General features: G+C 38.8%; 2 protein-coding genes across 2 annotated transcripts; one reads left to right on the forward strand and one right to left on the reverse strand.

Moving 5' to 3' along the window:
- Nucleotides 1-6,382: 6,382 nt before the first annotated feature.
- TNKS2 (tankyrase 2) lies at nucleotides 6,383-65,482 on the reverse strand. The gene is made up of 27 exons (XM_037497510.1): nucleotides 64,920-65,482; nucleotides 53,331-53,555; nucleotides 52,286-52,381; nucleotides 50,651-50,687; nucleotides 49,766-49,841; nucleotides 49,291-49,385; nucleotides 46,923-46,989; nucleotides 44,379-44,565; nucleotides 43,155-43,276; nucleotides 40,466-40,557; nucleotides 40,307-40,385; nucleotides 37,462-37,633; nucleotides 34,847-34,926; nucleotides 31,215-31,360; nucleotides 29,292-29,457; nucleotides 28,346-28,565; nucleotides 24,805-24,914; nucleotides 23,943-24,131; nucleotides 21,994-22,246; nucleotides 20,418-20,500; nucleotides 19,549-19,669; nucleotides 16,862-16,959; nucleotides 14,841-14,915; nucleotides 12,601-12,706; nucleotides 11,514-11,700; nucleotides 9,831-9,987; nucleotides 6,383-8,699 (listed from the first exon to the last, which is right to left on the reverse strand). The coding sequence occupies exons 1-27, from the start codon at nucleotides 65,107-65,109 to the stop codon at nucleotides 8,637-8,639; spliced, it is 3,492 nt and encodes a 1,163-aa protein (XP_037353407.1). The 5' UTR covers nucleotides 65,110-65,482; the 3' UTR covers nucleotides 6,383-8,636.
- Nucleotides 65,483-128,495: 63,013 nt separating this feature from the next.
- Nucleotides 128,496-134,021, forward strand: PPP1R3C (protein phosphatase 1 regulatory subunit 3C). Its single transcript, XM_037496826.2, has 2 exons — nucleotides 128,496-128,799; nucleotides 130,903-134,021. Exons 1-2 carry the CDS (start codon nucleotides 128,786-128,788, stop codon nucleotides 131,840-131,842), a joined length of 954 nt encoding a protein of 317 aa, XP_037352723.1. The 5' UTR covers nucleotides 128,496-128,785; the 3' UTR covers nucleotides 131,843-134,021.
- Nucleotides 134,022-144,179: the final 10,158 nt, after the last annotated feature.

Consider the following 144,179-nt stretch of genomic DNA (forward strand, 5'->3'; position numbering starts at 1 on the left):
CTGTCTCTGGTGAAACCCCCCACACCTCTGTTCTATACCCCAGCTCTTGTATGCATAAATAAATCAATCTTAAAAAAAAATCTTTGAATCATATAAATAATATACATATCAACATTAATTAATATTTAAAAACAAACAAGTACATACAAATGACACTTTGGTTTGCCTCTCCTTTACACCAAGCACCGCCATTATGATTTTGCTTTAGGATCAGAAAAACAAAAAGACAAACACAAAAAACACTTCTGTAAAGAAGTCAGTACTTGGACTTCCTTTTGAACAGTGATTTGCAGAAAATCCAATTCAGCAACATGTCTTCCCTCTGGCTTCGGAGTCTTTGCAACTATTCTATGCCCCCTTTTTCCCTTTTTAACTACCCTCCCCCTCCGCTGCCCATTCCCATCAATCTCTTCTTGGTCTCCTCTGAATACTGCTGTAGCCATCAGAGTCTTGAATTATGGCACAACTTTGTGCTTTGAATTATAAGAAAGCAGAAACTCAACCCTGAACATGGGTTGCCTCAATAGTTCCCTGGGCTTGGCCAACTCCTGTCTCTATTGCAAACTTTTAACTGGCCCCACATCTCACTTTCCTTATACAATTGACATCCCAGGGTCCTTGAAGGATAAACAATCGTTGTTTATCTTGAATCAGTCTTCTCACTCAAAGCCAGCTGAGCCTGCCCAATCCTTCTCCAAAATCCCCACATACGCCATGTGGGTATCTCCCTGGCCGGGGATCGAACTGGTGATTCAGTGGCTGCCCATAGCTTCACAGTGTTGAGACTTAACACTTTTTGCCACCAGGGAGGCCCTTACAAATTTTTAAGCATCAATTTCCTCATCTGTAAGATAGGCATCATTTAGATATAACAACAGGTTTGCTATGAAAATCAATCATAATCTTTTAGATAGAGAGACTGAAACAGGGCTTCCCCTGGTGGCGCAGCTGTTGAGCGCTGGGCTGTGAAGCTGCCCACAGCCTCTGCAGCACCGGTTTGATCCCCGGCAGCCAGGCAAGGACCTCAAATGGCGCGCAGACCTCTCCTGTGGCTCCTGCTGCTCCCCTCAGCAGTGTATTTCCTCAGTCTGCCTGTTCTGTTCCCCGCTCTGGCTCTGGTGAATTCTCTCACCCTCCTGCGCTTCTGACTGTACCCAGTGCTTGTATAAATAAATAAATAAATCTTTAAAAAAAATTAAAAAAATAAAAGGCTGCATCAATCCATAAATATTAAAAAAATTATTTTTTTGCAAATTTGATAGATAAAATTGGTATTGAGCAGTTTTTTTTTTTTTTAAGATTTATTTATTTATACATACAAGAACTGGGGTAGAGGCCAGAGGCGTGGGGCATGAGAGGATTCACCACAGAGTGGGGAACAGAACAGGCAGACTGAAATACACTGCTGAGGGGAGCAGCCGGCGAGACAGGAGAGGTCTGCTGCGCTATGTGGGTAGCTCCCTGGCCGGCTGGGGGATCCAACTAGTGCTGCAGAGGATGTGATACATAGTGCTGTGCTTTACCCCTTGCGCCACCAGGGAGGCCCTTAATTACTTATTTTAACTTTATAATGTATCAGTAGCTGGTTATGCAATTTCAGGAGCATCTTAATACTGAATCTTGTTTTGTGGCACAGGCTTGTTCTTGCACCATTTCCCTTTAAGTAAAATAGATTACTTTTGCTAATGTATCCTATGTTAAGATACGTTATTCTATATGATGGAATACTATGCAATCATTAAATAGTCTTTTCCAAAAAAGATCATCTATATATAGATATATATTATCTATATATCTCTATATGTATAGTAACATGGGGGAAATACTTTTGAATACATAGTAAATATGTATATTTATATTGGAATATAATATTCAAATATAATCACTTTATTATATAATCAAATATAATTGCAAAAGATTAAGCAATATGCTCTGGGTTTTTTTTTTTTTTTTTTTAAAGATTTATTTATTTACTTATACAAACACTGGGTACAGTCAGAAGCGCGGGAGGGTGAGAGAATTCACCAGAGCCAGAGCGGGGAGCAGAACAGGCAGAAGGACCGAAGTACGCTGCTGAGGGGAGCAGCGGGCGGCAGGAGAGGTCTGCGCGCCATGTGGGACCCTCCCTCGGTGGCCGGGGAGCAGCCGGGGATTGAACCGGCTCTGCAGAGGCTGCAGGCAGCTTCGCAACCCAGCACTCAACCGCTGCGCCACCGGGGAGGCCCTGCTCTGGTTTTATAGAAGCAAAAACAACAAATTACCAATCTACATGCATTGAAACAGATAGTAAATAAATATATCACAGTGTTAACAGTAAACTCTTCCAAGAGATAGGATGATGGGTAAGTTTTACTTTGTTGTATTTATCAGTCTTTTCCACAGTGGCTATACTTTACCACTACAATCAGAACAATCAGTAGTTAATGTTGATTAAGAGGTTGTTTTAAGGTCCACATCCAGTCCTATGTAGGATGGCTGGAGGTTTCAGTCCCACCAAAGAAACCACGACTTGTTCTCTCCTTGGGGAGCCATGGACGTATCCAGTCCTGAAAAGGGATTGCATTTACCCCTTCAGTTTAGTCCTTTTGATTCGGAGACACTGCCCTTAGAGAATGTTAAATACCGAATCACATCATCTGGAATCGCAGGGTGATTCTTTGTATTGCTATCTGGGAGAGGGGTGTATGGCATCACCTCCTACTCATCCTCTCCAAACTCCTCCCTGAAGGGCTGGGAAGACACAAAGATGGTGTGCTACATCGGGGAGGTATGCAAATGCTGGCATGTCTCTGACCCTCTAATCCTATCAGGAATGCTTAGGGTGTTAATTTGACCATCTTTCACAGCTCATAAATCTACTCAGGGGCAAAGTCGAGCTGCCAGACACCATCAAGCAAAACTCCCTCAGAAGCTGGCAGTTTGTGTAAAACAGCTGGGATCATGCCTCAGTAAAGTCCAATAAAGAGCTTTGTATGTGAAGGATTGGAAAGCAGCTTCTCACATTTGGATACAATAGAACAAAACAGTGGGAAATGTGAATGTCTGATTATCTGGACTGGTGGTCTCCCCTATGCCCCCTGCCCAGTGAGCCATGGATCCTCATTCACTCATTGTTCTTTGCATGCAGATGGATCTATCTTGCTCCCAAACAACTGCCTGCACAGACTCCCGTCAGATTAGTTTATTTAATCCCTGTCTATAAATACAAATTGACTATATTCACTTGGACTGGAATCTGCTAACCTTTTTATATTAAAATCTACTAAACTTCAGCCAGGTCATTTTTGCCTAGATTCATTCTCTTTATTCAGCGGTCAGAACAGAAACACTACCCTTTCTGAGACAGAACACTCCTCTAGAAGGCTGTTATTCCCCCCTTGACATATAGTGTATGTGAGGTTGCAACCGCCAACAGAAATCAGTTTTAAACTCTGGATTACAGCTTCATCCAGAATCCATTTGTTCCTCAAATTGGTCAGTTTAAAATTCAGCTGATTAGGGATTCTAAGTAAAAACATCCTTGCCAGCATGTGCTTCAAGAGGGGGAGGTAATGAGGCAGGCACAGCTAGGATTTTCATTAACTTCCTCTTCAATACAAGCTTTTTTGAAAGCAAGTAGCAGTTTTCTGCCTTTAGGAACATAAAGCTCCTTGCCTGAACCTGCAAGATGACTGGGGTGGGGAGCAATGCTGACCTTAGGAGAGTCCTTACCCAGTTATGGTAATGGTGGCTGAATGGTTAAATGGGTCCCAGGCCCTAATGTTAGGGGGAAAAGGCACTAAAGAGAGGGGAAAAAACACCACCACCACTAAAAACAACAAATCTAAACTTTCCTCTAAACTTGCTTTTATAGAAACAGCTGAAACCGGAGGATTATTGACAAACCTCGAATTGAGCTCCAAGGCCAGCAAGAGCCAAGAGACTGAAAATACAGAAATGGGCTACCCAGAATTTCAAAACTTGTTACCTGAAGTAAAACCTCTTCATATATGAAAGCCTGTAACTGGCCAATGAATTTCAGGGAGGCCCACATTTCTTTGCCCCTAACCTGCTTTTCAATCAATAAAATTTAACTCTTTTGTTCTCAAGCTGTCTCCCAAAAGTTATATAACCTCATTTGATTTCGTTTTTTTTTTTAAAGATTTATTTTATTTATACAAGAACCGGGGTACAGGCCACATGTGCGGGAGGGTGAGAGGATTCCCCAGAGACAGAGTAGGTAACAGAACAGGCAGATCACTGAAATAGACTGCTGAGGGGAGCAGCAGGCGAGACAGGAGAGGTCTGCCATGCCATGTGGGTTGCTCTGCGGCCGGCGGGGATCAAACCGGCACTGCAGAGGCTGCGGGCAGCTTCACAGCGCTGTGCTCAACCACCTGCGCCACCATGGAGGCCCTGTATCTGTAGTTTCATCTTTCAACTACAGCTTTAAATTTCATTAATTATGCATATTTTTAGTTCCAAAAAACATAGCTTTTCAAATCAAATAGATTTGTCTTTTTTCCGTATCATCTTTTCTAATGGTTTTTATGCTTTCTTTTAACCCTTTCCCTGTTATTTTAAACATTCTTATTGCATAAGTTTGAGGGACTAAGCTTCCAAGATTGTGTCTACTGACTTGTGCTTGCAAAGGAACGTTTTGGATTTTTGAAAATGGGTACATTTGAGTGGTTTGTTCTTTCTACACTGTAGTAATATGACACAGCCTGGGTTGTGGGTAAGTCCCTCCCTGCTACCTGGCCCGGACTTTATACTGTGTGCTTTCCAAATCAGTACTTTTCAGACTGAGATCCTCAGGCACCTAGGGATTTATATGCCTTACATTTCAAGTTTAAGATTTCATTTAAACAAAGTGATCAGTGGCTAATACATCTTGTTGCTCTAAAATTATATTCTCATGTCTCTCCAGGACTATATTCAACCACTAGTCCTGGAACATTCAGAAAAATAATATTAATTATAATAACCTGTAATTCCAAATATAATACTAGTGGACCCAAAGAAAATAATTTCGTTATCAACAACCTTGTGAGGTAGCTACTGCAAAGCTTATGAAGGTTATGTAATTGTTCAACTTTACACAGTTGGCAAGGGGTAGGGTAAAACTCAATCGAGATTCATCTGACCTTAGAGCCCAGTCACTTAATCATTATTTATTCACTCAAGAAAAATTTTCTGAGGAACTACTACATGTCAGGATGTCCTATGTAAGCAGATTATTTTCCTTATACCATTCAAATTATTTGTGAAAACAGATAATTTCTGTTTTCTCCATTAATTTCCAATTCATTGCAGACCAATTATTTTTGTTGAAGAAATTAGAAACGTTGCAGCAATGTCAATTTCCCCTCAATTTTTATTTTTAGCTTTCTCTGGGCTGGTAACAAATAGTCTGCAGACCAACCCCACCTGCAGGCCACTCCTGTGTAGCAATACTCTATAGCCCACTGGCAAACCATTTTACGTACATCTGTGAAAAATAGAGAAGAAACTTCTGATAGTGCTGGCTTGCATGGGGAGAACAAAAACTTTATAAGAAGATGTAATTAGATATTTTAGCTCATGGCATGCCTAAGCTAGTAAGCATGAAAAGGGTAGTGGTAGTGGAGATTCAGTAGATAATAAAAATTCCATCATTACAGTCTAACTATAAAAACCTGACAGTTCTGGTGAAGAATGGGGACTACTACCTATTGCCTCCATTACTCTAGTCTTCTGGCAGGACAGCATGATAGGTAAAGGGTTAGTCAGAAATAATCATCACAAAAGTTTGGGAAATTTATTTGCATGTTTTCTTTCCCCATCACCTGCAAACAAATGGATCACATTACACACTGACATGCATGCTTAAGAAACTGCAAGCAAACAATTTTCACTAAAGCAGTAAGATAGAGCTGCTGATTTATATTCCAAACTCAAATGACTTATGGGTTATTTATCATCTTATGGAAAGCAGAAAACTGATCACATATACAAGGACACCTGGCACACTGAAATCTAAAATACATTACTCTTTCTGAAGAATAATAAATACCACTAAGACTTAAAAGCTTATAAAGGATTTTTTTTTATGACACAGAACACAAAAATACTCCTTTTTATAAGTCAAGAATATAGATTTCCCAGAAATGAGCTTTAAAGTTTGCTAAAAGTTGAGATGGATGGACTACATGCCTAAAAGCACCTTACAGCTACATTCATCTTAAAGTATCTGAGAAGGTATGGTCACAACATTATTTCAAACTTTGCACTCTTTTTATCATTATAGACTCAGAACTACAATGTTTTCCTGCAATTGTGGTTTATTGTAATCAATCTATTTTCTCAAAGACCATTCAACACATTTATACTATTTCAGTAATTACCATGCTACCCAGAAAAGCAAGTGAACAGTTTATTAAGAATTAAATGAGGGTATGGAATGTGATACAGTACAAATAAAACACTCAAGACAGATATAACAATACTACTCACACAAAAAGTTAAATCTTACTCAAAAAAAAAACAAAACAAAAATCACAAAAGAAAAAGCAATCCCATCATTATAAAGTAAGATATTTCATGCAAAAATTCCAAAAAAAATCCCAACCCCCCCAACCCTTTGAGCTCCCAACAATCTACCTGAAAATATTGCCATGCTAACATATTAACCACAATATAATTATTCATAGAAAAACAACACACTAATTAAGCAATGGATTAGATGGAACAACACAGGCTGCAAAATTGTAAACTCATAGACCATGATGGTTTTACATGATAAGCAATTCCAGATTCACTTATAGGAAGTGTAATATGGGCTAAATGTTGAGAGACAATATGTAAATATAAACTTCATTAATTCATCTCATTATCATCTAATTATAAAACCTGGAAACTTCCAGAACCTGAAAAATCATACAAAATTTGGCATATTCCATTTGTGTTCCCAAAAATGACTTTAGCATCACATTTGCAATAATTAGTTGTATAAAAGCACTTCAAGATCAGGAACTGACTTCCTAAATAAAGATCACAATTTACATCAAAGAAACAACTCCAGATATGCATTTACTCTGATTTACTCAAGACAAGAAACATGATTTTCTAGCACTTTATGTACAACTTACTGCAAAAGGCCAGTTAATCTAAAGACTGAATAAAATGTAAAACAAAGGTAAAGTGGTACAGAGAATGAAGGGGAACATTCTCATTAAAAACACTTTAAGGGGGTAAAAATCTTCCTTTAACAGATAGACTACCAAGTGGTAATGCATGTCTCTGTACCAAGATGCCTTAGCATACGTCATTGAAAAGACAGTTTTACATTAGAAAATAGTCCAGGATAGCATTTTGTGGGACAGCATTCCTCTCCACAGCTGCCAAACTGAATACAAGCCTGGTCATCACATGGTGTACAAAGTGAAAGTACAATTCCCATTGGGCATAAGGTATCAGGAGGCAACCCAGCAGCAGGAAGCACCCCTATCTCTGCACCTGCCCACTCAGGAGGGCAGGAGAGAACAGAGACGCCCACATCTCATGGTTCTGTGTTGAGCTTACCTGCAATGGATAGACTGGCTAACAGTAGGAAAGAAAAAAGAATAGGGAAAAAAAAGCATGACAAAAAACTAGACACTCCTATTTGCTATTTTTTCCCCCTTTAGATTTAAGGTAATTAGAATAGATTGAAAATTATTCAGGATTACCCTTCTCATTTCCGCAATTTAACTTCCTATTTACATTCCATTAAAAAAACAAACACACACACACCATTAATTGTTCAGTGGCAGGATTTAGCCTCTCTAAAAAATAGGAGCACTTGCTCTGATTTTTATGATATGAGAAAAATTTCCAAAGCAAAACCCAGAGTCTGAGGCCAGTAAAGAGGCTTCTTAAACCTACAGTTAGAGCTCTTTGGAATGTGTTTTGTACATTCAAAGGTATCACAAATTAAATCCCCAGAGTATTCATAAAGCAAGTTCCTAAATGGGAAAGGATAAATGAGATACACACTTTTATCAGAAAATTAAATCTGATAAATCAATCTTTCCCAAATGACCAAGTCTCTGATAACAACTCAACATAGCCTCTGGAATCAAATGTAAAGATCACCCAATCATGATAATGTAAGATGAAATACAGATGAGCAATACTATGAAAAAAATTTGTAAACCGCTGCTGTTCTACAACAGTAGATTTATATTACAAAGCAATGTAAATAAATATTGGGCTAGTACAAAAGCTCTTATTTACAGTTTTACAAATGAAACTGTATTCAGTGTAAATGCTGTGTTTTAAAGAAACACAGTACTGTATTAGTAAAATGAGTTCTGTGGAGGGATTACAGTTTCTGTTAGACTCAACGCATAATGTATAAAAGGTTCAAGTTAACTCTGTTTATAATTTAGTACAGACAAACCCAGTTTAACCTGGAATGGCATCTGTTAAAGTGCTGAAAAACAGGTAATATTTAGAAAACACTGTACATTATTAAAGCTTTATCAAGTCAGAATGTTAAGCTTCTTTCACATTTTTTTATCCTTTTGTCACAGGCTTGTAGACAAGGTGATTTTTCCCAGAAAAGAAGTAAAACTTAAGAGGTCATCAGCTGCGTAGATGATTTTATGTTCAGTGGAGTTAGTTTCCTAAAACATTTATCCATCGACCATACCTTCAGGCCTCACAATCTGGTAAGTAATTAAATATTCAGGATAAGCCTGGAAGAGAAAGATTAAGTCAAATGTTAATAATTTTTTTGAAAGCTTTTCCATAAAGATTCCTAATCTTTAGGGAGAGGTTCTAATTTAAGTGTTATGGATCAGAATCATCTAGGGGCATCCAAACATCCTTACCTTGATACCAGCCCCTTAGATTCTGAATCAACAGGTCTACCATGAGTTCTGTTTGTCTTTTTTAGTAACAGAGGGATTCTGATACATATCCTTAGTTAAGAATCCTACTCTAGAGATGCTTTTGACTGGGTCTTTGTCATTAGAGGCAGTATACTTTTATTTTTTTTGCTACAGCTAGATTAACTATTAAATATAAGATTCTTTTATTTTTTATTTATGCATACAAGAACCGGGGTGTAGGCCAGAGATGTTGGGGGAGAGAGGATTCACCAGAGACAGAGTGGGGAGCAGAATAGGCAGATCCACTGAAATACACTGCTGAGGGAGCACTGGGTGAGACAGGAGAGGGTTGCTGTGCCATGTGGGTTAGTTTCCTGGCTGGGGAGCGAACTCATGTTGCAGTGGCTGCCAAAGCTTGATAATACTGACACTTAACTCCTTGTGCCATCAGGAAGACCCTAAATATAGGATTCTAATGAATTATATTTTTCAGTTAAAAAAAAAGATTTAGTATAATTAGCAAAATTTGAAAAAGGCCTGTAGGTTTTATATAATATTAATATTTTCCTTTTGGTAATTTTTTTTCTCCTAAAGTTTTTATTATTTATTTTTTGATTTTGATAATTTTAAGAAAATGTCTTTTTCAGAAAATACATATTGAAGTGTTTAGGGTTAAAGGAACATGCCTGTAAGTTGCTCTCAACCAGTTCAGAAAAAAATGTGCTGTGGGGATGGGGAGGAATGAGAGGAAGAGAATGATAAGAGACTGATAAAATGTTAACATTTGGAAAACACGGATAAACGTTTCCCAGGAAAACTTGCAAATTCTTTTTACTATTTTTGCAACTCCTCTAAGTCTGAAATTATTTAAAGTTAAAAGGAAAGAAAATCTAGTTCTTAAGCCAATATACTCTGCCAATTTAACCGATTCATTAAAAAAAGATTAAAATACCGCTCTTCAGCATTTTTGAAGATGAACAAATAAAACTGAAATACCTGTTCTCCTCTGTAAATAACATATTCAGCTAATGCTAGGCCATTTACGCTGGGTCGCCCAGTGACTGAATGATGTCCTGGAGGAGAATGTGCCATTTTCATTGCACTGAACTGCAGGAAAGACTTTCCCAGGGTTACTCGGCAAAAGAGCAGCTGCCTATTACATGAAAAGGAAAAGATCTCTCTGAGGACGGGCAGTTTATGGCTATTTGTGAATACTGTGCAAGTTTTTAAATGCACTTAAACATAAACACTTAAAACTGTTTTTATCACTTTACCCTTAACAGAACTTAGTAAGAATGTTTTCTAACTAATCTTATTAATGAAAAAATTTACCACTTCAATGATATTTTCTAAATTCTGAAAAAAATCTTATATATTTGAAATCCATTCACTTCTAATTCTACTGCCACCATTAAGTCCAAATCACCAAAAATTATACCTGACTTAAAAGAATGGCCTCTGAACTAGTCGTCTTGTCTTTCTTCTAATTCCTGCCCAAATTATTTATTATCCAAGCAACCAGTGATTTAGGAAGAAAACAAAAAACAACCCCCGCCACCAATTGGACTCTGTCACTTTTTTGCTTAAAATCTTTTAGAGGATGTTCACTGTACTTATCAATACAATGAGGTGGAGCTTAGGAATGTGCATTTTAATAAGCTCTCTAGGTGATTCTGAAGCTTGGTAATGTTTGATAAGTAATGAAGTGCCCAACTATAGAATAAATTTAATTAATCTTACTTGATTTTTCAAATGGGGAAATATAATTCACCTAAGGATTTTATCTATTAGGGCCAAGTTATTTGAATGATTTTTAACAACTAATTTATAACCACAGTAAGTAAAAGTGGAAAGTAGTTACTTGATAATAATGTGATTTCTTTTTTTTTTTTAAAGAAATGCAGATTTTACAAATTGCGGTATCCTTTCTTTTTTTTCCTTAAAGATTTATTTATTTATTTACACAAGCACTGGGTACAGTCAGAAGCGCGGGAGGGTGAGAGAATTCACCAGAGCCAGAGCAGGGAGCAGAGCAGGCAGAGGGACCGAAGTACACTGCTGAGGGGAGCAGCAGGTGGCAGGAGAGGTCTGCGCACCATGTGGGACCCTTCCCCAGTGGCCGGGAGCAGCCGGGGATCAAACCGGCACTGCAGAGGCTGCGGGCAGCCTCGCAACCCAGCGCTCAACCGCTGCGCCACCGGGGAGGCCTGATAATAATGTGATTTCTAAAGGGATTGATGTGGTTTATTCTAACTCCTGGAGTAGTAGTATCACAAACTGAAGAATAGAATCATATCATAGAGGAAGAAAGACTCCCTCATGCAGTGCCATGAAATGATTAATTTTCTTGGCCAGTAATGCCAAGATACTGTAATATTCAAGGGTTATAAGAAAGTCTGTTTCCTGTGCAATGGTATTTTCTACTCATTAAGTTTTAAAGCACCAACTGTTCTAATGACTGAGTTAAATAGGTCAAGTGCTTAGAACTGTGGTTGGCCTACACAAATCAATTAATAAATATTAGCTATTAGTACAACTGGTGAGAGGGCCAAAAGCAACCTGAAACATGTCTAGCCTGGATTTTTAAGTTGTACAAGGCAATGCCTTGCTCCCCAAATTTCTCAAAAAACCAGTTTTACTTAGTCTTACCAAAATAAATGAGACCAAGTGATCTCTTACCTGTGGCAAATGTAACAAGATCTGTCTTTGTGAACCGGACACCCAGTACCTCCTCCAATTCCATATACATACTGATTGCTTTTGGAAGAGTTTTCAGCAAAATAAATTCCAGCCCCAAACATGCCACCTATGTAGGCATGCCTTTCATCGAAGCCTTTATGGATAATTGCATTCACAAAGGGAGACCCTAAAATACATATAGGTGGATAACAACAATTCAAAATTAGCAAAGAAGAAAAAAAATAAAAACTAAGAACTTTCAAAAACTAAATTCTTAAACTTAAAAACCATCACAATAAAGTAAAAAACAAGATTAACATGCTAACAGTCAGCTCACTACTTTAAAATAAAGAACAATTTTAGAAGAATTGTTAATATCAATTAATGTTTCTACTGGATGGTAGTTTACATGCCAAAATAAGGACACAGATTCAACTAGAGAAACAAGAAGATAACTTGACCAATGCTGCAGTTTGAAATTCTATACTTCAAATCTATACAAACCCAGAACCAAGAGTTTCATAATGATGTCTATTTACTTTTTCACAATCAGGAAAATACAATGAATTCCACTTTACAGAAATAGTGAAGAACAGACTTATTTATTTGCATTAATTTTGAAAAATCCAAGCCTTCTTTATTGTAAAACAGAAAAATCACTCATTATAACCATCAAGTTAATACATAAATATATATTATGCTTTGTGCCAAATTATTACTAAGATAATATCCAGGGTTTTGGAATGAGAAGTTTATTCAGATATTACACACCATTTCAGTCTACTATAGCCACTGTTTCACAGGATTGTGATAATTTTCTGCTATCAAGGACAAATGAAGGTATAGACTGGAGCTGTTTATCTTTGCTATAAACTTTATGGTAAACCTATTTATAAATCATCCATTGTAAAACATACACATCCAGGAAGCTAAAAATATGTTTATGAATGTAAAATTCGCAAGAATCAGGTTTATGAAAAAAAAAAAAAAAAAAAGCCTTGAAGAATGCATAAATACATTAATGTTTCATACCTAATCAAAAACTATCCTAATGTGGAGGAGGTGGTGGTGGGGTATGGAATCTTACCATGAAATAGCATTCTTTCATTTGCATGGTTGTGGTTTTCTTCTGAAACTTCTTTTCTTCTGTGAGTATATCTTTCCCACAGTTTCTTGTTACAAACTTTCTGAATCTATAAACAATAGCACCCAAGAAACAAAACAACCAAAAAGTCAAATCTTCAGGTCATAATATTTACTTGTTCACTTAAACCAAAAATGGACCACATACTTAGTAATAAAAAGGCAAAACTGGGCCTCCCTGGTGGCGCAGCGATTGAGCGCTGGGTTGCGAAGCTGCCCGCGGCCTCTGCGGCGCCGGTTTGATCCCCGGCTGCTCCCCGGCCACCACAGGAGGGTCCCACATGGCGTGCAGACCTCTCCTGCCGCCCGCTGCTCCCCTCAGCAGTGTACTTCGGTCCTTCTGCCTGCTCTGCTCCCCGCTCTGACTCTGGTGAATTCTCTCACCCTCCCGCACTTCTGACTGTACCCAGTGCATGTATAAACAAAAACAAACAAACAAATAAATGAATAAATAAAACATGCCTCTATTAAAAAAAAAAAAAAAAAAAAATAAAAAGGCAAAACTTTTCCTTGAGATGTAAACTGTGTTATTTTAATCAACTAAAATACTTTGTCTAACCATAGAGAAATATAAGTAACATTTTGGAAATCAAAAATTTCAAAGGATAAATAAAACTATGTAAGGGGCCTCCCAGGTGGTGTAGCGGTTAAGTGCTGGGTTGCGAAGCTGCCCGCAGCCTCTGCAGCGCTGGTTCGATTCCCGGCTGCTCCCCGGTCACCGGAGGAGGGTCCCACATGGCACGCAGACCTCTCCTGCCGCCCACTGCTCCCCTCAGCAGTGTACTTGGGTCCTTCTGCCTGCTCTGCTCCCCGCTCTGGCTCTAGTGAATTCTCTCACCCTCCCGCACTTCTGACTGTACCCAGTGCTTGCATAAATAAATACATAAACCTAAAAAAACAAAAACAAAAACAAAAAAAAAAACACCAAAAAAAAAAAAAAACCCAAAAAACCCACAAACAACTATGTAAGGCCACATGTGAAGGTCAAGAAAACCATTAATAGGATTAAAATACTTCTATTTTCATTTATTTAGAATTATTACTAAAATACCTCTAAGTAAGACATGCTACGTACTGTATTTGAAAGAGGAGTGTATTCTCCTCCTCCCATTAACTATAGTAATTACAGAAATATGACCTAGAGTTAGAGCTAAAATGTGGTGTTTGAAGGTGTTATTGCCCCCTGCTGGTCCAACAGCACATCTGGAAACTAGTGGTGTCAATCTTTGCTCAAAATATTGCCACAGAAGTAATCAAGAAGCACAACTGGCATAAATAGATCTCATTTATGTTAAAAACAAAAACAAAAAAAAACAACAAAAAGAGAAACTTTAAACATTGAAATATTTTTCATTATTAAAAATTATTATATATATTTCCATGAGTGGAAACCTCAAGATGTCATTCTTATGACATTACTATGATATAAAGTAATAAAAATGAGGCTCCCAGAGCTTGAAACTTTCCTGAACATGTACTTGTTTTAAATCATGTAATTTTTAATAGTATAAGCATAGCAATCTCAATAAAGTTTTAGTATTCACTAACTCTCAATTATGACATCTAATATTACATTCATGATAGCATATTATTGTGAAATAGTGATACAGAATAGCTGAAAGATTTGATACTGTTGACTTTGGAGTTTAAAATTTAGGTATTAGGGGACTCCCTGGTGGCACAGGTGTTAAGGTCTTAGCATTATCCAGCTATCGCCAGCCACTGCGGCATGAGTTCAACCCCCCGGCCAGAGAGCCAACCCACATGGCACAGCAGACCTCTCCTGTCTCACCTGCTGCTCCCCTCAGCAGTGTATTTCAGTAGATTTGCCTGTTTTGCTTCCCACTTGGTCTCTGGTGAATAGTCTCACCCCCTGTACCTCTGGCCTAGACCCCAGTTTTGTATGTATTAAATAATAAAAAAAAAAATTTAGGTATTAGACATTTGCCACATTTTAACTCTAGGTCATATTTTTATAATTATTATAGTTAATGCAAAATCATTATACATCTCAAGCAGTATATGCAAATTTTCTTGCTAAAGCTCAAGAAAAACATAGCAAAATAGGAAAAGCTCCTGAGAACAGTATCTAATACCAATAAAGTGTTAGGACTGATTAGAATGACTTAAAACAGGGGCCTCCCTGGTGGCGCAAGGGGTTATGTCTCAGCACTAACTTATTACCTTGAGGATGTTATATCTGTTGAAGATTCCACCTGCATGACCGCCATCCCTGTGTTCTCGGACTGTACTTTGCATCTGATGGGAAAACAATTTAAAATATGTGAACGTAAACTTTTATGTCGTTTCTGACTCCTGATTCCTCTAAGATTCTACTCTTGAGAATACAAAATGAATTTTTAATATTTATGCTGTTTAAAGAATGAGTTCTATGAAAATATAGGTAAAACACTACAAGACATACATCTCAAAAACATCTTTAAAGACTCATCACCCAAAGCAGTGATAGTGAAGGCAAAGATAAACACTTGGGATTACATCAAACTGAAAAGCTTCTGTATAGCCAAAGAGACATTAACCAAAACAGAGAGACACCCCACTGATTAGGAAAAAGTCTTTGCACTCCATTCAACTGATAAGGGACTGATCACAAAGGTATACAAAGAACTCACAGGGCTCAACAAAAACAAAATAAACAATCCAGTCAAGAAATGGGCAGAAGAACTCAAAAGACAATTCTCCAAAGAGGAAATGAAAATGGCTAACAGGCATATGAAAAAATGTTCAACATCCCTTATCATCAGGGAAATGCAAATCAAAACCACACTGAGATACTACCTTACACCAGTAAGAATGGCACATATCAAAAAAACAAGCAACAACATATGTTGGCGAGGATTCAGTGAAAAAGAAACTCTCCTACATTGCTGGTGGGAGTGCAAAGTAGTCCAACCACTGTGGAAAGCTGTCTGGAGGGTCCTCAGTCTACTAAAAATGGAGCTACCTTACGATCTGGCAATTCCACTACTAGGGATCTACCCAAAGGACACAAAAACAGTGATTCAAAAGAGCACTTGTACACGTATGTTTATTGCAGCACTATTTACCATAGGTAAAACCTGGAAACAACCCAAATGCCCAAAAATAGATGACTGGATCAAGAAGATGTGGTACACAATAGAATATTATTCAGCAATCAAAAAAGATAAACTCATGCCACTCGCAGCAACACGGATGGAGCTAGAAGGAATTATACTCAGTGAAATAAGCCAGAAGGAAAAAGAATATAGGGGAACCAAATAAGACATCAGTGTAAAAAAAATAATAATTAACAGTACAAAACACAATAAAGCAAAAACAGACAATTATAAACCAGAGACATTCTGCAGGGGAAGAGGAGGGAGAGGGGTGAGAGGGAGGGAGGGAGGAGCACAGGGGACTGTGGTGATGGTGCATGGGTGCCTTGGGGAAGGAAATTCTAGGGGGACTCAATCTGATGGGGTGGGGGGGAGCAAATATCTAAAAAAATGTAAAAAAAAAAGATAAATGTTAAAATTAATTAAATAAATAAATAAAAGAGAATGAGTTCTGTAAGTTTATGAGTACTGTTTTCTAGAGTACAGTCAACCCAAAAACATTTATAGGTGAACTATATAATGCAAACTTAAGAAAAAGAATCAAATGAACGCACAGGTGACCGAAACATACCAAGCTAACCACTTGGCACAATAAAAAAAACAAACAATAATTTACTTGTTCCCATTGTTTTTGTCCAATAAAACACAATTTGTATTTCATTGACAGTTGGTTTCCTAAGCTCTAGAAGTCTCACTCAACTTTGTATTTCTGTGCTGAACTCACACACATAGGGTAGATGGTCTTTAAAGTGCCAGCACCATTCAAAGATTTCAGTGGATCCAAGTATGCAAGGCAAGCTGTAAGAAAAATTTCCTAGTAACATGTTCTCTGTCTTGTCTGAGGTTAATGGGTTTTGCAACTGCCTTCATGACACAAGGGAACATCAGGCATTTTGTTAGAAATCTGTTAGTATTAATTGCAGTATTGAATCAGGTCACTAAAATTAATATTTACCGAGGGAAGATACCTTAAAAGTATTGATTTTTAGAATGTTGATTTAGAACATTTCCAATCAGGAAAGAGTTATGGACAATTAAAAGTTATGTTCAAGTGGATCTGGAAATTTAGTTATTGAACCAACATTATTCTTAGGTATAAGAACATACCTCTTCCTCCACAGATTGAAATTCTTTATCATCAGGAGACAGATCTATGAGAATTGTTCCACTACCAGAGGTGTTCAGAGTTAAGTATGGGTTAAGACCTATCAAATGAAATTTGAAGGTAAAAACACATTGCCAATAAAACATTATCAACTGAAAATATTCACCTCATTTATCTGATGCTTGGTACCAATTTGTAAAAACTTTACTTTGGAATGATTTAGATTTATAGGAAAGTTGAGAGATAGTACAAAGAGCTTCAGTGTATTTTCCCTCAACTTCCCACAGTACATCTGCCATAACTTATTAATTAAATCAAAGATGTTATTTGGATTTCACCAGTTTTTCCCACTAATTAATATCCTTTTTCAGTTCAGGATGCAAATCATAACACTGCATTTAGACTACTAATTTTTGACCCAACAAGTCTTAAGGGTTGTGTGGGGAAAATTCAGAAAATTTTTCTATTCTTTATCTCCTGTAATTGAATTTATCACATATTTTCTTCTTCAAATTATTTCCTCACTACACATGCCTCTTAGCATCTGGTCCCTTTCTTTTTTCTTTTCTTTTTTTTTGTGGGACCCTCGCCGGTGGCCGGGGATCGAACTGGAGCTGCAGAGGCTGCAGGCAGCCTTGCAACCCAGCGCTCAACTGCAGCGCTCAACCGCTGCACCACCAGGGGAGGCCCTCCCTTTATTTTTTCTAAGTATATGGAAGAATAATGGCAGGTACTTATACAGCCTCAGGCAATTTAAATCAATCCTAGAATGTCAGTAAAGTTTATTAACTACTAAATGCTTATTCTAACCCATAATAAATTATTTAATTCAGCAATGAATTTGCTGTATTTTCTAAATGTTAATGGTCAAGAGTCATATATTTTTGTATGTTCACTCTCACAAAGCTTTTTAAACAGAATTTCTTCATATATTTGTAACGCAATTTTCAAAACTTGCTGTTTTTTAGGTAGGGAGTCAATGCATAGTAGTTTGCCTCTGGAGATTATGAGCACTACTCTAGTTTTGATTTCTGATGAGTAACTCCTGCTAACATGCCAAACTCTGGTAACTTTTAAAAGAAAGTCTGCATTATAAAGTCTATGGGAATTAAGGAGCCCAGATAGAGGAGAATATTTTACAGAAAAAGGACTTAAAAAAAAATAAGGACCAAGGCATTTTCAGACCACCCCATGAAGAGGTTTATCAGTGCTGAAAGATTAGGACAAATCACCTGTTGACTTCACTGAATAAAGGTTAACCCTTTGCACTCCGAACCACTCTGGACATAGGCTACCAATGTCCCCTGAGAGGGGACAGCAGAATGCAAAGGGTTAAGACTGCAAGGGAGCAATAATCTTTCAAATGAAGAAGGTGTTAACTTTATGCAAGAAAGTGACCCTTCTGTTCTCATCAGACACAGACTCTGTGATGATGTTTCTCTTCCATAAAGGAATGAATATTCCTACCCAACTGTAGCTAGATGTATCAGAATGAGTACAGAAGCAGTTGTGGCATGGAGGTATCTCTGTCACTTGGAGGCAGTGCATTTGTATTCTAAGCTTTTGAGCACATCTTACTAACTGCATGTCAGATTCTATGGTATGTTTATTGAATAACACTGCCTCTTTCGTAAATAACCCTTGTTATTCACTACTCTATTGTAACTGCTATTCTATCTACTAGACTGGTCCACAACTGAGGGTTCTAGTTCCTTTTTATTTTTGATGCTATTTATACTGTATACTAACGTTCCTTGGAGTCACGGATTTTCCCTCCTCTGTATCTTATAAAAAAACCTCATTATCTATACTAGACACACCCAAGATTATTTTACATTTTAAGTATTTGGCTCTAATCCTTACCAGGCAATTAAAGCACATCTACCTTTAATTGGTCCAATCTCAAAATTCCAGTTTAAGCATCCTTTAGCTTGAACAATCTAACTTTTAGAGGTACTGTGTATTCGTTGCCAACAAATGGGCCCTACTCTGGCTAGTATACATTCTTCCCTGAAATTCTCTTGATTTTTGTTAGTGGAGGTTTCTTTTCAAACCCAGTTGTAAAGCCAGGATTTCAATTAAACAAGCTTCTCATCACAGGGTAAATCACTCCTTCAGTTTAATGATGAATGTAAAAACAAAAAAAAATTTTAACCTAGGACCCGGTACATATGAATTATAAACATCTGCTGGCTGAATGCAATTTGCATTTTCCTTAAATATGAACATTTAGGAGAAAAAAACGTCATTTTTGTTTTTTAAATTTCTTCAGTTGCAACATTGTTTCCCAAGTATTTTCACCTCAAATATTTAGAATTTAGCTATTACACCAAGAGAGATTTACATTATTTATGTGCTGGCCTGAAATATAGTCTTTCAATATTTAAATCTATGGTTCAGATCTTTTGGAATCGTACAATTTTAGAGGTGCAATAATTTAAAAAATAGTTGAACAGAAATAACAACTGAAGCAATTCCAAATTTTTGAACAGTCCAGATATTTTACTTAGGTGCACAGCTAACAACTGCAGTTCAGGAAGTTTAACAGTAGCACAATTAAGACTTAATTCTAGGTGTTCTTCCTAGTAAGCAGACTCTTACAGATTTTTAACTTATCAATTTGCAAGTTGAGGGGTACCTTTATGCAAACCGCTAAACTGGCAATAGCAATGATTCAAAAATTAAATACCTTGTTGTCCAGAGATAAGTCTTTCAACTCCTTTAATTAGTTTGTGTCTATGTCCATAAGCATTGATTCCAATCTCTTTCAGCTCCTTGTGCCCCATCTCAACTAATACATCCAAAGTGATCTTACAAAAGAGAATAAAGCTATTTAGAAGACTCACTTATTTGGTAGACATTCACATATTGGTGTCCTCACAATGTACAAGAGTTTACAAGAGTCCTACATTTACTTCAAATTATTTTGAACAGTTTAGAAATATAAGCAAACCAGTTATTAAAGGAAAATAAACTGAAAATGACAAGTTGCAGCTAATTAAACAGAATGCTGACTCATATGAACTACCAAACGTACATTATTTTCATTTAGCACAATAAGAATCAAAATTGCATACCAAATGCACCATATTCGGGGCATATTATTTTTCCTTTTTCATTATCTCTTTATCTAAACTACTTACAGCTTCTTTGGACTCTAACCCCATGCTCATTCTTCTGACCACTGTATAAACTAACTCTTTTACCTCAAATATATTATTCCCATTTTGCGAAACTGAAGACATCTTTTTAACCCTGTTTTATTTACACATCTTACATCAAGTTTTCCCTGGACCATTTAGTTTACAGTAATCTTTTCTTTCTCTGAATTTATAAAACCTATGTCAAAAACTTAACTCTTGTTATGTTCTTATTGAAGATTCCAATTACACTGATAATTCCTTAGGGGTGCAAGACTGAAGTAACTTATTTTCTGAAGCTCCCCGCCCCCAACTCAAAAAAAAAAAAAATAAATCAGTAAATCTATTTCAACAGAGCACATTCAACTTTTCCTTGAAGCTCCATAAAACACCAAACCAAGCAAAACAATTTACTCACCTGTTCTCTCTCAAATATATCCATCAGGTGCTCAAGTCCAAGATTCCTTACAAATTGAGTTATGCTAAAATCTACTCCTGGAACTGGAAAATTGCCAAAAAAAAAATTTCACATCAGTATAATGTATATTAACATTATAACAAAGTTTTGTGATATTACTATATATAGGGAGGCTGTAAAGATGAAGCAAAATATAAATAGCTGCATGGGAAATAGTACTGAATAAAAACTGAAAAAAGGTATAAAATTCCAACAACATTAGAAGAGTTAATGGGGTACTCTCAGATTAAAAAAGAATAAATCTTCACTAAAAATTTTTTTAGCTGTATCCTTAAAGTAAATTTTCTAAGGGACCTCCCTGGTGGCACAGGGGTTAAGGTCTCCATGCTATCAAGCTATCACCAGTCATTGCAACACAAGTTCAATTCCTGGTCAGGGAGATAACCCACATGGTGCAACAGACCCCTCCTGCCTCACTAGCTGCTCCCCTAAGCAGTGTATTTCAGTTGATCCACCTGTTCTGCTCCCCCCTCAACCCCGCACACTTCTGGCCTACACCCCAGTTCTTGTATACATACATAAAAATAAATTTAAAAATCTTTTTTTTTTTTAAATTTTTTTATTCTTTAAGATTTATTTATTTATTTATTTATTTATTTATTTATTTATTTATTTATTTATTTATTTATTTATTTATACATGCACTGGGTACAGTCAGAAGCGCGGGAGGGTGAGAGAATTCACCAGAGCCAGAGCGGGGAGCAGAGCAGGCAGAAGGACCGAAGTACACTGCTGAGGGGAGCAGCGGGTGGCAGGAGAGGTCTGTGCGCCATGTGGGACCCTCCTCCGGTGGCTGGGGAGCAGCCGGGGATCGAACCGGTGCCGCAGAGGCCGCGGGCAGCTTCACAAGCCAGCGCTCAACCGCTGCGCCACCAGGGAGGCCCCAAATTTAAAAATTTAAAAAAAATTTTTTTTCATATACCAGAAACTAACATTTTATTGTATATTAATTACATATCAGTTGGATAAAAAAAAAGCATTTATCTTTGAGGCTGTAAGTTACTTCACAAAAAAGTTTATGAAAGTAAGTTCCACAATGTTGTACAGGATATATTGAATTCTGATTGATAAAAGGTAGAGAACAGCTTTATGAAGATTGCAGGCATATTGCCTTCTTTTTTAAAGAAGTTGGATATTTGGGGTAAAACATTTACACGCAGTTAAAAAAAAGCATTTCATAACTAAAAATACATTGAAAGTGGTAAAGAAAGGCATAATTAATTACTCAACAAAAGAGACTTCTAAATTTTTAAAAAAGCATAATTATATCTAAAGCTTTCAAAAAGCATAATGAGTTGGTTAACAGCATAAGACTCAAGTCTAAACTTGGAACGAGAGTGTTTGGGAGTTCTATTAGTAACGCTGAGACTACAATAAAAGGCTAAGACTTTAGGCTATACTAATTAATCTGTTACTAATAGCTGTATCAAAGGTTAAAAATGCCTTTTTAGCATTCCAAATGACAAATATGTAGTTACACTACCAATTAAAAAGTTATTTATGTAGAATGTCTCACCCTCTTTTTTCTCCAAACTGGAAGCACGTTCTGTTCCACCTGAGCTAACCATGGAAGATAGCTCAGAAAAACTTCCAGATAAATTGTCGAGACTGCTGGCAGCGGAAAGACTTGATGGGCTGGATGGACCTGAAGACAGGGCATCTGTGGTGGGTCCTGGGCTTCTCACACCATTGAGCACTTGTGGTTTATAACATGAAGGCAATGCAGAAGGGGGCATGGCTGCTGTCAGGAGAGCACTGACGTCATCTGCCTAGGATAGATGTTAGAGAGAGTTGAAATCTGCCAAAAACCAGAGTTTTCAAATTTACCCCACTCAATAAAATGCATTTGAAATTATGACAAACCCCCAGCATATATGCACTAGAAATGATTAGGCAGTATTCAGCTAAAGTTATTAAATATAAAAGAAGTTAGAACATCTCTTCTAAGACACAAAGAATCAAAACAAAACTATTAAATGTGGCAAACTATGAAAAAAAAATTGATACCATGACTGAAAATACTGAAAATGAATTACAGAAATATTTAAAAAGCTAAGCGCTTTTAACACTATTGCAATTGCATTGAAAGAAGTAATTCAACCCACATGGAACTTTAGCACACAGAATGACTTTTATATTTCTCAGGAAATACTCTGATACATTTGTTCCTCAAAGCTTAACTTTTGAGGGGGCTAGGGGTAACAAAGATAATTATTTAAATCAAATCTGCTAGAATGGAAAAAAACCAAAATTTATTGGTAATCAATCTGTTTAATTAGCAACATATACCTTTCCTTTGCAGCACTCAAGTAAGAATAAATTAACATTTAGCAAGAAATAAATCATACTTGTTTTCATTTTTAATCATTTATACTGACTGTTCCAGTCCTCACCCTTTTCTTCCCTGTCTGAGAACTCTTATGACATTCATAGTTTGCACATAACATTTGTTTATAATATTAATACGACTTACTGGGTACTTTTTAATGTAGCTTATACCATGCTAAGGATTAAGTACATTACCTTGTTTATTTCTCATTTTAACCGAATATATTTTATCCCCATTTATAAATGAGGTAACTGAGGCTTAGGGGTTAGGTAACTTGCAAGACCATACTACAAGAGGTAGAGACAGAATCCTAAGGCAGGCCGGTTTTGACTCTAAAGGTTCTCAAGAGCATGTTGCTTCACTGAGACTTAACTGTATCTTGTGATCAAACATATAGTTCAAAATTTCACTTCTAAGGTAGTCTGGAACTGAAAAGACATTTCCCTGAAGAAATAATGTTGCTAACATAGCTGGGTTGTCAGCCTGCTGAGAAATCTACTTAACCTCAATATAACTGAATTCTATCAGCTTCTCAATGTAACCAGAACAATGGTCTCTCTCTCAGTGAAAAGCAGTCTATATAAAAGGCCCCCACCATTTCCCACTTCAAAAGGAATTCTCCTTTTCTCTTTACTGCTTTGATCAATGTCCTTAGTGGAAGAGGAAGCAAAATACGAACTTCTATAGAGAGCAAAATACGAACTTCTATAGAGAACTGGAGGAACAAATTTGTTTCATAAACAGTTTTAATGGGGGAAGCACAGGAGGAAGGGCAGTCTGTACTTGTAGTAGGCTTTGTGACTGCAGCCTAAAGGCAACATTCCCAGATGGCGAAATTCACCAAAACTCATGGTATATTATTTTGCACCTTAAATACTATAACAGCACTCACTGAAGGCCTATACCTGTTTTGTTTCCCAATTAATGTAAAGCAATTACATTGCATACTTCTTTTTCTTATTTCTGTAAGTACTTGGCATTGATAACTGTTCCTTAATCTACATTTACTTATTATGTTCTAAACACAAAGATGTCCTAAATTTAAATTAGGCTAAAGAACAAATTTTGCCACATTCACCATGAAGACATTTTATATACACCAAGCATTGAGAGTTTTCAAAGAGCCCATCACTTACTGAAACTAAATCTAAAGGTGTTTGTCCTTCCTGATTTTTAAGAGTAGGATCAGCTCCATGGGCCAATAATAAAGCACAAAGCTGTGTTCGTCCCTTTTGAGCTGCTTCGTGCAAAGGTGTGAAAGCCCATTTGTCCGTGGCATTGACACATGCATTATACTTTATTAGTAAAGCTGCTACATCTACATGCTGTAAAAGAAAATACTCCTGTTACAGTCTGAAATATTTCTTTATCACACTTTAGTTCTTAAGAAGCACCTAGCTATATACCTACTTTTTCCATTTTCAAACTTACTCTGAAAATGAAAAACTGCTTTTCCCCAACATCATAAAAGGACTGTTGATTAGAAAATTATGGCAGGCATTTCAGTAACTTGAGAAACTAGAAAATAGTTAAGAATTCTGTGCAGGAGGGGAACTAAATTGATTTTGACAATTTTTCATTTGTTCAAGTAATGTAACAGCTGAACATCAAGCAAGCAACCTTCTCAATTATTCAAGCAATGATACTAAAGATGGTCAATACTAGTTGTAACATTTAGGGCCGTTATAAGTGAAAAACAATGCATCCACACATTCCTATGAATCCTAAGGGATTTTCTAGGTACCAACAAATAAATCACTTACATCTCAGAGAGTAAGAGAGAGGTGATACGGAAGATAATAAAATGAATGTGTAGCACATCACACACAAATTATAACAGATTCAGAATTGAAACCTTGAAGTTATTTATTTAATCTCTTTAACTCTCATTTACTTTTCTTGAAATGAGAAAGTCAAACTAAATTTCCTTTGAATTGCAATACTGATTTTCACTTTGTCAATTTCATAGTTTTTCTGAAGGTACATGAAAGAACTTACCCCATAAGATGCTGCATTATGTAAAGGAATAAGTCCTCCTTTGTCTTGGGCATTCACATCAGCTCCATGTTGTAACAAATACTCTGCAACTTCTAAATTATTATAGCCAGCTAATTTAGGAAAGAAGTGAAATCACTTTTACTTGTTAACATAAAAAGTTACATATATGTATCTATCTATGAACTATAGACATTTTTTAAAAAAGGAGATTTTATATAAATCAAAAATTGAAATTCTCCACTGGAATCTATTAAAAATTTATCTTATGAAAAAAGTTGCCCACTGGCCTCAAGTACGAAGCTTGCAGTGATGACATTCATTTTATAGACTCTCAAAGCTATATTAAATTTGCTTGTATATTTCCTTTTAAAACATTCCTGCTAGGGCCTCCCCGGTGGCGCAGCGGTTGAGCGCTGGGTTGCAAAGCTGCCCGCGGCCTCTGCGGCGCCGGTTCGATCCCCGGCTGCTCCTCAGCCACCGGAGGAGGGTCCCACATGGCGCACAGACCTCTCCTGCAGCCCGCTGCTCCCCTTAGCAGTGTACTTCGGTCCTTCTGCCTGCTCTGCTCCCCGCTTTGGCTCTGGTGAATTCTCTCACCCTCCCGCGCTTCTGACTGTACCCAGTGCATGTATAAACAAAACAAACAAACCAACCAGCAAACAAATAAATAAAGCATGCCTCTATAAAAAAAAAAAAAAAAAAAAAAAAAAAAAAAAAAAAAAAAAAAAACCATTCCTGCTAGAGTCCTAGCTTTGATGGTGTTATATAAAACTTCCTGATCTCATGTGCCGGGTTTCAAGGGTATAGAAGCCAATTTTGGAACACAAATGGCTGGCATAGCAGGACACGACATACCAGTGTTGGCCTCCCCAGAAAGCCACTAAAACATACTTTTTTTGCCAGAGAGAACTTAGAGGTAAACATCTCTGTAAGACTGGCAGCAGAGCCTGTTCTGTTCCCCACTCTGTCTCTGGTGAATCCTCTCAACCCCCACACCTCTGCCTGTACGCCAGTTCTTGTATGCACAAATAAATAAATCAATCTTAAAAAAAAAAAAAAAAAAAAAAAGACTGGCAGCAGAATCTATGTGTTGCTAAAGCCATGAAGTAAAACTTAGTTTTTTTAAAAAATAATGTGCCAAAACCTCTCAGCTGTTGTCCTGGAAACTGTCAGCTATCTCAGTACATATACTTACAGTAAAGTATATTTTGACATAAACTCACAGACTGAAAGCAAATCTGCAACTTAACTTGGCCAACATAAAACCAGTTATCACTTGAAACTTTATAATAGCTCAACATATTTATTTACATTTATTTTCATTGTACTTTTTATGTTTTTGCTGAAGGACCTAAAGCAAAAAAAATTTTTTTATTAAGAAAATCAAAACTACAAAACTACCGTAGCAAAGTATTACACTTAAAAAAAAGTCTTTCCCAATCTCAAGGTATAATATGACATGAGTGGACAGAAATACTTTGAGAATACAACATATGTGCCACTTACAAAGACAACAGAGACTTAAACAGTATTGTTAATGTTCTAGGTTCCAAAGCTACCACAAAGATTTAAAGAGTCAATATAAATAACTATCCATGGTACAAGTCAAATCAGACGTCAGATCACACCCTATCTTACAAGGACTTGAACACATGATTATCAGTAGAAGTAGAAAAGCCTTTTTTCATCAAATTAGCATTTGTGGCTTATCACTTCCAAAATGTTTTAAAAAACACAAATGGAGTAGTGCCATTCTTTGGACAGTGGGGGGAGTCAAACATACAGCAGCTGGGAATTTAAAGATAAAAATCACTAAAATGATTTCTTGATCCCTGGGAACACACTCAGTTACTAACACTGTGAGACTAAAAAGAACTGAGAGAATAGACTTTCACTTTCCATGTTACAGAAAGAAAACTGCATTTTTTTTCTCTTTTAAATCGTGTATGTAGATAAACTAAAGTCAAATGTGCCTAGAATGCAGAGCCACTGAAATAGTAACTGTAGTTCAGTTATTTTTTTTTTTGGGGGGGGGGTTATTTTACTTATTTTTATAGATTTATTTTATACACTTATGTATACAAGAGCTGGGGTGTAGGCCAGAGGTGCAGGAGTGTGAGGATTCACCAGAGACAGAGCAGGGAGCAGAAGAGGCAGATCCACTGAAATACACTGCTGAGGGGAGCAGCAGGTAAAGACAACAGAGGTCTGCTGCGCCATGTGGGTCACCTCCCTGGCCGGGGATTGAACTCATGCTGCAGTGGCTGCCAACAGTTTCACAGTGCTAACACTTAACCCCTTGTGCCACCAGGGAGGCCCAGCTCAGTTATTTTAATGGCTCATCTTAAATTTAACATCTTCAATTGTAGCGTGATGAAGACTTAAGAAAAACTCAGGGACTACTAGATTATTCTTAGGATTCTGCATTAACTCTTTAATGTTCTTGTTATAAATAAAAAGTATAGTTATTACAAATTTAGTTAACATCTTATGATTAAACATGTATATTGCTTAGAATAAATGTAATCAATGTAAACATAAATATGATCTGGTATTTTGCTTTTATTTTGAAATGGGAAGTTTCTTGTTTTCAAGTTCCCATTTCAAATTAAAAGTTAACTGAACAAACCAACCACAAACCTGTTCTGAAACCCCAATGTTGTATATCTGCACTAAAAACAAAGGTACACTAACAATTCTGAGGAAAGACTTAGAACCAAAGTAATGTATACAATTGTGTTTTCCCCAAATCTTATGTTGAAGCCCTAAGCTCCAGCAACTTAGAATATGACTGTATTTGAAGATAAGGTCTTTAAGGAAGTAATTAAGTTAAGTGTAGCCCATTAGAGTAGGCCCTGATCCAAGCTCATTGGTGTCCTTAGGAGAAAAGGAGATTAGGACAGAGAGGGAAACTGGGGATGTGCACACAACAATGATGAGGCCATGTTAGGACACAATGGGTGTTCATTATGAGCCAAGGAGAGATGCCTCAGGGAAAAACAATCTGACCAATATCTTCATCTCCAAAACTCTGAAAAAAATATTTCTATTACTTAAGACACCTGGTCTGTGCTATTTTGTTAAAGCAGGCCTAGCAAAGCAATACAACAAATAACTTGGGCAAGAAATTTATGTAACTTCTTAAATTCTTTTAAGATTACTTTTTTTCTGCTTGTGCTTAAACAGCTATCATCCCAAGAATGGGAAGCTTTTAGTTTCCTATGAGGAAAGGCTGGTTCAAGGAGGTATATTTTCAAGTTTCTGTAGCCAAAACTCACTTGCCAAAAATGATTCAAACAATACAGCGACCTGGAATAAAGGTTCCAAAGTACAGGGTGAGTGGCAGAGTCTCTTCCAATTGTTCTTTACATAATGTAACATACTAATACTAAAATGAACACAAAGATTAAGCATGGTTGTTCTAACAAATACACCAGTGTATAATTCATGGTGAAGATATTTTAAATTTTTAGATTTCTTACTCAGGTAAAATGAATCTTAGATGTCACCAGTCTAAACCTGTGAAAGTTCAATTGCTTACCTGCTAAATGTAAGGGTGTTGAATGTCGGCCCTGAGTATCACGGCAATTTACATTATCAGGTGAAGACAACTTCTTTACTCTGGCTAAACAACCCTTCTTGGCAGCATCTAATAAAGCTGCATCTCCCCTAAGTAAATCTTGGATATCTGTATCTCCATCTTTAACAAGATCCAAAGGAGTATTTCCATCCCTGTTTTTCTTTGTAGGGTCTGCACCATGCTGGGTATGTGAAAATGGAAAGGGTAGAATTGGTTTAAGTTTGCCCTTGAGAATGAGAAAACATGGAACTACACCAAAGAAAAATATTTTAATTCACAGAATGTAACAGAGGCAATTAAATGTTAATGTATTATTGTAATGAGTCAAAATTTTCAAAATAAGGTATTTCATTAAAAATGAATTTTCATATTATTTTTAGTTTTCATAAACATTGAAATGCAGAATATATTTAACTATATTCATGTTCTGGCTAAAATATCTCCACTAGTATCTATATTAATCCAGAACTATCAATTTTATTTGTGCTAATTGAATATGGCTTATCAATTACATACTCCGTCAACTATTTTGAGGTTAAAGAATTAAAACAGGAAAAATAATCAGTATCACAAAAACCGACATTATTACAACAATAAACCTACAACAGTAAACGTAAGTGCAGAAAAAAAAATGAAATAGTGGGGCCTCCCCTGGTGGCGCAGCGGTTGAGCACTGGGCTGTGAGGCTGCCCGCAGCCTCTGCAGCGCCGGTTTGTTCCCCGGCCACCGGTGAGGGTCCCACAAAAAAAAAAAAAAAAAGTGTTTATGACATTTATTCTGAAATACAGTTAGAGAGTAAGATACTTTTGCTTGCCAACCCCTTACTAGCTTGTGTTCTCAATAATTATTAGAAATATTACAAACATAGTCTACATAATATACTGTCAACGATAGTACTTAAATATACCTGGAGAAGAAGTTTGCAAATTTCATATTTTCCTTTTGCTGCAGCTTCATGTAAAGGTGTAAATTTCCATAAATCAGCTACATTAACAACTGCTCCATGTTTAACAAGAAGTTCTGCAACTTCATAATGTCCATAAGAGCATGCATTGTGCAAAGGTACAAGGCCTCTGAAATAAAAGTTAAATGAACAATGCAACATAAAGATATGTTACACATTTTAAACAGTTATATACAGATGATACATTTTTTGAGTTGCATAAAGGACTTCATTGTATTTCAGAGAACTTACATTTATAGAAAACATAAACAGAATTATTTGGGAGGGCAGGGAGGTAATATATTTTTAAATTGCACAAAATATAATGAACATCTATATTATTTAATATCTAGAATCAAGAATGACATTTTATTTTTTCTAGGTTTATTTATTCATGCATATAAGAATGGGGGTACAGGCCAGATGTGCGGAAGGGTGAGAGGATTCACCAGAGACAGCAGGAAACAGAACAGGCAGACTGACTAAAATACACTGCTGAAGGGAGCAGTGGGCGAGACAGGAGAGGTCTGCCGTGCCCTGTGGGATTCTCGCTGGCCGGCCCGGATCGAACCTGCGCAGCAGAGGCTGTGGACAGCTTCACAGCGCTGCGCTCAACTGCTTGTGCCACCAGGGGAGGCCGAGAATGACATATTAAAAAAAATAATTTTAAGATAAAAAGGAAGCATTCAAATATCCTCAATGTAATCTAAAAAATTTATGACATCAAAAATATCACATTAATATAATATAATCTCCTTGGTCTTTTTTTTTAAAAGATGCATTTATTTATTTATTTATTAAAAAAAAAAACAAAAAAACAAAAAAACAAAACCCCAAGAGACAATTCTGTTTTTTTTTTCAGATTTATTTATTTATACAAGCACTGGGTACAGTCAGAAGCGCGGGAGGGTGAGAGAATTCACCAGAGCCAGAACAGGGAGCAGAGCAGGCAGAAGGACTGAAGCACACTGCTGAGGGGAGCAGTGGGCTGCAGGAGAGGTCTGCACGCCATGTGGGACCCTCCTCCGGTGGCCGGGGAGCAGCTGGGGATCGAACCGGTGCTGCAGAGGCTGTGGGCAGCTTCGCAACCCAGCGCTCAACCGCTGAGCCACCGGGGAGGCCCAAAGATGTATTTATTTTTATAAGGGAACTGGGGTATAGGCCAGAGGTGCGGGAGGGTAAGAGGATTCACCAGAGACAGAGCGGGGAACAGAATAGGCAGACTGACCGAAGCACACTGCTGAGGGGAGCAGCGGGTGAGATAGGAGAGGTCTGCCATGCCATGTGGGTTTCTCCCTAGCTGGCCGGGAATTGAACTGGTGCTGCAGAGGCTGTGGACAGCTTTGCAGTGATGCGCTCAACCTGTTGTGCCACTGGGGAGGCCCCTCCTTGGTCATTTTAAAATTATAAGGCATTGGGCCTCCCCAGTGGTGCAGTGGTTGAGTGCTGGGTTGCAAAACTGCCCTCAGCCACTGCAGCGCCAGTTCGATCCCCGGCACCCGGGTGAGGGTCCCACATGGCGCGCAGACCTTTCCTGCCGCCCACTGCTCCCCTCAGCAGTGTACTTCAGTCCTTCTGCCTGCTCTGCTCCCCGCTCTGGCTCTGGTGAATTCTCTCACCCTCCTGCACTTCTGACTGTACCCAGTGCTTGTATAAATAAATAAATAAATCTTTAAAAAAATAAATAAATAAAATAAAATAAAATTATAAGGCATTATGCAAGTAAGTCTTTAAATAAATGCTAACATTTATTTAATGAACTGAAATTAAGCCAATGGCAGGGAATAGAATTCTCTGAAAAATGAAAGAGCTATTATTATAAAAATATTTTCAGATTTTCCTAAAAAAGTCAGATAATGGAAAAAGGAAGTATGCAACTGTACTTGCCCTTTATCTTTGGCATGCACATCAGCTCCATGTTGCAACAGATATTCCACCACAGACACCCGATTATAGCCTGCTGCAAAATGGAGTGGTGTAGACTGGCGTCCTTCAATGTCTCTGCAATTGACGCTCTGAATAGTACACAATTTCTGTAGGATGGAACACAGAACACATACAGTGGGACTTGTTTATATTCATTTAGTACAACTTTCAAATATCTGACTTATATACTTCAAATAAGTATTGTCAGAAACAATTTGCTATTTATTTTTATTTCATGTCATCATTTTTAGGAAGTCCTCTGGTCCTCTCATCTATGTATCATCTTTTGCAAAGCCAGTCAGTAAATTTTATCATTAACACTACTACCATTTCCACAATAGTAACCTACGTACCAATTATCATTAATAGTAATTTCCATTTTGTGGAAAATACATATGGAGGTACACTGGACCATTGGGGAAAGGAGCATGCAGTCACACATGGGCACAGAACGCTCCCTACATACCCCTCTTGGGACTTAGAGAACAAAGTAACTGCAGGTGGGGTCCTCCTGGGCTCAGTCTTGAGCCCAACAGCTGAGGGAAGAACTGGTGAGCGAGAGATCTCACTATTACCTTGAAAAGGGTCAAAAAGGTTGTGTACTCAGTGCTTGCAGATTGGGTCTCTCATGTGTGGGCAGGCAATGGTGGTGGCAGTCAATGTCTACCGCCATTGCTGGGTGACAGGGCACACAGCCTGTTCAGTTGCTCCATGCCTATCAGGGTCAACTGAGTCCTGAATATTGAGCTCTACAGACTATGCCTAGCCCCCCTCAACAGGAGATGCAAGTTTGGTGGGACAGTGACCTGCAGAACAGATCAGCAAGGAAGTGGGTGGAAAGTTAGGACAACTGAACCTCTGAACAGAGCTTACTATGGAGCAAGAACAGATAGCAGAGGTGACCACACTCACTGGATAAGACTGAGACCAAGTATTTAAACCTTAGCCTCCCTTCCTGCCCTTACCTACTCCAAGATAAAGGGAAACAGAACAAAACCTTCAGTGCCCCAAATCCAAAAAGGTAAATAAGGAAACATACATGCCTAGGCAGCAAGGAACATCAGAACACAAGAAAAAAGAGAAGAATGAAAGTTCTGGGATATATCTATATGTAGAAATGATAAAAAAAAAAAAAAAGAGCAAGTAGAAAATAAAAACTTTAAAGCAACATTATTAAAAATGCTAAATAAGCTACTGGAAGGTCAAAGACAGCTAGGCAAATGCAAGATCTTAAAAAAGGAAATCCAGGAACAAATTACCAAAGTGATTGAAAATATTAAAAGAACACTAAAAGAGGGCCTCCCTGGTGGTGCAACAGGTTGAGCGCAGTACTGTGAAGCTGTCCGCAGCCTCTGCAGCATGGGTTCAATTCCCAGCCAGCCAGGGAGATACCCACATGGCGCAGCAGACCTTTCCTGTCTCACCCACTGCTCTCTTCAGCAGTGTTTTTGGTCCGTCTGTCTGTTCTGTTCCATGCTCTGTCTCTGGTGAATTCTCTCACCCTCCCACGCATCTGGCCTGTACCCCAGTTTTTTGTATAAAGAAATAACTCTTAAAAAAATATTATAAAACAACACTAAAAGAGACTGAATGAAATGTAGACAAATATGGAAAACACTTTAAGTAGAATTAAACTAACAAAAGAGAGAATTTCAGAAATGGAAGACACAGATATCCAAGTAGAAAATCACCCAGGTAGGAAGAGACTTAGGAAAAATGAGGAAACTCTATGAGAAACATCATGCTGAACAAGAAGAGGAAACATAAGGATAATGGGTAGGGCCTCTCTGGTGGCGCAAGGGGTTAAGATGCAATCTCTGAAGCTATCCGCAGCCTGTACCTCAGTTCTTATATGCATAAAAAAAAAAAAAAAAAAAGGATAATGGGCATTCCAGATGAAGAGAGAGAGACGGGAGCAGAGACCCAATTCAAAGAAATAATAGCTGAGAATGAAATAAGCATGGCTGTTCAGTCAGCAGAGAGGAACAATAATGCACACAGAAATGCAGAAACTATTATTCTCAAATCTAATAAAGTAGACGTTCAGCCAAAAAAGGTAAACAGGGACAACAACGGACACTACATAATGATCAAGGAAAAATTTATTAAAATGTCATTACTATATTATAATGCACCTAAAACAGGAGAACCTATTTATATAAAGCAACTATTAATAGACCTAAAACAACCTACTGACAAAAATACAGTAATTGCGAGAGAAGTTGTCACACCACTAAACAGAAAATTAACAAGGAAATAAATGAAGTGTTGGATGAGATAGACTTAGCAGACATTTACAGAGCTTTCCATCCCAAAAGAATTGAATACTTCTTCTCAAGTGTACATGGAACATTCTCAAGAACTGGCCACAAAATATGTCTAAGAAAATTCATGAGAACCAAAATACCAGGCATCTTTCCAGATCATAACAGTATAAAACTAGACATTAACCACAAGAAGAATCTCAGAATAAACCAAAACATGTGAAAATTAAACGAAATGCTTCTGAATAATTCTGGGGTCAATGAAAAAAAAAAAAAATCAACAAAATTAAAAAGTATCTGGAGATTCATAAAAATGGAGAGAGATGCTACCAGATACCACAGGATGCTCTAAAAGCAGTGATAGGAGGGAAATTCATAGCCAATATAGGCTCACTCATATTTTGCTCTAAAAAAATCTAAAATTGACTGTGTGAGGTGGGTTCTTCTTAGGATTGAGAATACGTAGATACAGCAACATTGCTTCAAGTGGCTACTCCTGCCATGATCCAAATCAATAAACTTAGCTTTTTATAGAACTGTAACTGTCAGTTGCCCCCTCAAAGAAAAGTAGCACTATTGTGAAAAAGTTTTGGGGGCATGGGAGAGGAACAAGACTTTCCTTCCCTATTAATTTTAAGAATTAAAATAACATTACTGTATACTGAAAAATTATTTAATTCATTAAACATGCTGATTTAATTCCTACTAGTTAAACTGAGGTAAACTTGCCCTTTCACGTAGGTAAGAAAAATATCTGGTATAGGCATTAAAATATTACATACAACTCTACAGAAAAAGAAATATACAACCAAGGAAAGGGTAATCTAGGGAACACTTGTAGAAGATGGGGAATGTAGGAGCTGAAGTTCGCTGCTCTGAGGAAATATATTTCATATATTTAAGATTATTGGGGGTCAGTGGTCCTAAGAAGAGGCAACACCATATTACTGTATTCAAACACTGTCCTCACAAAGGTAGAGATGGCAGCAAATGAAGAAACTACAAGAAATGTGCAGTGACACTTGTTTTTTTCCCTTTGTTTTGTGTCATGTAAACAATAATTTGATATACCTTATTCTTTTAAAGGAAGATGAATAGGTTCTTTGCTTTCTATAGACATGCAATTTATTTAAATTGTGATTCGTATATATTTACTGAGACATATGTGAAGCTAAAGTCTCTCATTACTTAATGATTCTTGTTTGTAGAAAAAAATCATTTACCTTCAAAAACAAGGCACATATAAATAGCCTCTTCAGTATAACAATACAAATTCATTAAACAGTCTCAATAAAAGCTTTAAATTAAGAAAAACGTATTATATCTTACCTTTACGGTTTCTACATCTCCAGCCTTTGCAGCTTCCAGCAACTGTCTGTCTGCCTCTGAATTACCTAATGGGATTCCCTCTAAAAGAAGTAAAGAGTGATTAATTTCTATTTATCAGGTGGGAGTAAGCTTTAAGGAAGAAATCTTAACTGAACGTTTTTTATAGTTTGGTAGATTATGTAGGAAATCTCCATAGTAATAGTGGGAAAAACAATTAAGGTTTCCTTTAATCAGTTTTGAAAAAATTACATAAACATGTAAAATGTATGTTAACATGAATAAATATAAAGCGATGAAGCAATATAAAGGAACACAAGATATATGATGGATGGCCTACTTCATACTAAGTCATGCGAGTAGTGAAAAAGGGTAACAGTGGCAGAGATCTATGTTTTCCCATTAACTAGTTAATCTGAACTGATTAAGTCACTTGAACTCAAGACAGTTTTAGTTCTAAAAAGAGAGAAACCGGACTAGAACATCTGTAAAGCCACCTAAATTCTGAAATTCTATGTTTATAGCTCATTTAAAATCTCATAGGGGGCCTCCCCGGTGGCCTAGGGGTTAAGTCTCAGCGCTACCTCTGCGAAGGCCCACTACGATGGCCTGGGTTAGAGCCCCAGCCAGGGAGCTAAGCCACACAAGGCAGAGCAGACCTCTCCTGTCTCACCCAATGTTCCCTGTAGCAGTATATTTCAGTAGATCTGCTTGCTCTGCTTCCCAGTCTGTCTCTGGTGAACCTCTCAACCCACCACCCCCATCCCGTACCCACCACATCTCTGGCTGACACCCTAGTACTTTTACACAAAGGCAAATAAATCTCAAAAAAAAAAAAAAAAAAAAACCTAATAGGAAAGAGAAAAATCAACCTTGTATCTTAGAACAAAAGAAACTCCAAATAAACAAGTATAAAAAACTTCAAAAGTATTATAAGAAAGTATAGGTGAAATTTTTTTTTTGTTTTAAGAGCTACGGTCGACAGAATCAGATTTATTTATTTATTTATTTAAAAGATTTATTTATTTATGCATTTGGGAACTGGAGTACAGACCAGAGGTGTAGGGGGTGAGAAGAGTCTCCAGAGACAGAGTGGGGAACAGAATAGGCAGATCGACTGAAATACACTGCTGAGGGGAGCAGCGGGAGAGTCAGGAGAAGTCTGCAGTGCCATGTGGGTAGCTCCCTGGCAGGGGATCGAACTCGTGCTGCAGTGGCTAAGGATAGCTTCACAGTGCTGCATATTAACCCCTTGCGCCACAGGGAGGCCCCCTAGGTGAATATTTTTTATCTTGTAGTAGGAAAGTATCTTAGAATAGTATATCAAAGGTAGAACCAAAAATGATTAGAAAATGTCAGGTAGGAACAGAGCACTAAACAAAGTAAAAAGGCAAAGAATAAAATTCAAACATTGCAACATACATCTTAAAATGCAAATTCAAGTGAGATTCTTTTTTCATTTATTGGTGGGCAAAGAAGAAATGGAAGTATGTCTAAAACCTGAATTTAAAAAAGCATCTACTACTTCTGTCATTCATCTACTACTTCTGTACACACACATTCATCCAAGGAAAATATTAAGAATCATAATACCTAATGCTGACTAAGTAGGAATGTAAAATGGTACATAATCTTTGTAGAAAATTTTTTAATGGTTACATATTATTCTTTGACCTGGAAGTTCCACTGTGATAATTTATTCTAAGACACTGCTTGGAAAAGAAAGAGCACTTAGCACAAAACTGGCCAGACTGTAAAATGCCCATCACTAGGCAACTTAATAGCATTAGTGTTATTGCCCCCCAAAATGACACTGAAAGGAATGCATAGTATATGGGGAAGTATAGGGCATCTTGAATGCAGTCTTAAGAGTTCATTCAGCTGGAGCAGCTCCTAGGTTTTATCAATCTGCCCCATCAATTCAAACAATATTATTCAAAATGGGGTTCCAGATCATATAGGATCACCAAGAGTCACTGTTTTAAGATACAAAAGGTTCAATCTGTTACATTTCTTTTCATTTGAGCTTTGAGATATCAAAGGCACTCCATTAAATTTTGTAAAATGTAAAAATACAGGCACAGGCTTTTTAAAATTTATTGGGCCTTATTTTTAAGCCGAAATGTTTAATCTATGCCAAGTGTGTAGATCTTTGATCAAAATATTTTGAAATGTAATGAATGAGTGCACAATAGTTACGTTTTTGTAAGTTAAATAATTGGTTTCCTTGTTAAAATTCTACAGGCCTTATTTTGGATCTAAAAAAAGGTGAAGAGGCAGGGCCAATCTTGAATATATTAATTACCGTGATTACTCTACCAAAGAGTCAGCTATACCTTTTTAAGATTTCCTTTCTTTAAAAACAAGCAGCAACAATTGTACCTTACTACATTTAAAGCTTTCTAGAGAAAAACTTAAGAGCTATTTACTTAGAGAAATTGTGCAGGAAATGCCTCTGGAACAAAATCATAATTAAGACCTAACAATATCTGGGCACTAATTATCATAAGCTGATGAAAGAAGTGAAAAAATTCAGTTTTTTTTTACTATGAATTTCCACGTGATATGTGAAAAACTTTAAAGGTTAAATAAAATAATTTCTTGGATGCATTTAGTACCTTGGAGAAGTTGCTGCACATTTTCATTTCCCATTTGTAAAGCGGTAAAACCCTGAAGGGATATGATGTTAGGATCACACCCATAGCTGAGGAGTAGGCGGCAGGTTTGTAGATGACCACAATGTGCAGCTCTGTGCAGAGAAGTCTGACCGAGATTATCCAGAGCATTAACCTTAATAATGCAGAAAAAGCTGTTATTAGCCTGTATTGCAACATTTAAAACCATTCAATCATGTACTTAACACTTGCTACTAATTAAAAAAGTCTAAGTTATTCTCTTAGGAAGCCTATTATCCAGCATCAAACCAAGTATTTTTGCTCAGATTGAGCATAAATTCACCAACATAAGATCCAATTATGCAAAAGTATGAGATGCTGATTAACAGTTGTGTTTAGCATATGGTATTCATAGATCCACCTCATTTAGAACTAGACACTGCCTGAGAATGTCTAATCCATGTACTTTTATGGTTTTCTGAGGTCCAGAAAAGTGGAAACCCAAGATAAATTGTAACAAAGCCAGAGTTAAATTGGCATTTAAACACATTTCTATTAGCGTAATCTATCTCATTTATCATGTAAAATATAATCTGTATGTATAAACACCATGGTATATTCAGCCAAGGAAATAGTTCTCAGAGATAAAATGGAACAACCTATTTTCTCAGACTGGGGCAGCATGCCATGCCACCATCCCTGTGATAGAAGTGAACTTGAAAAAAAAAAGGAACAAACTGTTGATATCGCCGAATTTCCAAAAAATAAGGAAAAAACCTTACACTAGAGTATATGTTGTATGACTCCACAGGCACCTAGGCGGCCTAGGAACTGGCTAATCTAATTTACGTTGGAAAAAGATTGCTACTTTTAGGGGGTGGAGATTGTCTTGGATGGGCGTTGTCTCTGTCATGAGATAAAGTGTTCCATCTTGAAGAATTCTAATTACACTGGTGTATATATGCATTACTCAAAATTTAGTAAATATACATTTAAAAATGTGCATTTCATTGCATGTAAATTTTATATGCAAAAAAAGGGGTAAACAAATATTGGCTTCCAGTTAACGCCTGTGTGGAAACATTTAAAAAGAAGTAATTTAATGTAAAAATAAAGAGAATTAATTTGCAAATTACTTTGAAATTTATCACAAGAAATGTTAATGTTGATGGATAGAGAAACTGACATGTAATAAAAAATATTAAATTGTTAGTGACAGAATCTAGGTAGTGGGTATATAGTTATTCTTTATAAAATTCTTTCAACTTTGTTGTATTTTTGAAAATTTTCATAATAAAAACAATCACTTGTAAGACTCCCAGTTCATCCTCAGCCACTCCTAATTGAGAAATTAAGCTCCTCAGTAATCAATACCATGGCCACTAGTGTATTGAGACACTGTCCAGTGCATTCATGGAACTGGGGACTATCTGAAAAGGAATAGAATTAAGATTTTCCTAATGACTCCAAAAACTGGACTATAAAAAGCAAGTTTCCATACTTAACAGAATCCAAAAACGGACTTAAAATGCTATGGGCACTTAATCTATTTATTCACAAACCAAAACTCACCCAAATGTGAAATACATCCATTTGAAAACTTTGAGTATACCCAACTCTGTGTTTAGATTAGGGTGATCAACTTGTCCTGGTTTATCTGGATTTCCCAGATTTTTAGCTCCTGTGCTCTTGGAAATCCCTTCAGTGATGGATAAACCTGGGTGGTTGGTCACCCTAGTCAAGATTGTTTCACAACTCAAATTTAGTAAGTAATGCACTACATGTACGAAAAAAGCAATCAATTAAAAGTTACAGAACAGAGAGACAAATGAGATATGCCAAGCAGTCCAGCAGAAATAAACTTTATTTTATTCAATAAATTACATCAGGAAATATTGATATTATACATGATCAAGAATTCCCCCATATCAGAGAGAAGTTAAGACACTGAGAGGCAACACAAAAGAAATAGAATTCTATACAGTTCCTTGAGTTGAAACCCTGGGAAGAATAGATCAGAAAACTATTCTGCAAGGCACATTTAGGGAAGGGCCTCAAGGGCCATGAGACCTCTATTCCTGTCTTCTCACTTCATTCAGAGCAGCTTCAGTCTTTCTGCTTTATAATGAATTTATACTAATGATGTTTGCAGAAGGCAAGAATCTGTTGAATTAAGTGATGGTCATCTATTTCAATCTGAGATGCTATGTGTAACGGTTACTGAGTATTTTTAAAAGTCCCTGGGTAAGAAATAATGATTTCAAGCCTCGATAAAAGCATGATTATCTATGAATAAAATGCTTTGTATAGAAGCACCAAGTAAAGAAAAGTAACTTCTCAATGTAGGGAGCTTATAAAGATTTTGGTTCAATTATTTAAGTAATGCAGTTCCTTCTGTGACAAGTTTATAGACTTAAGTCACTGAAATAACAAAGGGGAAGCACTTTGGCCAACAAAATTAATAAGCGCTATCATGGTAACTAAGGAACAGAAGGTACAACTGAGAAAAAGGTAACAAGTCAGAAAGAGTATGTCTCTAGTTGAGGATATGTTGACGAGTGTAATATTAGAAAAAGATCTTAAGGATAACCTGACCGATGGGCTGTGGTTAAAAGGAATGGAAAAGTAAAGATATATAGGAATACTGTATTTTTGAGTAAAATCATAGGCTTTCTAGCAAAAACTTAGATATAAAAAGTGTATCTGGCAGGATTAATATTGAATACAGATTATGAAGGAAAAAAGTATAACTTATAAGAGAGTAAACAGTTCAGGAAGTCGGGCATTTCTTGTACTAAATAGAAAGTAACTCATTTTACTACCAAAGATTACCAAAAAGGAAGTATACCTTTGCTTCATGTTTCACCACTACTTCGACAACATCATTATGCGCTTTCTCAGATGCCACGTGCAGAGGAGTCAAGAATCTTAAAGAAAAGCCAGACAATGAATGTATTTTTCAAAAAATAATATGTCAATAATTTTTAATTATTGAGATTATACTTACTCTTTAGTCTTTTCATTGATGTTTGCTCCTTTTCTTAGCAACAGTTCACATATTTGCTTTCTTTTGGGATATGGAGATGCCGCGGCACAATGCTAGATAATTTAAATTGTAGCATTAATCAAGGACTATACATAATTGATTTTTTTTAAAAGAAAAAGTTTATTAAGGAGAAAAGGAACAAAGATAAAGTGGGACTCCCAGGCCAGTAGAAGCCATAACTGATTTTTAAGAACATTTGTGTTTTCAATCAAGAACAGTCAAGATGTTAACTTTATCTTGTATCATTTTGGACCCAACTTTGCTCTTCAAAGATCTTCTATAGGACAGAATGTGCAACGATTACCAAATTCATACAGGGCCTGAAACTCCTATCTTCTAAGAGAGAACTGCAATTAAAAATTCCTATCAAGGGCCTCCCCGGTGGCACAGCGGTTGAGTGCTGGGTTGCGAAGCTGCCCGCAGCCTCTGCAGCGCCGGTTCGATCCCCGGCCACTGGCAAGGGTCCCACAAGGTGCGCAGACCCCTCCTGCCTCCGGCTGCTCCCCTCAGCAGTGTATTTCGTCAGTCTGTTTGTTGTGCTCCCCGCTCTGACTCTGGTGAATTCTTTCACCCTCCCGCGCTTCTGACTGTACCCAGTGCTTGCATAAATTAAAAAAAAAAAAAAAATTCCTATCAAGCTATAGTTGCCATTTATCTTTGAAAAAGTGAATGCTGATGTGATGGAAAACTTTATGACCAAAAACTTAGTAACGAACACTCTTTTTCAAAACTGCTGCCAGATATAGCAAGGTATTTATGTTGTTTTTTAAAGGTTAATGAAACACCCCAAAGGTTGGGTTTCCTTACATGGAGATAACAGAGCACCCATGAGCTCTGGACTCTGCTTAGTAATAGTACTGCTGGAATAGCTGACCAGCTGAGTAGTATTCATTTCCCTCTGAACTATTTGCTCCAAAGAATAGAGGATGGACTGATTTTGGCAAAATCAGTGGTAGACAATGATACACTCTGAGTTGGATACTGCAGCATCTATGTCTCTGAAGTATCAGGGAGGAAAGGAGACAGGAAGTAGCAATTTGAGAGTTATAAACTTAGTATCTTATGGTGATGTCTCAAATCCTTTTATCCCCAACATCCCAGGGTGATACTCATACACAACAGGTGTTCATAAATGTCAGAATGAGTGAATGACGAACTCAATTCATATTATGGTAAGTTAAAACTGAACCCTGAGAATTCTTGGAATAAAAATTTTGGCTAACTGTTAAGTTGCTCTATATATCTAAATATACAGCACACATAAATCAGTCCTGATTTTAACCTATTATTAATTTTAAAGACTATCTGACTTTGATTCAGATTCATTCATTCTTTGGTGCTATTGCTGTACTGTCACCAAAATCACTCCTTTACTCTTAGTAAAACCATTTCTAATTGAACATAGTTCCTTTGAGATATATATGGCTTTTATTGCAGAACATCTAGTAGGATAGCAGAGAGAATAGAAATAGTCATTTCTAAGAATTCTTGATCACATTCATTTCAAACTGCACCTACCCTTATTCCTCCGCTCTAGGAATCTCTGGACACTTGTGAGACACTGTCCCTGCACCACAACTATCCACCAATACTCAAGTATGTTTTAAGGTTATTGATGAAAATAAGTGAATAGTAGAATATTTAGGGGAAAACAATATGTAATACTAGTTTTTCAGACCAGAAACTTTTCCATGTCAATCTCGCCAAGTTTCTCTATACTATTTTGATGCACTTAGGATTTTAATTGCACAATAGCATTACTGACTAGTCTGAAGCTTTTCTATTTTTTTAATTGAATATTTTTTTACAGTAGCAAAAAGATCTAAAATGTTTGAAAGGTAGATTTCTACTTAAAGTTCACAAAGTTTATATCATGGCACAAGGGAGGGAAAAAACTGCAAAAAATATTGGGCGAGTAAACCTGCCCCTAAACACATTCATTTACTTAGTGTCAACTTTCCTTACCCAAAAAGCACGTTCTGCATTCATACAGCAGGACTTAACATTTTTCCTTTTAAACTTCTACTTAAAAGATAGCCTCTTAGCATATCATTCCCCTCTCCTAACTTTCATCACTTACCGCTGCTAGTTTCCATTCTGGTCTGAATGCTTTCCTGCAGGCTGCCAGATTCTCATGTACTTTCTTATAGCCCCACAGAGCTGTTAGTACCTCTATTAGGGAAGCAGCCACTACCCACCAGATACTTTATTCACATATTATAGAAGGAATATATATAGACCTTAGATCGAACTGTGAAAAAAATTTGAATACCAAGTGGTTTTTATCATGATGTCAAGGTTTTCTTTTTCATTATTCCACTGGGTTCCAAATTTTCAATCATCATTTATAATTTTTATAATTAAAAAAAGGTAAATTACAAATATCATTTATGATAAAAAGTGACATAAATATATGCCAATGTATGAATAAAATTATTTTTGGAAGTGTATTCAAATGAGTAATGTCTTAAAGAGAGGTTGAGGTTGTCTATTTTTCAGTATTGTTTAACATTTTTTCCTTATATATGTGCAATGCTATTACTAAAAGTAGGGTATTATATTATTCTGTATCAGCAAAATAAATACAATAGTGTGATTAATTTAGCATGTTTTTTTACCGTATTTAAGGAACGGAAATCTGAAACATTACCAATGCTGTCTCATGAGTCTGAGGATGCTTGAAATTCACCATTTCTAGAGAGAGATGTTTTTTAATTCGTGTAACATCAGCTTCCCGTGCAGCCTGAAGCAGTGAGTGGCCTTTAAATTCATCTAGGTAAAGACAAAGCATTTGAATCTGCATGAGAATTATCAAATCAACAGGACTTTCCTAGTAAAAGACTACGTGTATTTTTTTTAAACTTATTTTCAAAATTATCTAACTGATTAATGTGTTAAAGAAGGACTCCAAATATAACCTCTGAAAAGGGAGACAGTGGTATTCCAGTTCCCCACAGTTATGACTCAGCTTATCCCCAAGTGCACATATAGCAAGTGTAACTCATGGCTAATTCAAGGCTTATGTTGGTCTGGAAGTATCTACTACTGTAATATATTCCAGATCAGAGTTCTGAGAATTTTCTAGGAAAATTTCCATAGAAGAAAGTTTCCACAGAACTTTTCTCAGTAAAGAAATAAAACAAAGGGTGGTCATAGCCCTTGCACTAGCATTATGGTAGTAGCAGTTGGTTTGCTCAAACATATCAGAGAATTGGAGACGACTACACAAGTTGTATACTTCCAAGAGCCACCCACTAATGAATGTATGAGAATATTCTCTCAAGAGTCCTTTCTTTTTTTCATTAAACTTGTGAAATCAACCGCTATCTTTTATTATTCCAAAATAATACAAATTTCCTATTTGTGGATAGTAATACCATATCTGAGTTAGGTGGCTATTTTTCACATTTATTTCAGTCATGGACATAAAACCACAAACCTACCTAGGTACCATCGTATGTTAGGATGGTAAAATGTGGGGAGACTATGTTTATAAGACAATGCTACAATAAAACTTTAATTTCACAGATTAATTAAAATGTCAAATCAAAGATAAGAACAAACCCCAAATACTTTTTTAAAAAAACCTATCATTTCTAAGACATACATGTACACAGACACACACATATGCATACATAAACAATTAAAGCATATAACTTGACTTGGGAAAAAAAAGAGTACAAATACATGTTTTTTTCATAGCATCCTTAGAGAATAAGTAGCAACCTCCAAATGATTACATATGCTAACCTGAATAATAACCACAGACACCCATGGCTAAGGAAAAAAATTCTATTATTTAAACAATTATGAAACAAAAATTTTATTTTATTTATGGGTATAGATGGTAGCTAAACAATAATTTTGTACTCACATGCTAATCTTTCTTTTAACTGTGGTGTGGGTGCCAAGTCTATAGCACTTTTGTTGTGACAATTCAGTAATGTTGGATCTGCACCATAACTTAGGAGAAGAGAACACACTTCAACCCTGTTCTTAGAAGCTGCCTCATGAAGAGGAGTAAATTGCCACAAGTCCATTGCATTTACGCAGGCACCATGCTGGTGGGGGAAGGGAGGAAACACACATATTTAGTGTTCAATTTTCAAGAGAATTTAGAATTATTAGTACTGTGTAATTTAACATCATGCAAGCTTAAACAGGCAATATCCCCAAAGTTCACTTTTTAAACCCATTATTTCAGAGAGGTTTTTTTTTTCCCTCTACATGGAAAAACATTAACTGGTTGCTATGTCAAGGGCCTACTTAATTCTTTTACTGCTAAAAAGCAGGTATGAACAAAGCTTTAGATTTAGCCTACAAATTTTTCCAAAAATTTTTCCGTTTTGAGGTATAACTTATATATGGTAAAATGCAGCTAAGTTAGATGAGGTTTTTTTTTTTTTTTTTAAGATTTTTTTTTTTAGAAGAACTGGGGTGTAGGCCAGAGGTACAGGGGAGGGGGTGTAGAGGATTTACCAAAGACAGAGTGGGGCACAGAACAGGCAGATCTGAATGAAATACACTGCTGTGGGGAGCAGCGGGCAACACAAAAGAGGTCTGCTGCACCATGTGGGTTAGCTCCCTAGCTGGGGAAAGAACTCAGGCCACAGTGGTGGGCCTTTGCAGTGGTAGCGCTGAGACTTTACCACTAGGTCACCAGGGAGGCCCCTTAGTTTGATGAGTTTTGACAAATGTTTTTATTTATAAACCATTATCTAAATCAAGATATAGAACACTTTCAACAAGCCAGAATGTTCCCTCATGCTTCCTTTACAAACAATTTCTGCCCCATTCTGGCCATTAGCGCCATATATTGTTAGGCTGTGCCTGTTCATGAATTTCAGGAAAATGGAATAACAGTATATACTTCTGTGTCTAGCTTCTTTCACAATGTTCTGTGAGATTCATTCATGATGTTTTATTAATATTTTTTGTTAAGTGGCATTATATTGCATAGATTATACAGAAATGTCATCATCCTACTATCTGACATTTTAGTTTTCTTAAATGTCTGTATTATCTTTGCATTGTCATCATCAATGTCTGAGTTCTGAAGCTCCATATCCTTGGCTAAAACTTAGTATTGTCAATCTTTTCAACTGTAGCTATTAATAAATATTACAGTTAGGGCCTCCCTGGTGGTGCAAGGGGTTAAGCACTGCACTGTGATACAATCCACAGCCTCTGCAGCACGAGTTCGATCCCCGGCCGGCCAGGGAGAAACCCACATGGCAAGGCAGACCTCTCCTGTCTTGCCCGCTGCTCCCCTCAGCAGTGTATTAAAAAAATAAAAAAAAAAAATAAAAAAAAAAAAAATAAATAAATATTACAGTTAATCACACAAGCTGAATTAGTTCAACTTTCCATCAACAGAAATTCCTCTCACAGCATTCCTGTAAATAGAACTAGTTTTGTAGAACATTCAACAATGGGAAACTATCAACAAACATGGCTTTTTATAATTATCAGGTAATTCTTGTTTTTAGGACGTTCTCTTCTATTTAAATTAAATGTGTACTTTTAACTTCGATCTATTGGTCTTTGGAACAAAAGTGATCAGTATTCTTTGTGTATTTGAAGGCAACATGTTTTTCTTTTTGAGTCTAACTACCTTCAGATCCTTCACTCATCCTTCGTATCAGATGATTTCTAGACTACTTGTCATCCCACTGTCCCTAACTATTTTGGTTTAAAAGAGTAATTAAAAAAATACTGACAGCCTAGAATAACAACATATTCCCAAGGCAGTTTGAACAAAGTACAGTGCATCCATTATCACAGTTGCTCTTGTCTCTGTACTATTACTGGAATAAAATCATGTTAGTTTTTTACCCTCACAATTTGTACAGAGTTCTGATCATGGAAAACGGTTACCATAGTTTGCTGTCAAATGTCACACTCTGCCATCAGACCCTTTAGCAAGTGTTCAAGTGCTGTCACCTGGCTTGGTGTTGCCTCAGCATCCTGCCTGTATTCTCAGTCCCTATCTACTTGCTTTATCCTGACTCTCCAAAACTTGATTACTCTGATAACTGCACCCTCACCTCTGCTAAGTTCCTCTCTATGCATAAACTCTAGGCAGCCTCCCACTCTTAGCGAACACTAGGCCTTAGGAAAAAACCAGTCAGTATTAAGTCCCAAAGAAATCTGTCTGATGGTTCAATCTCATCCACGATAACATTCCAAATTTTCTATTTTTAGCTCTAAAAACTTATGGTTTCTCAGATGCAAAACAAGCAGGTGCTAACTGATCAATTACCTACATTTTATAATGATTATAAATACGCCTTCAATAGCCACTGAGAACTAAAAATATATAGAAACATTAAAGTTATTAGGCTATGTATTTCAAATATATATGCTATGTATTTCAAGTAGTTTTACACTGTTGTAAGAAAAGTAGAAAAGAACTAACCTTGACCAGAAGTTCAGTTACTTCATAATGACCATAAGAACAGGCATTGTGTAATGGCACCAGATCACTACGATATGAGCAGCGAGGAAAAGTATGTTATTAGATTCCTTAGGCCTATTAATTTTAGGTAACTTTATACTTAAATTTAAACAGTAAATGGCTTATGTAACCTAATAAAAATATAAAATTAAATAATACCCCCTTGAATCCCAATTCCCAACACTTATAACTCCCAAAAGTCGTTTTTTAAAAAAAAAGATTTATTTTTATTTATGTATGCATACAAGAATTGGGGTACAGGGCCTCCCCGGTGGCGCAGCAGTTGAGTGCTGGGTTGCGAAGCTGCCCGCAGCCTCTGCAGTGCCGGTTCGATCCCCGGCTGCTCCCCGGCCACCAGAGGAGGGTCCCACATGGCGCGCTAGACCTCTCCTGCCGCCCGCTGCTCCCCTCGGCAGTGTACTTCGGTCCTTCTGCCTGTTCTGCATCCTGCTCTGACTCTGGTGAATTCTCTCACCCTCCCGCGCTTCTGACTATACCCAGTGCTTGTATAAATAAATAAATAAATAAATCTTAAAGGAAAAAAAAATTAAAAAAAAAAATTGGGGTACAGGCCAGAGGTGGGGGGCGGGGGCGGTGAGAGGATTCACCAGAGACAGAGTGGGAACCAGAACAGGCAGATCTATTAAAATACACCGCTGAAGGGAGCAGCTGGCAAGACAGGAGAGGTTTGCTGCACCATGTGGGTTTATCCCTGGCTGGGGATTGAACTCATGCTGTAGTGGCTGGCAATAGCCTGACAGTGAGGAGACTTATCCCCTTGTGCCACCAGGGAGGCCCCCAAAAGTCTTTTCAATCAATCGTCCCCCCCCTTAGTTTGGGCCTGTGTTATTACTCCCTGTACTACTGAAAAAGGACCCCCACTTCAATTTATCCTCTACATGTCATTAGATTATTCTAAATGGTAAATACGATGCTATTATTCCTTTTTTAAATCCCCTTCACTGGTTCTTCCTTGATTTCAAAAGACAGTTCCAACTGCTTTGCCTGAAATACCCTAAGTGCCTTTCTACCCTTACCCTTCAGTGACACTATACTAAAACAACTGCAATTCTCCATATGCTTCCACACATAAAATCCCGTGCTTGTGGTATAGTTTTCCCTCCCTCTTGCAGCCTTGCTCACTTCTATACATCTTCCTGAAGTCAGAGTTCAATCACTATCCCTCTTTTGGGGGGGAAAAATTTTTTTTTTTTGAGATCCTGTAAGGTAAAACTGCTATATTTCTTAAAAAACTAAAACTCAATTCCTTCATGATGGCAACAGAAGAAAAACTTTCTTCTGAAGTTACAGTGGAATCTTAAAATCTTTTTATCTTTAAGATTCTTTTATCTTTACGATATCTTTGGGTTGTTCCTTCTTGGGGTTACTTACTAAAAGTGAAATCAATGTTTTACTTCAAAATAATTTTCCCTCCTGGATTAGTGTATCACTATGTCTCTCACTCATTTGGCTTTAGAATTTGAAATGTACTCATCTTTTTATTCCTGTCACTCTCATCACTTCCAATAGTCAATAAATATTACCCATTGCTGCACTTTACTATTTCTCACACTTAAGTCTTATCATTTCCCATTCCCTTGCACTACTAATGATCTTCATTAAGCCTGAACCCCTGGAACATTTACTCTCCTAACTGCTTTTTCATTTTTTTTGCCTCTAGTGTTACTCTTCAATCTATTCTACACAATATTGCCAGAAGGTGCCTCCTAACACACCCTTTTTAAAAGACTCACTCCCCTTAAAATTTTTCAGTGGCTATCACGACTAACACAATGAAGTCGAAATTCCTTTCTAAAATACCAATCCTAGCCTTACCAACCCTAGCCTTCATTCTCCCTTATGTAAAACATCTACATCAGTCAAGCTGGTCTAGTCATTGTTTCTTTAAAAAGCTGTAAAACGTACTTTAGTTTCTTTACATGCTGTGTATATCCTTTAGTTCTAAAATGTGTTCTCTGCTTTCCTACATTGAGTCCAGGTCAAGTATCACCTGTTCTTGAAGCATTCCCCAACCACTCCAATCATTACTTAGCATTAGTTCCCTCCTAGGAACTCCTCTAGTACTATCCCTCTCTATTTATCACCTCACACTTACTGGAGAACTTGATAGTTGTCTCCTCATGACCCCTAAAAGGCAGAGTAAGCCTTATGAATAGTGTACTTAGTTCCCTGTGTCCTCAGAGTAATATGTATATTGTAAAAGTAGTATGTATATTGTAAAAAAACATCATTTTTTTAAGATTACAGAGATTATTATAAGAACAGTAACATTTAAGAAATGCTCAGTGTTGATTAAATGCTTACTTACCCTTTATCTTTAGCATGGACATCAGCTCCATGTTGCAAAAGCAGTTGCACAATTTTTACTCTGTTATATCCTGCTGCCAAATGCAATGGAGTTGACTGAAATATTAACCAGACAAATTAATGAAATTTAAATGACTTTAAAAAAAGGTGCACAAAAAGGTAAAAATCCAAACATAAAAAAACACACCACTTGGAAAAAAACTTTGTAATTTCATTGTCTAAATAGTTACAAGTTTGGTTTTACAAAATTCAATATATATAATGGAGGTATGGCGTGAAAGTTTAGTGGTTCAATATCATAAATAGGAAGTAAATACTTAAATATTACTATCAATGAAGTTACACTAAACTTAGAATTAATCCAAATTACTGCTTACAGAAAATATCAGTATTCTCATCAAATGTTTTAACTTGTAAGATAAACACATTTTCATGTCACCAGGAAATGAACACAAACTTAATTGCAAAGTTAATACCTTTCTGCCATCACTTGCGTGACAATTGACATTTAAAGGTGTAAGTAGAGCCATCATTTTTTCCTCATTGCCACTCCTAGTGCACAAAAAAATTGTATTATAAATTTGCATTCTTTACTGGATCTTATTTGAAGACATGTAATGACCATTAAAAAAATTTCACTCTTGGGCCTCCCCTGGTGGTACAGCAGTTGAACACTGGGTTGTGAAGCTGCCCGCAGCCTCTGCAGCGCCGGTTCGATCCCCGGCTGCTACCTGGCCACCAGAGGAGGGTCCCACATGGCGTGCAGACCTCGCCTGCCGCCCAGACCTCTCCTGCCGCCCACTGTTCCCCTCAGCATTGTACTTCGGTCCTTCTGCCTGCTCTGCTCCCCGCTCTGGCTCTGGTGAATTCTCTCACCCTCCATGCTTCTGACTGTACCCAGTGCTTGTATAAATAAATAAAAATAAATCTTGGGGGAAAAAAAAATTTCACTCTTGAAATGTCAGAAGAAAAAAGAAAAATATCGAATTGTTTCACTTATAGGAGGAATATAGGGGAACCAAATAAGGGATCAGGGAAAAAAATAGTAACAAAAAATAAATTTGGCAGGCAACTATAAATCAGAGACATTTTGTGGGGGAGAGGGAGGGAGAAGGATCAGAACAGGGGAGGAAAGAGCACAGGGGACTATGGAGATGGTGCGTGGGTGAATTGGTGGTGGGAATTCTATGGGGACTACATCTGAAAGGAGAAAGCAAACATTGTACAAAAATGAACAATGATGTAAAATATACATAAATAAATTGTAATAAAAAATTTCACTCTTCAAGTTTAATTATTGTAATAAATAAATGGTGACATATTCATGGTAATACTTAATAATTGTTAATACTAGTACACACCTGGCACTTTCCAAGAGTTCATCTTTCTTATATTCACCTGGGAATTAGAAAAAAAATAAGTAGAAATTAAAAAAATTTCTTTATACATTGACAATTTTATGCATAAAGTTGCTCACTAAACTACATTTAAAGTATGCAAATGTGGAAGAAATTTCCAATAAAAGGAAAATGTTTAATCAACAGATTCCAGTACAGTTAAAAAATAATTTCGTGAAGAACATGGAACACTTCATATAATGAAGTGTTACTCCAACTATTAGAAAACAATGTGCACAAAAAAGTAAAGCCAAGAAAGAAATATACCAACATTATAACAAAGTTTATCTTGGGTGATGGTTATAGGTGAGCTTTTCCTTTTCTTTTCCTCTCAAATTTTCTAAAATCAGTATATTATATTTATAATAGACAAAATGTATCCCCAACTTCATTCAAAATGAAAACAACACCCATTACATCCATACTGCAGAAATGACATTCTATAACATATCAACTTAACAAAATCATTATTAAACATTTTTATAAATGTGGAAAATTTTCAAAGCTAATTTATGCTACTTCAAATACATACAAATAAAAATAGGATTAAAATAAAAATTTTTATGTTTATAGCTCTTATATTTACAAATTAATGCAAACTATAACTTAAATGCAACTTAAATTAACATAATTTAACATATGGCTCATTGATTTGCTGAAAGGATACCCAAACCTACTTCCCACAATACAAATCATGTACTGATTAGTAGTGCAAAATTTCTTTTGAGCTCGAAGATATTTTTAGAATGGTGAAAGCAAAAAATGGCATGGAAAAATGAAGGAAGAAATGAACATAGAACCATGGTTATAGTAATAGTTCACTTTTCTGGAATCTACGAAACTAGCAAAAAGTCCAAGCAAAAAAGCTCATGGCAGAACCCTTCAGGAGCCTGACTATTAGATTAGACATAATTCTAATAGTGATCACATACCAGATAAAAATCCAGAAAATAATATGGCGGAGAGTTGTTGCTTAAGAGGAAACACTTAAAGGAGAAAATATGGCAAGTAAATATTACAACTCAAAAAGTTTGACAGTCTAAAATGAACCTAGCAACCACAACCTTATAATTCTTAATAGGTTTCAAGGAAATGAAAGTGTTATAGTAGAGTACAATAATTGGCACATTTCATGGTACCAAAACTGGTGTGCTCAGAATTCTCTGTTTAGAAAAATAATAGAATGGCTAAAGATTTTTGAAAGGATTTCATTAAAAAAAAAAAAAAGTTAAAATACATTTTAAAACGAGGATAGTAAACAAACGGATAAACACAAGCTATCTGAAAAATTCAAATATCAAAAGAAAGTCCTGAATACATGATAGTAACACAAAATTATCTACCACCTTGTCCCCACTAAGAAGGTAATCACAAATTTGCACAATTTAAAAGGGGAGGGGGAGAGGAAAAAAGCTTTACCTTTACCTTTCCTAGTTAAGAATTAAATGCCAATTGTCCAGATGTAGGAAAGGAAAACAACTGAACTGATACTTATAAAAAGCTGGCTGAGGTCATTAACTGCAGGATGGGATCTGTCTACCTAGCAAACTTGTACTTTATATTCTTCGTCGAATACCCAAAGAGAGTACGCAGACTTACCAGTCAGCACTGCTTTGGCAGATGGGTCTGCTAAATCCAATGCTGTCCTTCCATCTGTATTTCGGATGGTCGGCTCAGCTCCATGTTGCAAGAGCACTGCAAAATAGCAACACTACCTTTCCAAATGGTAATCTTGACAATTTGATTTTTGCAAATCATTTTTTCAAAAGTTCTGGTTCAGAAGTTTCAGTTATTTCAAGACCTTTCATATCCTACTAGCATAGCAAATGCATTTTTAAGATAATCATATATATAACATGCCATTATTGAATATATTAGATTGATCCATAAAATTTATAAAGATTTGGATTGCCCTGGAATAGGGACCTATTCACATACACACACACACAAGTCACAAAGGTAAATTCTTGAAAGAAATAAAAGAGAATATTCTCTATGGGGTTAATTAGCCACAAATAAAAGCTGCCACGTTACAAACCCAAAGCTCACAAAAAGAGACGACTTGTGCTATGCTCTGCATAAAGACAGTTTAGTATACTCTATAAATAAAGAGCTATGGGAAGAAGCTATGGGAAGACAGAAAGCAAGTCCAGTTCCAGTTCTTTGATAGTGTTCATGTTCATCCCACTCTATTCCTATCTGTAACAGTTCTGTTGACTAGAAATAAAATGTGAGTCACATAGGTAATTTAAAATTTTCTAGTAGCCACATTAAAAAAATAGGTTAAATTAACTTTAATAGCTTTTATTTAATACAATATACACAAAATATTGTCATTCAACATTTAGATTTATATCATAATTAATATAAAGTTAATAAGATAATTTGCATGCCTTTTCTCATACTGTCTTTGAAATCTGGTTCATATTTTCCCCGTATAGCATCTCAATTTGGACTAGTTACAATTCCTTAGTTACCATAACAGGCAGTGCAGATCTTTATATCTGGAAAACCCCACATTATTAAAGCTAATTATTTTTATGTCTGACACTCAGGTATCAATGAGGGCAGGGTTATCAACAAAGGGCAGTAGCAATGTAAGATAACACAAAGGAAAAGAGACTTGGAAAGCAAGCAGTCTTACCAATGCAAACATCAATCTTTCCTTTAATTGCAGCTTCATGGAGAGGAGTATAATTCCAATTATCACGAGCATTTGGGTCTGCACCATGTCGCAAAAGGAGATTGACTACTTCAGCATGACCAAAAGAACACGCATTATGAAGAGGAATAAGCCCTCCATCATCACGTGCTTGGACATTTGCACCATTCTGAAGCAAATATTCAACTACATCTTTCCGCCCAAAACCTGGAAGAAAACAAATTATCCGCATTTAAATTCTCTCAAATTATAGAAGTCATACTACAAAGTTTTGGGATGGGGAAAAAAACCAACAATTCATTGATGGAACAGTGGTCTTAATTATAATACTAATATTAATGAAAAAATCAATGGGTTTCTCAAATGCATTTGGGGGTATTACTAACCTTAAAGAAAGTTATGAAGTAAGTGCCTGAAAGTTGAAAGTTCAAATGTTTGATGTTCTACAATAGCATTTTAAATTGCAAATAGAAAATTTCAGATAGTGTACATACATTTTCATTTGTTTAAAAAACATACTATATGAAAATGTATTTAAATCACTATCTTAAGAAATAGTGATAAGGCCTCCCTGGTGGTGCAAGGGGTTGAAATGCAACCTATGAAGCTGTCCACAGCCACTGCAAGCACGAGTTTGATCCCAGGCCAGGGAGCTGCCCACATGGTGCAGCAGACCTTTTCTGACTCGCCCGCTGCTCCCCTCAGCAGTGTACTGCAGTCAGTCCACCCGTTCTGCTCCCCACTCTGTCTATAGTGGGTCCTCTTGGCCCCCCGCCCCGCCAGCACTTCTGGCCTGTACCCTAGTTCTTGTATGCATAAATAAATAAATCTTTTAAAAAAATAGATGGCTGAAAATATTAACTGAACTCTTTATTAGTTTATTTTAATATTGCTAGGCTTGTGTCACAAAGACAAACATCTTGATTCTCTATACTAAAGAGCTCACAATTTAAGATGTGAAGAAACAAATAAGAACCAACTGACACAATATAATTGTTGTAATAAAGAAATGTGTGAAATGCTAGAAGAGCTCAAAGAAGAGAAGACCTAAACTGGGTGAAAGCAGAAAGGAGGAAGGATTACCCCAGAGATTCTAGTGATGACACCTGAACTGAAAGTTTATTAAAAAAGGGATCATTAGGGCCTCCCCAGTGGCGCAGCGGTTGAGCGCTGGGTTGCGAAGCTGCCTGCAGCCTCTGCAGCGCAGGTTCGATCCCCGGCTGCTCCCCGGCCACCGGAAGAGGGTCCCACATGGCGCGCAGACCTCTCCTGCCGCCTGCTGCTCCCCTCAGCAGTGTACTTCGGTCCTTCTGCCTGCTCTGCTCCCCGCTCTGGCTCTGGTGAATTCTCTCACCCTCCTGCGCTTCTGACTGTACCCAGTGCATGTACAAACAAACAAACAAATAAATAAATAAATATACATGCCTCTTTAAAAAAAAAAAAGGGATCATTAGGAGAATGAGGAAAGCGGGTGGGGAAAGACCTGAGCAAGGAACAGTACTGACACCCCCAGCATGAAACAGTCTATCATTTATAAGTCAGGACCCAGAATGCATAAGTAGGCACTTGCCAGATCAGGGAGAACCCTATATATCCTGCTAAGGTGGCATCAGGACTTTATCCTATAGACCAGTGTTTTACAAACTATTTTCAAACAGCTGATTTTAAAGAAGTTTTATATAAAATTCCAATTTGCCATATTCACTGCTAAATACCCAATGCCTGGTTTGTAGATGACACTCATAGTTGCAAATTAACTGAATCTGATTTAATGAAATAAAACTATTCATGATGAATTCTTCTCACCCTCAAAAGAAAATTCCTCTTTATCCCCAAGACACCTTTTAGAAACAGTATGAAAAATACTGCTAAAAGTTATCAATAGTTGGGGGGCCTTCCTGGTGGCACAGGGGTTAATTAAAGAGAGTGCTATCAGGCTATTGCCAGCCAGTGCAAGAATTGGCACTTTGGGGGGGGGGGAGGAAGTTATCAACAGTTAATGAAGGACAGTCAAATACCTATTAAAACTGCCACTGAAAACAAACAAACACTGCTCTGCATCTTCTTTTAAAAAGGTCCAATAAGGGCCTCCCTGGTGGTGCAGATGATTTGGCGCAGTGCTGTGAAGTTGTCCGCAGCCTCTGCAGCGCGGGTTCAATCCCGGCTAGCCAGGGAGATGCCCACATGGTGCAGGAGACCTCTGCTGTCTCGCCCGCTGCTCCCCTCAGCAGTGTATTTTAGTCAGTCTGCCTGTTCTGTTTCCTGCTGTCTCTGGTGAGTCCTCTCACCCTCCCGCACATCTGGCCTGTGCCCCAGTTCTTGTATGTGTGAATAAATGAATCTTAAGAAAAAAAAAGAAGGGGGGGGAAAAAAGTCAAACAAACCTTACGGTTAGGTTTTTCTGAATCTTTAGTTACCCAGAGTAAATACAGAGAGACAGAGAGAAGAGAAAACTAATAGTATCTGGCAACTTCTTTAATTTGGGGAAAGGAGAGAAAAGGGGATAACTATCAGATCTCTGAGATACAAAATAACATAGGAGGTTTTGTGGGATAATATCTGTTTTCGGAACTGCTTAGTTTGAGGTACTTGTGGGACAAATAGTAAGGAGATGGTTCTGTGGATCTTGACTCAGGACAACAGCTTGAGCTGGAGACTGACATTTTGAAGTCATAACCATAAAGATGTTATTTGAAGTCATGCACAAAAATGAAGTTGTTTAAGGAGAACCAGTTTTCTACCTATTTTGATCAAAGTGTACTTCTTACCAAAAAGCAGTCCCATCTCATCATGTCTCTCTGTAAGAGAAAAGAAAGGACTAGAAATCTTCCTCACCTTTTCAAGGTAGTGTTTGCCACTCCCCTTGTATCTCCCTCTGTACCAGATCATTCCTATCAGCATGTAAACATGTTCCAGTATGTTCCATTTTATAAAAAATATTCTCCCAGAACCCACATTCCCATTTCTTTGCTTCCATGCATAACCAAAATTCTATGAGTTGTTGTGGTCAACTCTTTCACCTTCTATCCACTCTTCCAAATTCAATCTAGTTTCTTGCTTCCAACTGCTTTCATCAAGGTACTTAAAATTTCCATGTTGTCAAATCCAAAGGACACATGACTGCTCCCATTTGAATAGACCTCTCAGCAACAACTGATTCCTGAAACACTCTCTCTAAAGTTTCTATAACATCACACTCTCCTGGTTTTCTTTCTTCCTCATCCAGCAATTTAACAAATAAATGATCAGGGAATATTTACTATGTGACAAACATATTTCTGAGTGTCTGAGACATACCAGTGAACAAAATAGAACAGATCTCTGCCTTTGTGAAGGTTCTATTTTATGGAGAGAGGGAAGATGAGCAATGCAAAAAATAAGTGTATTAGAAGGCAATTAGGAAAAGCAGAATAAGCACTGATCAGGGTGTGTGTATGGGGGGGGCCAGTGATGGAGGGGAGTTATAAAGGTGAGTAGGGAAGTGAACACAGGTCTTGCTGAGATGGTGACAGCTGATCAGAGGCTTCAAAGAAAGGGAGTTGGTTTTACTGGCCAATAGTGAGGAGGTCAGAGTAACTGTAGCAGAGTGAAAAAGGGGCACCAAAGTAGGACATGAGCTTAGAAATAATGAGGGCTAGACAGGGAGGCTTGAGGATCACTAAGAACTTTAGCTCTTTTACTTGGAGGAAAATGGAGGGTGACTATAGGGTTTTGAGCTGATAAACTATAGGGTTTAAATGACTCACAATTGAAAATTACCCTCCGGCTGTTGTGTTGAGACCAGACTTTAGGGGTAAGGCGTGAAGCAGATGAGAGATATGCTGATTTGGACCATAACATGGTGGCACTTGTCAAAATAAGTGGCAGATTCTGCATACTCTAAAGATGTTTCCTCATGGATTGACATAGGGTAAGGATTTAAGAGTGTGATGGTGACGGAAGGTACAAGGGAGAGAGGATGACCCTAAGGTTTTTGGACCGAAAAATGGAGGGTGGTGTTGCTATTCAGATGGGGAAAGCTGCAGATGAAATAGTTTTGTGGCAGAAGATGATAAGTTCTTGGGTATGTCATACCCTCTCTGGGGGCTTCCTACATTGTCTACCAATATCTAAATGCTGAGATTCTCAAGAAACAGTTCACTAGCCTCTTTTCCCTTCTCTGATGATCTCATCTACTCTGATGGTTTTAACTACCAATTCATACAACTTCCAAATTGAAAACTCTAGGCCAGCCTTTTCACCTAAATTCCATACTATTTTCTAGATATATGTCCCCCTGGATATTTCAAAAGCATCATGTTTACGAACTTTCCATTTTCACTGACACTGCCCTGAGCTAACAACTATCTCCATCTGAACTATTTAACACATCTCCTATCTGGCTCTTTCATTTCCCCTGTGTATCCAGTGACTTTTTAAAAATAATCATAGCCCCTGTACAAAACAATTCACTGGCTAACCACTGATCTTAAAATAAAATTCAATCATTCTGCTATGGCCGGAAAGGTCTGCTGTTTGAGTGGGCCTTTCTCTACTTCTCTAACTTCACTTCATACTATTCCCCTTTTTCAAGCTATGATCCACTTTCTTTTGAGTTCATCAACTCTGGCAATGTTCTCCAGTGACTGGGTACATGCTACCTCTCTACCTGAACTGTCCTCCCTTGCTTTTTGCATTCCTCACTTCTACTCACTGCCTAAGCTGTTTGAAAGTCTCCACCTTAGGAAGTTATCCTGACCACCCTATCAAAGGCAGCTCACTCTGCCCATCCAATTATTTCCTACTTTAACCCTACTCTGTATGTTTGGTCCTCCCTCTCTTACTACAGTGGAATGTAAAGTTCCAGAAAAATAGGGATTTGTCTTTGTTCACAGCAGTATCCCCTGGCACTTAATAAAATTGGCAATTACTGTTTGCTTATTCCCCGGAGTCTTACTTTCCATAACGGATGAGCCATGTCTATCTTAGTTCATTATTACCTCTCCCAGCACCCTTTACAGTGCATGGTATACACCAATTTATTGGTAACAGCTACCAGCTGAATTAATCATCATGGTATGAGAAAAAGAGACTGAGAAGTAAAACTAAGAAAGCATGACACTGAAGAAGTCAGGTTGGAAAATTTCAGAGAGAAAAGAAGACAATCTGTTGCCACTACACTCTGACTGCAGTCTTCCTGGGCACCGTTAATCACACTATCCTTCCCAAGTGCACCATCTACAGTTGCCCCAAAAACAGATTCTGCTATCCCAGCTGTTCACCCACCTGGAGGAAGTATTTTTATACAAGACTTCTTAAATTGGAAAGAGAAAAGGAATCAGAATAAAGAAAAGTTAGTAAAGGTACCGCCCACTATGTCAAGTTATTTGACATATCCAAGCATTTCTAGGAGGATCACTATTTTTTCAGTGGTGATCAACGTATGTGAAGTAATCAAAACAGGTTAATGTCCCAAAAAAGGGTGGGCATAGAGATTGTTAGAGTAGAGCTTTCAGTTGTTAATAAGAGCCAGTGTCAACTAGTAAGGTATCTCCAAAGTTGGTGATCTAGCAGCACAAAAGACTAGTCGCCTTTTGTCAAAATATCATTAGGTAAAGAAGAAGGTTGCTTTAAACCAGAGTTAGGGAGAGCTAGATTCAGTACTAACATGTATGACTAAATACTGAAATTGAAGTATCTGAGGAGATGTGGGTAGCAAGGTCAAGTGATTATATCTATATAGCTACCAGCAGTTCAAGACACAGATGACTTCTACTTCAACAACTTTGTGTCAACACGGTTAGTCAGATGTCTGAAACCTGTGTGGATACTGAAGTCAGAGATCAGCAGTTTTCAAAGTCACATTGTAAGCAGAGGTCATGAAAAGTCTGAGATTTAAATGTCTGAAGCCATTTTTTGGCATGAAAGGAAATTCTTTAGAGGGGGATTATGTCTAATTTTTAAAATCTTCCACCTTTGGGATTTGGTGAAACCTTCAGATTTAAGATGCTTCCCAAACTCTGAGAGTTAATCCCTGATGAAATCGCCATTCTTATGCTCTCAAGATTAGTTCAAAGCACTTTTGTTAAGAACTCATTTCTCGAAGAAAAAATAGTTTTGTGGGCATATTCTGATCATGTTCTCACTGGCCAGGTAAAATGAGAATAGGCATATCCTTAGTTTTAATGCCAATCTTCATATCTTAAGGATTTCTTTACAAAGGAACAAGAGGCCTTAAGGATGGCCTCAGGATACACAGTGGTTTACTTTGTAATTATGGAATAGCCCTCCTCTGTAAACAATGTATGTGTGAAAACTTTAATGAAACCATACACTGAGTGAATCCATTATAAAGCTCTGACAGTGAAACAAAGCAAGTTTATTTGGGAAAAGTATGCTGCTCAACAAACTGTACATCACTGAATGGTAGGTACTGCATCCTGTCCATTTCTCTTCATCAGCCAAGGCAGTATCTAGCATATCACGGCACTTGATAAGAATTTGTTTAATGCACGTCTAATTCTCTGCTGGCATAGTAAATAAATGACTCTCATAGAGAATATGGAGTTGATTTGTGGGCACTAACAAAAGCAGTCTATTTAATTTTTCTCTTGTCAAACTGTACTACCTACATACCATGAGTTTTAGCAGTTCAGGAACTATCTTTCCAAACATGACTATTGTTAACGTATCATATTTTGTGTTATATTGGAAACATGCTTTCATCTGAAATGAATGGCTTCCAAGAATCAGCCAGGGGATAAAACAAATTAGGTTCTTAGAAGTTTCACTGAGTTACTTTTTTACTCATGTAGCCCTCCTTTTTATAACAATCCCAAAGTGGGATGAACTATTGGTCCAATGTGAAATGATGGTGATGTCCTGCCAACCTGGTACAACAAGTGGTTTGTCAGAAGAAGTTCATAAAGAGAAAATGCCGTGAAACAGAGAACTCCACTGTTCTGGAAGATGGCAATATATAACCAAACAGCCTATAGCTTTCACTTACACGGCAGGACTCTTGTTACATTTTTTCTGAGGTATGTCATTTTAAATTTCTCATTTATTAACTTCAGTCTACTAAGATCCAGACAAGGTACTTCTCACACATATTTCTTTAGAATGAAGAATACCCAGGAGAATGTTTTGCCCACAGGAGAATGTTTTGCCCAAGTCAGACCATTTGATGACCAGGAGAAACATGAAAAAGAATGTCATGGCCTCTGAGGTCATGAAATTCTAACACTCTGAATGGGGAAGTACTGAAACAAGCACGCCAAACTAGTTGTTACTGATTTTTTTTTTAAAGATTTATTTATTTATTTGTTTGTTTGTACATACAAGCACTGGGTACAGTCAGATGCGCAGGAGGGTGAGAGAATTCACCAGAGCCAGAGCGGGGAGCAGAGCAGGCAGAAGGACCAAAGTACACTGCTGAGGGTAGCAGCGGGTGGCAGGAGAGGTCTGCGCGCCATGCGGGACCCTCCTCCAGTGGCCGGGGAACAGCCAGGGATCCCAGCGCTCAACCACTGCGCCACCGGGGAGGCCCGTTGTTACTGATTTAAATTGCCGACTCCTAAGTCAGCAAGAGAAGAGGGAAAAGGTGTAGCTCCAGTCTTAATGATAAACTGTGAGATCTGATGAATCAAGATTCTGTATATTTAAAGACTTGTCTTTACCTGGTATCAAGGTTTTCTGCTGATGTAGAATTTAATCATCTCCCACAGCAAAACTAATCCTGGAAACAATAATCTATAATTCTAGTCCTAGGTAAGGAATATGGATGCATTTTGTTCACCCGCATAATTATGAATTGGTCTACACCCAAAAGAAGGGAATGCCATTGAAAGGTTCAAGGAGGTCTTCAACAGCACCATCTGGATATGAAAGTAACCACAAAAGTATTATCTTTTGTAGCTGAGCTGTTAAAATCTTCAACTGGAGGAATCATTCCACTTTCTTAAACCAGTCAGATTTGGACCTGTTGGTCCAATTGCCCACTCTATGCATAATTTCTTTCTACAACCTCTATGAAAGATGCCAATCCAGACACTCTTTGGATATCTGTAGTCAATTCCATGGTTGCACAGAATGTTAAAGGTAGTGTAATGCTGAGCAACCTTCTACCTACTAGCCCTAGTTTTGACTTCTGAAATACACAAGTAACATTCACTTAGTTTTCTATATGACTGTGAAGACAGTAACATTACTCAACTTTAGTATTCTCCCACCTCTAGAATAAGAAACTCTGGTTTTCCTATGTTTGTATGGTAAATTTCAGATGCTCTAATTCCACTCCCCCCACCTATAATTAAAAAAAAAAAATGCAGTTTACCCAACTGATAATTTTAAATGACCTTTAGTCTGTTTGGTTCAGTGTACCTGGCTGAGTAACACACCACAAATACATGGCTATAACACACAACACATTACAAATATGAAACAAGTGTTACCTTATGTAGTCAGAACTCTCCAATTTGAGGGTGTGTGTGTATGTAAATCTCTTTCCACTCTCTTTTTCACCCAAATTTCTTGAACCTAATAAATGATTTTATTATTTTTTTTCTCTGTGCACCTCAAACTTAAGATTCCCCAGGCATGGAATTCTATTCTCTCCTAGGTTCTTCGTTCTCTGATTCTAGAGAATGCTATGTATTTCTTTTATTGGCTATGATAGACATCAAGATGATTTTCTCCCAAATTTTCTGTCACTTATTGTTCAGAAATAAATTCAGAGAAACAATCTCCTCTACTGAAATTTGTTGTTTTACTAGGGGTTACACTGCCAAGAATTTCAGATGCTACTGCTTTAGAAAAATTAAGAGTTGCAGCCTCCCTACCACCAACTTGCCTCTACAAGTTCTGTGATGTGTCACAAAAAAAAAAATCACAGTTTTGCGCTGTGTGTGAGGGGGTTGGGTGGGGCAGGGAGGGGGGGGAGGTGGGTGGATTAAAGAGGAAACAATTTTTCTCCTAAGAAATGACTTAACCATACTTACTGAGAAGAAATATAATCTAGTGCAATAAGAAAAAACACTTAATAAAAGTTGCTGTTTATGCTAATTACATTTTTCATTAACAGAAGTTAACTCCTTTGGGACTAGCGAAAGATAATTCTTTTAACTGAATTAAGATTTTTATATGAAAAAAAGACCAATTTTTTTTCTGAACTGTTGTTCTACCATGATTTATTTTCATTGATCTGCACATATCTTTCATTTTTGTTCCTTGAAAATTAAACTAATGGGCTATGGTGACTTGGTGGTGGGTCCACTATGGTGGCAATACCAGATGGGGAAATCCAAATACTATCTCAATTAAAGATAAATTAAAAAAATCAAAACTGAAAGACAAAAACATGCCCGCCCCATAAAACTCCAAACTTTTATTGGCTTTTTACATACTTTATATTGTAGTTTACTCTGTGATACAAACACAAGAACTTTTGCTTGGTCTGGCAGTTACATAGGACCAATACCTACAACGAGCTTCCAAAGGCAAGCATACATGCACATTAACATATCTGGTAATTCACTATGTACAAAAGAGATTATGAAATCTATTCTCCATATATTAAATGTAAATGCAATTGGATGCATTTATTTCTAAGTTAGGAAAACAGGTCCTTTTTCATTAATCTAATAATACAGACTAAATTTACATAGCTAATAAAGAAATTTCTTATATACCTGGATTTAAATTCGGGGCTTTAAAAACTCTGGTTTAATGAAGACATTACTAATTTTTACTTTATTACCCCTTTTATACCTTAAGTCTTTAAGGTATAAACTCATAAGATTAATTTTATAATCTGTGCCGGATAACTGGGTAAACTGGTTCCAAAAGTTTTCCACTATGAAATCTATGCAAAAGGTAGTTTGAAATGGAGGGACAAAACTGATTATGTGATGGTGGGGGAGGAACAAGGTAAATAAGCTAATCCCATAACCTTAAACCTCTAAATATTACTATTTTCACATGTGGACTCACTAATACAACAAATTCTTGAAAGGTAGCAACTAAGATCTTCCTTGGTTATTTTTATCCCACAGATCAAGTGAATAGAATCTAGGTAACACTACCCTTTGGATTATGTATCAGTTGGTTAAGAGGGTTTGCTAAATCACTTGTTTAATGTTGACTACATGGTCAAACAGGGAAATCTAAATCAACTAATGAAAGGCAGCAGTGATCACCAAATTTTTAGGCAAAATGGTGAGATCTGACTTTAGTATTCTTCTACCTTTCCTTTCCTCTGCCCACAGGTATATATTTCTAGTTCTACCAAGGGACTCCCCAAACTTTCTCCCTTAAAAAGACTCTCCAAATTGGAAACCAAAGAAGTTACAACTGATCAAGACAGCATACCTACTATTAGTATTTACATTTTGAAACGTAAATACTGGTTAATGCAACTGGTTAAAGCAAACAAATCTCCAATTGGTAGAAAGTGTAAAAGCAATGCCTGCAAACAAGAAAATCTTCTCGTGCATTCTTTCTGCTCACCATTCCCACTTTTAAAAAAAACCAGGAGAGTTTTTTAAATGCTTTAAAATGTGTTCTCCTTTTCTTGCTTTTTCAAAAAAAAATTACTTGAAAAATCATGTCATACACGAAATTAAAAACCAGGACTATCTTAAGCATGAAAACCTATTCCCATTTTCAGGAAAAAATGGCTCACTTGAGGTTAGAGGCAGTCACGATCTTTCCTCAAAATTAAAAGTATAAAGGAAGTCTCCAGTTTCTAAAAAACCTTCAATTTAACACGTTTTAATCATGAACCTCGTATATATTTAAACTCATTCATTCTAAATCTCAGAATGAAACCAAGTTAGTTGCAATTTAAATGTTAGATCCAAGCTGCACCAGTTTTCCTCTTATCTTACCACTTCCCATCCCAACTTCTGTGCATGGTGGAGACTACCGCCTGCACCCAGCCTAAGCCAGATTTCAAGTTAGTTGCAATTTAAATGTTAGATCCAAGCTGCACCAGTTTTCCTCTTATCTTACCACTTCCCATCCCAACTTCTGTGCATGGTGGAGACTACCGCCTGCACCCAGCCTAAGCCAGATTTCAGTTCTCCCAGAAACCTGCTAATAATGACTGCCGACCCTGATAAACCAAATCAACACGGATGCGTAGGTGGCCAATTAAGTTACTCTCAAACCACATCCCTGCATTTTACAAAGGCCTTTAAGACCTTAGTCCAAAGAACTGATAAAAGGATTGAAAGAGGACTTCTGCAAAAGGATAGAGTCTGGAGATAGCTGCCCTTTCAAATCCCAAGTCTACCGAGTCTCCTACTCTTCCTGGCATGAAGAGGCCTTTCAGGTAGCAAGGCCGGAAGGGGCTACAAGCACAGTTGGTGCAAAACAAAGCAAACAACCACCACCTCCCTCCAGCGAGCCAGCGAGTGCGGAACGCTCTCCCCCGGGCCCAACCCCCTCCGTTCCCACTCAACGCCAGACAGGAGACCGCGACAGGAGCCCGAGGGGGGAAGGCAGTGGGCGGAGGAGCAGCGCCCGGTTTCCGGCCCGCGAGCCCCGGGTGGGCAGGTGGGGTGGCCGGCGACTCGCTCCGGCCTCGGTTACCTGCGGCGAAGTGGAGTGGGGTGGATTTCCTGCCCGCGGTGTCGCGGCTGTTCACCTTCTCCGGCGTCACCAGCCTCTTGACTCGCTCCACGTCCCCGTTGCGGCACGCCTCGAACAGTTCGCGGGCGGCAGGCTCCACGGCGTCGGCCGCTGCGCCCGCGCCCCCACCGGCGCAGCGGCGGCCCGACATGATCCTGGCCGCCGCCGCCGCCAGGAGCAGCGCCAGCAGCGGCAGCAGGAGCCCCGGCCCCGCGAGCAGGAGGGCGAGGCCCCCAGAGGCAGACGTGCTCAGGGCCCGGGCCGTTCGGCTCCCTGCTGTCACCGGGCTCGGCGCAGTCCCATGGCCGCGCCGCTGCGAGCTCCCCGCACGGCCCCGCGGCCCCCAGCTGCCCCGCGGTGGCGGCGGAGGCAACGCGAACGCGCCGGCCGAGCCCCGAAGCGACGCGGCGGCGGAAGCTGGCAAGGCCCCTCCTGCCAGCTCCTCGGAGCCCGGGTGCGCACGTGACGTCGCGTCGCGCGTGCGCACTGGTCGCGGGCTGGCCGTGCTGGTCTCGGCGAGCGGCGCCTCGCGCAGGGGTTTGTGGGAAATGTGAGACGGGAGGCTTTGGCGGTGGGAGGAGAAGGCGGAGGGGTTGCCTCGTCTCGCCGCCATCTTTGCGGTGGGGTTTGCTGGAGTGCAAGGACTTAACGTGTTGTTATTTTTTAAGGCAGGGCTTTTCTAAACTGTATTTCCTTGCTGTTGTTACACTGCAAAAGACACTTTGAAAGTTTTTCACCCTCCCCCCAATCCCCTCGCAATCTTGCATATTGTTTTGGAATTCTTAGTGTGGAAATTTTACATTTTTTCACTTTCCATGATCTAGCTCCTGGGGGATTTCTTTTCTGTGTTTTTTTTTTTTTTTTTTTCTTTTCTCTCTCACTCTCTCGCTTCCCTTCCTCAAAACTGCTATTTTGTTTTCTTCTAAGTTACTTCTCGGAAATGAATAGATTGCTTTCTACTTGATGGGAAATTTGGATGAGTTTCCAGAAGATGATTTAAAGGAAAGCAAAGAAAGTTTATCTCAATTCAAAGTTAACAGTCATTGCGAGGGATGGTTTTGATAACTCTTTCCATAACTGGGTCTTTAGCTCAGAACTAACTAAAAGGGCCCATCTGTCAATCAGTAAGATACTAACTGTGTATACACATCACCAACAAAGTTTGTGAGCAGTGTTTTTTCTGTCACCAATGAAGCAAGAAAAGGACAAAATCCTCAAGCTTAAGGTTGTGTGCACATTGATGTAGCTGTTTGTGAACATTCCCTACTTCGTCCCCTAGCCTCAAACCCTTTTAAAGGGTCACAAAAGGATGAATACTGACCTTTGGCATGTTGACAAGTGTTCCCCCTGTTCTCTTAACTTTTAACCTGTTTTTCAGGAAATTCAGTTTTTGTTTGGGAATGTTGAGTCACTACTGTGTTAAAAGATAAGAGGATGTTTGTACACTTTGAGAAGTATTTTTATAAGTATGTAAATCGTGCAGCTATAGCTACAATAATATCTATTGTATACATTTATATTGCATTTTTATTAATATAATGAATATCTTGAACCCACCTAAGAACTAGAACATGACCAATAATACTATTGTGTCTATCATATTTCTTCCTTATTATATCCACTTGTGAAAGGCACTCGTAAATTTTATTATTTCTTATTTGCTAATTTCTTATTAATCCTTTCTCATGTGTGTTATCCCTTGACAACATATTTTTCAGTTTTACTTGGTTTTGACCTTTATAAAAATACCAGTCTTTATGATCATTGTTATGGAAATGTTTGTGAAACTCATGCATTCATTTTTATTGCTTTAAAGAGTTGTCTTGTGGGAATATACCACAAATTTACAATTCTGGACATTTGATTTTTTTCCCCAATTTCTTTGTTATTATGGAAAACAGTGCTATGAACATTCCTATATATTTTCCTGTTGCACATGTGCGAGTAAACTTTTTGACCACTACTCACGGTATGAGAAATGCAATTAGTGTTGTGAACCAGTTAATACTCACATACATAAAACGAAAGTTTCACAAAGTAATAAGGCAATATTCACCTCTCTGATGTTCAAAAAAAAAATTCTAATTATGTCATGCACACATAAGTGGTGACCCAAGGTTTGAAAAACTGTGGGAATGGACTACCTAGGAATGGAGTTGCTGAGTTACGCCTAAGGAATGGGAATGTTCGCTTTACAACTTAGTGCCAAATTGTTTTTCAAAGAAATTGTTAAATTAATATAATGCCCATCAGCAGCATGTAGGAGTTTTATTTTTCATTTCTGACCCTATCAACTCTTGCTATTGTCAAAAATATTTTCCAATATAGAGGGTATAAGTGGTATTTCAGTTTTTAACCTTCATTTTTTTTTTTTTTAAAGATTTATTTTTATTTATTTATACAAGCATTGGATACAGTCAGAGGCACGGGAGGGTGAGGGAATTCACCAGAGCCAGAGCAGAGCAGGGAGCAGAGCAGGCAGAAGGACAGAGGTACACTGCTGAGGGGAGCAGCGGGCAGCAGGAGAGGTGTCCGCGCCATATGGGACCCTCCTCCAGTGGCCAGGGAGCAGCTGGGGATCGAACCAATGCTGCAGAGGCTGCGGGCAGCTTCGCAACCCAGAGCTCAACCGCTGCGCCACCGGGGAGGCCCTAACCTTCATTTTTAAAAGCAGCAAATCATCATTGGAGAAATGCAACTTCTCCACAATGAGATTTCTGGGTATCTATTAAGATGACTGTTATCGATTAAAAAAAAAAAAAAAAACCCAAAATAAGTGTTGATGAAGATTTGGGGAAACTGGAATACTTCTGCATTGCTGGTGGAATTGTATGATGGTACAACTACCATGGAAATCAGCATGGCATTCCTCAAAAAATTTAAAATAGAACTACCATTTGATCCAATAATTCCAGTTCTGGGTATATAGACAAAAGAATTGAAAGCAGGGTCTTGAATACTTATTTGCACACCCATGCTTACAGCAGCATTATTTACATTAGCCAACAGGTGTAAGCAAACTAATGTCCATGAATAGATGAAAGGGTAAACAAAATCTGATGTGTATATATACACAATAGAATTATTATTTGGTTTAAAAAAAAGAAGGAAATTCTGTCATGCCACAATATGGAAGAATCTTGAGGACATTAACTAAGTGCAATAAGCTAGTCACAAAAAGACAAATACTGGGGCCTCCCTGGTGGTGCAAGGGGTTAAGATGCAACCTATGAAGCTATCTGTAGCTATTGCAGCACGAGTTTGATCCCTGGCCAGGGAACTACCCACATGGCACAGCCAATCTCTCCTGTCTCACCCATTGCTCCTCTCAACAGTGTATCTCAATCAATCTGCCTGTTCCGTTCCCCATTCTTTCTCTGGCGAATCCTCTCACCCCTCACAACCCTGGCCTGTACCTCAGTTCTTGTATGTATAAATAAATATATCTTTCCAACAAAAGGATGCTATATAATTCAACTTACATGTTGTGCACTAGTGTTAGGGCTACCATCATAAAATACCACACAATGGAGGAGGGGGAGAAGTCCTCAAGCAACAGAAATTTATTTTCTTAGGTTTTGGAGGCTAGAATTCCAAGATAAGGTGTTGGCAAATTTAATTTTTCCTGAGGCACCTCTCTTTGACTTGCAAATGGTTGTCTTCTTGCTGCCTTTCCTCTGTTCATGTGCATCCCTGGTGCCTATGTCCAAATTACTTCTTATTAAAGAACATAAATCAGATTGATGTAGGGCCCATCCATATCGACTCTTTTAACCTGAATTTCCTCTCTAAAGGTCCTATATTCAAATAGTTCATACTAGAGATGTTAGAAATTAAGGCTGCAAAATACAAATGGGGGAGGGGCACAATTTGGCTGATAACATGGTCTGTTTAATGTAGCTATATAGAAACAGAAGGTAGAATGGTGGTTACCAGGGGCTGAGGAGAAGAGGAAGTGGACAGTTGTTAATTTGGTATAGAGTTTCAGTTTTGCAAGATGAAAATGTTCTGGAGTTCTTTGGCGCTACTATGTGAATATACTTCACTACTGAACTATACATTTAAAAATGGCTAATGTGGTTAAAAAAAAGCAAATAAAGGTAAGCATTTTTTCATATTTATCATCTATATGCTTTTCCTCCTTAGTAAAATGCCTGCTAATGCCTTTTACCCATTTTTTAAAAGATTTATTTATTTATCTACATAAAGAACTGGGGTACAGGCCAGAGGTGTGATGGTGAGAGGATTCACCAGAGACAGAGTGGGGAACAGAACAGGCAGATTGACTGAAAAACACTGCTGAGGGGAATAGCAGGTGAGTCAGGAGAGGTCTGCTGCGCCATGTGGGTAGCTCCCTGGCTGGGGATCGAGCTTATGCTGCGGTGGCTGCGGATAGCTTCATAGGCTGTGTCTTAACCCCTTGCACCATCAGGGAGGCCCCTTTAGCCCATTTTGATCTAGAGTTGTGTTTTTGTGTTTGAGGAACTAAGTGGCAAAGATTTTCTTTATTTTTTTCTAAAAGTTAAAACTTTTGCCTTTTAAATTTGAGTTCTTTACTTCATTTTGAAGTATGGTATGAGATAGAAGTTCTATTTCTTTTTTTTCCATGTGAGCAATAAATTATCTTAGTACTGGTTTCTTTTCTTTTCTTTTTTTTTTTTTTTAAGAACTCTCTCAGCGGAGAACTGCAGTAGCACATCAAGCTTGTCTATGTTCATGAGTCTGATTCTGGACTCTATTTCATTGCATTGATTTGCATTTCTCCAATACATTTTAATACACTCTCAAATACTATCTTTGTACAACTTTGTATTACCTGGTAGGGCAAATCTCACACCTTAATTTTTCTTGCTTATCTCAATGGTTGTTTCTTCCACATATATTTTGGAATCAGAGTCTCCATTTCCTTGAAACCTCATTGGAATTTTGATGAAACTTGCAATGAATTTATAGATCACTTTGGGGAGATTTGCTACATTAATGAAACTGAACATAATATATATATCCAGGACTTTTTAAATCATATATTGATGAAGTTTTGTAGTTTCCTTCATATAACTCTTACACATCCTAGTTTCATTCTTACCTGTTTTTTAATGTGTGGCTTATTGTATTTCAGTAGATCTGCCTATTCTGCTCCCCACTCTATCTCTGGTAATCCTCTCCCCCCCACTTCCTGCACCACTGATCTAAACCCCAGTTCTTGTATGCACAAATAAACAAAACAAATCTTTAAAATGTATTTAAATTTCTCTAGATAACTATGGCTAGTATATTTTGCCTTTTCAATTTCTAGGGTACTTTCAACTCATGACAAAAATCAGTACATTTGCTAAAGCTGATGAAAATACATTCTCATCTTATTTTTAAAATACTTTATTTTTTAAAAAAGATTTATTTATTTATGCATACAGGAACTGAGGCACAGGCCAGAGGTGCAGGGTGGGTGAGAGGACTCACCAGCTACAGAGTGGGGAGCAGAACAGGCAGATCTACTGAAATACACTGGTGAGGGGAGCAGCAGCCAAGCCAGGAAAGGTCAGCTCCCTGGCTGGGGACCTAATTCACGCTGCAGTGGTTGCCGACAGCCTCACAGTGCTGTGACTCAGCCTCTTGCGCCAACAGGGAGGCCCCCTTTCATATTTTTTATTCCATAAAAAGTTTCTCCTTGAAAGTTTGAAAAATAGGGGCCTTCCTGGTGGCTCAAGGGGTTAAGCACTGCACTATGAAGTAATTCGCAGCCTCTGCTGCAAAAGTTTGATCCCCAGCCAGCCAGGGAGCAACCCACATCGCGCAACAGACCTCTCCTGTCTCGCCCACTGCTCCCCTCAGCAGTGTATTTCTGTTAGTTTGCCTGTTCTGTTCCTCACTCTGTCTCTGGCGAACCCTCTCACTGTTCTCCCTGCCCCCCCCCGCCCCCCCCATCTCTGGCCTCTGCCCCAGCTCTTGTATGCATAAATAAATAAACCTTAAAAAAAAAAAAAAAGAAAGTTTGAAAAAAAAAGGTCGGTAAAAGTGGAGATATGTTAATACACATAAGTTAGTGTTCATGTCACAGCTTGGTTCTCTGGAAAGCTGATGATGAGCAGGAGACTAATATGCAGGACATTTATTAGGAAGTGAGATTGGGATCAACACTTGTGGAACGAAGGGGAAGGAGGCAGGATTACGTAGAGGGAGAATTTGAACTGAGATGCAGCCCTAATCAACCAACCTAACGGTTGGTTCTGGATTGGGGATGGATCTTCAATATTGTCCAAAATTTGGAATGAACAAATAATCTTTTTAAAAATAGAACCCAAAGAATGTGCTAATCATAAAGAAAAAAAAAAAGATAAATTGGATTTTGTTCATCAGATATCATTAAGAGACTAAAAAGTGAAGCCCAGAGTGGCGGTATAGATAGTTACAATATATTTCTGACCCTCTCAGATGTATCAAGAACTCCTACAAGTTGATATAAAAAGTGATACAGAAGACTACAGAAAATTAACAAGACTGGGAAATTCATCTTTTGTCTTGCAGTTCAGTGACATTTTTCTTTTTCTTTTTATTCAGGTAATAACATTAGTTTACAACACTACATAGATTTCAAATGTATAGTTTCTCACTTCAACCACTGTATATTTTCACCCTACACTTATCACCAAATTACCAAGTCTGGTAAATTCTTAACCAGTAAGCATACAAATAATTTCATTTGTCTTCAAGGAAGTTCAATAAACCCACAATGAGATAGCTGCATATACTCATCAAAACGGCCATATTAAAAAAAAAAAAGACTAACAATAACAAACTGGTGGTGGGAGGATAGAACAATGGAACTCTTTTTTTTTTTTTAAGATTTATTAATTTACACATACAAGAACTGGGGTGTAAGCCAGAGGTGAGGGAGGTGAGAGGATTCACCAGAGACAGAGCAGGGAGCAGAACAGACAGATGGACTGAAGTACACTGCTGAGGGGAGCAGCGGGCGAGACAGGAGAGGTCTGTTGTTCCATGTGGGTTGCTCCCTGGCCTGCCAGGGATCCAACTAGTGCTGTAGTGGCTGGTACAGTAGCCTGATAGCGCTGTCTTTAACCCCTGCCCCACCAGGGAGGCCCAATGGAACTGTTATATCCTTCAGGTGGGAATGTCGTTTGGTACAACTATTTCAGGAAATTGGTGGTACCTACCGCTTCTAGGTCTATACCAACCCCAAGAAATGCATACACATTTTAATTAAAGGTATATATAAGGATCATAAAACAATATTCACCGGCGTTCTGGCGGCCCAGTCGTGGGCGGGGCCTGACGGGCTACACTGACTGCTTTGTTTGCTGTCCCGGTTGCTGGAGGAGAGGGGGCTAGACTGTGCCGTGTTACTGCAGAAAATAAAGTCCAACTTGTGTTATGGGAAAAAAATTTAAAAAAAAAGCCATATTCATAATAGCTCCAAACAGGAAACTACACAAATGTCCATTAATAATAGGATGAATAAAGAATTGTGATATACAGCAGTGAAAACAAACTGCATGAGTCTCACAATCACGATGAAAAGCAAAAAAAAAAAAAAGTGAGATGATTCATATTAGCTTCAAAAACAGGCAAAAGTCATCTATGGTATTAGAAGTCAAGATAATGGTCATCATTGTGGGGAGGTTAGAAGAGGGTGTCTGAATGGGCTTCCTGATCTAGGTGCTGGTTACTTGGGTGTAACCAAGTGGCAAAGAAAATTTAAAAAGAGAACATCTGTAATTACACAAAATGTTAATATTCATTTTATGTTAAGAACGTTTATTGAGCATCTGCTCATGATGCGTTCACCTTTTTAGTTCAATAAAAAGTTTACAGAAAAAACTATCAACCAATTCTCCTCAAATATGGTGCTCAATTATCCCTACTGATCAAATAACAAAGCATCAAATATGAAAAAATAAAAAAGCAAGTGAGGGGAAGAAACGATCTAATTGATGACTAGAGTAGAAATTGTAGCATATGACAAATTTTACTAACTACATTACATTTTAACTTAAAAATAGCTTCATCATCTGGAGAAAATATGCAAACCACATGCTAACTACAAATAGCAATAGCAATTTTTTTCTCTCAAATATGAACACACTTTTCATAATCAAGTACATTTAAACTTGACAATATAGACAAAATTACAGAGACAGGTTTTAATATGTCTATTAGTCTTCTGAATGAAACTTATTATTTCTTTTAAGAAATAAATAAGTTGAAACCTGAAACAAAAAAATTCTATTTAAAAAAAAAGCTTTTTATCTACTTATTTATGCATAGAAGAACTGGTGTGTAGGCCAGAGGTGTGTGTGTGTGATGGGGGTGGGGGTGAAAGGAGTTACCAGAGACAGAGTGGGGAGCAGAACAGGCAAATCTACTGAAATGCATGTCTAGGGAGCAGTGGATGAGACAGGAGAGGTCTGCTGCACCCTGTGTGGATTAGCTAACTCAGGCTATAGAGGTGATAGTGTTAAGATGTAACTCCTAGGCAACCAGGGTGGCCCCTCTGTCCTATTTTTTCAAAGCAGATTAAATTTTAACATTCATTGACTCTTTCCCATTGTGAGGGCTAAACAAATGGAGTCATTTTTAAAGTACTAGCATATAGGCTTATCTCAGTAAAAGGTAAGCTGTAATAGTTACAATTTGTCCCAAGCTGGCATAGCTCTTACAGCTCTTGGTAAAGACAGCCATCTAGTGGAAAGAGTTCTAATGATTTTTAAAGATTGGCAATTGGAATGAATAGAAACCTCAGCCTAATTACAAACTGCAATGTTGGTTTAAGGCTTAAAAAGAAGAATATAAATATTAGACAGTTTTCAGATGTTTCCTTACCTTATGTCCAGGTCTGGCAGTTGGGGGCTTGGTGGGAAGTTTGTAGAGTAGGGAGAAAAATGGGTGCTTTTTCGTAGTTGAAAGATTAGCACGCCTTTCAAATAGAGCTCTGTATGCAAATATGTATTACTTTGGTCAGGATTCTTGCTTTTTCACAGTGGCAGGAAGAAGACAGTTTTGTAGCATAGCAGGAAGTTTTGCAGTGAAAGGTGAACAATCAGTGCCGTTTAAGAAGTTAATTTATTGGTCATCAAAACAGAGTTGAGGGTCATCAACACAGAGTTCCAGGATAAGTATTCCTTTAAGTTGATGGTTTAAATAACAAAGCTTTGTTATATAGCTTTAAAAAACAGGCTATGGCAGTAATAAAAAGGAGAGTAAACAAAATACTATTCTTTGAGCTAGTGAGACACATACAAATCATCATAATAAAAACAGTGTAGTACTGATACAAGAATACAGTCAAAGACCATAAGAGAGCTTAGAGAGAGACCCATGTATACTGAGAATTTAATACACAATGATGGTGACACCATGAATCAATGGAAAATGGATGAATTTTATTGGGGAAATGGTTCCATATGGGAAGAAAAATAAAACTGTATCCTTACTTAACCTCACATTCAAGTTGTATTCCAGAGGGTTGAAAGGTTGAAATTATAAACTATAATGCTAATTTAAGAAAATTTAAGAGAATATCTTTCATGACCCAGATCCAAGGAAAGACTTGTTAAAACTCCAAAACCATAAGATAAAAACATTATATCAAAATTAAGAATTTCTACAAAGGGTACTATAGACAAAATTAATAGAGGACATAATAAGAATATATGCATATATATATATATTTTAAAGATTTATTTATTTATGCATACAAGAGATGGGGTGTAGGCCTGAGGAATGGGGAGTGAGAGGATTCACCAGAGACAGAGTGGGGAGCAGAACAGGCTGACTGACTGAAATACACTGCTGAGGGGAGCAGTGTGCATGTCAGGATGCCATGTGAGTCACCTCCCTAGTGGGGGACTGAACTCATGCTGCAATGGTTACAGATTGCTTCATAGTGGTGAGGCTTAACCCCTTGTTCCACCAGGGAGGCCCCAAGAACATATTTTCAATATTTAAAGCTGACAAGGGGGCCTCCCCGGTGGCGCAGCGGTTGAGCGCTGGGTTGCGAAGCTGCCCGCAGCCTCTGCAGCGCCGGTTCAATCCCCGGCTGCTCCCTGGCCATGGGAAGAGGGTCCCACATGGCGCGCAGACCTCTCCTGCCGCCCGCTGCTCCCCTCAGCAGTGTACTTCGGTCCTTCTGCCTGCTCTGTTCCCCGCTCTGGCTCTGGTGAATTCTCTCACCCTCCCGTGCTTCTGACTGTACCCAGTGCTTGTATAAACAGACAAACAAACAAACAAACAAATAAATAAATAAAACATGCCTCTATAAAAAAAATTAATAAAGCTGACAAAGAAATAATATCCAGTATATTCAAGGAACTCCTACAAATCAAGAAAAGGACATATAGGAAGTACAGGAAAGTGTGCAAAAGATATGAACATAAATTACCTAGTTTACATATAGGAAACTCCAAAAGCAAATGAAAAGAAGCTCAGTTGACTCAATGATCAGAAATATGTAAATTAAAATAATGAGATATCAGTTTCCATTAATTAGGAAGCTGTAATTTGTCAAGTTGAACTTATGGGAACTCTCAGTGCTGTTTCTGGTAGGTAGGTGTAATCGTAGAGTACTTAATAAAATGAAAATTTTATATACCCTAGGATATAGTAGTTCTACTGCTAAGAAATTTCACGCAGGTCCATGTGTAAACGCAGCATTATTTGTGATGGTGGGTGGTTGGAGCTTCTCTTTAAAGTGTCTTGGTCAAGTGTAGTGATTGCACAGTATGGGAACATGACAAGAATTAAAAATAGTTAACTAGACTTACACATAGCAATGTGTAAATAAAAGAATGAAAAGAATAAAAGAAATGAAAAAATATAGGAAAGGTGATTTAAATAAATTAAAATTAGCTTTACTCAAAATAATATATTTACTAGTATGTTTACACACAAAAATACCCACTCAACTCATTTGCATTCCCCTCCTGGGGACATGAAGTAGAAAGCCAAGAGGCATAGGAATTAAAGAAATAAATATATACAATAAGGGAGCGGCTTTGCACAGACCAGTGATGATAATGGGCCATGAAGTGAAGAATAGGATTAAATCAACTCCGAGCACACCTGGGGCATTCACCCAACCCTCCCCACCTCCACAAAAAAAACAAAAAAATAAATAAATAAAGACCTAACTTAAAATAAACTCCTGCAGTCTTTCATCATGTATTTGCTTTGCATGTATATCTAATCTCTTTAGATAAAGTTGTTCCAAGCAAGTTTGGGCATACCTGACTTAAAAAATCTTACTTTTGTGTTTGCCTTTGAAAAAGAACTGTGAAGGACTGATTTATAAGAGATTTTCTATTTTTTCAAAACCACAATAATAAGAAAGTCCCAAATGGAATAAGAAATAGAATGAGGTATATTATATAATTCATCATATAAATTAAAATTACATGTATACAAAACAATATATTATGCAAAAATACCTATAAAGACTGATGTTTAACTCATTTTTTTTAGGACAATCGAAGAGATGCTTGCATGCAACCTTATTAATAGTAGGAGTGCAAATTCAGAGATGGGGACATTTAAGGAAATTCACTAGAGTCTAGGTCCCTTAGACATTTCATATATATTCTTTCACTTATTCTGACAACAGCCTTGTAAGGTGACTTAAACTTTACAAATAAGCAAACTGAAATCGGAAATGTTTATCATTTTTCTAATGTCACATAATTCTTGAGTGGTAGATCTGGGAATCAAATCTTGGTTAATTTTAGGAAAAACTAATAAAATCATTAATAAAATTAATAATAATAAACTTGAATCTGTTCGGCTTAGTCCTCATGCTAGACAAGCAATGCTTAAATAATATAGAGTGGAAGTTATTATTTCTGTAGCTCAATGTATCATATTATATCCTTTGGAGAATCCAAGGAAGAAATCAAGCCCAGAATATGAGAATAACTTAACCTGTAATTAGAAGCATTTATTTTTTCAAATTCCCCAGCTATGTGGTATTTTTCCACGACCTTTACAAACATATTTGTTACTCTTTAACTGTGTTAAAAATAGAAAAGCCAGTGGTCTAGTTTGTACATATCATGCTGCAATCATACTGAGAGCTTACTTTCCAGCTAGTTACTCATTAAGTGGAGTGCATAATAATCAGAGATTTGACATTGGGACTGATAAAAGTTGAAGCTGGAGTTCTGGATTACCCATTAAACTCACGTCACTGAATACAGTAGAAAAGAATTTATAGTAGTTCAAGTCTATAATCTTATCACAATGTGATATTGGTATAGTGTGAGCATACTGCCTTCCAAATTAAAAGTTTTCTGAGGAAAAACTCTTCATTTCTCCTTAAAGACACTTTATAATGAACACTAAACAGATTTGTAAAAAATTTGGAGTTTTTGAGGCAATTCCTATTCATATCCAGTCATAATATACAGAAATTAATATCTCAGTTTTAGATTAGCAAAAATTCAGCTTAGTTTTTCTTCTTAAAGATTTATTTATTTATGCATACAAGAACTGGGGTACAGGCCAGAGATGCGGGGGGTGAGAGGATTCACCAGAGACAGAGTGGGGAACAGAACAGGTAGACCAACTGAAATACACTGCTGAGGGGAGCAGCGGGCATGACAGGAGAGGTCTGCAGCGACATGTGGGTTTCTCCCTGGCTGGGACTCAAACTTGTGCTGCAGTGGCTGTGGGTAGCTTCATAGGTTGCGTCTTAACCCCTGGTGGTACCAGGGAGGCCCTCAGCTTAGTTTTAATAATTTCTGTTGTTTAGCTAGAAGACAGGAAAAACAATCAATCCAGGGGATGGAAAAGGGATAGTGGAGAATGCTGTAGTTACTGATGGCCAAAAAATTCTTCTAATTGAGAAGAAGGGAAAAAAATAGGCAAACTAGAAAAGCAAAAATATGAATTTTTCAATTGGTAAGGGGACAGAAGGGAGTAAGCTTTTGATTCTTGCTTTGTTAAAAAAACGCCTTTTAAAAATGAAGTGTCTTGATGAGTGTATGGTTGCAAACTGAGAAATACTTAAAAGCTTGGCTCTTTATTTGGATGACATTTTCAAGACTGCAAGTCCATCCTGGAAAAGTTTACTCCTTATGTTCTCTGCTAAAGACATCAGCTAATGATGCAATAAAGGAACTCGGCAGTGTCAGCATTTGGAAAAGAATATGGTCTTCCTTTTACATCATGGACTGACACCCTTTTAAAATTAGGGTGACAAGTTTCCTCTTCCCCTTCCTTTGGTGTGGTAGAAGTGGTTCATGGAGCACTTCTTTGACCTTGATTTCCAAACAGGGAGGGGGCGGGATAACCCACTAATTTTGAAGTGGAGGAAGAAGCAGGCTGGCTGCCATCTTTGTCACTAAGGTACGTAGCAGATTGTCATAGGCAACAAAGAGGCGGGCATAATGGAGATCAATTTCAGAATGGCATAAATATTTTTGGTTGCCAATATATATTCCGATTTAAAACATGTATTTTTGATTTAGTGATAGGAGTAGTAGAGTGCTGGGTGAAGGGGGATGGTGGTGTGGGTAGGGATGGTTAATGTTAATGTTTGATAAAATGATTTCTTGTGTGCTCTACCCTTTTCTGTTAGGAAAGACTTTGCGAGAAACAATTGGTTAAAATTTGTGGGTTGCTGCACAAAGTCCCAAAGGAGGATTTGTCTCTTCATTTATTGATGCTAGGTATAGTATCCTATTTTACAACTTAATCCAGGATTTATCCTTAGTCTGATAGATTGCTGATAACTCTTTTTTAAAAATTTTTTTATTTATGCATACAAGAACTGGGGTGTAGGCCAGATATGCAGGTGTGAGAGGATTCACCAGAGACTGAGTAGGAAGCAGAACAGGCAAATCTACTGAAATACACTGCTGAAGGGAGCAGTGGGAGAGACAGGAGAGGCCTGCTGTGCCATGTGGGTAGCTTCCTGGCTGGCCGGGGTCGAACTAGTGTTGCAGTGGCTAGCAGTAGCTTGATAGCACTGTCTTTAACTCCTGCGTCACCAAGGAGGCCAGGATTGCTGATAACTCTTGAAATATAAAGCATTTATATTCAAATACTCATGTGCACATTGGTCATGTAAACTTGCTAGTCAGTAGTCTGTACTCTTCAAGTATTCATTGCGTTATCACTCTGTTAGTTGCATTGTGGGATATTAAAAAAATAAATACAATTTACTTATGAGTAGAAAATTTTGAGCCTAATGAGAGAGAATAACTATAGTTCATCTAGAGCAGCTTCCAACACAAAATATATATATACATACCTATCTTCTACTCTTTTCTGATCTAATGTCCACATAAAGGAAAAATACAACTGTGCTCACAAACATATTCACAAAAAAATAACTGAATCAGGATTTGATTGTTAATAAAGGAAAAATTAACACAGCTTAAACCATACAAACACTCATTGTTTACTTAATAGGAATGATGGAAGTAGGCAGTTCCAGGTTTATTCACTGGCTTAATGATGTCATCAAGGACATAGGGTTTTTCTGTCTTTCCATTCTGCTATCCTCACTGAGCTGACTTTTAGCCTTCATCTAGGTCATATCATCTCATGGTTGCAAGATAATTGCCACATCACTGAACATTATACTTCCACACCTTCCTTTTAAGAAGGAAGGACGTGATAGGTGCAGAACATTAGCTACTTCTAAGAATCTGCCATTAATTTGAGAAAGGAAAACTTTTAGCTCGTTTTCCCTTTAACAAAATCAGATCCATGTCTATTGTTTAGCAATCTGGCAAAGTAGAGAGGGATCACCATGACCGGTTTAAGCCAACCATGATTCATCACTTGGAACTGGGATAGATCAATGGCTCTGTGCTTACTGGAACAAATTGGGCTTTGATTATCATGTGTGTGGGATATGAAGCTTAAATGATGGGTGGACAATGAACCATGTCTATCATAGCTATTAACTTAGGAAAAGTATTAATGGAAGAAATGGTAAAAACTGGTAATATAGTGTCACACAAGTCTGGGCAGAAGTCTATGAGAAGTTTATTAACTCAACAAATACAGTTATTGAGCTTTGATTACATTGCCTGTTGAGGCCTTCTGGTTCCTACTTGGTGTTTTAAGCCCTATTTCAGCTTTGGTGTTGCAGAGCATGCATTACCCAATTGATTGATTTCTGGATAGTTTCAAGGCTGTTCTGTAAAAGTCAGCCAACTATGCAGAAAATTAGATACTCCTGTTTTATGTAACCGTTGCATTTTTTTTTTTTCTGAAATTTTGTTAACACATGTAGTACTGACACTGTCCTTGAAGGCCTCATATTTATGTGATTGTGTCTTGGTATATTTTATTAGCTTACTGGACAAGTTTCTATGCATTAATATTTCCTTTCAGTATTGTTCTTTTTTTTTTCTTGTATGTTTATACTTGCAGTTAAATTTCAGCTCAGTCAAATTGAAGAGAAGTCCTATTTGCATTTTTATAGTCATTGTGTTGTTTTGGTTTAATTTTTGAACAATTGACATTTAACCACCAACCCTTCCCATTCTGGAAATGTGAAACATCTTTCCATTTTCCAAGTCTCATTTATTCCTCTCAGAAAAGACTTACCATTTTCTCCATTTTAGATCTACGTATTTATTTAAAATGCATTCTTAAATATTTTTATAAAACATTGGTATTTGTGAAAAACATTTTCATCTTTTGTAACGAACTACCTACTTAGTGAAATTTCTTCCACTAGACTTTCATTTGCTTTATTTTTAAATGTTATAGTAGAAAGCCAGTGCATTTACAAATGACATTTGTGTTACCTCATTTCAGTATTTACATCTCTTTTTAATTTATTTATTTAATTCTATTTGCTCGACAAGTCAGATTAATTAAAAAAACAGTCAAGTTTGTCATGGTGGGTATTCTTCTCATTAATGAGAAAAATCTAGTATTTTGCCATTAATGTGCTTGGAGATCAATTTGAGTTTCTATTTTTAAAATTTTATGAAATTCCTTTCGAGTTAAAAAAATCAGAATTTTAAAATCAGAATTAAAATGGAAAAAATTTAAATTTCAAAAATTTTAATTTTCATATTAATAATTTTCCAATATTATAGAAACTTTGCATTCATTTCACTCAGCTTACATGATTAAAATATTTCAAAATATATGGGGACTACACCTGAGAGGAGAAATCAAACATTGTACAAAAATAAACAATGATGTAAAAATATATATATAAAAATATAAATAAATATTTAAAAAATTTCAAAATATATTGCTGGATTAATTATATTTTTTAGGATTTTTAAAGGATCATATATAAGGTACAGCTGATATACACTAAACTGCACCTGTTTGGGCCACAATCAGGCCCAAATGTTTCCTCATTCCTGTTTGTCATCCTTCTGTCCCTCCCCCCTGAGTATTTGTACATAATTCCTCACAACTCATCTCCAGGCAACTACTGTTCCACTTCTGTCACAGTGAATTAGTTTTTATTTACTAGAATTTATATAAATGGAATCATACTGTCTGAATTTTGTTTTGTTTTGTTTTTAAAGATTTATTTATTTATGCAGGCAAGAACTGGCGTACAGGCCAGAGGTGCGGGGGAGGGGGTGGTGAGAGGAATCACCAGAGACAGAGTGGGGAGCAGAACAGTCAGACAAGCCGACAACACTGCTGAGGGGAGGAGTGGGTGAGCCAGGAGAGGTCTGCCGTACCATTTGGGTAGCTCCTTGGCCAGCCAGGGATCAAACTCATGCTGCAGAGGCTGCAGATAGCTTCATGGTGCTGTGTTTAACCACTTGCGCCACCAGGGAGACCCAGTCTGATTTTTTTTGGTCTTTTTTCATAGGGCATAATTATTTTGAGCTCATCTATATTGTAGGTATTGATAATTCATTCTTCTTTTAAAGTTGCTGAATAGTATTTCATTATATGGATACGCCACTTTTTGTTTATCCTTATCATTCATTCTTGCTGGACTTCTGGGCTGTTTACAATCTTTTGTTATTACAACTAAAGCTACCTTGAGCATTTGTGTGCAAGCTTTGTGTGGACACATGTTTTCATTTCTGTTGGGTGGACACTTATGAGTGGAATGACTGGTTTCTACGTAAGAGGTATGTGTCTTACCTCCCTGTTTTCTTTTTTCGCATTTTGTTTTGAAATATTTTAAACGTGTTGAAATTGAAGAGATTCCATTGAATTCTATTTCGTCTAATATTAGTGTAGTGGGGAGTCGCAGTTGAGTCTCAAATTTGTTTCAGACAGTTTTAAATGAGTTTGGCCAACCTGTGATGTCAGGTTATTTCTCCTGCCCCAGTGCCTCCTGCTGTGTGGCTGGCACCCTCCTTTGATTTTCAACAGTGATAGAAATGCTTCCTTTTCTACTTGCTTGAATATTGAGTGAGGACTGGCAAATGGCAAATGCTCTGAATCCATCTTGGCAGACCAGAAACCTCTGCCTCCAGGCTTGACTTTTTTTTGTGTGTAATCAATCTTCCAGATGGATCCTCAGGCATCTTTTTAAAATGATCCTGTCTCTCCCAGAGATTGCACCACTCATGAGCACTAAGCCTCAGAGGTACTCCAGCTACTCTGAATGCACAGTCCTTTCTTGATGCCTCACCTTTGCACTGACTCTTTTCCCCTCTGGAATTCCTTTTGGTCTTTTCTTCATCTCAAAGAACAAAGCTCTCCTAACTACTACTCATTTTCCATCCATTTGATTCTCAGATATATCCTGACAAGCAACCTCCCCACTTCCTTCAGGCACAGAAAGTTTCTTCCTTTTCTATTCTCATGCCTCTGCAGTAGTGGTTAAGATGGAGGGCTCAGGAATTAGACTCTTCTTAAACTAGCTTTTGTGAATTACCCTTGATGAAACCCCACTTTATAGGGTGTTGTGGGACTAAATAAGATAATGCATGTAAAGGCTTATACAGTGTCCAGTACGTAGTAGACCCCTGGTAAATCTTTTTTTTTTAGATTTATTTATTTATTTATTTATTTATTTATACAAGAACCGGGGTACAGGCCAGATGCGCTGGAGGGTGAGAGGATTCACCAGAGACAGAGCAGGGAACAGAACAGGCAGACTGACGAAATACACTGCTGAGGGGAGCAGCGGGCGCGACATAAGTCTGCTGCACCATGTGGGACCCTCGCTGGCAGGCCAGGATTGAACCGGTGCTGCAGAGGCTGCAGACAGCTTCACAGCGCGACGCTCAACTGCCTACACCACCATACCCCTGGTAAATCTTTACCTCACTCTTATTCTGAATTTTCCTTATTTTTGGAGAACAGAAAAGGTGGATTTATTGAAGTAAACTGCTAGGAGAAGCAGCTAGTGAGTTAGCAGATGTCTGTTGCACTTCAATTTTCTTCTTTGTACTTGTATTTCTATGTTCTTCACCATCCTGTGAGTCCCTCCAAGGTAGAGGATATCTTATTCATCTTTACATCCTCCAAAGCCTGCCACAGTGCCTTAACAATCATTGGTTAAATGAATGATTACTCCCCTACATACTACACGTCTGTGTTTGGGGAGGGAATCATTCATCACATAAACTCCCACTCTCTCCTAATTATCCTTCAGTGAATGTTCAAGTTTTGATTAAGCAAGAGTTGACATTGATTTAAAAAGTATTGTAGCATGCTTAAAAGATCTACAACTTTTCCAGAAGTCAGCAGTTTAAATTTAGATATGCTATCCTCAGAACAGCTGGAAATGTTTATTTTCCGTCTTAAACATGTAATTTATGGTAAAATGCACAATTAAATACTTGGAAAAATGCAACATGGCTTATTTAATTATTGGCATGAATAGATCTGTCACTTTGTAATAATATAGCAACAGTATAGATGATAGCTTTTTGATGAAAAGCAATCTTCTGATACAAACTATAAATAAATATGAAGTTCTTTCTACACAAAGATGATACTACTGAGTATTTGGTTTGGCTGATATTTAAAACAGTGGTAATGGGTTTAGGATAAGCAGTCCATATACTTTTACAATATTAAATAATAATGAAGATGACTGCAATAGAAACAATAGCTCCTACATACAGTGTGCCTACTGTGTACCAGAAATGGAGCTAGTATTTTGCATTTGTTAATTTTTATTATCAAAATAGTAAGGCATATGTTGTTATTTCTGTTTTAACAGATGAGGACATGGAGGACTGACCAGTGTATTAGTTCCTTTTAACTAGTGTAACAAATTACTACAAAGTTGTGGCTTTAACAATGGAGATTTATTCTCTTCCGGTTCTAAAGGCCAGAAGTCAACAATAAAGATGTCAGCAGAGCTGGTTCCTTTGGGAGGCTGTAGGTGAGCACTGTTCCTGGCCTCTTCCTCATTTTGGTGGCTGTTGCATTCTTTAGCTTTGGCATTGCTTCATTCTCTGTCTCCATCTTTATATTGTTTTCTCCTCAATGTGTGGGGTATCCTATCTCGCTCTTTCTCTTTCTCATATAACCAGGATAATTTCCTTAGTTCAAGATGCTTAATTAATCACACCTGCAAAAACTTTACCGTGGAAGGTGAGCTTCATAGTTTCCATGTATTGGGAGATGAGCATATTATAAGAGCCATTATCAACCTACCACCATAGCAGGATTAAGTAATCAGACAAAAACCCCTAATTAGTAAGTGGTAGTTTTGAGTTGAACTCTGCCCTATTTGACTTCAGAGTTGTACTGTGCACTATTTCACAAAGGAGGCACTTGCAAGATAGCTGTCTTGTTGGGAAATGTTGGTAGTGAGGCAGAGACAGAAGAGTTCAGAGGTGGAGATTCACACCAGCAGGAAGGAGGGCAGTGTAACAATGATCTCAGCCTTAGTCTCTTCATTTAAAATCTTGATTCTCAAAATAAGGTGGCTGATATGGATATTTAGTGCAGGTGACTGCAGCACAGAAAAAGGTCCAGGTCTTCTGGGGGAGATCCATTGGTCAAATACCATTAAAGAGGAGAGTGGCATAAAGTCTGGGCAGGACTCTCCATTTTGGCAGGCAGGCAAGCAGGCAGGCAAGTTGAGAATCTAGAGAAGCACTTGTGATTGTGGTAGCTAGAATGATTCTACAACTTTGACTATTTTTCTTTCTGCTCACATTTTTTCTTTCCTATGGAGAGTAACAGTTGACCCTGAGGTTGGAGGGCTTCATAGACCTGAACAAAAATTCTGTGACAAAGACTATTATTGTCCCCTGATATCTGGTTTGGATTATGAATTAAGTCAGTGTCCATGAAACAGAATTTTTTTTTTTTGGCTGCAATTCAGGTTACACAGAATCTAAAGGGTATCTTATGGTTGCCATCTTGCTTTGTCCAGCAGAGCTGGTTTTATAAAACCTACAAATTTAGGTTGCTTTTAATGTCTTAAAGTAACCACAGTCACAGCTGCCAGGAGAAGTAGTTAAAAAAACCCACACTGTGAAGAAAATGAAAATATGTCACATTATATTAAGCACCATGTAGACAGAAATATTTGAAGGGAAAGAACATAACTTGAAAAGTCACTGCTGTCAACTTAGATGCCAACTTTAAATAGTGGAATGTTTAAAAAAAGCCTGGAAAAAGGCACATACATTGTATATAAAATAATAGTGCCACAGAAAACATCCACCACTTCTTCCCTCACAGGAATGGAAAAGTCACAATTAAATGGAAATTCACTGTGTAGCTACACAGACTTTCCAGGGGAGAAAAGCAGGGAGGAAATTTTTCTTCTTGCTATTGCCCAGTATGAATTGTTATATATAAATCATCCCTGTTCAGGATGATTTTAATGCACAAACCTAAGGACATTTCACAAAATTTGATACTGAATTTTTACCATTTGAAGGTTATGTCAAAAAACATAAAAAAGAAAAACTTGGGGGCAATTTACAAACTTTTAATATTTAAACCTTTATATAATAGTTAAAGCCTTTGATATTACTTATAGATATATTCTCTTCCCCAATATTTTATTATGAAAACTTTAAAACATACAGAAAAGTTGAAAGAATCATATAGTGAACATATACCCACATATAGTGGGTATATGGATGTTTTAAATCAGGGATTTAGTAAACTACAGTCCATGGGCTAAACCCAGTTGCTTGCTTCTTTTTGTTAATAAAGTTTTATTGGAATACAGCTATGTCCATCAATTCATGTATTGATTCTGATTGCTTTTGCACTATAACAGCAGAATTGTGTAGTTGTAATGAAGATTGCAAAGTCTAAAGTACTTACTATCTGACTCCTTAGAGAATAAGTTTGCCAACTTCTGATTTAAATGATGTAGCTGTTAACATGGTGCTATATTTGGCTTATCACATAACTATCCATTTATGATTCCATTATAAACTTCTTATTAACAGGAAAAATTGCAAGTAGTCATTGGTGGCCAGATTCACTTCCTTAATAATTGAAGACAATTACTATGAGTGCCAAAGGAAAAAAGTAATTCAAAAAGAAAAAAGAGAAACACGAAGCTTTGCTAGTTGGCATTATAATTAAGCTTATTTTCAGCCATGATGCAGATACAATAAATTACAATTTATATGCAGATATCAGATTAATTAAAAATTTAATTTTTTACTCTATTTCTGCTTGAATCATACTTATTTAGGTTTTGATGCCTCAAATCTAGCTCTTGCTAGTTTTTATCAGGAATTATTTACTTTTTAACAGACAAACTTCCTCAATATAGTTGAGTAAATGTTAATTTTTCACTCTTTACCAGTAGAAAATTATATTGTTGATCGTGAAACCATTTGTGCATTAAAGCCTCCAAGAACTATTTACTGAGTACTTTCTGTATCTTAGAATTACTGTTCAAGGTATTTTGGGGGAGGTGGCGATGAATCAGTGATTCTGTTCTCCCAGCACGTATTTGAATATGGAGATCAGCCACTGGCTATGGGCACAACTACTGTAAGAGCGTGGGAAGTGGTGGATGTTGTAAGAGTACAGTACGTGCTGTGGAGAAGAAGAGGAGGGTGAGATCTGGCATGGTTTCATGGGATCTTGAAAGAAACAGCATTTGATTTGGGTCTTTTGGGATTGATGATATTTGGAAATATAGAAAAGAAAATGAAAGGTAGACTTTGAAAAGCAGCATAGGGAGGTTGTATGAAAGCGCCAAATTGAATTTGGTTTCCTAGTGGGATATGAAAGTTTGTGAACTTTACGCATACTTGTAAAACTCATAGAGTTATTGTTATCATTGGCTCCTAACGACTTGTAATCAAGGGATGACTTTTATTAAAACAAACAATAATCTTATGAAATTGTAGTTTAGTGAAGGGTAATAGTGCTAATCTTTCTCTTCTTGTTAGTGCCTTAGCCAGTTAGATTCTTGGCAGTGACACAATTTAAACAATCACTTCCTATGTAGTACATCAGCTTAAATGAGTTAATGCAACTCCCCAGTAAAAATATGTCTATTAATATATCTTAAGACAATAAAAAATGTGGACAAATATTTAAACATGATGCTAATCATCATTGTACTATTTACATAAAACAATGGGGGAAATGTCCATGTTCAATATAGAGTAATTTAAAATAAATGTTGATAGTGCAATGAATTTTTATGCATGTCTTAAAATTATTTTTCAATCATTTTTTAACTATACAGAAAATATCAATTATGTAGTGTTTCAAGACAAAAGTCATTTACCAAAAAGGCAGTTTATAAAATTTTATATACAATATGAGCCCAATTTGGGATCTACTGCTTACTTTTAACGAAGGAATCTCAACTGGGGGAAATGAACCAAAGTGATTAGGGAAACGGAAGCACCATTTTCTGATAAGAATTTTGCCAAGGTAATTTATGTTTTCCATTTTATAGGATAACTTATAAAAATATTTTTTCCTGGGTTCTAAGGATGGGCAATTTGCAAGATTAAAATGGGTGAGGTGATGGATATTACTTCACCTTCAGAATCTAGTATTTATTTATTTTTGAGAGATATTTTCTCACTTTGCAAAATATCCTAACTACTGAATAATGATAATAATAAAAATACCCAGGTCTTGTTGAATACTTACTACATTGTAGGCACTGTGGCATTTTATGTACATGATTTCATCTAGTCCTTATAACCCTCTGAAATAGTTTCCAGAATTCCTACTACAGAGATGAAGAAATTAAGACTCGACTGGGCCAGTTCTTAGAACAGGGAGCTCTTTCCAGGCTTACAACTGATCCATAGTATGTGGTGAGTTGGTCTTAATCACCCAGATTAGTGTGCCTTCTTCTGTTTTTTGGTTCAGCTATGTTAGTGGGAGAACTCAAGAGCAAAGTCCTTTTTTTGGTAAGTGGCAGTTTATTTTAAAATTAAATTATTTTTGTTGAGGTAATATTGGTTTACACCACTACATCTGTTTTAATGTTATGGATTCACACTTCTTCAAGTACATATTGTCTCCTCAGGCCCACCCCAGTTTGTTTTGATCTGTGGATTCCTTTGTGAACAATTATATGTCTAAGAAATTGGCACAAATACATTGAATACAATGAATTTAAGGGCCCTGAAAGGTGCAATTTTTAGATTCTTATCTGAAGAGACTTATATTAACAAAGCAGTGTGGTCTTTAATTCTTTAGCTTTTTAGAGTTAGATAATTGAACATGTAACTTTAAGAAGAAAATAAACAAATCCTCTACTCATTAAAAATTATGTTTTTAAACAAAGTTGTAAATCAATGTTACCTCAGTAAAAAAAAAATACTGTGTTTTTTTTTTTGGTTCTGTCATTCCTCAATGAGATTTGCCCTCATTTTAAAGTTTCTTTCCTTGAGTGACAGGCTAGGGAAAGTGTATCCTCATGGATACAGAAGTGTTCTGCCAGAGAACTTCTTTTCTTTTTTCCCAGTGATGTCAATTCTCTGAATTGGATCAGCCTGATTCATTAGACTGAACTCAAAAGAATCTCTGAAGGACCAGGGTACAAAAGTAACCCATTTGGACAACTTCAGGCATAGTTAATCCTCCAAGAACTATCTCAATGTGAGACATAACAAACGAAAACAAACAAGTAAAAAAGAAGTGAGAGTTTTCCTGAAACAATTATTGGTCATAATTTTTTTTTCACTTAGTAATACACACACACACATATACACAATCTATTCACACTGTCAGTACTGCCACTTGCTGTCCAGATGCCGGGCATTTATCTATCAGTGAGCCAAAGACTCTGCCCTTAGAGAGGTCACAATGTAATTGGGACAGACAGAAAAGATGCAGGAGTAGGAAAGTGTATAGAATGTTAAAATGTAACAAGTGGTATGGAGCAAAGCAACAGCACTGAATGGGGAGAAATCACTCTTTTATATAGGGTGCTCAGGAAATGCCTCACTGTTCTGGCAAAGACCAGAAGAAAGTGAGGGAGCAGATTCCAAGTGGAGGGAACAAAGGTAGAAACTGAATACAGAACCTACAATGGTTTTTAAAAAATCAAAGACTATGGACGTGATTGTAATGAAAAGTAATGGATCCTTCTCTTACCCTTTCCTCTTACAGCCCTATTGTCCAAGGACAATCATCTTATATCCTTTTAATTTTCTGTTTTTAATTCTGTTAGTTACTTCAGGTTTCTAACTTGTATACTCATGTAATTCCATCCTGACTGATCAACTTTAAGTGTTACCAACTTCCTGCATTAGATGAGGATTTAGCTCACACTATCCCATGTTCTCTTTTTGTTCCTCCCAATATATGATAGAGATACATGATTTTTTAGTCATGACATTAATAACTGCTACAAGTTTAATATACTTAAACCTCTATTTACAGTTCCACTGATTTTGGGAAAGAAGAGCTGGAATAAGGAAGTGCAGACAGATCCATGAGGTTGGGCAAAGGTCAGAATTCTGATATGGACACAAAGTTCAGATTCTTTTAAGAGGCACAGGGAGTTTAAAACCGGTCAGAGTCTAGATCAGCCCCCAAGGACAAAGATGATGAAATGTAAGAACCATTGGTCAAAGTGCAAACAGAGATTAAGAGTGGGAAGTCCGAGTGGGTTTGGAGTCTGTGTGAAGGACTTACTTAAGGGGACACTAGAATTTAAGGGCAAGAAATTTGAGCATGTGGAGAGATAGAGGCATTGGGCTCTCTTCTATGAACACAGAAATACTGCCTTTGGGGCAAAATTCTCATTCTTTGCTGGTGCACTGTGCTTCTCATTAGCTTATTTGACCTGAAAGCCCATATTTACTTCCTCTGCTCTGCTCTGAGTCTCAGGAGGCCTGTTCCTGCACACTGCATTTCTTAAGCTTCCTTGCCAACTAGTTTCTGTCTACATCTTGGAAAATAAAGAAACCGCACAAAGGACAATGAGATAAACCACAGATCTGCAGCAGCAGGAAGTTACCATACCATATTATCAAAACCCAGAATCCAGAATAACAGAGCACTGGGAGGAGGATTGGAGAAAAGAAAGGAAAGGCAAAGTCATCTCTTCTCTCTCTGCTTCAGGGAGTGTCTTGAGATTCCAATCTCTGCCCTGTTATTCTGGATTCTGGGTTTTCATAATATGGTATGGTGACTTCCTGCTGTTGCAGATCTGTGGTTTATCTCATTGTCCTTTGTGTAGTTTCTTTATTTTCCAGTGCTTTCATACTTGCTTCTTGGTATTAACTTATCTCCATGAATTACCTTGCATGGGCTCTATTGTTGTGAATAATATAAGCTGTTAACGCTGAAGCCACTTTCCTACTGAATGAATTCATTGACTCCTGACTAAATAAATAATGATAGCGCTGGATTTTAGGAAGACTTCATATTATTAATTTTTTTGGCATAGAAGAACTGAGGGGTAGGCCAGAGGTACGTGGGGGTAAGAGGATTCACCAGAAACAGAGTGGGAAGCAGAACAGGCAGAGTTACTGAAACACACTGCTGAGGGGAGCAAGAGGTGAGACAGGCGAAATCTGCTGCACCATATGTGGGTTAGCACCCTGGCTGGGCATTGAAGTGAGGCCATAGTGGTGACAGCGCTGAGATTTAACCCCTAGGCCACCAGGGAGGCCCTATTATTAATGTTTTTTAAACTTAAATTGGACTTTCCTTTCTTTCAGTCATGTTTATTTCACATACAATTGTTGTCTAATGTCTCTAAGGCCCTCGCAAATGGTGCCTCTGACAATATACTGGACACTTAAATTACTTTCGGTAGCAGTTTAGCCATATGGAGTATGTCAAATAATGAAATATGCACAAAATGTTCTGGAAAAGTGACAGTTTAGAGGTAAAGAAACCATTTGAGCATGTGGCATCCACCCAGCTGTTTTAGGAGGAAAACCTATAGAACTATTGGTTAAAATATGAACCCTAAAATTAGTAAAAGTTATCAGATAGTAAAGGTTACCAGTTATGTTAGATTAGCAACTCATATCTATTTGGAAGTTCCTGAGATGACCATGTGAATTGCAGGTGCTCAGTTAACCACATTGTAATTCTTGGTAATATGGTAGAATCAAGGATTAAAGTATAGGGTTAGTAAGCATAAGCATAAAATATAGTCCATTGTGCAAAGGCATTTATTTATTTATTATTTATTATTTTTTAAAAAAGACTTATTTATTTATTTATACAAGCACTGGGTACAGTCAGAAGCGCGGGAGGGCGAGAGAATTCACCAGAGCCAGAGCAGAGAGCAGAACAGGCAGACTGACAAAGTATACTGCTGAGGGGAGCAGCGGGCGGCAGGAGAGGTCTGCACGACATGTGGGACCCTCACCCAGTGGCCAGGAATTGAAATGGAGCTGCAGAGCTTGCGGGCAGCTTCGCAGCCCAGCGCTCAACCACTGTGCCACCAGGGGAGGCCCTGTGCAAAGGTATTTAGTACAGGGCTTTGCACATTAAGCAAACAAGTATAAAGTGTTAGTCATATGTATTTTGAAGGGGTAATATGTGAATGATCATATATGAACCAGTGAATAAAATTTATTTAGACATTCAAAAAATCTTTGCCATAAAGCAATGAGATATTATTTCCCCCTTTTCAAATTGGAAAACATTTTTAAAAATTATGATGTCTGATACTGGAGAGAAAAATAGGCCCTTTGATAGGCTAGATCAGTACAATATTTCTGGAAGGTAATTTAGGTAACATATATCCTATGTCTTAAATGTTCCTGTCTCAGCCGTTCACTGCTAGGAATTTACTCTATGGAAATAGTCAGGGACATATGCTTTGATTTTTCATTATGGTTTATTGCAGTCTAATTTGTAACTGAAAGGAAAAAACATTTTCATCAAATGGGACTTGGTTAAGTAAATTAAGATATATCTATACAATAGTTACAATAAGTAGTCATAAAAATGATCTGTAAGAACAATAGATATGTGGGAAAATGCCTGTGATTTCCAAATTATAAAGTAGTTTGATCTCATTAAACAGGCATACATAGAAAGGCACCAAAGTGTTAATAAAATGAGATTAGATAATTTTCTTTTTTTCTGTGTGCTTGCTTCAAATTATCTAGATTAAGTATTTTAGAACATAGGTGAACACAAATATTACAATGCTTGCTTTGGGTTATGTTTTTCCAAAGCCAGCAGCTGATTTTTTTTGGAACTGTTAATTATGGAATAGAAGACACATTTTATCTTGGTAATTCACTTCATTAGAGACTTAAAACACCCATATTATTTTATTTTACTCTACTGGGAAGCGAAAGGTACATTAAAAAATTATCCTACTGTGGACAGAAGTTAAAATCTCATTAAGTGTATCTTCCACATAATTTTATAGAAAACTTGAAAAACTAGATATGTCAGTTCCATTACTCACAAACCATTGTGATCAGCATCTTCTTGAAATATATTCTGGCCCTTTGCCCCTTTTAAGAGCATGAAAGTTATAATGCAACTTTGTATTGTATCTCTTCTCTTAATATTATATTGTGAGCAAGTCCCTATTGTTATTGAGCTCATCAAATATAAGGACTGTGTAGTATTCCACCATGGAGACAGTTGCAGAGTATTAATTTGGTGTTGGGATTCTTTCTCAGGGTTCAGTGCTAGGATGACGAGATAATTCACTGACATTCCTCAGTGACATGGAAGATATTCTCATTTCTGTTTCCACTGATTGCATGGGGTCGTATGAATAAAGGGAGATCCACTGAAGGGTGTCTGGGCAATAGCATGGGGACTGAGCATCAGCATGGACCTGAGACTCAGTTCATAATGTGGGTTTTGTGACCCAAGGCACTTTGCCATACAATTGGCATTCCAGGAGGGAGGCTGCTCATTTCTCCCCTCTGTCGCATAGGCCTTTCTCCCATGCATTTATCCTTTAACACCCACATTCTCTGCCTGGAACATCTTCTCCTCTCTGCCTTCTTGGCTAGTCATGTTCACTTTTTTTAAAAAAATGATTTCTTTATGCATGCAAGAACTGGGGTACAGGCCAGAGGTGTGGGGGTGAGAGGACCCACCAGAGACAGAGTTGGGAGCAGAACAGGCAGATGTACTGAAGTACACTGCTGAGGGGAGCAGCGGGTGAGACAGGAGAGGTCTGCTGCGCCATGTGAGTCACCTCCCTGACAGGGGTTCTAACTTGTGCTGCAGTGGCGGCCGATAGCTTCATAATGCTGTGTCTTAACCCCTTGTGCCACCAGGGAAGCCCATCTTCATATTTCTTAAAGTGTGACATCAGGATACCATCAAAACCATCACCACAGTACATGCCAGGATATCCCAGGAAAGCCCAGGCAGACCTGGGACATGTCTCAAGCTCTCAGAAATCATAAGCAGAGTTTCTTGTGGCTGCTCCAAGGTCAACTGGCAAGTGGATCTGGTGAGGGACCTCAGGCCCTCCATGGCTGTGTTGGGCTCACAGAGTATTCTCTAAGGTAGGTATGTGTTCAAAACCAAGCAGATCAGTTAGCCTGGCAAGTGGGAGGCCAACCCATTTCTAGAAAACAGATCCCACTTTGTTGTGAAAGTGGAAAGTATCTGGCTGTTTAGGTACAGATAGTGGGAGAGGTGGAAAAAGCTGACCACAGCCTGGAACCTGGCCACTGCAGGCCCTTTAGCAAACCTGGAGGGACATAGAGTGGGTGTGGGGGAAGCACCCCCTCTGGAAGATGTCAACCCAATTTCAGGGCAGCAGGAACCTACATATGGTTGGTCTTTAAAAAGGATCAAAGGTGGACTGAAGAAATAATTTCTCCTAAGTAGAGTGAAATAGTTAAAACTGTCACTCCTAAAGAGATCCAGAATATGTTGTTGAGTGAAAATGTGACGTGCAAGACATGTAAAATCGTCTAAAAGAGCAAAGGAATCAGAGGGCAAAATAGACTATGGGCTAGAAAACAAGCCAAAAGCAGAGTCCTATCGATTTGTCTGACATTTGTTGAGCATTATCATGGGCGCAGGTTAGCACTAGCGAAACCGGAGCATGTACTGAGATGCCACTATTCAGAAATCAGCAGCCATTTAGAAATGGGGTGACCCATTTCCTCTCCTTGGGAAATGTGTCCAGGGGCAGAAGAGGTATTTGGAGGTCAGCCTCCCAGGTGTGGGTCTCATGAATGGAGGCTCCTGGAAGACTGTTGTATCACCTAAGAAAATGTCTGTGAAGAAGCCTTGCGAACTAGGAAACCCAAGCAGAAGGAAGGCATTATTAATGATGGGTCCATCCTGCTGGGGCAAGCACCCGGCTGTGGCCTTACTGGGCCTGCAGGGGCAGGCAGGAAAAGGGCTGGTCTTGCCAAGGAGTGGCATGTGGGCAGATTTTGGCAAAGTGAATTGGCAACAAGATTGAGTTTCCTACCATTTTTGACCACCCCTCTCAAGAATGACCTAATGTGGTTGGAAAAAATTCAAGGGAGAAGAACTAAGTGGTGAAGAGAAAGGAGTCACTTCTGGGAGAAGATTCGATATAAGGATTCCCTGCAACAGAAAGGTAAAAACTGAGAGATTATGGGCAAATTCACAACAAATTTATAACCTAGCAAGAGAATCAAGTAGTAAATAGGTTAAGTTCAAGAAGAACTTAGATATTTATGGATGATACAATGGAAATAAATTATTGAGCAGCTTTGGGATGTTTTTGATAAATTACCACCATGAAGTCAGTCACTACCATGAAGGACTTCCCTTAAAATAACCCTTTTTTTTGAACCTCTCATGAGACCATTTATTAAATCTGATAACTATTTTCAAATTTTCTTTTTTTTAATTTAAAAAAAATTAAAAAAAAGATTTATTTATTTATGCATACAAAAACTGGGGTACAGGAAGCCAGACATGCAGGGGGTAAGAGGATTCACCAGAGACAGAGTGGGGAACAGAACAGACAGACTGACTGAAATACACTGCTGAGGGGAGCAGCAGGTGAATCAGGAGAGGTCTGCTGTGCCATATGGGTAGCTCCCTGGCTGGGGATTGAACTCATGCTGCAATGGCTGCAGATAGCTTCACAGTGCTGTGCTTAACTCTCTGCATCACCAGAGAGGGCCCAAATTTTCTTTCTTTCTTTTTTTTTTTAAAAACAACTTTATTGAGGCATACTTTACATATAAAATATTTTCAAATTTTCTTTGTTGAAGAATTGAGTGGAGACATAATGGAGATAATGGAGATGCTTTTTTTTTTTTTTGCTAACTTGTCTTTGCGGCACTCAGTTCACCTGTAACTCCTAGTGTAATTCATTTCCTCTGCGTGGAAAGCTCTGTGAGGACAGAATAGTCAGACTTACAGCTGCATTGCAGAGTGCCCAACATACATTGGTGATAATCAGTATTGTAAACTGAGTGCAATTTCCCAAGAGGGATTGATGGGATCCTTGTCCGGAGGAACTGCCCCTGTAGGACCTTGGCCTGAGACAATGGAATCATTTTAGAATTTCACACAGAGATGTCAGGCTTGGAATCTGGACCCTATATGGTTTATCTTGAACAATCCACACACTCAGGTGGGCCTGCCTCTGACTGTTCCACATCTAACTTTCATTGTTCTACAGTTTCTGTTTTCTGTTTTCTGTCCTACTGTTTCTGTTTTCTTCTGCCCTGTTTGTGATTGATTATCAAGTCTCTGTTTACTGCTTGCAAACTTGGGTAAATCTCTAAGTTGATGGCCTATCTCCTTTGGTTCCTTTCTTAGTTATCTGATATCTCAGACTGGCCATTTGCAAATTTCTCCTTTGGGAAACCCTAGTATTTGCAGCTTCAAGCCCAGATCTTGGGGTGCTATCTTTTTTTTTTTGGTGTTGAGAAGTAGGGGGTTAGAATTGGACATTATTCCAAAGATCCATGGTCCCACTGACACCTGCATTAGTGAGCAGAGAAATAAAGTCAGTACTTTTTTTTGCCTGAAGAAGGAGCTGTTCTAGGGGCAAATAGTACTTAATGAGGCAGTAAGGGGCTTCTAGGGAATGGACCCCTATTCTGCTTCAAGTTATGTTGTTCCTGAAGTATAGCTACAGCTGTGTACAACCTTCTCCTGCCACTCAGTCACCAGCCCAATTTGTCTGGATCCCTGTAAGAGCTGAAAATTGTTATGGGCCTTTGGGCCACCATTGTCCTGGGAGACTGAGAGCAGAGCTTCCTAGTGTTGGTTTTTATAGGGACTCCCACATGTGAAAGCTAGACTGGGCTCCTGGCCAACATTATCCCACAACAGCCTGACTGTGGCAGAGTGTAGGAGGGGGCACAGACTTGGGCAGGGTTACTTCATGATCTGAAAGCCTCAAGATAGCTAGGCCTGGCCCATGGCCTAGCACTTGGCCTGAAGCAAAGCTACACCTTGCTAAGTTTCGTGAAGCCTCTCAGAGATTCTGGGATGAGCTGGCTTGGACCCAGAGTTTCTGGTGGGAAAGGAAGTAGGACACTGTTTGCATTTACTCATCTGTTCTCACACCAACGCTGCCCCAACTGAAGCCCTAATCAGCCATCTCTTATAGTCAGTTTAAGCTACTGTCACTAAATACTACCAACTGGGTGGCTTAAAGAACAAACATTCATTTCTTACAGTTCTGGAGACAGGGACGTCTAAGATCAAGATGCTAGCAGATCTGCATTTGAGGGCTCACTTTCTGGTTACAGATGGCTACTTCCTGTGTCCTCACAGGACACAGAAGGAAGAACAGAAGGAAGAACAAACTCACCTGTCTCTTCATTATAAGGGCACTAATCCCATTCTTGAGGGCTGTAAACTCCAACCTAATTAGTTTCCAAATACCCCAACTCCTAATACCATCATATAGGAGGGTTAGGATTTTCACAAGGGAATTTTGGGGGTACATAAACATTCACCCATAACAAGCTTTCAGCCAAGGCCTGGGACCCAGTTTATTTACCTGTATTCCTGCAGCAGGAAAACTCGATGACTCTGGGCCTCCATAAGCCGCAGTCTGAGGGACTTGAGGGGTCCGAGTAAATCACTTTGAATATAAGGTTGGTGGCAGCCCAGTCTTGGTAAAAGAAAGCAATAAATGGAGTGTGGAAACAAGTTTCATTGACTATAATGAGCTTCTTGGTGAGCACAGTCTTGGGTCTTGAGTTGTATCTCATTTTATTCTCTGAGCTCCTATTTTTCAAAATTACCTGACCAATCCATACCTTAGTCCTTTTTCTGCTTATGATTTCCAAACTCACTGACTTTGCTGTTCATGTCACTGTTATATCTTTGTCTTAGACCTTAGTTCTATTGAATATTACCAGCATTGCTAATCCCAATGCAGAATACTCTCTTGTCCATTTTTAGCTCTCACATCTGGCTATGCATTCACAGGTTTCTCTGGTTTAACCAGGTCCTTGGACCCATCCAATATGTATACTTCCCTGTGGATGCTCATTCATTGCATCCTGAACTTATGGGTAGTACATGAAGAGAATCTCTCCCCAGAACACCATAGTTATCTTATCTTTGTCCTTGCCTTTTAAGAGTAGGCTTCTCTACCAACACCTGCATTTTCTAGCATCTCTGGCTAGGAGGTGCTGATGCTTTCTACCTGTAGCCTTCATCACTTAGCTCAGTGTGAAATTAATTTTCATGTCATGTGTATAGATGAAACCCAAGGCATCTGGATGGACACTGAGTCAAAAAGCTCCCTATATTATGTTTTAGTCCATTAACTATCTTTCCAGATCCCTACTGACATTAGAATTCAAAAGAGATGACAGAATGCTATCTATGATTTATAACATGTATTGAGTTCCATGTGTATAATAGGTATCTGATGTCATAAGTAGAAACATTTATTTATTTCACTAAGCCATAAATACTGACTACCCTGTAAGATGAAGAGATGGTTCTGCAAAGAAATAATTGTTCTAAGAGACAAAAAATTCTGTAAATAACTTAAATAAGGCAGAAAGACAAAAGTCCTATAAGAAAGTAAGAGTCCTATAGGAATTCAGATTACTTCAAACTTGGGTGATCTAGGATAGTGTCATGGAGGAGGTGACAGGTGAGCTGAGCCTTAAGGGAAAAAAATGCAGGAAGCAAAGATTCAGGAAAGCACAAAGATTTGCTTGAGTAAAAAGGCAAAATTTGATCTGATTAGAGTGAAGGAAGATGGGAGGTAAACCTGGAAATGGCAGTTTGACCACATAGGGCAAAACTTTAAACAAAAACATCAGGATTTACCACAAACATCTTTTACTGGTGTTTAATAATACAAAAAATACAAACAAACAAACTCTGATAATCAAAAGTATCATAAAAATGGAGAAACTAGCCTAGACTTGGTTTATTAATTAGATCATTAACCTAAATGTTAATTTAAATGATTTATCAGACCAGGTAAGAAATGCTAGAAACACACAGTGCCAGAAAGATGAGAAAGACATTCCAATTTCTGTGCTCACTGTATCACCCAGGATATTTTTAAAAAATTTTTATTTTATTATTATTATTTTTTAAAGATTTATTTATTTATTTGTTTGTTTATTTATTTATTTATCCAAGCACTGGGTACAGTCAGAAGCGCGGGAGGGTGAGAGAATTCACCAGAGCCAGAGCGGGGAGCAGAGCAGGCAGAAGGACCGAAGTACACTGCTGAGGGGAGCAGCGGGCGGCAGGAGAGGTCTGCGCGCCATGTGGGACCCTCCTCCGGTGGCCGGGGAGCAGCCGGGGAGCAGCCGGGAATTGAACCGGCACTGCAGAGGCTGCGGGCAGCTTTGCAACCCAGCGCTCAACTGCTGTGCCACCGGGGAGGCCCTTATTATTATTTTTAAACAATATTTGCATCTCCCTACCCCCTCAGGTTGAGTTCCTGTAGAATTTCCTTCCCCAACGCACCCGTGTACCATCACCACAGTCTCCTGTTCTCCTCCCTCCCTCCCTCTCACCCCTCTCTCTCCTCCTCCCCTGCAGTATGTCTCTGATTTGTAACTGTCTGTTTTTGCTTTGTTGTATTTTGTACTGTTTTTTTTTTACACTGATGTCTTATTTGGTTCCCCTATATTCCTGTTATAAGTGAAACTGTCCGATTTTTTTTTTTCTTTCTGGCTTGTTTCACTGAGCATAATTCCTTCTAGCTCCATCCACATTGCTGCGAATGGCATGAGTTTATCTTTTTTGATTGCTGAATAATATTCCATTGTGTATATATGCCACATCTTCTTGATCTAGTCATCTATTTTTGGGCATTTGTCACCCAAGATATTTTAAAAATACAAATATATAAAACATTAAATTGTCCTCTATGATGCTAAAGAAAATACTATAAAAGGAGTGGCTGATGAATAGAATTTTTCACTTAATTATCCACTTTCCCACTTCTGGGAACTAGAGAAGGAGGTTAATCTTTCATTCATATAATTGTTTGTTTTTGTCTTTATTTGACTAAATGAAAAGTCATAAATATGAAAATTAGGTGATTTGATATCATTTATTCATTCATTAACTAAGAGAATGTTTATTGAGTGTTGACAATGTGCCAGGTCCTGCTTATAAAATGGGGGTTCAGATGACTAAAAAGAGGTTACCTCCTACTGGAGAGCACAGACCAAGAGCTGGTAAAAAGATAATAATACAACTCATAGTAAAGCGTGGAAGAGCCAAATAAAGGATTGATACAGAGATGAATGGGGGGAACTTACTTTGATGAGGAGATCAGGGTCTTGAGGGGCAGAAAGGTGAAGGGGTTTGCCCTGCCTCACCAATCATCAGCGAGAACCCATTCTCCTAAATTTGGGGCTTTTTGACAATGTTATGTGTTGTCTGTTTTGACATAGAATCTGCCTTCAGGTCTTTGGCAAGCTGTATGAATACCTGGCAGGTTTCCAAGCTAAGGATGAGTAGTGGGGGGAGGGAAGGTTCACCACTGGAGGCTTGCTACGTGCTGCTACATGTTTTGAAAACTCACAGAGAAGAGACACAAACTTTTGGAGGTCAATGGCTTGTCCTGGAGAAGACCTATAGTCTGATGTAATTCTTAGCAAAACAATATGAGGGTGGGTGTACAGAAGGTAGGGTGTGGGGGTTTGTGGTCTTTTCTCCCACTTCCATGAAAACTATCTTGAAATCAACTTCTGCTGTTTCCTTTCTGCTTATATCGGCATCGCTGCTTGTCAGCTTTCAGATGGAGTATCAGGTAAAATCACAGTGAATGTGGCTTCTAGTTCAAGGAAAGTACTGTTATGAATAGAAGGATTGGACTACTAAATGTAAAATTTCACTGCTGTAATAGTTTGTGGAAGAATGGAAATTGTGCTTTTAATATAGAAGGCTAGACAGGTATTTTTCTTACCGCGGGGTTTCCATTAATGAATATTAAGACTTTGCAAATGATAATTTAAAAAATTCAGTAATTGGGGCCTCCCTGGTGGCGCAAGGGGTTAAGACGCAACCTATGAAGCTAACCGCAGCCACTGCAGCACGAGTTCAATCCCCGGCCAGGGAGCAACCCACATGGCTCAGCAGACCTCTCCCGACTTGCCCACTGCTCCCCTCAGAAGTGTATTTCACTCAATCTTCCTGTTGCATTCCCCACTCTGTCTCCATTCACCACTCTGAGAGGTGGAGAATCCTCTCACCACCACACCTCTGGCCTATACCCCAGCTCTTGTATGCATAAAAAGAAAATAAATATTGAAAAATAAATAAATAAATAAACAAAAAGTTTAGTGACTAAGTCCAACCCTTCTGGGATTTCTGGTCCCAGGTAGACATAAGTTCAAGGACAAGACAGGGAGGCAAGAATAGTTTCACTGATTCCTATTATCACTCTGAGAAGTCAGTTGAACTGTTCTGATTTAGCAATCAGAGACTGGGTTACAGTGCTCTCTTCCCTAGATAGAATCCCCAGCACTTTGTAAAAAAACCCAAAGAACAAAAACATGATCATTAAACATAGTACCGTGATAGGGGAGTTTCCCCACCTGGCTCTGGGGAGAAGGGACATCAGTTTGTCTGAGGCTTTTGATTTCTTAGTTCTTTCTGTCCGTCTAATGGACACTTCCAGCTGGGCCTTATTACAGTACGGTTCATAAGCAACAGACCACCTAGAATTACCCTTACACCATAACACAGCACATTATTTGGGATAATCTATTATTATAGATGACTTTTTAAGTACTTGAACAACTGCAGGCATGGCTGAAGTTCAAGTGAAATTTCAAAATGCAATTTCAAAATGCAAATTTCAAAATGCATTTTAAACATGATGCAATATTATGGGGCCTCCCCGATGGCGCAGCGGTTGAGCTCTGGGTTGCGAGGCTGCCTGCGGCCTCTGCGGCGCTGGTTCGATCCCTGGCTGCTCCCCGGCCTCCGGAGGAGGGTCCCACATGGTGTGCAGACCTCTCCTGCCGCCCGCTGCTACCCTCAGCAGTGTATTTCAGTCCTTCTGCCTGCTCTGCTCCCCGCTTTGGCTCTGGTGAATTCTCTCACCCTCCCGCGCTTCTGACTGTACCCAGTGCATGTGTAAACAAAACAAACAAATAAATAAATAAAACATGCCTCTATAAAAAAAAAAAAAAACATGATGCAATATTAACACAAACTAAGAAAACAAACAAACAAACAGGAAAACCACAATCTCCCCCACACCCCCAAATAAAACAATATAACCAGTGGCAATCATTTTCTCAAGATAGGTACTGGAAATATCTGGAATGCAGCTTTGCTCTTCTTATCAAAAGGCTGAATACCACTGGTTTTTCTCGGCCCTTTTTTGCTCTGGTTCATTTTGTGAATGCAGCAGTGGAGATTCAGAGATACCCCAGTCAATGTCTAGGGTTAGCAACAGACTTGCAAGGTGAGGTGTCTGGGATTCTATGGTGTTATCTGAACAGAATAAACAAAGATGATTGAAGCCCCCAAGATAGAGGTTCCTAATTATTCCCAATTCCTCCTTTACAATTCTAAATGTCTCCCTGTTATGGCATTAAACCTCCATGCACTTTGCTACATGACTCTGTTGACACTGTGGAAGGTATATTCCCCACTTTGTGGACTGTGGTCTTGGCCATATGACTTTCTTTGGCCAATGGGATATTAGCATTTGTGATATGCCCATATAACATCTTATCTCTATAAACTTGCTTGCATAATTTGGCTTGACCTCTTGTGCTCCACCATGAGAACAGCATGTACCGTGTAGCTTCTGGTCCCAAGAAAATGTGTAGAGCAAACCTGAAACCCACAGCCTGCAACCTGCAGTCATGCTAGTCAAACTGCTGGCCTGAGCAGATACCCTGAGTGAGAAAAATAGTTGTTCTTGGAGTGTGTGTGTGTTAGGCAGTGTTGTTACAGCAATAATTAGTAATTAATATAGTATGCTATTGCATATCATATAATATACATAATTAATATAGTAAATACTAGCAAATATGGTAAAGAATAGTCTACAGATATCAAATGGGGCAATTGCTGACACAGAGGCTGATATTTGGATCACATCAAGTAGGAGTTTTTTCAGCAAAGGAGAGAAAGGCATTCCAAAGGGAACAGAGCAAAGGCAGGGCCTCCATTGTATTCATGAAATAGATAGTAGCTCAGTGTGACTAGGGAGAAGGGAGTGGGGGCCATAAGGCCAAAGAGTTGGCCTTATAAGTTCACACTAATAAAGGATAGTGTGAACTTTATTTAGTAGCTTCAGCTTGTGGACTTTTGTGGGGAATGCTGAGATTTTTAAGCAATGGGTAATGCAATAAAATCCATACTTTAGAATTGTGATCTGAAGGATGTGTTCTCAGGATCAGCAGGAGCAGCAGCATTGAGAAATTGTTGAAAATGCAAATTCCAGACTGTAAACTCTGGGGGGAGGAGCCAGCAATCTGTTTTACCGAGCACTCCAGGTGATTCTGGTGCATGGTAAAGTTTGAGATTCATCATTTAGCACAATCCCCTTTTAGTGTCAGAGATTGAAATGAGGAACTCATGCAGGGAAGAGTTTTGGAAGCACCCCAGTAGATTCAGGAGGCTCCTACTTCAAGGGTAAGGGAAGAGATTCTTATCATTCAACTGACTCCAGAACAATTAGATTTTGGCGGTCAGCGCATAGGCAGGCGGTCTGCGCATAGGCAGGCAGGCAGGCAGGCATTCATTCATTCATTCATGTCATTCATTTGCTCAACCAGTCTTTCTGGGCAATGGCTAAGAGCAGGCACTGCTCTGGGACAGAAATCTGGAGAAGAGGATATTGCTGCCCTGTGAAATACACCTAGTGGCTTCAGTCTCATTCTGAATGAGTCTCAATCTCTTGCAAGATTCCAAAAGCTCTTTCTCTTTAGAGGTTAATGAGCAAAAATGTGATTAATCAAGGACTCTGATGATTAGGATGATGATAATAGCTGTGGTTAATTGAACCATAACTGTGTGTCAGATTTTGTTCTAAGCTATTTACCTCAAGGTATGTCCTATGATTACCCACATTTTCACGATAAGTTAATCAAAGTTCGGCAAGAATAAACATCCTGCTTAATTTCACACAAATCTGAGCTAAGACAGCCGCAGTGCTGGTGACATCTTTCAACCTGCTGGGCTAGAAGAATATAGAGAACTCCTGGGGAAACTAGACAAACATTTCATTTGTAAGAGCAGACTGCAGAGTGTATAAGGAGAAAACAACTTATTTCTTTTCCCCACCACCTGCTGGAACTTGTTTTGGAGTTAGTTCCCTTCTGCTTCTGGATATGTCTGGGGAAGTGTTCCCTGACTTTTCTGGTTATCCAAAAATAATGAAAGGTTTTTTAGTTACTTGTTCTTGCAGAGATGATGTCATTTCAGTAATAAAAGTTACCTAGTCATAGTCAAAACTCTGAACACCATTTAAAGTTCTTTCTGTCAGTTCCAGCCTCTACCAGACCTGGAAGCCTTTGTGGGTAAGGGGTGGTTGGCTTCTTAGAAGCAGATTTTTTTTTCTGAAGTATTTGAGGATAATTAAAAGGATAGAGAACAAAGAATCAGATGGGCAGCGTCCCTCACAATGGGATGGTGGCCCTACCATGCTTGCACATGCTGGCATGTCTCTGATCATGGCCCCCTGTTGGGGATTGTGGGGTAAAGAAAATGTCAGGCTTTTCTGCCCTTCCGCCATCAGGATAGATGATGGATCCTTGTCCTGAATGCATGCCTGATGGCGGGCACCTGGAATAGGGTGTGGGCATAGGTAGATGGGATTCAGCTGAGTTAAGACTGTGCTTTTAAGGGCGGCGTCACGGGGACACCAGCAGCAGCACCAGTAGCAGCAGCCGCAGTAGCAGCAGTAGAAGCCGAAGCAGAAGCCGAGAAGCAGCAGAACGAACGCCAGAGAGTCCAGATAGAGTGAAGACTTGCTGGGGGCTGGGAGGCCTGCCAACCTCCCAGCCCCCCAGCCAGCACCCCTGCCTGCCATATGCATGGTGAAGCCCAAATAAAAAACCTGCAAAACTACTGAGGACTCTGACTCCTCCTTTATCCGGTCTGCATGGGATCAGGAAACCTGCACTGTGGCCAGTCCGGCCTTTACAGGGATGAACACACGAAGGCCCTGATGGGAATATAATCTGTTGCTTACAGTCCCCAAGAAGGATGCCAAGCCAGTAGGAGTCAGAGTAAGGAAGGGCATGTTCTAAATACCCTGGAAATGCTCTAAATAGCTGGAAATGCTCTAAATACCCTGCACAAGGGTGTGGATGTACAAGTCCACATTTGTCCTTTGGCCCTTGCTGACTTGGTTCTGAAGGCAAGACCGTATTAGAAGGAGTTAGGGAAGTTCTTGGGCCTGCCTGTGACTATGCAGGTGCCTCTTTTTCTTTTTCCTTTCCCTACTAAACCTGTCCTTTTAAAATGTAAAAAAAAAAAAAAAAAAACCAAAAAACCAAAAACCAAAAAACAACAGAGTTGAAAAACAAGCAGTTCTTTAATTTTTAAGGGCATTTATTAAGCATTCCAGGTAGTCCCTCCAAATTTTCAAGCATTATGAGTCACACAGTAGCTCCTTAACACCTATCAATTCATTAAACCAAATAATAGGAAGTTTGCTCCAAGGTGGAAGATGATAAAGGTCAGATGACTCTAGGGGGATTGACTTGATGCTATGTGCCCGCTGCCTCCCTCTTTCCTTTGCTCAGTGCTCTCTGCTTGGTTAGTCACGCCCTGCTGGTGCCTAGAGTCTGCTGGCAAATACCCGCTCCTCTCCACAAAAATCCCTCTGCAAAATGAAACTTGCCTCACAGCACTCATGACGTCACCATTAACATTACCAGCCATACTGTACTGGAGTGACGTGTGTGCACCTGTTGCGCCTGTTCTGGGCTCTCATGATACTTTCATCTCTGGGGTTAGCACAGTGCCTTTCCAAGGAGGGCCAGTGGACCAGCTTTGAGGGAACAAAGCCTACTGCCCATCTATCAAACTCTAATTGTACACAGTGTTCCCTCTAGGATTCTCCAGGCTCTATTTCAAACAAATTTCCCAAATTAGCTGCCAGCTTTTAAGAGTGGCCTTCTCATTTTGAAGGTAAGTCAGAGCTCACATTGGGCAACACCTACCTTGCACTTTGGCTGAGTGCTGGGCACTGCCCCTCGTCCTGGGACAGCCAGAGCCCTTGGGGACCTGGACAAGGCCAGGTCTTCGGTACAGAGGAGTGCTCTTGCTCCTCAATGTGGAAGCTTGACTTCCGACATGACTAAGTGAAGGGCAAACTTGCAGCATAGAAGGCGCCCACATAGGGGGCCTCTGAAACCCTTGCCCAGAACAGACCTCCGTTTTAAGTGAAGGGCAGATCCTTGGGAAGCACACAGGCTGTTCTTAACATGATCCGAGGCCATTTAGAGAATCTGAGTTTCTTCCTATTCATTTTTAGGCTCCTGGGCTACTGAAAAGTGGTGGAACTCCAAGTGTTTCCATGCTAAAAGGTAAATGCTTGTAACCTATGAAGTTGCAAGGTGATCGCGCTATTACCAAGGATTTGTTTTAAAAAATGATCACTTTAGGGTAGAGTGGTTAAGCATGGGGACTCTAGCTCAGGCAACCTGAGATGAAATCTTGGCCCAGAAACTAGGAGCTGTTTGATCCTGGGACATGTTATTAATGCTTTCTGTACCTTAGTTTCTAATGTAAAAAACAGGCATAATAGAGTTTCTTAATGCAAATCTTAGAAAAGTGCCTCAACTCTTAGAATGTCAGTTATTACTGCTGTTATTATTTTAATGCACTCCAAGTAGTATCATCTGATAAGAGGGTGCTAATTTAAGGTTGTGTCTTGAATATCACATTCTTTCATTCTTGTCAGAGTATCTCAGTGACTGTAAATATAATTCCTTTTGCAGATAATTTCAAGATTCTAAATTTGAGTTCTTTGTGAACTGAGGCCTGGGTCAGATGGTCTCTTGGCACCCTCTTTGAAATAGGATACTGGCCCCTTCTTCTGAGAATGTCAGGGACTCCATTTAAAGCCTTCCTACCAAGGCCATGTGCCTACCCAACACCAGTGGTACACTGAACCTCAGGTCTAGAGTTGGGACTGGGCTTCCATGATGCCAATTTAATGACCAAAGGTGGGAAGATGAGAGTGACCACCCCAAAAGATGCAAAGATACCGATTATTGCATTCAATCAATTTTTGACTGACCACCAGCATGTGGCTCTTCCTTTTCCTTTAAATATCAAGCGCAGTTCTCTGGCTAAAGTTAAAAGTGATTATGTTTCCAGTTGGCATGGAACAAGTTCTACATTGCTAATAGGCTCCCTGGCACAATGCAAAGAGCCCCTGTGCCAGTACTTGCAGTACCCACAGAGGGGCTGTGCTAATCTCCTTTCCTAAATATAGTGGCAACTGTCACCATCCAACTTATGGGTGATGTGCAGCCACCACCTGCATACCTTACAGGATTTGAATGTTACCTAACAACTCCCTGTTGCTGCCCTAGCACGAGGTTGGTATAGAGGCAGGAAAGGTAGCGTGACATTCAAGTAGCATGGAAGCAGGGCACAGGCAGGCATCCAGACCTCTGAGATCCTGTTGACCTGGGTGTCGACCTTGGCACCTCCCCCCATCCTGAGTCAGAGCTCAAATGTTGGTACCGATGCCCTGGGCTTGGATGCCTGCTCTGCCAAATCTGGGCTCTGCTCCAGCTCCACCAATTATCTCTCGCCTGGCAGCACTGAGGTGGCAGTCACAACGCAGAGGTGTGGGGGTGGCTGCTGTGTGCTTCTGAGCTTGTGCTGCCGGGAGCTCTGCTGCAAATACTTGCCACCCTCCACCCAGCAGTAGGGGAAGTGGCACCTTGGGAGCTTAAAGGCATGAAGTGCAAATGAGAGGAAGTTTATTTTCAGCTAAACATTCCGAATCATTCTGATGACTGTGAGTGGACTTTTTACCAAAACCTTTTGGGGCACTGCTGTGCACCATTAGCTGCTAGCAAGCATGCCAGTACCTTATAACTAGTAGGTTTTGGGCACCTGACAGGGTTTGGGTGTAGGATACCTATCAGTTGAGTTATTTCTAGGGCAAGTGTTTCCCTCCTTTCTCTTCCTGCCAGGGAAAATCACCCACCAGTAGCATGTTTGAGTTGTTAGGGGGAAATGATGTCCTGAGCTAATCCCATACAGGCTTTGTGGACCCCACCCTAACTCCAGACTAAAGCCATCAAGACATTGGGAAAGACAAATCCCGTCACCACCAAAGGGAGGGTGGCTGGGACCTGAGGGTGGAGTTGGACAGCCAGGTTGGATATAAAAACCAAACACGTGGGCTTTGGGGGGGCTCGCTGTCGCTCGCCTCCTGGTTTCATGGCTCCTGGCTTGCAGCCAGCTCTCAAAGCGCAATTTGAGATTTCAGGTTGGCGAATCGGGTAAAACTCATTTAAAACTTTGTCTCCCACTTTTCTCCCTGAGCTGTACATTTCCTCATTTCCCCTTCCCTTATGAATAAACCTTTCATTAACCTTTCACATGTGCCTACAGTAGAACATTAATAAGTCCTTTTAAGTGCGTGGGTAAGGACCCACAGTCAGACACCCCGTTTTATATCGGCGTTGCTCTACAACAGAGTGACTTCCATTTCTTTTTCTTTTTCTTTTTTTTTTTTTTAAGATTTATTTATTTATACATACAAGTATGCTTTTTAAATCAGATGATCATTTTCCCCTTCTGGGATCTGATGCTCCACCCAGTATATGCTGGGGGGAAGGGATATCCTGAAAGGAACTCCACAAACATAGGTTTTATGGACTCCACCCGCCCCCCGCCCCCAAGACTGAAGAGATCCAGGCTACCAAGGACTAAAAATCCCATAATGTCATCACCACCAAAGGGAGGATAGGATATTAGGTTTCCTTTTCTCATTTGACTTGATATCGGCCAGTACTTTTCAAAAGATTTATAACTTGTTGAATCATTTATCATTCATATGAGATGCTTCCCTGCTACATGTTGCCAACCCCTTGATTTATATCATGGATCTTATATTCTGAAGTGGGGAAGATGAAATTAATAAGGTGAGAAACAAGCAAATGTAAATCAGGGGGGAAATACAGCCATTATACCTATAAAAGTCTTGTATACGGAGAATGTGTCTTGTGGGAATTTTTTTCCTGTGGCATACCCTTGAGTCTAAATGATGTTAGACAAAGAATTTTCTAGATCATAAAAGTGAAGATTTGAACTGGGGAGGCAGTCTGACAGATTTTACTCTTGGAGACTTGTTCCAACAAACACAAATTTGAATTTAGTTTATATAGATAGGAACAGTGAGTTGTTGATAAAAAATGTGATTGTTCTTGGGGGCTGGGGTTTCTTTTTTTTTTTCTTTTTTATATAAATTATTTTATTTTATATAATTCTTACATCATTTTTGCATAATGTATGCATTTTCCTTTTGGTTATATTCCCCATACAATTCCTACCCCCTTATTCTGACCCTAATCCCTCTTCCCCTCCCTCCCCCCACTGTAGTGTGTCTCTGGTCTATAGTTGCTTGTTGATTTTGATTTTTACTTTACTGTGATTAGTCTTTTTCCTGGTCCCTTATTTAGGTTTTCTAAATTCCTGCCATGAATGAGGCCATTCGGTATTTTTTTTTTTCTTTCTGGCTTATTTCGCTGAGCAAGATCCCTTGCAGCTTGGGAGCTGGGGTTTCTCATTCTAAATTGTTTTGATGTAAAAGAGTTAAGATAAGCAGATGCTACCTATGCACAGAAGAAGGCATTTAATCTCTCCTTTCGAAAAAAGGTCCTGTAGAGATACAATGGCTGGGTACCCATTGTTAAATCTTTTTTTTTGGTTTCTTGGTGTTAGTGGGGATTGAAAGACTGACTTTACCTGCAGGCAGCAGATTTTGCATAAATGTTTCAGATTTCAATTCTATGCAGATGACTTTGCTGTCTTGTCTCCAAGAGCAGGGAGGCTTTTTGTTTTCAGAACATTTTATATTACACTTACATCTTCATTTATCAAATGATTATTGATTTTCCTTTCTCTGATGCACACTGGGAAGAATAGCCTGTCATTATAGCTGTTGAGGATATCTACTAGAGTACATTTCCCTAGTTTTTTGATTGGGGCTTAACCCAAAAGTAGTATCAGAAATACCTTGTAATTAGGTAAGTGTAGCAGGTATAATTAGTTTCAGTTATGTATAACAGAAACCTTCAACACAAGGCTGGCTTAAACAAGATTTATTCCTCTCTGAGGTAAAAGAACTCTGGAGGTTACCTGACACCTTGTAGTTCATAATGCTGAGAACCTGGGTATGTTAATAACTTCTAATCCCTTCCAATATCTGTGAACTAAAAATAATGTTATCACAGGACTTTTGTGAAGGTCTAAAGTGATGACTAAATCCTGATGTGGCACAGAGTCAATACTCAGTAAATGTTAGGAAAAATTAGTATCTATAATTTTACTATTACTGTGACTCATTTGCTCCACTAGTTCCTCTTTGGGTTGCTGTTTTTAGTAGAATTGTAACAGGGTGGTCCCAGGAAAGGGGGAGGTTCCAATTTCCTGCCCCAACCAAAAGAAGGGTGTTGCTGAGAGAGAAGAAGCTGAAGAGACTGAGGAAGGAAGGAAGCAGGATGGAGAGCTAGAAGGAGACCTGGAGGAGGCACCTGGAGCCGAGAGACACAGGAAGAAACTGCGCTTGCCTTTTGGTCTTGGACTGGGTGACACAGATGTGGGTGAGACTCGTGGGGAGGTGACAATGGCGGTTTTTGTCTTGATTTTGATTTTACTCTTTTCCCTCCAGACTTGTCTGGTTGTTTCTGATCCTTTTCTGTGGGTCCCCAGTCTAAGATGCTTTAGATTTGTGGCAGGCTTTGGGGCTTTGCTCTGGGCCAATCCCATTTGGATGGAGTTTTACCCACGAGGGGACGGGTAACTTTGGGTGCTTGATTTAGAAACTAGATTCTTTGCCTTTCCTGTATTGTTTACTAATTGTATTAAAGTTCCTTCCCATTAAAGTCTCATATGTTTTGTGTTGATGCCGCGGATGGCAGAACCCATTTAGTGTAGGCAAGTTTGTGGGGTCCGGGGTGCCCCACTCCCTGCCCTGTAACAGAATTGATAAATTTCCAAAGGTTTGTTTAATTTTTCAGACATTAGCTGCAGACATGCCTGTGCCAATATTTATTGTAAACATTTATTTTAAGCATTCTGAGATGAACCCTGACACAAAGATATCACATTCTTCTGTCCTCAGAAGGCTGTGCTTCTTCCGAAGCAATAAGATGATTGCAGGGTGAGGGAGTCTCTGGTGGTGCAGGGGTTAAAGATAACATTATCAAGCTATAGCCAGTGCTGGAGCCAGGGAGCAACCCCCATGGTGCAGCAGAGCCTCCTGCCTTGCTGCCCTCAGCAGTGTATTTCTGTATATCTGCCTCTTCTCCTTATTCTCTCTGGTGAATCCTCTCACCGCCACCCCCACCTCCCCCACACCTCACGCCTCTGGCTTATGCCCCAGTTCTTGTATGTATAAATAAATAAATCTTTAAAAAAAAAAAAAAGATGATTGCAAGGTTAGGATGGGGCTGAGCTGCCTTGGGATCACAATCCCAGGGCTTATACAAATAACTACCATTGGTAACAAAAGTGATGGATTATGTGATTCTGGCAGATGGCATGCACCGTTGCTTTTAATTTAGCAATCAAAATATGATGGTCCAGTGGGTAATATTTATCTAGAGAATATTTTTAGATTGTTTATATTCTCTTAATCTGGGTTCTCCAGAAAAAAGGAACCTGTAATACAAGACTTCAGTGCTATTTCTTAGGAATTGTGAGCCTAGAAAGGAGGGTTGAGAGACAAAGAAAATGAGGCAGGAAGAGGGGTAGAGCCAATAGAAGGGCATGTTACTGAATTAATCACTGCTAATTGTTTAACCCAATGGGACCATCAAGACTGTCATCCAAAAACCCACGTCAATTCTAATTCTGAATAGTTTATGAGAGAAGGAGGAAGAATTTTTTTTATTTAAAGGTTTATTTATTTATGCATAGAAGAACTGGGGTACAGGCCAAAAGTGCAGGGGAGAGGGGTGAGAGGATTCACCAGAGACAGAGTGGGGAGCAGAACAGACACATCAACTGAAATACACTGCTGAGGGGAGCAGCAGGCAAGACAGGAGAGGTCTGCTATGCCATGTGGGTTAGCTCATGCTGTATTGACTGGAAATAACTTGATAGTGCTGGGCTTAATCCCTTGTGCCATCAGGAAGGCCCTAGGGAGGCCCTAGATATTTTCTTTATGCACCATTTTCTACCTATCTGAGATTCATCTTCCTTGGATAGCAACAGTAGGTGTAAATAAATTTCATCTGGTGAAACATTGACCTAGTTAAGATAATTTTAGATTTGAGTTTCAAAGGGATAGTCTTCTCTCCCATCTTGCATATTCTGTGTAATTCGAAGAATCACAATTCTTCTGAAAATAGATATCAGTTATAAATTAGTTTTTAAATAGTCTCTGTAAAGAATCCCCATTGTTGGACAACTTTAGAATCTTCAACTAGTATCTGTGTTATCTGGGAGCTTGTTAGAAATGCAGAAGCTCAGACTCTGGCTCAAGTGTACTGAATGGAAATGTGCTTTCAAAAAGATCTTCTGGTGATTCATATGTACATAAACATTTGAGAAACATGGGTTTAGGAGACCTTTCAGCAATAGTTACAACTATCGGATACTCATTATCTCTCACTTATCTACCAAAGTTGCTAAGAAAGTTTGGCTTGGGAAGACTGAGAGAATGCCAATATTCATCTGTTAAAATCTGTGACATTCATAGTGATTCTATCATAGTGATAAAGTTACCATACTTATGGTCTTCACAACAACCCTACTGAGAAAGGATTATTAACCTCAGTCTATAAAAGAGAAAACTGGCTCTGAGAGATTTAGTCACTTGCCCAGTTAGTAATTAGTTAATGATTGAGATAGAATTAAAATCAGGTCTATCTATTCTCCAAAACACTTACCTTAATACTTTTTCTTCCTTCCTTTCTTCAGTCCTTTCCACCAAAGTCATTTTTCCCTCTCATAATCTCTTTTCTTTTTCAAAGTCACACATACACACACACAACAACAAAAAAAATCAAAAAATATATATCAAATGTTGTGAAGAAAAAATTACATTAACAAAATAAAAAACTTGGAACAAATATGTATTTTGCCTATGTACTTGTAACATGATAAAAATGTTAATAACCACAATATGTAAAGAACTTTTATAAATCAAAAACAGTCCTGCAATAGAAAAAAAAGAAAAAATAGACAAAGAACCAATTAATATGAAAAAGTACAACCTCACTAGGAATAAAAAAAAAAAACTTTTCATCACCCAAATTACCAAAGTCTTAAATGAAAAGATAAAATCCAGTGAAGGGGAGAATCCAGCATCTTCCTTCTCACTTTATTCATCTCTCTTCAACCTCATATGTTTGGAGATCTTCATTCATAACACCAACAAAGAGAAACTTTCTTCCAAACTCTTTTATATCTGTTTATTCTACTTTACATTTTTTCATAGCATTCATCTTCATTTTTGCCTGATTGATATAATGGAAAATTTACATTTAATTGTTTATCCTCCTACTGTCCCTCAAGGTCCTTTGTGCCTGCATGACTATGGGTGGAACTAAATCATTACAGCTGATAAATTAATTAGTGCCACTCTAGAATTAATGATCTAATACAAGTTTTTACTCAAATTTCTAATGTGTATATGAATTTCTGGACAATAGAATTCTGAATCTTTGTCTTGAAATGAGACTTCCTTGCCATTAAGCCTGTCCACCCCCACAAAGCATGCTTCCTTTAGCATCTCCTACATAGCTTACAGATTGCCTGAGCCTGTCTAATGAGCAAACTTATACCAATTTTCCAGTCCATTGTTGGATAGCCCAGTTGTTATAAAGTTTTCTCTTACAGTGAAACAAAATTTATAACTTTATCACTATGATAGAATCACTGCGAATGTCACAGATTTTAACAGATGAATATTATGCATTCTCTGAGTCTTCCCAAGGCAAACTTTCTTAGCAATGTTGATAGATAGCACATGGAACAATCTTGTCTTCTTAGATTTCTGGTTTAGCAATAACCCTCCTAAAATGTAGTGAGCAGAATATACCAGTACCACACTTCATTATAACATCATTTTACTAGTCCACCTTGCTATAGATGCTTTCTTTGAATCATCTCATTTAATCCTCATAACAGTCCCTTGCAGAATGTTCTTATGACTTTATTTTATAGATTAGGACTCTGTAGCTTAAATGAGTTGTCATTAATGGACTCAAGTTTATAGAACAGTAAAGAGTAGAGCTGAGCCTAATGGCTTCCAAAACTTACAAGCCTCTACCACTGTGATTGTTTTTATCACTTAACAATCTAGTTACAACAAACAGAAATCTATTTCCCTTTTTTCTGTTTGTCAATGTGCATAGTCCTTGTGTTTAATGTGATTCAGAAAGTCTGATAGCTGGGAGACAACTTGCTCTACTCTGCCTGGAGGGTCCAGTAGTGTATGTAGTCTGAGCAAATGCTAATGACCCGTTTCACTCTCCATCACTTGCAGAGTTCCTTGATGGTATGCTGTGGGTATTCTGGTGCTCATTTGTTAAGTATATTGCAAGTGCTTACTTGGAGCAAGAACTGTTAGGGAATGACTGTGGGGGAAAAATGGGCAGGTACGTTGACAGTGAATCAGACTCTGGTTGCACTTATAGTCTATTATAAAAAAGATGAAGCATGTTAAGCAGCAGTAACATGAAGCAGAGGGTGGTGACACTATTGCGGAAGCATCACATTCTCAAATTTCAGAAAAGGAAGAATCATTTACAAATGTATGGGTCCCCTCTGGTAACCAGTATATTTTTTATAAAGTGTAAGAATTATTCTTGCTTGTTTTCTTTGCTTATTTATAGTCTTTTTTTTTTTTTTTTTGGCTTTGAAGAACTGAGGTTTAGGCCAGAGGTGTAGGGGTGGGGTGATAGGAGTCACCAGAGATAGAGTAGGGAGCAGAAGAGGTGGATTCTGCTGAAATACACTGCTGAGGGGAAAAACAGGAGAGATAGGAGAGGTCTGCTGCACCATGTGGTTCAGCTCCCTGGTGGAAGATCAAACTTAGGCTTTTAGGGTGATAGCACTGAGGCTTAATCCCTAGGCCACCAGGGAGGCCTTGATTATTTATGTTCTCCAAATAACTCACTTTCTGAGTTATTTTATTTGTTATATAATTATCTCAATATGTATCCATCTTGTCCCCAAAGACACTACTTTATCATTTTAAAAAGCTGAATAGTATCCCATCTAGCTTATATTTTATAATTTTTTATCTAGTTATTTGTTGATGGGTATTTAAGTTGGTTACATGTCTTGGCTATTGTGAAAAATGCTGCAACAAACATAGGCATGCATAATTCTTTTTGTATTTGTGTTTTCATATGTTTTGGGTAAATGCCTAGAAGTGGCATTTCGGATCATACAGTATTTCTATTTTTATTTTTTGAGGATTTTCCATACAGTTTTCCATAAAGCGCACACCAAATTGTACAAATATTTTCCTATTAACACTCTATTAGATTGAGAACAAAGGCTCTATTTTCACAGTATTTCTGATCCTGAATACAGTGGACTCCATAGTAGAGTCTAATAAATATTAATTCACCAATTAAATACATAATACCCAATTTATAAAATTTATCTTTGTATTTGATTAGAATAGGTATTACTAATTTTAGGTGTGAACTTGACAGTTTTTTTAACCTTATTTTTTTCTTTTCTTATAATTTTTTTATATTGCTCATTTTTGTACAGTATTTGATTTCTTCCCTCAGGTGTAATCCCCGTAAATATCCCACCACCACATAATCTGTGAACCATCACCATGGTCCCTTCTGCTCTTCCCACTCCTGTTTTGATCCTTTTCCTCCCCCAACCCTGCTTTAAGCCTCAAATCTATAGTTGCTCACAAGTTTTTTCTTTTTTCTTTTTTGACCCTTTGTTTGGTTTCCCTATATTCCTCCTGTAAGCGATATCAACTGTTATTTTTCTTTTTCCTTCTGACTTATTTCACTGAGGATAATCCCTTCCAGCTCCATCCATGTTGCTGCAAATGAGTTTATCTTTTTTGACTGTTGAGTGATATTCCATTGTGTGTATACACCACATCTTCTGGATCCAGTCATCTATTTTTGGGCATTTAGGTTGTTTCCATATCTTAGCTGTTGTAAATATTGCTGCAATTAACATAGGAGTGCAGGTTTCCTTTGGAATTACTGTTTTTGTGTCCTTTGGGTAGACTCCTAGGAATGGAATTGCTGGGTGGATCAATAAAACTGCAAGGGTGTTTCCGCAATTATCTCTTGAGCATCTACAATGTTTTATTTTTTTTAAAAAAGATTTATTTATTTATGCATACAAGAACTGGGTACAGGCCAGAGGTGTGTGTGTGGGAGTGGGGGTGAGAGGATTCATCAGAGACAGAGTTGGGAACAGAACAGGCAGATTGATTGAGATACACTGCTGAGGGCAGCTGTGGGCAAGTCAGGAGAGGTCTGCTGCGCCATGTGGGTTGCTCCCTGGCCTGGGATCAAACTTGTGCTGCAGTGGCTGCAGATTGCTTCATAGGTTGCGTCTCAACCCCTTGCGCCACCAGAGAGGCCCCATATACAATATTTTAGGCATCAATAAGTGCAGGGAAACAGAGTTCTCAGGAGTTCATTGTCTAATAGAGGAGACAGTAAATTAAACAAATAAATATCAAACTGTTTATAGACGTTATTCTAGCTGTCTAAGCAAGTTTGTCTCAGGAGCACAGAACAGAGAACAGGGCATTCTGTTTTTGTCTCTAGGGATGGGGGAAGTTTAACATTGGATACTTGAGCTGAAACTTGAAGGATGGATAAGATGTGATGGGGGAAAGGCTTCCAGGCAACAGGAACAGTGGGAACAAACAGGCAATGTGACACATTAAGGCAGGGACTTTTGTGAACCATGTGCTTTCCACAAGTAGAGATATACAATAGTTCACAGAAATTTCCAGGAGGTTTTGAAGTTAGTGGTAATCTTATGCAAACAACATAGTGAGGGACAAAATCAAGGAGACCTTGGAAGGCTGAAGAAGATGGAAATATTTGGAAGCCTATGAAGAGAAGGGGAAGCTGGACAACAACCATGATTAATAAGGGAGAACCAAAGGATGATGAATGGTTTTATAGATGTCAAAGCAATTCTTGATGAATTATTGCTTTTAAAAACTCGTCTACATCCATTTTTGTCCTAGTGTCTGACTTGTGATCTGAAAACAAATCTGCCATGTCCTAGGACAACCTGTGCTTTTGCCGAGTCTCCTAAGTCTGGGGCATTGGGTGGTTGGTTGGCACTGCTCAATGGTACTTTTGAAATAACTTTTTACTCCTGACTGCCAACTTAATAGTACACTATCTTCATTTAGAATTTTTGTAATTGCTCTTCTCCAGACTGTTTCTTAAAGCAACTTTTGACAACTTGCTTTTTTGTCACTGACAGATTCACCAATATTGTTTCAATGTCATCTTTTAATTTTCTCTATTTGTGCAGGTCTGATGTCAATAACCCTTTCCTTTCTTCTTTTTTAAAATATTTATTTTATTTATTTAAGCATACAAGAGGTGTAGGCCAGAGGTGTGGGGGGTGAGAAGATTCACCAGAGACAGAGTGGGGAACAGAACAGTGAAATACACTGCTGAGGGGAGCAGCAAGCAAGATAGGTGAGGTCTGCTGCATCCTGTGGGTCAGCTCCCTGGCTGGGGATCGAACTCATGCTGCAGTGGCTGGTGAGAGCTTGATAGCACTGAGACTTTTACCCCTGTGCCACCAGAGAAGCCCCATAATGTTTTTTCTTAATTAATATTTCAAATTTGTGCCAGGTATTGTGTCAAGTGCTGGAAATATACAGATGAATGATACTGTTTTTGCTCTTGAGGAGCTTATGGTCTAGCTGAGGAGATAGATACCAAACAGAGTTTTATGTTACTAAGAGACTAGATCTTAATTTCCTCACCACAAAAAAGAAATGATAATTATATGACATGAGATTTTAGCTAAGGTAAGTGGTAATCATATTGCAATGATAAATATTTTAGCATGCTGTATACCTTAAACATATACATTGTCATGTGCCAATTTTATCTCAACACTAATAAATTAAAAAGAAAATTAATTACATTAAAAAAAGAATAAAGACAGTGTCAACCTTTTTAGATATTTTGCACTTGGACACAAAGTTTCTTATGTTTTGAAAATCTCCCAAAACATTTTTCCTCTAAGCAAATATTCCTCTTTTAAAAAAAATTGTGAGATCTGGTGCTTTCTTCATTTCAAAATAGCCATCAGCGTACCCATTATCTCATGCTTTCTTGGTCTGATATAGACTTATCTGTGATAAGCAGCATTTATAGCTAAGATGAATAAATAGAAATTGAGCTATTTCATCATTTCACTATATATATTTTTACAGAATGAGATACTTTCTTTTTTTGATTCTTAAACAATAAGCAATTGTTACTATCCTAAGAATAATAATCATTAAAAAATATGGAAGCAATAGATGAAATTTCCTGAGGCAGGCTGGAGAGGAGTGCATGGAGAGTATCTTGGGGAGATGATACCTGTGCTGAACCTCAAAAGTGGAATGGACATTCATCTAGCAAGGTGAATAGAGGGCAGGCACCCCAGCAGAGGGGCGGTGTATGAGTACAGACAGGGCTTGGGAGTGACAAATGTGGATGAAGTTGGTGAGTTGAGCAGGGATCATGGAGGGCTGTGAATGTCAGTAGTTTATTTATTTTGGGGGGCAGATTTCAATTATGGGCAGTCATTGTAAGATTTTGTGATCAGAGCTATGTATAGATGTCTTGTTGGTTTTGAGAAAGATGCATTTGAATGACACAATATATGGGTGGGAAATGCTGCTTAGAAGGCTATTACGACAATCCAAATGAGAGGCTGAGTGGCAAAGGAGTGGAGAAGAGCACATGGATTTTGAGAAATACTGAGAAGGCAGAATTTGGTGACAGATTAAATATGGGAATGAGGAAGAGAGAAGTGTCCAACAAGGTGTTAGAGTTCAGACCCTAGTTTAATACCTGTGAATGAAGCTGCTAGGTACCCAGAGTAAGGTGTCACACCTGAGGTTAGGCCTGGGCTCCCTGACTCCATCACTTTCTATTTTCAAAACATACACTATCATCATTCAGCCTTATTGAGTCTTAGTTTCTCCAGCTGCAAGATAGAATAGTAAGAGTGGCTTCACAAGGTTTTAGTGAAGACTGAAAAAAAATACAGAATGTGAAGGCATTTGTTAAATGGGAAGGACTAATCACATGCAAAATGGTTTTGTTCAAATGCTGCCTCTGTAATCTTTGACAATCAAATACTGCATTTCTTTTTTTTTTTTATTTTTTAAATATAATTTATTTATTTATATATATTTTACATCATTGTTCATTTTTTGTACAATATCTGCTTTCTCCTCTCAGGTGTAGTCCCTCTAAAATTCCCACCACCAATTCACCCATGAACCATCACCATAGTCCTTTGTGCTCTTCCCTCACCTGTTTCCATCCTTCTCCCTGCCCTTCCCCTTCCCCTGCAGAATGTCTCTGATTTATAGTTGCTGTTAATTTTTTTATTGTTATTATTTTTTCCACTGATCCTAAAGGGTATTTTTTTTTTAAATTTTATTTTTATATTCCCCCATACAATTGCAAACGCCCCATTCTGACCCCAATCCTTCCCCTCCCGCCCCTCACCCCCCAAAAAGTGTCTCTGGTTCATAGTTTTTTGTTGATTTTGATTTTCACTTTCTTATATTCATTTTCCTGGTCCCTTATTTAAGTTTTCTAGATTCCTGCTATGAGTGAGACCATCCGGTATTTTTCTTTTTCTTTTTGGCTTATTTCGCTGAGCATGATCCCTTCCAGCGCCATCCATGTTGCTGCAAATTGCATGTGTTTATCTTTTTTGAATGCTGAGTAATATTCCATGGTATATATGTACCACATCTTCTTGATCCAGTCATCTATTTTTGGGCATTTGGGTTGTTTCCAAAGCTTAGCTATTGTAAACAGTGCTGCTATAAACATAGGGGTGCAGGTGCTCTTTGGAATTGATGTTTCTGTGTCCTTTGGGTAAATACCTAGGAGTGGAATTGCTGGATCATATGGTCCAAATACTGCATTTCTGTTTACAGTTTGCAAAATAAGAACCTCTTCCAATACTAAGCACCAAGCAGACAAATTCCATAAATAGCATAAAAACTTTGGAGTTGGGGGGCCTCCCTGGTGGTACAAGGGGTTAATACATAACCTATGAAGGGATTTGCAGCCACTGCAGCATGAGTTCGATCCGGGCCAGGGAGCAACCCACATGGCGCAGCAGACCTCTCCTGACTCACCCACTGCTCCTCTCAGCAATGTGTTTCAATCTGCCTGTTCTGTTCCCCACTCTGTCTCTGATGAGTCCTCTCACCTCTCACACCTCTGGCCTGTACCCCAGTTCTTGTATGCTTAAATAAATAAATCTTTAAAAAAAATAAACTTAGGAGTTGGGGGTGGACCAGGGTAGAAGCAAGACAAGAGAAGGTGACACTTAACCATCTGTCCTGTTTTAAGCAACAGTTTTCTGTTCTTTTAATTTAATAACATTTAATTTTAAAAAAGCATTATATTGAAGTAATATTGTAGCCAGTGATTATGTTATTAAATATGTGAAAAGACTAATAGAGTTGATATATGTTTTTTCTTAATATTAATTTTCTTTCTTCCATCCTTTCTTCAGAAAGATTAGCTCCTTTAACCACTAATTGTTTTAGTTCAAAAACTCTGTAACAATGAAAGCTCAATAAGGTATACAAGGTCTAGTGCTTTTTTGCACTGTAGTATTATTTTTTAGTACAGGAGTTTTTTTTTTAACAGGAGAATTGAGAGAATTTTGAAGCATTTTGCCTTCCTATTGGTGATATCAAATGACTGCAAGCTTTACTCAGTTATTTAAAAGTTTAATAGTTGTTCATTAAAAAAATTAAAACTTACTTAAAGAGAATAAACAAAGCTTGGAGAAAGTTGGCTTTGGAATGTGTTTTTTAAAGTTGTGGCTGACATTCTAGAGATTTTACTACACTTTAGACAAAATATTATAGTCCTAGTGAAAATAGTTGACATAGTAAGTTCTGGGAAATTGTTTCCCCCTCCCCAGTTTCTCCAGTTTGGAAATTTCACCACTTCTTGAGCATGTAGCAGCTAAACACAAAATAGTTCTCTGACAGAAACAAAGCTCTGACTCATACCAGATCTGCTTTTACTTTCCATGGTTAAGGGAGAGAATACAGCATTCTAGTTTAAATGAAGAGCATGAATGGTGTTGAATACTTATTGGAACAAGTAGTTATTAACGGTCATATTCAGAGTTGGGGGTAGGGTGATGTGATGTGTTTGTGTGATTTTGTGGGAGAGAGGACTAGTAGAGGAGAAATTTAATTTTGTCAAACAAGAAAGAAATTGTGGGCCTCCCCTGGTGGCGCAGTGGTTGAGCACTGGGTTGCGAGGCTGCCCGCAGCCTCTGCAGCGCCAGTTCCATCCCCCGCCACCTGCGAAGGTCCCACCAAAAAAAAAAAAAAAAAAAAAAGGATTTTAAAAAAAAGAAAGAAAATGTGTGGTGACTTATAAAAGGGGGCCTGTTTTCAGTTTGGTTTCCTTCTGACAAAGGTGCTTTAAAACTCCTCCAATAACCACAGCTCAAGAAACCAGGTTACAGAACAGAAAAATACCTGCCTCTGGACAGAATGAACCTGGTGAGTAAAAGGTGCTTAGAGAGGGAGTCACTGTATCTCATATGCCTCTGAGTTTGCAAACAAAGAATCAGAACACAAAGTCCTAACGATTCAGAATGCTAAGAGTTAGTCAAACATGGGACTGAAACCAGAGGTGTGTCCTTGGCCCAGAGGTGTGTACTTGGCCCAGACAGAGGATGAGAATATCATTCAGCTGGTACAGACAAACTCAATCACACACACACACACACACACACACACACACACACACACACACACACACACATTTTCTCCAGATAGGAAGAACAGAATTTAGGAGATGCATTGTATCACTTCTCTCTTGAGTGGATTTAGTCTTTGCTGCACTACGTTTGGTCTTTCCAGCGCTGCTTTTGGTCTTTCCCATAAACCTGGAGTTAAAAAGACAACTCACCAAGTCACTAAGTTTCCAGTGAGCAAGTTGAACCAGATCCCCTTGCAGAATTGCCTCCTGAGGTGACTTATAAGCAGATGTGGCTGTGTTGTCAAAGTGTCCCTCCATGGAGGCATGAACTGAAAATAATGTCTTATCTACATCCTTCGATTTTTCTGCCCCCAAATGGGTAACTGGCTACCCAATTATTTAAAATTCATTTTCCTCTCCCCCCTTATTAAACAGGGCCATGTATATCATATATTAACTTCTCATATGCAAGTAGGTCTGAATATCACTGATCTGATTCTTATTCATGCACTCAGTACCATTAAAAAAAAGCTCTATAAGCTATCTTCTAGAATATTCATACTAATGCCTTTTTTAAAAGCCCACTTATAGTAGTTTAAGGTTTTCTTCATAGGTCCTTTCTAACTTTTCTTCACCCTGATCTTTTTTTTTTTTTTTAAATAATAAATTTTATTTTTATATTCCCCCATACAACTGCACATGCCCCATTCTGACCCCAATCCCTCCCCTCCCGGCCCCCATCCCCCAAAAAGTGTCTCTGGTTCATAGTTTTTTGTTGATTTTGATTTTCACTTTCTTATAGTTATTCATTTTCCTGATCCCTTATTTAAGTTTTCTAGATTCCTGCTATGAGTGAGACCATCCGGTATTTTTCTTTTTCTTTTTGGCTTATTTCGCTGAGCATGATCCCTTCCAGCGCCATCCATGTTGCTGCAAATTGCATGTGTTTGTCTTTTTTGATTGCTGAGTAATATTCCATGGTATATATGTACCACATCTTCTTGATCCAGTCATCTATTTTTGGGCATTTGGGTTGTTTCCAAAGCTTAGCTATTGTAAACAGTGCTGCTATAAACATAGGGGTGCAGGTGTTCTTTGGAATTGATGTTTCTGTGTCCTTTGGGTAAATACCTAGGAGTGGAATTGCTGGATCATATGGAAGCTCTATGTTTAGTAGGTCCAGAAATCTCCACACAGCTCTCCACAGTGGTTGGACCAGTTTGCACTCCCACCAACAGTGCAGAAGAGTTCCTTTTTCTCCACAACCTCGCCAACATTTGTTGTTGCTAGTTTTTTTAATATGTGCCATTCTCACTGGTGTAAGATGGTATCTCATGGTAGTTTTGATTTGCATTTCCCTGATTACAAGTGATGTTGAACATTTTTTCATATGCCTGTTGGCCATTTGCATTTCCTCTTCAGAGTTCTTCACCCTGATCTTTCAGTGAATATGGAGAAAACTGCAGCAACTTGGAGATGTAACTATCAACATCAGAAAATGATTTCTCCTCTATAGTCAGATTATTTTTTTAAAGATTTATTTATTTATACAAGAACTGGGGTACAGGTCAGAGGTGGTGTGTGTGTGAGAGGATTCACCAGAGACAGAGTGGGGAACAGAACAGGCAGGGTGATTGAAATAAATTGCTGAGGGGAGCAGCAGGAGAGGCAGGAGAGGTCTGCTGTGCCATGTGGGTAGCTCTCTGGGGATCAAACACATGCTTCAGAGGCTGCGGATAGCTTCACAGTACTGTGCTTAACCACTTGCACCACCAGGGAGGCCCCAATATAGTCAGATTATTATTTCATTTTTTTGTTCATTTATTTTGTGAACTGAATATTTTCTGCTCAAAGCAGAAATCTCAGTCCTTTGAATCAAAGTGAGCAGCTCCACCTCACTGACTATACTGGGGCGGGGCGTGGGGGGGGTTAAAATCAGCTATGAGATACACCATAACCCTGGTTAACGTATGGAAACTTTAGTAGCGGCACTCACTATTTAGGCACTTTCATGGCTGGGCACTGAAAAAAAAGGTGAGGTCACAGAAAAGAAATTGGTAACCTGGGAGGGAACTCCCCAGTGTGTTTTTTCCACAAGGGCATATCTCCAACAAGGTATTGGGTAAATGCTATAAGAGACCCACTTGCATAAGCCACAACCATTAATCCCTTTCTTCATGGCATCTTAGATTTTTCCCTGGAGATTTCAGGAGTTTAAATTTGATTTTTTGTACTAAAGATTGCAGCATCCTGAAGGCAAAGGGCTGTTTCTTCCAAGTCCTTGTGGTTCCTGGCATGGCTGGAGATGCTGCCCAGTTGAAGACGCCCTTGTTGATAGATTTATTGTTAAGGTGGATAAGACAAAATGCTGTTGGAAAGCTGCCAAAGTACACTTGGAGAAAATCTACCAATAATAATAAAACTACCTCTAATTCCTAATTCACATCTTCACTGGTGCAAATCTTATCCAAGAACACTGATCCCATCCCAGTTCCTCTCACCCCATAATGAAGGGTAGTAAAAGCCAGGAAAGAGCCAGTGAAAGTGATTATGCCAAGTGAAAGAAGTCAGACAGCAAAAGACAAATATTGCATGATATCACTTAAATGTGGAATCCATAAGAGCTGAATTCATAGAAACAGAGAGTAGAATGGTGGAAAACAGGGGATGGGTGGGAGTGGAGGTGGGCAAATACTGGTCAAAGAGTATAAACTCCTAGGGATCTATAATACAATTTGGTGAGTAATACTGTAGTTATGCAGTAATACAGTTAACTCTCGAACAACGAGAGAATTAGAAGTGCTGACCCTCATGAAAATCTGGGTATAATGTTCAACTTCCTCAAAACTTAACTACTTAACTCTTGGTATCCATAGGGACTGGTTTCAGGATCCATCTTGAATATCAAAATCTACCAGTATTCAAGTTCCTTATAGTCAGCCTCCCTCCCATCCATGGGTTCCATATTCGAAGATTCAACCAACTAATTAACATCTATGGTTGGTTGAGTCTGTGAATGTGGAACTTGAAGGTATGGGGGCCAATTGTATTGAATGAAAAATATTCATGTGTAAGGACCCATGCATTTCAAATCCAAATTGTTGTTCAGGGGTCAGCTGTACTTGAAAATTGCTAAGAGAGTGATTCTTAAATTTCCTTACCACAAAAAAGAAAGAGTAAATATATGCCCTGATGTGAGAGTTAGCTAATGCTACAGTGGTAATCATTTTGCAACAGAGAAGTGTATCAATACAGTTGCATACCTTAAACTCATATTGTGTTATATGTCACTTATCTCTCAATAAAACTGAAAAAAAAAAGAGAAGTCAAGAGCCTCGATCATTCAATGTAGAGATTTATTGAGTATTAACTCTAATGAGACAACTCTCTTTTCCTGAATCTAGTTGTTGGGAGAGTGGCTTTTATGGCATCAGTCAGCACCAGGGGGCAGGAGAGAAAGCAGCATGAATAGAAACTAGCGCAAACACAAAAGAACTTTGTGAGTAAATTAGAAGTGTGTGAAAGCCTCCAACACAGTTCTTGGTCTACCTAGAAGGTAGGCTAAACATGTTTCATTGTATCTGAAATCTTTAAAAGCCTTTAAAAATGATTTCTCAATTACATTGTTCTACAATGTTCATTGTGGAAAAATTAAAAAATACAGAAAAGCAAAATGACAAATTTTTAAATTACTCATAATCTCACCATTTCAAAAGAAGCTCTGTTCACATTTTGACATAGCGTATTTTTTTTTAATTAACACTGCAGTAAACATTATCTAGGCTTCAGGTGTTCATTGTTGAGAATCAGCATGTAAATATACTACATTAAGTTCACTTCTAAATGTCCACATCTACCCTCACCATTGTCCCTTTTCTTCCAACTTTTCCCTCCCTAAAAATATTCTGTTTTCCTGCAAATGGCCAACAGGCATATGAAAAAATGTTCAACATCACTTGCAATCAGGGAAATGCAAATCAAAACTACCATGAGATACCATCTTACACCAGTGAGAATGGCACATATAAAAAAACTAGCAACAACAAATATTGGCGAGGTTGCGGAGAAAAAGGAACTCTTCTGCACTGTTGGTGGGAGTGCAAACTGGTCTAACCACTATGGAGAGCTGTGTGGAGATTTCTTGACCTACTAAACATAGAGCTTCCATATGATCCAGCAATTCCACTCCTAGGTATTTACCCAAAGGACACAGAAACATCAATTCCAAAGAACACCTGCACCCCTATGTTTATAACAGCACTATTTACAATAGCTAAGCTTTGGAAACAGCCCAAATGCCCAAAAATAGATGACTGGATCAAGAAGATGTGGTACATATATACCATGGAATATTACTCAGCATTCAAAAAAGATAAACACATGCAATTTGCAGCAACATGGATGGTGCTGGAAGGGATCATGCTCAGTGAAATAAGTCAGAAAGAAAAAGAAAGATACCCAATGGTCTCACTCATAGCAGGAATCTAGAAAACTTAAATAAGGGACCAGGAAAAAGAATAACTATAAGAAAGAAAATATCAAAATCAACAAACAACTATGAACCAGAGACACTCTATGGGGGTGGGGGCGGGGAAAGGAGGGCTTGGGGTCAAAATAAGGGGGTTGTAATTATATGGGGAATATAAAAAATAAAATTTAAATAAAAAATTCTATTTTCCATGTACAATCATATTTTCTTCTAAATGGGATCACAATACATTGTTATTATTTTGTTTTCAAAACTTTAATTGGTAATACCCACTTTTTAGCTCAACATATGATCATGCACGGAGTTAAAAATGACCCGGTATTCTAATTTTGACTCTAACCTCACTAGTCCCTGGCAAGCAGCTCAGCTTCTCTGAGCTCTAGATTCCTCATCTGTGAAATGAAAGCTTAGAAGCCAATGATACCTAAGGTAACTTCCACCACTATCATTCTAATTGTGGATGGGTTGTTAAAGGAAGACAGTAAGGTACAATAATTGTTGCTCTGTCTGGTACCAGCTATGTTCTAAGCCCAGTTCTACCTGTGATCCCACATACATCTGCACCTCTCAGTGCCTTGGTTTCCTTATTTCTAAGATGGGATTAGTAATAGTACACACCACCTAGGGTTGTTGTGGGAATGAGTGGATGAAACATATAAAAACCTTATAACAGTGTTTGACATGTAGCAAAATTTCAATAGCACTAGCTGTTATCTATATCTTAGCTTAGGCAACTGCCTTGGCTGATATTAAAGTGAAAAAGAATACTGAGGGATAGGGCACTGACTTGGGAACTACTGGGTTAAACAAATGTGCTGGGCTCTGTGTTGAGCTTTCTCATTTAATCATTATGAGAAACATATCCCCATGTTACATGTGAAGAAATTGAGGCTAGAACTTTCCTAGAGTCACATAGCTAGTGTCAATTCCAAAGGCTACAACCTTCAGAATCTTGGAAGAGCTATAGTTGGATGTTTCATTTCAAAAATCAAGCATAGCATTAATTATCTTCTCCGTGATACTTAGCATGAGTTTCTTTTTTCTCTAATAATTCCACTACAGCAATTCTACTGTTTGAGAGCAATTAAAAAAAAACAATAGGGGTTGTTTTTTTTTTTTTTTTGTACATCTCAATTGAGCAGAACTTGGACGTGGATTAATAAAAGTAATTTATACTCGACTTAAAATATTTACTTTTATAGTTGTAACCGATGCCTAAAAATTCCCCAAACCAAACAAAACAATGAAACCTCAGCAAAAGTAACTGGCTTGAGAGAAACATGAAACCTAGTGTGATTTTTTTTTTAAGATTTATTTATGCATACAAGAGCTGGGGTACAGGCCAGAGGTGGGGAGAGGGTGAGAGGATTCGCCAGAGACAGAGTGGGGAACAGAACAGGCAGATCTACTGAAATACACTGCTGAGGGGAGCAGCGGACAAGTCAGGAGAGGTCTGCTGTGCCATGTGGGTAGCTCCCTGGCCGGGGATTGAACTCCTGCTGCAGTGGCTGCGGGTAGCTTCATAGGTTGCATCTTAACCCCTTGAGCCACCAGGGAGGCCCTAGTGTGATATTTTAATAGTTTGATGACCACATTGGTGCTGAAGGACGTCAGAACCCATTCAAGGGATTTGGGTCGACCATGTGCTCTTTGGCTGACCCGTCACGAGAACAAAAAAAGGCCACATCATTTCTGATTTTAGTTTTCTTCTCCAGGGAGCAAAGTGGAAGGAGATACAAAATGCCTTTTAATCCAATTACCTCGTTGTTTTATCGCAGTTGGTAATTCCTGGCAGTCATCCTCTACTCTGTGGTGCGTTTGCGGATTCACCTTAACCAAAAAACCTGCAGCCACCTTCTGATTGCTCACACTAAGCTAAGGCAGAAGATGCGCCCCTGCACCAGTGAGCAAAACAAACATTTCAAACAAGAATAATTACATTTGGGACAAATCACAGCTTTCTATGCTCAGATTTAATTGTGCACAGCCTTCTTGAGACGTAAAAGGCATCTTCTCCCGCGCAGCCCAAGCTGGCGCCCCGCCTGGCTGAGGTTTGTAGCTTTTCTCTGCAGTCCAGCACCCGCTACGTGCGTTACGGGGCAGCCTCCACGCTCCACCCCCGCCCCCTCGCTGAGGGCTGGCGTTGCGCTGCTGGGTCCAGCTGGCCTTGGAGTCCCTGAGCTCCGCAAGTCCAGTATCACGGCGGTCACGTTCCCGGGCGAGGGCTCGCGCCCCAGCTGGGCGCTGGTTGGCCAAGCCGTGGGGCCCATGGTCTGGCGATTGGTCCGAAGGGTTGGTTCACGTGGTCGGGAGCAGATAAGTGGCATCTCGGGCGCCGCACCCGCTATGGGTCCCATTTACCACGGAGCCTGGAAGGCTGCGAGCGGGGTGCTAACTTGTGCAGGTAGCGGAGTGCCGGCTGTCACTGTTCACCGCCACATCTCTGCCAAATGAGCTGCACCAGGTAGGTTGACTGCAGACTCTCTACCTGGGGCAGAGAGGAGAGCGCAGCTGTGGGGAGGTTGGGCTGCAATTTTCCTATGTTATCACTGCAAGCAGAAAGGCAAGTTCACTGATGAGTTGAAGCTGACCCGGGATGCCTCGGAGGTGTGGAGATTTGCTGGGTGCTAGTTAGGCAGAGCTTATTTTGGGAATCAGCATCCTGAACCAGAACAGTTTTAATGTGAGTCGGCTTTAGTTCTGATTCCTTCATGGATTCGACTATCTCCTCCTCCTGCCAAACTGTCCCAAGGACTTGGGCGGCTTACGTTATGGACACAGTACTTGGGCATTGCTGGTTTGGTAGTTTAGCTTGGGGGATGGGTAGTACAGGACAAGGTTTGCATTTATTCGTTCTCCTTCAAGCTTACCAAGGTTTGCCATTGTAAAACTAAGTCTCAGAGTTTGAACAAATGATTATTTTTTGGCTGTTGGCTGCTAGGATTTAAGATTCCAGGGACACCACCAAACCCTAAAATGGTCTTTCTATAAGTGAAAAAGTAAAAACAAGACAAAACAAACCCCAAAACAAAAAAATCCTCCCACAAACTACTTTAAATAACTTCTCCAGACATAACTTAGCAAAAGAGTTCCTTAGAAATTCTGTTAACTATTATTAGACTCACAAATATAGCTTTAGCTTTCATTTGTTTGTTCTAAGTTTGTACAACTCCCAGAAAAATCCCAATGCTCAATTCTGTGACTGTTCTTTCATTATTCTTTTTATGGTAATAACCACTTGCGTGTGTGCTTGGAGCCGTGTGTGAAGAGTTGCTAAAAGCAGATTAAGAAATGTTATGTACAGTAGTATATACACACACTTCTTAACTATAAGCCTAGGAGAGGGCAAAAATACCACCATAGTCTTGGCAAAATAGATATTGAAGGCTAAAGGCCAGAAAAATACCTTTTGCTGGACACTTCTTGATTTAGTATTGCCAAGCATAGTTATGTTAGAAGATGTTTAAATAGCTTTAATTTTTAATTGTAAAAATTCATTGCCAAAACATTAGAAAATACAAAAAAAAGTAGAAAGATGAAAATACATCACCTATTATCCTAACCCTCAAAAATCGCTGATTTCTTGATGTATTTCCTGCTGAGTTTTTCAGTATTTATAGGTTTATATATACATATCTTGAATACAGTTCAAATTTCAGATAACCAACTCTTTTAGACTTGTCATGGACATCTTTCTATATGAAATAGAGATTAAGTGAAACTTCTTTAAGGGTGTGAATTGCTGACTTGACTTCAGGGGGTTATTTGTGAAAGATGAGGAAGAGCATGATTATTAAAGTGCAGAAGATAATCCTCTGACTTCACTCCTTCCAGCCATCTTACTCTCAAAGCTATTCCATCAGAATTTTTATTGCTTTTTTCCCCCCCTTTTCAAGTGGATTACATTTCCAGAGAAGTGTAATCAATTCAACAGCAGAATCAGCAGAACAGCCAGAGGGAGCACAGAGTCTGGAACCAGAACCTGGTTAGATGGTTCCAGAACCTGTCTGATCTTTAGAATCACCCTGGAAGCTTAAGACCTTCTCCCTTCTTGTCTCCACCTTGAGAGATTCTGCCTCAATGGCTCTAAGTCCCAGGAGTCTGCCTTAAAGGAAGAAAAACCTGAGGCCACAGTGATCAGATAAGTTTGAGAACTCAAAACACATCCAACCCTTTTATTAATCAGATGGGGAAACTGAGACCCTCAAGTGTTGCAAGCAGTTAACCCATGGCCTTGTAGCCAGCCAGTCAAGGGTGGAGCCAAACATAGAATGCAGATTTGGTCATTTAATCCTCTTTTCTTTTACTACATAGGATTGTAGCTCCCCGATACTTACTGTACTGACTATAACTTAGTTAATACAAAAATAGTGTATATATTTATATACGCACACATACACACAGAGTATATATACATACAATAGTGTATATACATAAAAATAGTATACACACACACACACATATATACACACATATAAATATGCATACTCATATACAAATATTTGGAGCCAGGAGAAGAGTATTGCAGATCCAGGTGATAACCCTTCTTTTCTTTTTTGTGTTCCAGAATGATCCAGGTTTTAGACCCACGGCCTTTGACAAGTTCAGTCATGCCAGTGGATGTGGCCATGAGGCTCTGCTTGGCTCATTCACCACCCCTGAAGAGTTTCCTGGGCCCTTACAACGACTTGCATCGAAGAAATTTTGTGAACAAATTAAAACCTCTGAAACCATGTCTCAATATAAAACAGGAAGCCAAATCACAGAGTGACTGGAAGCGCTCCCACAGTCAGGCCAAGAAGCGTGTAGTGTTTGCTGACTCCAAGGGCCTGTCTCTTACCGCCATCCATGTCTTCTCTGACCTCCCAGAAGAACCAGTCTGGGACCTCCAGTTTGATCTCTTGGACATTAATGATATGTCCTCTGGCCTAAAACTCCACGAAGAGAAAAACTTGATTTTAGATTTCCCTCAACCTTCTGCTGATTACCTAAGTTTTCGGAACCATTTTCAGAAGAACTTTGTTTGCCTGGAGAACTGCTCTTTGCAGGAGCGAACAGTTACAGGGACCGTGAAAGTGAAAAATGTGAGCTATGAGAAGAAGGTTCAGATCCGCATCACATTCGATAGTTGGAAAAGCTACACCGATGTGGACTGTGTCTACATGAAAAATGTGTACGGTGGCTCGGAGAGCGACACCTTCTCCTTTGCCGTTGATTTACCTGCTGTCATTCCAACTGAGGAGAAAATTGAATTCTGCATTGCTTACCATGCTAATGGGCAGGTCTTCTGGGACAACAACGAGGGTCAGAATTACAGAATTGTCCACGTGCAATGGAAACCAGATGGGGTGCAGACACAGAGGGTGTCCCAGGATTATGCATTCTATCAGGTGCCCCCTAAGACCGAGTTAGAGCCAACTATCTTTGGCAGTCCCAGGCTGGCCAGCGGGCTCTTCCCAGAATGGCAGAGCTGGGGGAGGATGGACAACTTGGCCTCTTATCGATGAATGAAGCCACCTGGTGACTGCTGTTCACCTGTCATATTCTCCATGTAGTTCTAGGTCTGTATTGCTCAGTATTAGGAAGCCTGTGCTACTTGCCTCCAGTAGGTGTAGGTTTGAGCTTTTGAGACCTGGCTACAAAAAGATAGTCACTTGAGAATTTAGTTCTGGGATCTGTATGGATGATGCTGCCCAGTTTTGCTTTGGAGGATCAAGTCACAGCCTGGAACCCTGTTTTTATAAGTCATGCTTTTGCAGTGCCCGGTCTCCACCCCTCCCAGTTCACTAGCTTTCACATTGGGCAAGGAAAGGTTGAGGAAGGACGATTGATGGTGACGGAAAGCTGTGCTAATGGTATGAGGGAAGTCTGAAAAGTGTACACAGGGCCTTAGCAGCTCGAGTCAGCAGGAGTGGGAGGTCTGATATTTAACTGGTGGTGAGAAAATGGAAGGTTACTTTGTGTTTTAAAGTTGGTTTTACAGTGCTCTCCTGGGGAAATAATTTTTAGAGAGGAGAACAAGATCCATTCTGTGTATTCTTGTGAAGAATAAACAAACACTTTAGGGCTGTTGGGTGGGATTGGGGAAAGGTGCATCATAACTCTGCAGAATCAAGATGTGAAGTGAAGCCTTTCTGTTCAGATGTGATTTGTCAAAAACTATGATTTGGGGGAACATTTAAGCAAATCTGACTTGGCAGTTCTAATGTTATAAGTGACCTTGTTGGTCATCAAGGCAGCATGCCAGGTTCTCAGTTTGGAATGCTGCCTGACCAAAAATCCATGCCATCATTGGTGGCTAACCACTTCTGGGGACTCCATGTCATGTCAAGGATGGCTCTTTGCAAGTGCCTTGATTCAACCAGAACACTGTAGTCTCTTAACACAAATATCTGAACGGCCATCTGATAACTCATGAGTGTTTGGCCCGATAAGAAGGTCCACTCTGTATACTGGCATTCCTTCTGCAATACCATTGTATCTCGAGAGTGTTGTTGGTGTATACAACTCACATCCTTCATATTGAAGGCGATTCATTTTTCCACCACACTTTTTTCTATGTGATGTTGAAAGTGAGAACTGACACTGATTCTCGATTCAAGAATCCAGTACCTTGCACATAAAAGAAGCAGTCTATTTCTTGCATATATTTCTCTTGCTGTTTTCAGTTTTTCTACCTAATTTACTTTGAAGTAAAAATATTTTTTGTTAGAAACGTGGATGTGACTTGTTTTGGACGTGTGGTAGTATACTTGTTCAGAGGTGTGTGTAAATCCATTCTGTAAGATCTTAAGGACAGGAGTCCCCGAATGTTTGCTTCTATCATTGTGCACATTACCAAGAGGTGTTCAGAGAATGCAGTTAATTTTAACACGTGTGATCTGCTATGCTGGAAAAATACTATTGGAATAACACTGCTGTGACTGTATGTGAGGTTTGGCTAGCACCCACCATTTTTCTGCTCTAAGTATTTCACTCTCCTTTAGCTATCCTTTGTGAACTTCTCACTTTAAGAATAAATGTGTTTGATATATAAGAGTATGTTTCCTTTCTCAGAGTCACAGTCAAATAAGAAACCATCAACCAAGAGTCCCCTGTTTTGGTTAAGAACAAGTGAGCATAGTTGGGACCAGGAATTGGATCCACCTGAGCGGAAGGTACCAGCCATTAGTGAACACACTTCCAAACTTTTGGCCAATGGAACTGGGTCCCAAGGGATGTGGCTTGGAGCTGCTGCAATTGTTTCCTCAGTACTCCTGTCTGTGCTTACTGGTCATCATACACATGGCCTGCTGGGTCAAGGTTACCTTGGGGACCACTTCTTAGCTTTAAAATGGGGAGGGGGTAGTGTGGGAAGGCTGCAATGGCTCCCGTAAGCTCCTGCAGCCCTCCCTATCCCCAAAGGATCCAAGTTCCTAGTTGCACATAGGGAGAGGGCTATGGGCATCAGTGCCACAATGGTGGGGGAGGCTCAGCTTCTTGGGGTGAGAGTCACAACACAAGTTGCAGTTCCAGTTTTTGCCTAAAAATCCAGAAAGGTCTTCTGCATTTGTATCTTGAACTTAAAGGGAAATAATGACCAGCATCTTGGCAAGACCCAATTATGAAGCGTCAACTTATAACATCGTTTATCAGAAGAAGTTTTCAACTTCTGGCTTGCAGTATCTGTCTGCAGATATATTTTGGTTGATGCAGGGTTTTGTTAGTTTTTTATAAGAGAATTTACTGACAACATCAAACAATCAACAGACTACATAAAAATCTTTATTTCTTTTTTTTCCCTCCAAAAATTGCAAGATTGTTTTTATGGCAACATGTACTTGGAGTTGAATAGCAGCTGCCTACTTTATATTCATTTTGGAGGGTCAAGTCACAGCCTGGAACCCTGTTTTTATAAAAGTAATACTTTTTCAGTGCCCTTGCTCCTTCCCTCCCCATTCACTAGCTTTGACATTTCGCGAGGAGAGGTTGAGGGAAGGATGCATGAGGGTGTATAGGGTATACAGCCTTAGGTAGTCAGTCCCCACCCACTGCTTCATCCGCAAGCTGCCTAACCTCTCTAGATGTTGAAGTTCATTATTCCCAGGGTGCCCTCTTCCCATGGGTTGAAACATCAAATATAGGTTAAACAGGACCTTGAAGAACATGGGACTCAAATGCCTAACTTTATGAAAGAAACTAAGATCCAGAGAGGGGAATTGGCTAGCTCAGGTCTTGTGCCAGATTGAGTCGGTTCCAGGCTAGAGAGTGAATTTTTGCCTAGTGTTCTCCCTTTGCTTCACTTTTCCACCTGCAGTTTCCCATGAGATCCTTTTTGTCTAGTTTTCTTCTTTCTTAAAGAAGAGCGGTTTGCAGCAAGTATGACTCTGGCCAGCTCTTGTTGGTCTCCTGTGCCAGCTTGACCCAATGTCGGCTCGTCCTTGGGCTGCATGGGAAGGTCGGAAGGAGAGCCCTTTTGAAGGATGCCTGTCTTTGCAAATGGAATCATCCACATCACATCCTGATATGTCACCCAAGAGCAGAAGCATCACTGCTTTTAAATTTTCACATGGGCGAACGGCCTGATGTTCTATTCAAAAAAAGATTTAGTTATTAAAGAAAGGACTCTGCTTTTCCCCTAAATTTATGGCCCCTTTTAGTTTATTCCCAAAGTGAAAAGTTGGCAATCCCTCGTGTGTTTAGGGGCAGGCGGTGCATCTTCATCAATGTGAATCTGCACGTCCTGCACATGTTCAGGACGTTCATTTGCAAAGAACGTCTCAACTCAGTTTTCAGCCCTGCTTCAGCATAGAGGTTTTACTTTTTCTTTCTAGCAACTGGTGGGAGCTTTGGCCTAAAGAAACACTCTTGTTAGCTACTGGGAGCTTCAGCCTGAAGAAACACTCTTGATTCGAATGCAGAGAGCAGATCCTCTGGCATAGGTTGCTGACGCCTCCCCTCCTGACCTGTCCCTCTTTGTGCTGGTGATGTTTGCCCCCTCCTGGGTTTACTGGGTCCCTGAAAGCCCATGGTCCTGATTCTTGGCTGCATGTTGGATTCACCTGGAGAGCCTTAAAAACTACTGATGCCTACCTTCCTCACCCTCTCCATTTTCTGATTTAATTGGTCTGAATTGTGGCCTGCCTGGGTATTGGAACATTTTGAGAGCTCCCTCGGTATTTCCAATATGCACCAAGGTTGAGGACCTCTGCTTTAAGCTGTGTAAAGTGTTTTCAACTGCTTCATTTCAGAGAACAGAATCATACAAGGTTCAGAGGATTCCTCCAGCCACTTCTTTTCACAAATGATAAAATGAAGAACCAGAGTGGTTCAAACCCTTTTAAGATACAAAAATAGTATAACCTGGTCTTCTGATCTCTACTCGCAACACCCCACCCCTACCAAAATCATCTCCAGCTAAACATACCTGAAAGAGGACTTCTCAGTTTTACCAATCTAACCTCTCTCTGCTTTTATTTTTTGTATATAGATGTATACTAATAAGAATACCTTTGGGTGCAAGTGACCTGATTCCCTTACTCAACTAGACTGGACAGTAAAGAAAAGCCATGCTCTTACAATAGAAGTCCCAACATAGGACATTTTCAAAGTTGATTAATTCATTAGTTTTAAACTCAGGTTATTGCCATTTCTTGTTCTCTCATCCTTATTACTTTGTCTCTGTGTTAACCTGTTTCCTGATTACAAGATGGCTGCCACAGTTGTGAGGCATCCCATATAGACACAACATTATCTAGTAGAAGAAGTCCATTTCCTTGTACCACATTTTTTATGGGTGAATAGTCCTTTCATTAAAAGTCTGTTCCTCTACCAAAGACTAATTTCTCACCTCTCATTCCTAAAATTTTACAAAAGCAAAACCAAGCAAATGGGATTATATGAAACTGAAAAGCTTCTCCATAGAGAAAGAAGCTACCATTACGATGAAAAGATCCCCTCCCAAGTGAGAATCTTCTAGCCCTGGTCAAGCTTTCACATGACTATACTCCCAGCAGACATTTTGATTACAACCCTATGACAGACCCTGAGCTACAATTTCCCAGCTATGTTGCTTCTGAATTTTTTATTTAAATAAGATGTAAGGTGATGTTTATGAGTTTAGGCCACTAGGTTTAGGGTAATTTGTTAATCAGCAATAGAGACTACTAGTAAGGTCTCCATCCAAATGTGAGCTTAGTATTTTTATATAAGCAATAAGCAGAATAAGTAATTTCTTAAAAATGGAATATTTTAGAATAGCAATAATATAAAAATTCTTTGGAATAGATATGGCAAAAGTTTTACAAGATGTTCATGGAGAAAGTGACAAAAATATATTGAACTAAAAATATAATAGAGAGGTCTATGAAAAACTTCCATATTTATGGTTAGGAAAACTTAATATCATGAAAATATTTACCTACTATTTTGTGCAATACCAATCAAAACCAAGACAGCAATAGGTTTTTTTTTTTAAAGTAACTCAACAAATTGCTTCTAAAATTTGTGTGGAAATGGAAAGAGTCCCAAGAAGAATCAATAATTTCAAGAAAAAGTACATCATGGAAAACTTGCTAGAGCCAGTACCAAGAGTTCTAATAAAATTATAGTAACTGATACAATGGTATATAACCTCAGGGATGGATAAATTTCCAGTAAAACAAAATAGAGAACCTAGAAGCCAGCCCACACATCTCTGGAGACTTGGTTTATTACAGAGCTGGGAATGACACTAAGTGGGAAGAGAATGGACTTCGTAATAACTGAAGCTGGAATAAATGGTTATCCACAGGCAAAAAAAAAAAAAAAACAAAAAAAACCAATTCCCCTCCACATGAACTTGCACAAAAAGCAGTTCCAGAGGGCTAAATAATTGAAGGGAAAATCTCTTAAAACTTTTTGAAGAAAATACAGAAGATCTTTAAGACCTTGGAGTTGGACAGGATTTCTAAGCTAAAGGTAAAAACACAAACTAATAGGAAACAACTGATACAATGAACCACATTAAATTTTAGATACTTTTAAAAATCAAAAGACAGTAAAAAAATTCATTACAAACAAGGAGAAACTATATTTGACAGAGGACTGGCATCCAGGATATGTAAAGATTTCTGATACCTTATAAGGAGAAAAAAAAAACCTATAGAAAAACTGGCAAAAAGACTTGAATAGGCATTTCACAGAAGAGGAAATATGAATGGCTTATAAGCATATGAAAAGATTCTCAAGTTCATTAATAGCTGAGGAAATGCAAATCAAACTACAAGGAGATACTATTTCATATCCACTGAAATAGCAAAATTGAAACATCTGCAAATAGCAAGTGTTGGTGAGATTGTCCACAGTGGGGCTTAGAACCATGTAGTGAGAGTGTAAATGTGTGACCACGTGGGAAACAGTTTAATGCTGTAAAGTCTAAGATGCATAAAAATTCTACTCTTCAGAGTGTCTTTACAGTCTCTCGAGTACATATATATTGGGAGATATTTAAGTATGTTTATAACAATATCTATAAAAATAAAAATTGAAACTGACACAAATGGCCATTGAAGGTAGACTTGATAATTAAATTCTATTACATTGCCATAGATTACAACCCATAAGTGGAAATGAGTGACAACTACTCATCAACATGACTGTATCTCATAACTATAAAATTAAGCAAGCTTAATTTTCTCATTCTTCTTCATAAACAGTAATTGTTTTGAGGTTGTCTAACCTTGTAGAAGCTGGGAATTTAGATTATAAGAAATTGTACCACAAAATTTTTCTGCAAAAAGTAATAATTATCTACATAAAAGAAGATGTGATTTAGCTGCTCCTTGCAAGGAGGAGGTGGGAGGGCATGAAGGAATGCTGCTGGAGAGGTGGGATAGAATGAGGAACAGGGAGGAGTCTCTGGCTTCAGAAGCCAGCAGATTATGCAAATTTGTTCCTCATTTAAAATAGACAACTGAATAGAATCTAGTTTGTTCCTCTTTTCTCTCCTTTAGCAACCCCTCATTAAATATATGTAGGTACCAAGTTTTGTGTTGGAAACAAAGGTAAATATAATAAATTCCTATCCTCAAAGGAATCAAGAATTTACTGGGGAAGAGAGTCATGCAAACAAATTGTTATACCTCTGAGGTAAGTGTTAGTTATGGGAATAGGGGCAAAATATGGGAATGTAGAAGTATTTCCTTCACCTGAGAGTTTAAGGAAAGGGATCCCAGAGGAAGTGGCATAAGAAGGAAACAGAAAAAAAGCAAAAAAAAAGAAAAATGTCAGCAAAAAAGCCAGTTATAAGGAATACATACAGTATAATTCATTTACATAAGATTCAAAATATCTACGCTAAGAATCTGTCAAATCAGGGGAGAGAGAGATTGCCCCTGTCTTGGGGTCGGTCTCAACTACTTTAAAACAATGGTCATGCCCTAATTATGCTAAAAACTTGCCATTATAACAACAAAATATATAGATTCTACATATCACAGAAGGAACCAGTTATAAACATAGCCCAAGGGGATCCTGACTCTTTGCTGTGTACTATTTGCCCCAGAGGACCTGGTGAATCACATGCCTATAGCTACTCCTCCAGCAGATCTTTCGTGCCAGCCTTTTAGAATGCTGACCAAATTCAAAGTAACTAAAAATGACAATAACCAGAGACACATAAAGGCTCAAATGCCCAACTGTTATATACACTGTTGGATGATGCAGTCTTCAAAATTAATCTTATATTGTTATAGGACAGGGAGAGGGGCAGCCCAAACCCCGCAAACCTGCCTATTCTAAATGGGTTCTGCCATCCGCCGCATCAACACAAAACATAGGAGACTTTAATGGGAAGGAACTTTAATACAACTAGGAAACAATACAGGTAAGGCAAAGAGTCTAGTTTCTAAATGAAGCACCCAAAGTTACCCGTCCCCTCGTGGGTAAAAGTCCATCCATATGGGATCGGCCCAGAACAAGGCCCCAAAGCCTGCTAAAAGTCTAAAGCATCTTCCACTGGGGACCCACAGAAAAGGGTCACAAACAACCGGACAAGCCCGGAAGGAAAAGAGCAAAATCAACATCAAGATAAAAGCTGCCATTGTCACCTCCCCACGGGTCTCACCCACATCTGTGTCACCCAGTCCATGACCAAAAGACAAACGCAGTTTCTTCACGTGTCTCTAGGCTCCATGCGCCTCCTCCAGGTCTCCTGGCTCCATCCTGCTCCTTCCTCAGTCTCTTCTGTAGCTTCTCTTCTTCCTGCTCAGCTCCACCCTTCCTTGGGTGGGGCAAGGAACCTGGAACCTCCCCCTTTCTTGGGGACCACCCTGTTACAATATATCCTAGTTAATAGTCTATAAACTACTCGTTCATTTGTCTACCTTCAGATATAGGATACACTCCCTTCCTTGTGGAAGCTGACACCCTGGCTGTGAACATTCAGGTCATGTGGAATCAGACCTAGCATCTAGTCAGAATCTGGATTTTATTGCTACTGAAGTCCTGGCTTACAACTTTTAAGACTGGAAAAAAAACCAAAGCAACCGCCTTGGTAGAAAATAAAAAATACTCCATGTGCACATTTAAACTATTATCTTGTGGATGTTCACAAAATTGTTAGTGGATCTTACAGCATTTTGTTGGAAGTGCATACATGAAATGCCATCTGAATTGTCATGTATGTGAGTCTGCTGGGTGTCTACTGCCACTGGATGCCTTTGAGTTAAGATGATTGGTGAGTGAAGTCTCTCTTTTTTTAAAAACATTTATTCATTTATTTATGCATACAAGAACTGAGGTATAGGTTAGATGTGGGGTGTGTGTGTGTGTGTGAGAAGATTCACCAGAGACAGAGTGGAGAGCAGAACAGGCAGATGCATTGAAATGCACTGCTGAGGGGAGCAGTTGGGTCAGTCAGGAGAGGACTGCTGCACCATATGTGGGTTAACTCCCTGGCCAGGAATCAAACTTGGGCTTTAGTGGTGATAAGGCTGAGACTTAACCCCTAGGCCACCAGGGAGGCCCTTGATTCTCTTATTTCTCAGAAGTGGAGACTACTTTTTGTTTTTCCAATTTCTCAAGTCTAATCTTCCATCACAGTTTTAATTTTACACACACACACACACACACATACACACACACACACATTTAGATTGTAGCTAAAGGAACTCAGACAGAGAGATAAGCTGGGTGTTGGGAAGGGTGTGGGAGGCAGAGAGGAAGGTGATTCCATTGTCTTAGCTTGGAACATGGTAAGATGACGGTATCACTGGCTGAAATGGGGAAGTTTGTGAGAATGATTGTATTTTTGTATACATATTGACTTAGAGGTGACTGTGTGGTACCCACAGATGGTCATTCTATGGCTAACTGGAAAGAGCAAGAAAAGAAAGCTCTGGGGAGGCCATTCTGTGCATGAGAGACTCCCTGAGTTGTCAGAACTTGGGATCTATATGGGTCTTAGGGTTGAGGTTTGAGAACAAAAGAACAAACTTCATTGGCTGCTGAAGCAAGGAAGATGGGGTTGGCCAAAGTCCATTTTTCCATTCAGAATGCTCTGTTTATTATTGCTAATCATGAGCATCAATTAGCTGCTCTTTGGTGGTCGTGCGTGGGGCCTCTGTGTGTGCGTCTGCCCACTGCTCCAGTGTGAATGAGTCTGATCTCAGGGCCTGTAATTCCCTTCTTCTGTGACAGTCAGGGGGCTTGATAAGCTGTAAAGACAGCTCAGAAATACATAGGTTGGGGCAAAATTAGTAAGAAAAACAATGGGCCAAGGACATTTATGGCAGCAAGTGTCCAGGTCTGGAGTCATCAGCTTTGTTTAATCCTTCATTTATCGAGTTAACCCATGGGAACAGCAAAGTTCTGTCCTGGGACATATGTGTGTCATAGCCTTGCAGACCTGGGTTCAAACCTCAGCACTGACACTCTCCAATTAGGATCCTAGTCAAATAACAACATCAGAGCTTCCCTTCCCTCAGCAGCAAACAGCCAGGTGGCCCACTCAGAATTGTTGTGGAACTGAAATGAGATTATCCATGTAAAGCATTCAGCATGCTGTCTGGAATAGGGCAAATACTTAGTAGATAGCAGCTCTGATTATTAGGGTGTGCAAACAATATTTTAAGGTTTACATGACCTGAGTCATAGGCAAATTTTTTGAGTGGCATGAATTGAAGCTGGTAATGTTAAGGTTAGAAACTTGGAGTGTGTGGTGTGTGGAGGGTGCATGTGGCTGGGTGTGTGAGACTGTGAGGAGAATTTTATGGGGCCCTCAAGGTATGTGAAATAGGAAAAGTGAAGGGCTTTGCAAACCACAAAGTGAGGAACAGTGAGGATTTGTATACTTACAACCAAACCATTGCAAGAATTAATTATGGGCCTATGGCAAGCTCAGGGAAGCGAGGAGTGTCTTTCTACCCAGGAGATTGTGTGTGTGTGTGTGTGTGTGTGTGTGTGTATGAGAGAGAGAGAGAGAGTAGAGAGAGAGAGAGAGAGAGAGAGAGAGAGAGAGAGAGAGAGAGAGAGAGAGAGAGAAATTTCAATTCTTTCCTGGGTTTCCATGTAAGACACACACTAGTTTTCTCTATTATCCTCTTCTCTCTTTTATCTCCCTGCCGTCTTAGTGCCACCTCTTCTGTCTGGACACCTTGTCTGACCTTGATCTATCACATATTGCCTCTATCAGGGAGAACTGAGTCCTGGCAGACACCACACTGAAAATAATTCACTATGAAAGTGGGGTTGTTCTCTTCAAAGTGTGAGTGCAGCAGGCTAAAGAGAAGAGAAGAGAGACCCTTCTACCCAACTCACCCCCCCCCCCGCCCCCCCGCACCTCTACTCCCTCATCAAGTCCTCTCTTGAAAACTATCCTCCCCTCCCTGGGATGTTCTCTGTGCTGAATGAAATGGGAGAAACAGAATGTCAAGACTTGTTTCCTTTCCAAGTAGAAAGACGAACACACTGAAGTGCATTTTAAATGCTGTCTGGCAAGGGATGGGGGGTGGAGGGAAAAGGCTGGCTTGCCCTATCTTTGTTAGTTTTCTTGGAACTGAGCCCATCCCCGCTTTCTCCAGGAAACACTGAAGGTCAGTGTATCACTATGCAGTTTTCCCAGAGAGAAACCCAGCCCTTCTTAGGTCTTCTTCATTTGGAAGCTCAATTGTGTTCATTGAACTTGGTATTGTGGTGGTGTTAGAGGTGGTAGTCACACAGAAATAGAATTTATCACTGTGTTTGGTGATGGAGGGTGACTCACTGTGATCATTTTGCAATATGTGCATATATCACATGATTACAGTGTACACCTAATAGGAATCATGTCATATTTCAATTCTACCTCAGTAAAAGAATATTGTCAGTGCCAGTTAAATCACATACCCAGCTTAAATAGCCTGCAGGCGCCCTCTGTGAGAACAATTAAAAGCAATGAAGAAACAACTAAAAAGTTGTTACTAATTGCAGTTTTGTTTCATCCCTCCTGGCTTTTTTATTCTGAATTTTAGTTTCTTTAAATTTTTCTCGACCTTTATACATTTATTTATTTATTTTTAAAGATTTATTTATTTATGCATACAAGAACTGGGGTACAGGCCAGAGGTGTGTGGGGGGGGTGAGAGGATGCGCCAGAGACAGAGTGGGGAACAGAACAGGCAGACTGACTGAAATATACTGCTGAGGGGAGCAGCGGGCGAGACAGCAGAGGTCTGCTGCGCCATGTGGGCAGCTCCTTGACCTGCAGATAACTTCATAGTGCTGTGCTTAACCCCTTGCGCCACCAGGGAGGCCCTTGGCCTTTACACATTTATTTATTTTTTTTAAGATTTATTTATTTATGCATACAAGAACTGGGGCACAGGGAAGCAGCGGGTGAGTCAGGAGAGGTCTGCTGCGCCATGTGTGTAGTTCCCTGGCCTGGGATCGAACTCGTGCTGCAGTGGCTGTGGACAGCTTCACAGGCAGCATCCCAACCCCCTGCGCCACCAGGGAGGCCCCCTTTATACATTTAATAGTAGTGGCAAAGGGGTTTGTTATAGCTACGAGCAGATCTAAGCCCCCACAAACCATACCCCTGTTATCTCCTTTCACTCCCTTCGCTTTCTCTTTTCTTGGTCTTTTCTGCTGCACAGCTGGTCTCTCTTGGTGGATGAGGAAAAGGGACTGTGAATTCAGTTCAATACTTTTATCTGTGGTGAAGATGCTGGTATAAAAGGAGTCTCCAGTTGAAGGTATTTGCTGGATGAGTTGAGTGACTCTTAAGAAGAGGGGCTCAAAACCCCAATAATTGTCAGCCATGTACCACTGGTGTTTTGAGAGCCCTGGTGTGTGCTGTGGCCTTGGGGATGAATGGGAAACAAGAGACCCAGACTGTCCTCTCCAGGGCTTGTTATCTGTTCAGGTGTCAGCCATGGGCAGTCCTGAGAAGATGGGAACTAGAAGACAAGTCTCTAGCAAGCTCTCTCTACCTGAAGGCAGGAAGAGAAGAACTCTTCCTGGGGAAGAAAAAATTCATGGGGCCCATGCAAGAAGCTTACAGAAAGCAGTCCTATGTTGGGGAGGCAAGCCAGCTGAGGGCAAGGAATCAGGTAGACGTGTATTTCAATGCATGTCCTGTCTTTATGTCATGGTCATGGATATGCTGTTGACCCTTCTGAGCTCATTTTCCTCATCTATCAAATGGAGGTGATAATGTGTACCTGTGCTATCAGGTTGTTGTGAAAAATTAATGGTATATTGCATATAAAGTGCTTATGTCAGGACTTGGCCCTCAATAATCATTATGTGGTCAGATCCTGTCTAGCAGAGAAAAGCCAGCATTTTTGTTTCTCTTACTATATGAGGTTAGAAGTCAGAAGACTGAATTGAGGCATAAATGAGTCA

This window comes from Talpa occidentalis, unplaced genomic scaffold, assembly GCF_014898055.3.
Source record: "Talpa occidentalis isolate TD23 unplaced genomic scaffold, MPIMG_talOcc4v2.1 talOcc4.8, whole genome shotgun sequence".
In the NCBI taxonomy this organism is placed as follows: domain Eukaryota; kingdom Metazoa; phylum Chordata; class Mammalia; order Eulipotyphla; family Talpidae; genus Talpa; species Talpa occidentalis.

Coding starts and splice junctions, on each gene's coding strand:
- TNKS2 (XM_037497510.1), bottom strand. CDS start 65,109: ATGTCGGGCCGCCGCTGCGCCGGTGGGGGCGCGGGCGCAGCGGCCGAC. Junction 46,990..49,290: donor GTCCATGCTAAAGATAAAGG/GTAAGTAAGCAT, acceptor CTCATATCGTAG/TGATCTGGTGCCATTACACA. Junction 9,988..11,513: donor TCTTGTTACATTTGCCACAG/GTAAGAGATCAC, acceptor TTCATGTAATAG/GCAGCTGCTCTTTTGCCGAG.